General features: G+C 50.3%; 4 protein-coding genes across 7 annotated transcripts; 2 read left to right on the top strand and 2 right to left on the bottom strand.

The window, feature by feature from the left end:
* Positions 1 to 26085: 26085 nt before the first annotated feature.
* CNGB1 (cyclic nucleotide gated channel beta 1) lies at positions 26086 to 95459 on the bottom strand. The gene is made up of 33 exons (XM_027516437.1): positions 95401 to 95459; positions 92947 to 93104; positions 91827 to 91884; positions 91445 to 91517; positions 90528 to 90648; positions 90378 to 90423; positions 89930 to 89966; positions 88359 to 88434; positions 88075 to 88114; positions 87560 to 87719; positions 86490 to 86565; positions 85268 to 85304; positions 79277 to 79445; positions 78022 to 78372; positions 71400 to 71655; positions 70699 to 70735; positions 61808 to 61970; positions 58120 to 58227; positions 55880 to 56037; positions 54640 to 54795; positions 53104 to 53312; positions 52039 to 52089; positions 51695 to 51781; positions 51220 to 51284; positions 50268 to 50390; positions 44785 to 44926; positions 43841 to 44000; positions 41289 to 41386; positions 41111 to 41194; positions 38069 to 38187; positions 37359 to 37505; positions 30021 to 30237; positions 26086 to 27248 (listed from the first exon to the last, which is right to left on the bottom strand). Exons 2-33 carry the CDS (start codon positions 93094 to 93096, stop codon positions 26907 to 26909), a joined length of 4116 nt encoding a protein of 1371 aa, XP_027372238.1. The 5' UTR covers positions 93097 to 93104; positions 95401 to 95459; the 3' UTR covers positions 26086 to 26906.
* Positions 95460 to 101273: 5814 nt separating this feature from the next.
* On the top strand, positions 101274 to 112136 carry TEPP (testis, prostate and placenta expressed). Its single transcript, XM_027516436.1, has 8 exons — positions 101274 to 101380; positions 102126 to 102384; positions 105424 to 105485; positions 105708 to 105882; positions 106293 to 106354; positions 106577 to 106641; positions 106993 to 107025; positions 108292 to 112136. Exons 2-8 carry the CDS (start codon positions 102162 to 102164, stop codon positions 108320 to 108322), a joined length of 651 nt encoding a protein of 216 aa, XP_027372237.1. The 5' UTR covers positions 101274 to 101380; positions 102126 to 102161; the 3' UTR covers positions 108323 to 112136.
* Positions 112137 to 113705: 1569 nt separating this feature from the next.
* ZNF319 (zinc finger protein 319) lies at positions 113706 to 120020 on the bottom strand. 3 transcript variants are annotated; one of them, XM_027516434.1, is made up of 3 exons: positions 119723 to 120020; positions 115734 to 117701; positions 113706 to 115506 (listed from the first exon to the last, which is right to left on the bottom strand). In XM_027516434.1, the coding sequence occupies exons 2-3, from the start codon at positions 117471 to 117473 to the stop codon at positions 115492 to 115494; spliced, it is 1755 nt and encodes a 584-aa protein (XP_027372235.1). In that variant the 5' UTR covers positions 117474 to 117701; positions 119723 to 120020; the 3' UTR covers positions 113706 to 115491. The 3 variants fall into 3 exon arrangements, with proteins under 3 accessions (XP_027372235.1, XP_027372233.1, XP_027372234.1); XM_027516432.1 differs by having other exon boundaries at positions 113706 to 117701; XM_027516433.1 differs by lacking the exon at positions 119723 to 120020 and adding an exon at positions 118795 to 119698 and having other exon boundaries at positions 113706 to 117701.
* A 702-nt stretch (positions 120021 to 120722) lies between these two features.
* On the top strand, positions 120723 to 136069 carry USB1 (U6 snRNA biogenesis phosphodiesterase 1). 2 transcript variants are annotated; one of them, XM_027516430.1, is made up of 7 exons: positions 120723 to 120922; positions 122299 to 122465; positions 124472 to 124655; positions 130033 to 130086; positions 132477 to 132582; positions 133824 to 133907; positions 134964 to 136069. In XM_027516430.1, the coding sequence occupies exons 1-7, from the start codon at positions 120825 to 120827 to the stop codon at positions 135066 to 135068; spliced, it is 798 nt and encodes a 265-aa protein (XP_027372231.1). In that variant the 5' UTR covers positions 120723 to 120824; the 3' UTR covers positions 135069 to 136069. The 2 variants fall into 2 exon arrangements, with proteins under 2 accessions (XP_027372231.1, XP_027372232.1); XM_027516431.1 differs by lacking the exon at positions 134964 to 136069 and adding an exon at positions 134153 to 134957.
* The last annotated feature ends 4788 nt before the right edge of the window (positions 136070 to 140857 follow it).

Raw genomic sequence — 140857 nt, 5'->3', positions numbered from 1 at the left:
TTCACACCTCTGGGCCAGCACTGTTCAACACTTTCTAGACCTTGCTAGACATTGCATCCTCATCAGGAAGAGGATAACCAACAAAATTAAAGAGGGAAACGTAGAGCGTGTTAGAGAATGTTAGAGCTGTGGACAAAAAATAACAATGGGGCGGGAGGACATAGAGTGTGGTGACTGGCTGACTTCATTCCAGTCCTTTAAACAGAGGGTTGCCATTTTACGTAGGATGGTCAGGGAAATCTCACTGAAAGGGGAATATGAGACCGGAAGGAGGTGGGAGAGCCATCCGTACCACACCTGGGAGAAGAGTTACAACCCTTCAAGGGTTCCCTATTACACCAAAATAGAACCCCCGTCCCTTGGAAATTTATTTAGTTTTGGCTGTGCTGGATCTTTGTTGCTGTGCACAGACTTTCTCTAGTGGCAGACAGTGTGGTCTACTCTGTGCAGGCTTCGACTGCAGTGTTTCCTCTTGTAGAGCATGGGCTCAGTAGCTGTGGTGCACGGGCTTAGTTGCCCCATGGCATGTAGAATCCTCCCAGACCAGAGATCGAGCCTGTGTTCCCTGCATTGGCAGGCAGATTCTTTACCACTGGACCACAAAGGAAGTCCTGCCCTCTGTTCTTCAGCCACCACCTCTCGGGTCTGTCACCATGCCAGCCAGGTGCTGCCCTATTTCAGGGTCTTTCCTCTGGGTGCTCCCCTGTCTGGGACACCCCATCCACCACTCCACACATACTTCATGCCCCTTTCCCCTTCTCTCAAGACTGGTTTCTGTCCATCCTTAGGTCTTAAGGATGTCACTTCCTCCAAGAGGCCTTCTCTGACCACCCCCAGCCCCCCACCACTCACCCTCTCGCTATCTTTTATTGTCATCATGGTTCTTATCGATGTCTGAAATCATCTGGTTTCCTGTCTGCCTCCCCTACCAGGAATACCAGCTCCAAGACAGAGAATCCGGTCAGCCTGTTTACGGCCTGGAATGGGCCCTGGTACTGAGCAAACATTCAATACATATTTATCAAGTGAAGAAATCAATCAGTCAAGTGAAGCTAGATAATGAACTTGTAAATAATTAACGTGACTCAGGGCAGCAAATCGAGAATCACCCAAAACAAATCAACCCTCATCCCAGACTCCACCATTTTATCAGCAATAAGAACAAATAGCAATAGCAATAAACAATAAAACAGTTCAACAATAATTCAACAATTCCATCTCATAATTCAATTCCATAAGACAGGTCAACAATACTAAAAACGTGAACCTTTATTGAATTCCTTCACCTCTACCATTTTTTTTAATCCTCATGACAACCCAGTGAGAGATGGATAGCCCATTATTCCCACCTTAGTAAGTCCAAAAACTGAGGTCAGGGGATATTTTGTGACTTGTCCAAGGTCACTCAGCTAGTATGGGGCAGAATCAGCATCCTATCACCAGGTCACACAGTGGTACTCAACTTCCTCTAAGTATCACGAAGCATCTACTGTGTGCAAGGAATTGTGAGAATTTCAAAGGCTAATTATCTCACAGGCAAATTGAGATGTCTTAAATAAAAGAATTTTCAGCTAATTCTAAACCACTTGAAAGAGATCCAACTATACTATAGGGAGAATGTGAATACCACATATTGAGCATTTACTGCCCACAAGGCCCTGGGTGATGCCCTTTGCATGCATTACCTCATTACTATGTTTTATTACCCTACTTTACAGATGAGAAAACTGAAGCCAGAGTAATTAAGTGGCTTGCTCAAGGTCCCATGACCAGGAAATGTTGGAACTGGGTTACTGAACTCAGACAGGGAAAATCTAGTACTCTATGGGTTAGATCTGATCCATTACTAGAACTTCTGTGAATATAGAAGATACTAGAAAAGTCTAAATCTGGCACCATCAGACATGTTTGCAGGACTTGAAGGAAAACATTCATATATTCCATTTTCGGAGAAGGTTCTTTCCTTTATCTAAAAGCAATGTGAGCCCCTGGGCAAGGTCTGGTTCCTCAGCTCCTTACCTGTAAGCCATGGCCCACCACTGCCAGCATGCCTCCTAGGGAGGGGGCTTGGAGTTTGGCAAGAACAGCTCCTTTGGAAGTGCAGGGGCCAGACCAGTGGCACCCGTGACAGCCCAGGGCCTCCTTCTGGCCTGTGCTAGGGTCTTTCTTCCATCGCCCTCTCTGCAGGGCCCAGCTGTTGGAGACCAGTCTTAGTAGGGCTGGAACCATGAACATGATGGCCTGGTCCGGCTCACTCTGTCAGGCCGTGGAAGCAGAAGCTTCCAGACTGGAGAATGCAAGAGCCTGTGCCCTGGAATGTTCTGCCAGGCAGCGGCTTTGGTGGGGAACAAGGTACGTGTTCAGTCTTTAGCCAAGCAATTAAAAGGCTTTGAGAACAGGATCTTCAGCTTCCAGGGGGATGACCCAGGCTATAAGTAGAGGTCTTCAAATATCACCTGTTGAGTTTTCTACCCAGTGCCTCTCCTCTGTGGTCCATTCGGTCTTGAAAAGACTTAGAATTCTAGAGCAGGGGGAGCAAAAATAAAGTAAATTAGGCTCCCAACATTCCAGTGGGAACGCAGGATGTCCAGAACAGAACCTTAGTTTTCATCTTTTCAAAATCCTGCTTCATTCCCCAGTCTTCCCAGCCCAGCTAAGAACAATCACCTTCTTCCAGGGACCCAAGTGGAAACTGCAGGCGTCCTGGACTTTCATGCTCTTTCACACCCCATAGCCTCTCAGTTACAGCTCCGGGCAGTCCCACCTTTGAATATCATCCAGAACCTGACCGTTTCTCCCCACCTCTACTGCGCCCGCCATCTCTGTCTGAGCTCCTGCAAGGCTCTGATTGGTCTCCCAGCTCCAGCCCTTAACGTGTTATTGTCACTCCTCAACTCAACAGCAGAGCTACTGGCCATGTTAAAATTAAAGTCGAATCTCATCACCTCCTGCTCAGAGTCTTCAGTGGCTCTCATAACACTCCAAGGAAAAGCAAGACCTCTCTGCTCCAAGTCCTCACTACTCCCCAGTCCTCCTGAAATCCTGAAATCCAGTCCTCCTGAAATCCACCAGGCACCCCCAGGGCCTTTGCACAAGCCTGATGCATTTCCTCTGCCTGATACTCTTTCCCCATGGAAATTATCCACCTAGCTTCCTCCCTCCCTGCTTTCCCATCTTCTCAGATGTCTTCTCCTCAAGGAGGCTCACCCTGACCTTATTGGAGGTGCCAGCTTGTCCCTTGTCTTCCAGCTCTGCCCCCAGCTCTCCTGCTGTCCCTATGCACTCTGGTTTTCCTCTGTTCTTTCACAGCACTTAACGCTCCTGAACCACTAAATGATGCACTTCTGCGTTGGGCCTGTTGCTCATGATATGTTTTCCTCTGTGACAGGGGTCCCCAGCCTCTGGGATCTAATGCCTGATGACCTGAGGTGGAGCTGATATGATAATAATAGAAATAAAGGGCGCAATAAACATAATGCTCTTGAATCATCCTGAACCATTTCCCACCCCTGGTGTGTAGAAAAATTGTCTTCCACAAAACCAGTCCCTCGTGCCAAAAAGGTTGGGGACTGCTGCTCTGTGAAACAAAGTCCTACCAGGTGAAGCTCTTTCTCTGTTTTATTTGCTAGCATATCTTGGGCAGTTGGACTGAGCCTGGCATGTGGAAGGAGCTCAGTAAAGATTTGTGAAATGAAGGGGAGGCCCTACAAAGCACAGAATTCCCACCAAACAAAGATGAGAAAGAGAAGAGAGGAAATATTTTGGACTTTCCTGCCCCTTGGGGAGATGAGATAGAAGAGGAAATTGGGGCGGGGCCAGAAAGACCATGCAGGCACCTCCCATATCCACTCATAAACCTGTGCCCACCCCCACCCCAACAGAGAGGGCAGGCCCTTGACCGCTAAGGGCTGGGTAGGGGAAGACCTCCACCCACTGGGTCCTCAGCTGCTCTGAGAACACCATGACCCCGAAGTCAGGCAGGGAGAAGCAGGGAGCGCTGTAGGAAGCCTCTTTCTCTACCTGTGGCCTCCCAGCTGTCTCCAATCCGGTGGAGGACTCTTCGAGGCACTCAGCTTTCTAAGTAAAGATGTCGATTGCTGAAGAAAGTGAAGGGCTAAGAGTGATGTTAAGAGATGCAGCCTCTCTGCAGATACTGGCGTGCCGAGTCCTGCTGGGACACCCGCCTCCCAGGCCGAGAGAGGATGGCACTGCTCCCCCCACACAAGCACAAATTCAGTCCATCCTTGGCCCCGACTCTTTCACGAATCTGGTCACAGCCTGTCCTTCCTCTCTCTCTCCCTCTCCATCTGGGTGTTAACAAGAAAAGCAGATTAGAACTGTCACCTCCATGACCGATTCAGAGCTGCACCACCGGTCCGCATGTGTTCCATTCCAACAGGTCCAATTTCCTTCCTCAATCAAACACTCAGATATTGGGTTCTGAGAAACTTTCTACTTGTTTGGATTTTGTGAGCTTGACTATGACCTGGGGTCAGTAGCTCTTTTATGAACAAAGTATAGAAAAGGCCAATAAAAAGGAGTTTGGTTTCCTTTGTGACTGCAGATGGAGTCCGTGCATGTCCAGTACACACAGGGCTGCCCAATTTTTATTATAATCAGGGGAGGTGAGTCCTGTAAGCGGATTTGCAAATAGTGTGGGTGAAAAAGAGAAGATTCTTTTTCATCATCTTATTGTTTAAAAGTGCATACTTTCAGTAAGTCCCGAAGCTAGACGAGTCCTTTACAAAACAATTTTTAAATACTCTGAAAAACTATAATTGAGGCATCTTGGTTGTTAATTAAAAAATAAATCGGAAGCCAAAGTTTTACCGTCATTATTTTATATAGAATGTCCTGAAATAGCCATGTGTTTAAAGGCGTCTACTAAAGCTATAAGCTCATTTTATCCACATGGGTGTTCATGGGTTATTATGATGCCCTTGGGAAGTAAGAGGTGTCCTGGAGTGATTGTTATTTAGTCTTTGTTTTCTTTAGCATGAAGCTGAAGATGAACAGGCGTGATTTAACTGGGAAGGAGGACCACACAGAGAGCTGAAATTCAGGACCAGCGTTAAGATGCCTCACGAATCTCATTCAGTTCTACCGACCACTAAAGCGTCTCTAAACAGAAGCCCAGGGAATGACCACATAGTGTGTTTAACAAAGACATCATAGCTTAGGACTCTCTGCCTGTGATACACTCAGCCAGCCTTAAAGAAAAACTGCAGAGGTTTACATACTTTTTCAAAGTGTTTCTGTAAAGAAGAAAAACTCAAGAATTTAGATTCCCTGGAAGCAGTGACCTTAAACTTTGTTTTGTTTTCAACCTGGAAAATAATCACATAAAATTAAACTTCTCAAGAATGTTTCTATGATGATTTAATTTCAACTTTTTCTCCCTTCACTGAAGCACTAACTCTAGAATCTGAATAATATTCTCCCCTTAGATGTAATGATCAGTAACCCACTTTTTAAGGGCTTTTTATTAAGCAGACAAGGGCTTCCCTGGTGGCTCAGCAGTAAAGAATAATCTATCTGCAATGCAGGAGACTCAGGTTCGATCCCTGGGACGGGAAAATCTCCTGGAGAAGGAAATGTCAACTCACTCCAGTATTCTTGCCTGGAAAATCTCATGGACAGAGGAGGCTGGTGGGCTACAGTCCATGGGGTAGAGAATAGTAGGACATGACTTATGACTAAACACACACATAATAAGCGGACAATAATAGTATTGAGTGATCAGGTGGTACAAGGGATTAACAGAGAGGTTAGCAAGAAGCTTTAGAGGGTTATGTACCTGGAGCTCCATTATCAGAAATTGGGCTGCACTCTTGGAAGCAAAACCCGTTAGCCAATGAAGGCACTTAATCATAGCAGTTTCTGTAATGGGTGATCTTGGTAGAAAGGGTAAGTTGTAAATAAGCACATCAGATACCCAGTTTTCATGCATTAATTTATTCCCGAAAGACCAGTTTAACTGTGATGAATTACCTTGTAGATAATAACAATAGAACTTACACACACCAAATCAATTGAGATCAACCACTGTGTGTGTGTATCTGTGAAAGCATTTACTTTGCTGATCCTGAGAGAATTGTCTTAAAGCACCGACCCAGGAGACTGGAGGGCTGCAGTCTATGGGGTCACAATAGAGTCTGACACGACTTAGCAACTAAACATCAGCAGCTTAGTCAAGTGCTTATTTGAGGCACAGTGTAACTTCCCCAAGAATCTGAAAGTCAGTGTAGTCTTTTAAACCACAGTGCTAGCGTCCTGTTTTTTGGGAAGGGAAGGACATAAACCCACTGCTTCTAGAATAGATGTTGAATAGAGGTGCTTAGGATGAGTGCTTGATGTTCTTCACGGCATGATGCTAAGATTCAAAGGATTTCCAGTGATTCACTCGTGTTTGTAATGGGAAATTTTTGAAGGAGGAATCTTTATTCAGGGAGAGAGAAACTACTTTTCTTCTGCCTCTTAATAGTGGAAATCTCTGACTAACAAACACACTGAAAATCCCTGGACAAACCTGAGATCTATGACTCCTTAAAGAGTCTTAGCAACTACACTGTATTGCTTACTCTTAGCAACTGCGTGTTGGGCGTATAGCAGGAGACCTTCCATCTAGAAACTCCTGTACTTCAGGGGTGGAAACTTTCCTGTGTTATTTCTTTGCCATTTTCCTCCCCTCCATTTTTATTGGTTCTCCCTAGAATTCCTTTGGCTCCATTTTTTGTTTCTTAATTTCTGATTGGTTCTACCATTCTTTTTTATTTTTCATCTGTCTTTTTGCTCTAGCTCCTGAGAAATTTCCTCAACTTTATCTTCCAACTCACCTACTGATCCCAGCACACACATTATATTTTTAATTCCCCAGAGGTTTTTATTGTTTTTTTTGAATATTCATTTTTAAATAACATTTCAAGAGTGCATTTGCATCTCATCTCTCTGGGATTATTAATTATAGGATTTCTTTCCCTCTTTTCTGATGCCTGGACTGTCTTCTCTCTCCTGTCTCCTGTTTGTTTTATTGTGGTATCTACTTTTGAGTTAGACTTCCTGTGAGATTATCCTTGACTTTCTGTTTATATTTAAGGATAAAGCACTACAAAGTCCAGGAAACTGCTGTGTGGGAAGAGCTCGTGACTGGAGGACTTCCTGTAGAAGGATGAAGTGGGGAGGGGACCTTTCATTGGAAGGCATTCATTGTCAGTTTCATTAGGTCCTTTCTCTTGAGATGATTAATTTCCCTGGAAATGAATAATCCTGTCTCCTGCCTAGGTTGGATAATAGTGCCAATTTTCTGAGACCTAAGAGAGGAAGGAACGCCAGGCGCCTCATTGTTCAGACTCTCACTTGATCCCCAAACCCTCACCATCCCACCCCTCGGTGCTAGGTGATTCCAAGTCCAGATTCCTGGACATCTTTTAGCCTGCCGTTGTTTCCTTTTCTATTATCTTCATCCTCGTGGGGTTTTACTTTTAAAATCCTAGTACAGTCATTTCACTTGGGTTCAGGAAGGGATGAAAATAAATGCACACGCTCTCGCCTCCAGGCCTAACTAGAAGTCCTGCCCATTCATCTTTCACTTCAAGAGGTTTAATGCAAAGCACATTCACAGTCGGGTCAATAGTTGTTCTCTGAGCTCCAGTGAGCCCAACGGGGGGAGAATAAAGAAAACCATATGGTGCAAAGATTTCCACATTCCACTGAGGCGGTGGAACGTCACATCACAGGTGGCCAAAACTGTGGTCTGAGCAGCTGGCACTTCCCAGCGGACACGCATGACAATGTTCACAGCAGAGTGGAGGGCAGAGAGGTGCCCTGTGATCAAAAGAACCCTTTTCTACAGGTGAAATATTTTCAGGCTCAGGGAGTAGGAAGACTAGTCAGTAATGTGTTTAGATCATCAAAGAGTGAGGACAAGCTTCTGGGTACGATGCTGGCAGGGTGGGCCTCCTCAGGACAGCCCATGCCTGAGAGCTCCACTGTTCCTTCTGTGGTGGCTCCCTCCCACCCTTCAGCTCAAGCGCCCCCTTCTCAGAGAGGCCTCCCTTAACTGCTCTGTTTAAACTAAGTACGTATTCAGGCTTCCCTAGTGGTTCAGTGGTTAAGAATCCACCTGCCAATGCAGAGGACATGGGTTCGATCCTTGGTTGGGAAGACCCCTCTGCTGTGGAGCAAATAAGCCCAGAAGCCACAATTACTGAAGCCCGAGTGCCCTAGAGCCCTGCTCTGCAACAAGAGAAGCCACCGCAATGAGAAGCTGGAGCACCGCACGTAGAGAGTAGCCCCCTGTTCTCCACAACTAGAGAAAAGCCCACCTGTAGCCTTGAAGACCCAGAACAGCCAAAAATAAATAATAATAATAAATAAACTAAGTACGTATTCAGTGTACACATGAGTAATGGAGCGGAGCCCATAACCCAAGTTGCAGTTTCCTCCTTTGTAATGAGGAGGGTCAACACTCTCTGCAGACCTGCCCAGAGCCCCAGCACACGTGGACAGAGTGAGGCCTGGGGGTGAGAGGGGAGCCAAAGAGGAGAGCAGAGCAGGGGAAGATCCCGGAGGATTAGAGACAAAATATAAAAACACCTGCCACGGGGTAAGCCCTCAGTAAATGGGAGCTTTTACTGCCTCTTAAAGACAACCCCAGACTGGGAAACCTATGTAAACAAAACAAAGAAATGATCACGTGCTTCGGACTTTTAAAGGTTCCTCATTCTACCCAGGACTTGGCTCTCTACTCACAGCCCCCCTCCCCAGGCATATTTGAAATAGGATTCAGTTCACAGGACTTTTCAAATTTTGGACGCCAAGAGATCTTAATCGTAATAATAAACTCATGAGTGCTTGAATGGGACAAAAGGGAAATAGGGTGATTCTAGACTGGGAAATTCTTAAAAAGACAAAACCCTCCAGTGGCAAGGGGCAACTCAGGGCCTGCTCAGAGAAGCCCCTTCCCCCCGCCCCAAATTGTGCCAAGCCTACTACAAGGAAAGGCACAGCTCCCCAGCAAGCAGCCCGCTTAGGCTGCTCAGGAGAGAGAGATAATGCCCTCAGCCACCATCAGTGGTAGCAGCTGGAAGAAAAGTGCTGTGGTGAAAACAGAACTTGGACAAATAAAAGGGAAACATCAGAGGCATGACCCAGAAGAGGAGGAGCTTGGTGGTGGTGATGAGGCGAGGTCTGTTTCTTCCTAGTTCTAATTAGTTGGTGCGGAGGGAGGGGGATGGGGAGGTGTGTTCATAATCCCATTAAATCTGGTGGGGGAGGGGTTGCTCTACAGGAGGATTTTCTGTGTATCAACTTGGAACACCCTTGAATTACATTCTAAAAATAATTTCAGAAATGTTATCCAAGTAATATGTGTGGTTAATTAAAACAACTTCTTCAATGCTTTATAAATAGTTCAAGCACCAGAGTCATCACAACCCTCTAAGGATATCGACAACAGACCCGGTCTCTGTTTTTCAAAGAGAACACGGTGGTCAGTCCCACTCCTGACATCTCCCTCGCAGCCCCAAGCCGCCCCCACCCCGCACTCGCGTCTCTGGGACACCAGCCACCGGCCTTCCTTGCCTCGGGGCTTCTACGCAGCTGCCAGGGTGCTCTTTCTGGAAAGCACATTTGCCCACACCATTCTCTGAGCTCTCCTCCTTCCTGGGCCGTCCCACCAGATCGAGCAAATCCCTGAGCCCAGCACTTCAGATGAAACCTTCAGACACCGGTCCCCTCCTTCCAGGATTACCAGCTGGCCCCTCGCCCTGTGCCCTCTGGCATCAGCCACAGCAGCTGCTTCCAGCAGCCTCTCCTCCTCCACCCATGCTCTCCTCTCTCTGGAAGCCCTTCCTTCCATTTCTCAGCCTCCGTGACCCTATGTGTCCTCGGCCTCTAACACTATCTCACCGAAACCTTCCCTTTAAACTCCTCATGCAGCTGATGGTGAATTCCTCCAAGTGATCAGACTGTATTGTCATCACCGCTATTAATGTGACTTTTTTTTTTTTTCCATTTCTGTATTCCCTAGGAGAATGTGAATTTGTAAAATCTTTATCTGATTTGTTGGTTTTTAATTATTCCCAGTCCCAGGCTCTGTGCAAAGCAAAAAGTAAGCATTTGATACCTGTTTCTTGGATGAACAAATAAATGAATGAATGAATGGTACCTGATCAATGGTACCCTGCAGTTGCCAGAATGCTCCTTCTGGAAAGCAGATCTGATCATCACTCCCTGAGCTATATCCCTCCTCAGGTGATGAGGTTATAGAGGGAGCTAGTAATAAACAGGGGGAGAAGGCAATGGCACCCCACTCCAGTACTCTTGCCTGGAAAATCCCATGGACGGAGGAGCCTGGTAGGCTGCAGTCCATGAGGTCGCTAAGAGTAGGACACGACTGAGCGACTTCACTTTCACTTTTCATTTTCATGCATTGGAGAAGGAAATGGCAACCCACTCCATTGTCCTTGCCTGGAGAATTCCGGGGACGGGGGAGCCTGGTGGGCTGCCGTCTATGTGGTCGCACAGAGTCGGACACGACTGAAGCGACTTAGCAGCAGCAGCAGCAGTAATTAACAGGAGGAGCAGACAAGGGGGCAAGGGAGGAAGAGAGGAAGAGACAGGAGAAGAAATGGAGAGGGAGGGGAGGAGGAGGAGAATAGGAAGAAGTCTATGTGACTTTGACAAATTACTCATTTTCACTGAGTTTCGGTTTCCTCATTTGTATGATAAAACGGAAGTGCTGGCCAGATTACCTTTGAAGGGATCTTCCAGTTATCAAATTCCAGCCCTCTGGACTCCCAACTAGTCCTGAGTCCCTGGCGGCTATAACCCTGGTTTTAGCGCCATCTAGTGGTAAACAAAAGCAGCAGTGAGGAGAAAGGCAGAGGGGCTTGGTCATGTCCGACTCTTTGTGACGCCCCCGTCGACTGTAGCCCACCATGTTCCTTTTCCATGGAATTTTCCAGGCAAGAATACTGGAGTGGGTTGCCATTTCCTACTCCAGGACATCTTCTCTACCCAGGGCTTGAAGCCACAGCTTCTGCGGCTCCTGCATTGGCAGGTGGATTCTTTACCACAGAGCCACCTCAAACTTAATTATTTTATGAGGCAGCAAGAAATGAGATCAAGTGAAAGTCGCTCAGTCACGTCTGGCTCTTTGTGATCGCATGGACTACACAGTCCATGGAATCCTCCAGGCCAGAATACTGGAGTGGGTAGCCATCCCCTTCTCCAGAGGATCTTCCCAACCCAGGTGTGGAACCCAGGTCTCCCGCATTGCAGAAGGGTTCTTTACCAGCTGAACCACCAGGGAAGTTTAAGAATACTGGAGTGAGTAGCCTATCCCTTTGCCAGCGAATCTTCCCGACCCAGGAATCGAACTGGGGTTTCCTGCATTGCAGGCGGGTTCTTTACCAGCTGAGCTATCAGGGAAGGGTATTAACCAGGGAATTCCATTAACCTGGTAATGGAATAATTAATTAACCTCAGAAAATATATGAAGCAGCCAATTAGGAGGTCTGAAATGAAGACAGCAACAAAACAATTCCTGTGTACTCCTGTTTTCTTTTTTAAAATCAGTTTACTGCTTGCCATCCTGATTAAATCTTTACTTTGGGAGGAAACATACTTTGGAAGCACCTATGGTGTGGAACTCTAATACCTCAATTAACCACATGCTAAATATTTAATTTAAACTGTACTTGTTTCAAATTTATTTTTTTACCTTCACTGAAGTGTGATAAGAAATGTCAAAATCCAAATATTGCCAATTGACACTGTAGAAAATATTAGGGACAATTCTGAGTGAGGCAGCAGAATAGCAAACTCCAGGATCTAAATAATGCTCATGTGTAAGTTCCAATAAAATACACTGACCTAAAATTTTTATCAACCTGGTATTTGGTTTCTAAATTACTTTCTAGTTGCCACAAATAAGAATCAACCAACCAACTTGAACTAATACATAATTTTTTTTAATTGAGCATATATTGAAGAATGACACTGAATTTTTCTATAATCTATCCCCAGAGCTATGCTCCTGAAATGACTTTCTGGGCAAAGCAAACATTTAAAAGCGTAGGTATTTTATAGACTCTTAAGTACATCTTTGAGTGGGAAGGAGACAAATTGGTCCTACATTTAAACCATCTCTAAAAGGGAGATCCCACTGCAGTGTGTAATTAGCTTTGCGAGTAATACTAACCTATATCTGCAGAGCACATTACTTTATAAACCTGTTCCTATTCATCCTACCTTATTGTGGTCTGATAGAATCTTGCTAACTGTTGATGAATACAATACACATGCAGGAATTATTTTTGTGTAACCCCAGAAATGCATATAGTATGACACTGAAACTGAGCCATTGCACTGCACTGACTATATTTTCCAAACGAAAATTCAGGCTGCTTGGATTTGTTTTTAACTTTTTATTTTATATTGGAGTATAGCAGGTTAACAAAGCTGTGATAGATTCAGGTGGACCACAAAGGGACTCAGCCATACGTATACATGTATCCATTCTCCCCCAAACTCCCCTCCCATCCAGGCTGCTACATAACATTGAGCAGAGTTCTCTGTGCTGTACAAAGGCCACTTGAACTGACAAGAATGTATGTGCCCATGGAGATGGAGGTGAAACTGGAACTGCCAGTATGTATCACCTGCAGACTACTGCTTCCTTGAAAAATTTATAATCTAGAAGTGTTCGAAATGATAAAAGCTACAGAAGTAAAGTCGGGCAGTCTTTTTATGACTAGAATCAGAATCCAAGTCTCGGAGACAGCTTTGAAGAAAGGTATGACTCTGGGTATTATTAATAACAACATGAAAGAATGTAGTGAGTTATGGATGATGGACTTATGAGGCAGGTCTGTGCCTGACTTCTATATTTTATCTGCCATTACATATATGCCTTAACCTGTAAGCTTAAAGATGTACCTCGTTTATGCCTGACATAGTTACATAAAGGAGGATATGTTTTGTTTGGATAGGCTCAATTTATTTGACAAAGTCCAAGAGAGTTTCAAACATACAGAGTTAAAAAACAAACTTGCCAGAAACAAAATGCTAATAATGCTTAAATGCTTCCCTGGTGGTTCAGTGGTAAAGAATCCACCTGCCAATGCAGGAGATAGGGGGTGGAGGGTTCAATCCCTGGGTTGGGAAGATCCCCAGGAGAAGGAAATAACGACCCACTCCAGTATTCTTGCCTGGAGAAGCCCATGGACAGAGGAATCTGGCAGACTATAATCCATGGGGTCGCTAAGAGTTGAACTCAACTGAGCAACTGAGTGCACACACACACAATGCTTAAATAAGTAGCCAGAACACTTGGGGAGAAGGCCCGTTAGCCCAGTGAAAAGTCATCAGCTCCACAGTCAAAGCCAAACAAGGAAAACACCTGCGATTCATTTCATGGTGATTTAAAGCATATTAGGTGATTGCAAACAACTACCTTCCTGAATAGGGCTTCCCTGGTGACTCAGTTGGTGAAGAATCCGCCTGCAATACAGGAAACCTGGAGTCAATCCCTGGGTTGGGAAGATCCCCTGAAAGAGGGCATGGCTCCACTCCAGTAGCCTTGCCTGAAAAATCCCTATAGACAGAGAAGCCTGGCGGGCTACCGTCCATGGGGTCACAAAGAGTCGGACAGGACTGAATGACTAAACACACACACCCCTTCTGAACTGGCATCCATTGAAATGTAAATATTTCTCATTCTCCCCCCTCCCCATTATTTTCCATCCTGAAATTCCATTTGGAAATCGTATACCCATACATGTCACAGTCGTTGCCTCTTCTTCGTTGATAAGGATGCTCTGCTTAGAGGTTTTTATAAGTGTTATTTTTCCTGTAATGAATCCTCAGCAATTCAAGCCTGTCTTTTCAGCTTGCTGCATGTAAGTGTCCCTTGATTAATGGACCTGTCACCTCCACGAGCTGATATCCAACAACAAAGGCTCAGCTGAAAAACATCATTTCTTATCCTGGTTGCCCAAGCACTTCTGGTTTCCAAGCTTTGTGCATATAACATATGTCCCCAGTATTTCATTCTGGGTTCTGTTAATAATAAGGAAAGTTACGTTCACACAGATAATTGAATTGTTTAATTCAATAGAAATAATTTCTTTTCTTCAAATTATGTGCTTCATATGATGGAGGTTTATTTCCCCCTTTCTGTTTTTTCACTACCATCAACTGAACTGTGACGTAGCCATTTAAATCAATGTATAGGTCAATATAAACATTTTTTTTTTGCTTGATTCCCTCTGGAGGTAAAAACTTGCAAGAATAGAATTGTTTGAGGTGGGGGTGGAAAGTAAGTCTGTAAATAAAAATATTTTGCTTTAGTAACAAAGGCATCAGTTCAGTTTAGTCTCCCGGTCATGTCTGACTCTTTGCGATCCCATGAACTGCAACGCACCAGGCTTTCCTGTCCTTTGCCAACTCCTAGAGCTTGCTCAAACTCATGTCCATCAAGTTGGTAATGCCATCCAACCATCTCATCCTCGGTTGTCCCCTTCTCCTGCCTTCAATCTTTCCCAGCATCAGGGTCTTTTCCAAGGAGTCAATACTTCGCATCAGGTGGCCAAAGTATTGAAGCTTCAGCTTCAGCATCAGTCCTTCCAATGAATATTCAGGACTGATTTCCTTTACGATTGACTGGTTTGATCTCCTTGCTGTCCAAGGGACTCTCAAGAGTCTTCTCCAGCACCACAGTTTAAAAGCATCAGTTCTTCGGCGCTCAGCTTTCTTTATAGTCCAACTCTTGCATCGATACTGACCACTGGAAAAACCATAGCTTTGACTATTCAGACCTTTGTCTGTAAAGTAAAGCAAAGGCACAGACTCAGTTAAAAGTGAAGGCTGTATGCTTAGCCCATTTTGCTTGTGTTTTATGTTGTCAGATTCCATTTCAGTGGAAGAATCAGAACTCTCAGATTATAAACAAGCAGAATCATGGGCTACACCAAGCTTCTAGATAGACAACATCCTGAAAAATGACATAATTTGGGGGGTAGGATAGATACCAAGGGGATTACCAAGACAAGTGGCCCCAAAGTTATAAATCAATGGACTACCTCAAAAAATGTATTTCATGATGTGAATGAAAAAAAGAAAGGACAGAATGCCATGCTGAAGCTCACTGCAAGTAGGAAAATGAAAAACTTCTTTGAATGCCTGGGGGTGGAGGGAATATATATAAAATGCAGGCCTCAAAGAAAACAAGGACCGGAGTATAGGTCCATGCACATATCATTTCTGTAGCCATAAAATCCTAAAATGTTTTCTAATAATAAGAAAGGAGGACTTCCCTGGTGGTCTAGTGGTTAAGAATCTGCCTTGCAATGTAGGGGATGCAGGTTTGATCCCTGGTCAGGAAACTAAGATCCCACATGCCAAGGAGCAACTAAGCCCATGATCTACAACTAGAATCCTCCCATCTCAACAAAAGATCTGGCATGACGCAACAGATTCCTCCCGGGTGCTGCAACTGAGCCCCCGACACAGCCAAATTAATTAACTTTAAAAAAAGAAAAGAAAAGGGATGTAAACCTGGAGCGCAGATGGCTGGACACAACATCCAGGGGAAAGGAAGCAGAGGCTGGCATTCCCAGGGCTGGCAGGCACGCAAGGACAAGAAGGCTAAGATGAAGCAGCGACGCCCAGGAACGCACACACCACACCTAAGCAATACTAAGACCAAAGGCCAAACACCCAAGAAAGAACCAGTGGCAACGCAGGGGGCACAAGCGTTCGAATGGCACTGAGGTCAGCAGCTGTGTGCTAAGTATGAGTAATAAGACACTCAACTGATCACAGTATAAGAACGCCCATTGAAGATCCCGGAAATATGCAGCTTACTAACACATGGGATACAAAGAGAATTAAGGAAGGTTTCAGCCGAAACCGAAGTTTGGGATGAAACAAAACATGAAAGAAACACATGCATTTTCTATAGCTGACCACTTCCTTATTTTGTTCTCTTTTTCCAAAAGAGTAAATTGCCTCTTCTGTTTGATGCTCTTCAGTAGTAACAAGAAATCGCTGAGTAGAACAACTCCAAATCCCCAAGCAATACATAGCTTTGGGTGGTTTGTTAGTTGTGTCATTCAACATCATATCATTAGCTGACGAATTAAGAGAAATACCCTTTTTTTTTTCATATTGGCAATCTCATGCAGGTATTATTAGGGTTCTGCCATTAAACGTGTGTGTGGGGGGAGTTGCCCTTAGACTTCCTTCTAACCACGTGTGAGAAATGCTGATTCAACAAGCATTATTATTTGTTTCAGTTTCTTGTTTTCAGGGCTATTACTCATATCTGGAAGAACTACCCTAGACTGAAATGAATAATTCAAATCTGAATCATGCAAAGTTTCTAATCTCCTTTTTCAGTCTTCAAAAATTTCTTTTCCACAGTCATCATGTAGTGATCCAAAGGAGTAGCATTAAAAAGGATCTACCTACATCCTTAGCCCTATCCTTTTAAGTACATTTAGACTCTGATAGTGACTGTAGCCATGAAATTAAAAGACGTTTACTCCTTGGAAGGAAAGTTATGACCAACCTAGATAGCATGTTCAAAAGCAGAGACATTACTTTGCCAACAGAGGTCCGTCTAGTCAAGGCTATGGTTTTTCCTGTGGTCATGTATGGATGTGAGAGTTGGACTGTGAAGAAGACTGAGTGCTGAAGAATTGATGCTTTTTAGCTGTGGTGTTGGAGAAGACTCTTAAGAGTCCCTTGGACTGCAAGGAGATCCAACCAGTCCATTGTGAAGGAGATCAGCCCTGGGATTTCTTTGGAAGGAATGATGCTAAAGCTGAAACTCCAGTACTTTGGCCACCTCATTTGAAGAGTTGACTCATTGGAAAAGACTCTGATGCTGGGAGGGATTGGGGGCAAGAGGAGAAGAGGACAACAGAGGATGAGATGGCTGGATGGCATCACTGACTCAGTGGATGTGAGTCTGGGTGAACTCCAGGAGTTGGTGATGGACAGGGAAGCCTGGTGTGCTGCAATTCATGGGGTCGCAAAGAGTTGGACACAACTGAGGGACTGAACTGAACTGACTGAGACTCTGATAGAATACAAAGTATTACTTTTAGTACAAACTTTTGTGGCCCTTACTCCTTCCTGATGGCTTTCTATCCTGGTGAGTGCTATTTTGTTTTTGTTTTGTTTTCAAATTTGCCCAGTCATTTAACATAGTATTGAAATGTGGTGCTGGAGAAGACTCTTGAGAGCCCCTTGGACTGTAAGATCAAACCAGTCAATCCTAAAGGAAATCAGCCCTGAATATTCATTGGAAGGACTGATGCTGAAGCTGAAGCTCCAATACTTTCCCACATGATGCAAAGAGCCCACTCATTGGAGAAGACCCTGATGCTGGGCAAGACTGAAGGCAGAAGGAGAAGGGGGTGGCAGAGGATGAGATGGTTGGATGGCATCACTGACTCAATGGATATAATTCTGAGAAAATTCCAGGAGATGGTGAAGGACAGGGGAGCCTGGTGTGTTGCAAAGAATTAAACATGACTTAACACTGACAACAACAACATCCTCAGTCTATTTTAAGTAAATTTAGATTCTGATGGAGTGCCAAGTGTTACTTTTGGGTACAAACTTTTGTGGCTCTTACTCCTTCCTGGCAACTTTCTTTCCTAGTGGGTTGTTTCCTAGTTGTTTGTTTGTTTGTTTTACAGATTTGCTTCCAAATCATTTAATATAGTATCCTCCATGGAATTCAGGTCAGTTTGATTTTAAAACCTTTCACGTACTTTAGGCTGATAACATGGAAGCTTTCAGTACGATAGGAATTATTCATTTGGACTATCTGGGAACACTTCAAGTTCTTTTTTCCCCTTTATTAAAGGAGCAAAACACTTTGAGTTTCAGAAATCTGGAGGTGTGAAAGGTGGGGTTGACTACCCCACTCTACAGGCACGTTTTTATAGAGACTATGGGGGCTTCCCTGATGGCTCAGTGGTAAAGAACTTGCCTGCCACTGTAGGAGATATAAGAGATTCAGGTTCGATCTCTGGGTCAGGACGATCCCCTGGAGGAGGGCCTGGCAGCCCACTCCAGTATTCTTGCCTGGAGAATCTCACGGATAGAGGAGGCTGGCGGACTATAGTCCATGGGGTCACAAAGAGTCGGACACAAATGAAGTGACCTAGCACACACACACGCGCGTAGGGAAATAAAGCTACTCTGAATTTCTCAGGGCTCCAGGAAAAGCCCTGACTCCTGAGACTCTTCACATACCAGGATACTTAGATCTGTAGCCATTTGTCTAGTTAATTGCCCTCCTCTGAAAGGATGATCAAGTTCTTCTTATCTCAGGGAGAGGCCAAAGAGCTCCAGTTGGGCCCAGACACCAAAGTTAAGCCCCTAGGTGCCAGAAGACACCAGGGCCTTCTCCCCAGGTATTTACTTCAAAATGGAGAAGTTCCAGAACTTGGAGACTGTATTAGATGATAAAAGCAGACACTAAGGGCTGTCTAGCTCAAGAAAGACTTTTGGTATACAAAATGGTTGGAGTTAGGTTTCAAGCCCATCTAAGTTTTCCAAGGAGAGTTTCAAGGGAGGGGGATAATGACCTCCTTCCTTCTTCTTTTTTAAAGCACAGAAAAATGCCTTACCTGTGGCATGTCCCGCTACAAGTGTGGGACTGCTGATCCCTGGCCAGAGGGGAGGCCTGGAGTAAGTGGGAGCCATGTGCTTATTTTTGTTTGTTGTTGTTTTAGTCAGTAAGTCGTGTCCAACTTTTTCTGACCCCATGGACTGTAGCTCGCCAGGCTCCTCTGTATGGGATTTTCCAGGCAAGAATATAGGCGTGAGTTGCCATTTTCTTCTCCAAGGGATCTTCCTGACCCAGGGATTGAACCATCTTCTGCTTAGCAGGCAGATTCTTTACCACTGAGTTACCTATTTATGCATGCATGCTAAGTTGCTTCAGTCGTGTTCAACTCTGTGTGACCCTATGGACTGTAGCCTGCTAGGCTCTTCTGTCCATGGGATTCTCCAGGCAAGAATACTAGAGTGGGTTGCCATTTCCTCCTCCAGGGGATCTTCCCAACCTAGAGGTCGAAGCTGCATCTCTTTGTCTCCTGCAGGCGGATTCTTTACCACTGGTGCCATGTGGGAAGTTCCTAAACCAAAGATAAATGTATTCAAAATATGCAAGGTAGCTCTTGTCACTCGGGAAAAGCTGAAGACCAGGCCAGGGAGTAACAAGAACCTGAACAATCTTAAGTATCCATCAATGGATGAATGGATAAAAACTTGTGCTACATACAAATTGAGGTTTTGTGGTAAGTTTTCATCAAGCAAATCTATCAGCACCATTTTCCAGCTACATTTGCTCACTTCATGTCTCTGTTACATTCTGGTAATTCTTGCAATATTTCAAACTTTTATTGTTATATTTATTATGGTAATTTGTGATCAATGACCTTTGATAGTTTGTAATGGTTTTGACTTTTTAGCAATAAAGTATCTTTTAATTTAAAAAATCTTGTGACAAATATGATATGTATATTCCATATAATGATGTGGAATATTATTCAACCATAAAAAAACAAGGAAATCCGACCACAACATGGGTGGCCTCTGAAGGCATTATGTGAAATGAAATGTCAGACAGAGAAAGACAAATACTGTAAGATCTCACTTACACGTGAAATCTCAAAAAACAGATAAGAAAACAAACCTCTTGAAAGAAAATCAGACTTGTAGTTACCAGAGGCAGAATTGGGTGGGGAGGGGTGTGAAATTGGAGGTAAGTGGTTAAAAAAGTACAAACATCTAGGAAATGGCAACCCATTCCAGTGTTCTTGCCTGGAGAATCCCAGGGACGGGGGAGCCTGGTGGGCCGCCGTCTATGGGGTCACACAGAATTGGACACGACTGAAGTGATTTAGCATAGCATAGCATAGCATAGGGAGGTAATGTACAATGCAATGACTAGGACTAACACTACTGTATGATACATAGGAAAGTTAAGAGAGTAAATCCGAATTTCCTTTCCTCTTTTTTAAATTGTATCTATACGAGAAAATGCATGTTCAGTTCAGTTCAGTTCAGTTGCTCAGTCGTGTCCAACTCTGCAACCCCATGAATCGCAGCACGCCAGGCCCCCCTGTCCATCACCAACTCCCGGAGTCTACTCAAACTCATGTCCATCGAGTCGGTGATACCATCCAACCATCTCATCCTCTGTCATCTCCTTCTCCTCCTGCCTTCAATCTTTCCCAACATCAGGGTCTTTTCAAATGAGTCAGCTCTTTGCATCAGCTGCCCAAAGTTTTGGAGTTTCAGCTTCAACATCAGTCCCTCCAATGAACACCCAGGACTGATCTCCTTTAGATGGACTGGTTGGATCTCCTTCCAGTTCAAGGGACTCTCAAGAGTCTTCTCCAACACCACAGTTCAAAAGCATCAATTCTTCGGGGCTCAGCTTTCTTTACATTTCAACTTTCACATCCATACATGACTACTGGAAAAATCGTAGCCTTGACTAGACAGATCTTTGTTGACAAAGTAATGTCTCTGCTTTTTAATATGTTGTCTAGGTTGGTCAGAACTTTTCTTTCAAGGAGTAAGTGTCTTTTTATTTTATGGCTGCAAGTCACCATCTGCATGATTTTGGAGCCCCAAAAAATTAAGTCTGCCACTGTTTCTCCATCTATTTGCCATGAATTGATGGGACCGGATGCCACGATCTTTGTTTTCTGAATGTTGAGCTTTAAGCCAACTTTTTCACTCTCCTTTCACTTTCATCAAGAAGCTCTTTAGTTCTTCTTCACTATCTGCCATAAGGGTGTTGTGATCTGCATATCTGAGGTTGTTGATATTCTCCCAGCAATCTTGATTCCAGCTTGTGCTTCATCCAGCCCAGCATTTCTCATGATGTACAGAGAAGGGATGGCACCCCACTCCAGTACTCTTGCCTAGAAAATCCCATGGATGGAGGAGCCTGGTAGGCTGCAGTCCATGGGGTTGCGAAGAGTTGGACACAAATGAGTGACTTCACTTTCACTTTTCACTTTTCACTTTCCTGCATTGGAGAAGGAAATGGCAACCCACTCCAGTGTTCTTGCCTGGAGAATCCCAGGGATGGGAGAGCCTGGTGGGCTCCCGTCTATGGGGTCACACAGAGTTGGACATAATTGAAGCGACTTAGCAGCAGCAGCAGCAGCACTCTGCATATAAATTAAATAAGCAGGGTGACAATATACAGCCTTGATGTACTCGTTTTCCTATTTGGAACCAGTCTGTTGTTCCATGCCCAGTTCTGACTGTTGCTTCCTGACCTGCATACAGATTTCTCAAGAGGCAGGTCAGGTGGTCTGGTATTCCCATCTCTTTCAGAATATTCTGAACTGAACTGAACTGATCAGCATTGCAAGGAAGAAAGAGGGACCAAAGCACAGGGTGGGGTTCCTTTATTAGGGCGCCTGCCCATCATCCTTCCCTGTATATTCGTTGGTTAGGTTTGGCTCCAATGAGCACCTCCAGCTGCAGGGGAGGCTGAGAGAGTGAATGTCTGGCATAAAGTGTCTGAAGAGCAGTGATTGGCTTACACGGGGGGCTTCATCCCCTGAGGCTGGACATGTTGCTGCCCAAAACTAAATCAGGGTTCTGCTAGCAAGGAGGATGGGGCAATAGCCCTCAAGATTCAGATTCCTGGGTAAGAGTCAATGGGCCTAGCCTGGGTCATCCTGCTTGAGTCAGGAAACATGATTGAAAGGTAAGCTTTTGAAGGGGAAGCAGGAAGAAGAAGCAGGAAGCTGAGTACAGAAGAGACACAGCTCCATCTCCCTCCTCACAGGTCTTTTCAGATAGCAGGACAGCCTACATAAATTGTGGAGCCCAGTACAAATAAAAGTGTGAGCCCTCTTGTTTACAAATTATTAAGAATTTAAATATGCTGACAAGCACAGGTCCATGTGTGACTGCATGGGTCATGTGCCCATGAAGGGTGCCCAGAATGGAGTGACCATCCCAAGAGAATCAGCCTTGGTTGGGTCTGTTTTTGTATGAGATTGTATTAAAGACGTTCAGGGATGGCGGGGGAAGCTGTGGTTGACAATGTTATAATTCACATATATCCAGGCTGTTGTACAAACTATTAGTTAAAGAGCAAAGAAAGAGGTGATCACACCCCTTCTGCATGTGTAATAACCACAGGCAGTGGAAGAATTCAGACAATACAGAGTTCTGAGGGGGCTTCTGATCTATTCCAACTGTGGCTAGGCAAGGGGGGATGGCACATCGGCTTTATTTCTTGTGCCCATGCAGACTTGACCATGCCAGTTTATTATTTGATCGTCTCAGTGGCCCTGTGCAGCGCAATGTATTATCTCCATGAGGTCACCGGGGCTCACAGAGGTACACGGTCAAGCTGGGATTAGAAGCTAGGCAGTGTGAATCTAGAATTCATGTGTGTCAGCTCTCTGAAGTGTCAGCATTCAGTTCAGCTCAGTCGCTCAGTTGTGTCCGACTCTTTGCGACCCCATGAACCGCAGCACACCAGGCCTCCCTGTCCAACACCAACTCCCAGAGTCCACCCAAACCCATGTCCATTCAGTTGGTGATGCCATCCAACCATCTCATCCTCTGTCATTCCCTTCTCCTCCTGCCCCCAATCCCTCCCAGCATCAGGGTCTTTTCAAATGAGTCAGCTCTTCACATCAGCTGCCCAAAGTATTGGAGTTTCAGCTTCAACATCAGTCCCTCCAATGAACACCCAGGACTGATCTCCTTTAGGATGGACTGGTTGGCTCTCCTTGCAGTCCAAGGGACTCTCAAGAGTCTTCTCCAACACCACAGTTCAAAAGCCTCAATTCTTCTGTGCTCAGCTTTCTTTATAGTCCAACTCTCACATCCATACATGACTACTGGAAAAACCACAGCCTTGACTAGACGAACCTTTGTTAGCAAAGTAATGTCTCTGCTTTTTAATATGCTGTCTATGTTGGTCATAACTTTCCTTCCAAAAAGCAAGCCTCTTTCAATTTCATGGCTGCAATCACCATCTGCAGTGATTTTGGAGCCCAGAAAAATAAAGTCAGCCACTGTTTCCCCATATATTTGTCAGCATTAGAACACATCTAATGAGGTTGGAGAAATTGTAAGGAGTGGGCTGTGTAAGACTGGACATAAAAGGGCTGTTTTTGAGGGACTTCAACTACTAGGGGCAGTTTCATAAGGGATATCAGTCCAGCAACAGAAATACAGGATAGATTATAGCCCCAAGGATGTCCACAGGAGATCAACTAGGGAGACTGAGCTGGAAAATAAACTTCATTTTTCTCATAAAAGTGTCTGTCATACTTGGTCACTTTCTGAAACGAATCCACAAGCCAGGAACATTTGTCTAAATACTTTTAATTAAAATGCATTATAATAGGATAAAAGCCAGAGTGCAAACACAATATTCATGTTTACTAAGAAAATGAATGAAAATATTCCAGGGAGCCGAATACATTGGGATAATGAAACTGCAAACAGCTTATTGGTTTTCATCTTATTTAAAATATTTACATGGTTAAAAAAAAAAATTGATGTTCATTTTCTACCAAAATGCAGGAAATGTTGAAACATTTTAAATTAGTAAAGACAACACATATAAGTAAAAGTCCTGTTTCAGCTGCAGAATAACAGTATTCCTGATCTGTATCATCTATATCTTGGCAATCAGCCCATCTCATTCTATTTGGAGAATAAGGTCAGCCTCAAATTCAATTTATCTAATATCCAAAGTTGGTGAAAGTATCAAGTTTTATGAGATTTCTCAGTGAAATTAAGACACTGCTGATCTCATTTCAAAATCAATTTTCTTTCCAGGACAATTCTTGGAAACCTCAAAAATCTCTCGCTTTATATAATAAGCAGTATACACTCAAGGGTTGATATCTAAAAGAATAAGCACATTTATATAACAAAGACTCCTTAGTAAGTAGAAGATAACAGTGAAGGTGTCTTTGAAACTTTTTGCCATCTACTGAAAGGCAATAAGCTGATTGATATATCTGAAATACTTGGTAAAGATGGAAGTACTCTCTATGCTTGGGTCGTAGAACATATAGTTCAAATATGATAAAGAGGAATGGGGATGGTAAAGAAAAAAATTAGCCCAAGCCTCCAGACTTCTCCTATTTAAAAAGTATTTACCAGTGAAATGGTATCTGTACAGTATTTTTAACTGCAGCATTATTTTTAATAGCTTATGACTGGAAACAATGCAAATGGCCATCAATGGGAGAGAGGTGAAGTGTTACGGTGCATGTACGTGTTCTCTGCCTCTTCAGTCGAGTCCGACTCTTTGCAACCCCACGGATTGTAGCCCGCCAGGCTCTTCAGCCCATGGGATTCTCCAGGCAATCCCTGGAGGGCTGCCATGCCCTCCTCCAGGGGAACTTCCCAATCCAGGGATCAAACCTGCGTCTCTCCTGCATTTCAGGCGGATTCTTGACTGCTGAGTCACAGAGGAAGCCCCTAAGCGTTAGGGTACATCCATACAATGGGCTAGGTTGCAGTCCAGAAAAAATAAGCAAGCCCTTTATGTTCTGATAGGAAACAATCTCCAAAATAAATCAAGTGAAAAATAGCAGCAGCTCTAGTATGTTACCATTTGGAGGTGGGTAGGGAGGGAAGGCGGAGAAGGAAATGGCACCCCACTTCAGTACTCTTGCCTGGAAAATCCCATGGACAGAGGAGACTGGTAGGCTGCAGTCCACGGGGTCGCTAAGAGTCGGACACAACTGAGCGACTTCACTTTCACTTTTCACTTTCATGCATTGGAGAAGGAGATGGCAACCCACTCCAGTGTTCTTGCCTGGAGAATCCCAAGGACGAGCCTGGCGGGCTGCCTTCTATGGGGTCGCATAGAGTCGGACACGACTGAAGCAACTTAGCAGCAGCAGCAGAGAGGGAAGGAAGGAAATCAGAGTGAATTTACATATTTCCTCGTGCAAGCTTAAAAATATCTCTGAAAGAATAAACAAGAAACTGATAATCATGGTTGCTTCCAGGAAGGGGACCAAGGAGGTTGGGAATCTGGGGTGGGAGGGAGAATTTTTAATGACTATCCTTTGTACATATGTAAATATGTTATTGGCTTCCCAGGTGGCGCTAGTGGTAAAGAACCTGCCTGCCAATGCGGGAAACATAATGAGACAGGGGTTCGATCCCTGGGTTGGGAAAATCCCCTGGAGGAAGGCATGGCAATCCACTCCAGTATTCTTGCCTGGAGAATCCCATGAAAAGAGGAGCTTGGTGGGCTACAGTCCATAGGGTCACAGAGAGTTGGACACGACTGAAGTGACTTAGTAAATAGGTTATTACCTTTAAAAATAAATAGAAGTTTTTTGAAAGGTCAGTTAATAACACTGCTCATCGCTATATTCAATAGAAAGATTACTACGATCACATGATACGACAGGGACTAGGGGAATCTGTTTGTTACCCTGGGATTTAGCAATACTTAGGCCAGTCTGGGAATTCCCATATTGTTTACTCTTCACAGGGAAGTGAATGCTGTGCTTTCATTTGGATGGATTAAGAACACAACTTTGCCAGCCTTCAAAGGCCCCTTTCTGTAGTTCACCTGGTTTCTGTAATTTTATATGAAATGGGCAGGACCTTTTGGAATGCCAGGTCTTTTTATTCATTGTTGCTGATAGAAACAAATGGCCCAATCCTAGTTTTTGTTTTTAATCACCCACACCCCACAAAGAGCCATTTGGTATGCAAATATAATCCTCTCAATAAATATTCATTTGACTGAGTGACTCTTTTTCCTGTTTTCATTATAAAAGCAACATGACTTGTTCTGGAGAAAGCTCAGAAATTTCAGTGGTTGTTAGTCATGAGACCCCACCTTCTAGGCTTAGTGGAAATTGCTACCATTATCTCTTAGGGCTTCCCAGGTGGCGCTAGTGGTAAAGAACTTATGTGCCAATGCAGGAGACATAAGCGACTTGGGTTTGATCTCTGGGTTGGAAAGACGATCCCTGGGAGGAGGGCATGGTAACCCACTCCAGTATTCTTGCCTGGAGAATCCCACAGAGAAACCTGGCAGGCTATGGTCCATGGGGTCGAAAAGAGTTGGACACGACTGAAGTGACTTAGCACACATCATCATCTCTACAGCAAGGGTGTCAAAAACAAGTAATGAGTTAATCCCTGATGAAGAGGATTAGGTAACTGGCAGAGTGGATGCTCAGAAACGCTCACAACCTCTTGCCAGTAAACCATTTCCATTATATCTATTCTAAGGAAACAGCATCGCTGGGCACAATGGGATAATGTCTGCGGAAGTACTAACTGTCCTCTGGAGCACTTTGTTTCTAATGTGACTGCCCAGTAGAGAGACAGCACCAGACCACGGGTCTGATGCGTGTGCTATCTCCACGTCGTCGAAAGAACAGCATAGCTGTCTCCCACTTCTGCCAGAAATGTTTTCTCTTCTTGAAATGAGGGGAAGACAAATTCCTGAGGGGAAAATCCAAACTTTCAACAGCTCTTTGTTTCTCCAACAAGGCTTCCCATGTACTGAAGCCCTACAGAAAAGTATTTTGTTCTTAAATATAATTACAGGTGCAGAGGAGGCAGGGTTCTCTAGTGACGGTGGGAACTCACCCAGCACAGACACTATGAAGTTTGTTAATTTCAATACCAGCCCCGCGAGATGGAGAAACTGATGTCAGATCAGGACCACCGGCCGAGCACTTGAGGCCACTATCGCGGACCAGCGTCTTGGCCTTTGGGGAGCAGAGGGTGCGGGGTGCAGGGGGAAGGAGGGGGCGGGGGCTCGAGGTGGGGTGCCGGGTGGTGGGGAGCGGGCACCTGCGGGGGCTGGGGGAGCGGGTAGTGCACTAACTGCCGCCTTACTCCTCCTCTTTCTCCTTCCTCGCCTCCTCCCCTTCCTCCTTTTCCTCTGTCTCCTCCTCCTTTTTCTCCTTCTCCTCCTGCTTCTCAGGGACCTCCACCAACAGGATCTGTTCGCTGGGATCCGGGCCCAGGGTCACGTGGATCCGCACCGGGTGCTCTTCTGGCCGCGCCGCGGCCTCCTTGTCTCCCTCCGGCCTCTCCTGGGAGGCAGGTGGTGGAGAGCTTGGGGCCGGGGCCTCTGGGGCGGGGGCCTCTGGGGCCGGCGGCTCTGGAGCCGGAGGCTGTTCTGGGGCGGCCGATCCCTCCTCTCCCACGGCGGCGTCTTCCGAGCTCTTGGCCTGGAATCCAGAAAGAGTGACTAGTGAGGCAGAGGGGTCTTAGAGGGGTCTCGGACACTTTCCTCATCCTCGGACCCCTGAGAAGACCATGGCACTCCGCAGGTGAAATCTAACAGCTGTAATGTTGGACGGAGATGCATCAGGTATTTGGTAGAAACATATATCGTGGGGAAGTTTAAGGATTCAAAGTCTGGGCAGCGTTTGGTGAAGGTCTTTGGGATATTTTAGGTGTCTGGAGCCATAGGGCTGGAAGCTGGAGTGAGGATGCGGAATGAAGGGCAGAGCCCCGCACTGAACTGTTGAGGGAGGAGAGAGAGGCTGTGACCAGGAGGGACCACCACCAAGGCCTTTGCAAAGCTTAGACGGCCTGCCCTGCCCAGTTAGCCTGGATGTGTGTTCGCTGGTGTATGAGAAAAACTCTAAGCAAATAAGGTAAAGACTGAGAATTCCCTGGTGGTCCAGAAGTCAGGACTCTGCACTTCCCCTGCCAGGGCTGAGTTCAATTTCTGGTCAAGGAACTAAGATCCCACAAACCAGAGGGTGCAGTCAAAAAAAAAAAAAGAGAGAAAGAGAGAAAGAGAGATAAATAAATACAAGGTAAAGGCTGCTGAGAGCAGAAGCAGTTGTGATCTGCACATTTCTCGAACGGTCTCTAAGGTTGAGACCCCCAGGGAAGAATGGGCTGGGTACCACTGGCGTTAGGCTGAACTGAGCCCCTGTGTTTGTGGACTTGGTGGCTATCTCCAGTCTCCAGCCTGTGGGGTTCTAAGGGACCCAGGTTCCTATGGGTGTAATTAGGGAAGTGAGTGAAAATCCAAGCCTTTGTGGATACCACGGCCCCTCCTGCTGTCTGACCCCATCTTTGAGTGGGAAGAAGCTGGGGAGGGAACAGCCCCCAGAGGAGAAGGCCCGATGGTTCTTAGGGAGTTTCACATGAGAGCAGTCAGTGTGCTTATGGGGACTAGAGACCCCCTGAAGAGTACTCAAGTGAGAGGGTGCTGCAGGAAGGGAATTGGGTAAAGGTGAGGTTATCCAAGAAGCTCCTAGATACTAAGGCAGTTCTGGGACCTGCAGCTCCCTGTCTTGGTGTTTCTGCATCTTTTGATGTGCCTGTTTCACCTCACCATCCCCAAACTCTGACAACACACTTCCAGGGCAGGATGCCTAGTGGGGCCCCTTGTGAGATCCTGCTGTGAATGGAGCCAGAAGGATCATGGGAAGGTTGACCAAATGTTTCACCTTGTTTAACATGCTTTTATACAAGTATCCAAGGAAGTATCCTGCTCCATCTCTGCCACCCCGTGTGACAGCCAGGAGAAATCTGGGTCCCAGAATGTCCTGGAAGAGCTTCCCCAGGACACAGGGTGACAGAGCCAGGGTTTGGACCTGTGTCTTTAGGCTGCTGTTTTAGAGTTCCTTGCACTCCACCCTTTTGCCCTGGTTGTTCTAAAACTGTCTTTCATGAGCACACGCATGCAAATTTAATGCACATCTTCAAGCTGCCTGGGTGAAGAGCTAACACTTAGAAGCAACAAATTGCTAACCCGTTTCAGATAAAACCTTTCACTGTGCTGAGAACACTGTCGGAGCTCACGTTCACTCACTCCACACACGAGCCAGCACATAAGAGCCCAGCTTTAAAAACCAGCTTGGCCCTGCCCTTAACAGTTTGTGAGCCAGACAGTCATATCTCTTCTCAGTCTGGGGCCATTGGTGGATGTATCTGGAGAATGTCTTGGAACCCTGGGTGATTTGGGTGTCATTCCCTGACTCCTGCTGTCAAATGACCTCTGAACAGGTCTCCTGGACTCTGACACCAGCCTGGATTGAGACTGAGTTCACCAGGCTCCTTTGAATTCTGTCATGTAGACTGCCATCCGCCCCCGCATCCCCGTCACTGAGCTTCTGCCTAACCCCATCCCCCGCCCCTTTCCAGCAGCCTTCCTAAAGGACAGTTATGAACAACCATAATTAGTGCAATCATTCTAATTGGCATTCTTGGCATTAGTCACATAAAAAAGTCCCAGAACTAATTTAAAAATTCCCTTTAGACTTAGGGGGTGGGGACTGTTGGCACCATGCCTGTTTCAAATCTTTTAAATTGTCACAGACACAACATTAGATATGAGACCATCACTGTCTGGGGAGGGACATTCCCTGCCCACACCCACTGCTCCTACCTCTGCAGCAGCACCCGAACTTCCATCTGGGGGAACACTCCTCACCCCAACCCCTCCCCACTCTCAGTCCAGGGGTGGGCACATGAGCCGGTCCTCCCCAGAGAGCACCACATTGGTGCTCCACACATCAGGAATTGACATGATTCCACTCAATTCTGTCCAATGACTATGAACCCTGGGACTCCTTGTTGGGACTGCTGGGAAAGAGGTACTTTCTGTGGCAGCTGCTCAGCCAGGAGGATGTAACCTTAGGGGGTGTCATCTCAAGCCCCTGGGGCCCTGCCTGGGAATGGAGCCGCCCGCCAGGGAAGCAGAGGTGACAGAATGGCAGATCTCATCCTGTTGGCATCATTTGAACGTGTAGATCCAGGCTTGCCTGAACCTTTCAATGACCCGCTCCAGTAAACTCCCCGTTTTCTCAAGCTGATTCGAGCTTGCACTGTCAGTTGCCTTTCTGTCACTTGCAACCAAACGAATCCAGACGGATACAAAGAAGGAAAAATAGTCCTACAATGGAACGCCTGGGTCCTGAGGCCTTTTCCCTGGCACGTGGTTAAAATGGCCCAGGTGGCTGGGTCTCCAACTGCATTACCTGTTCCAGCAACTGCTGCTGTCTGGCGGCCGCCTCCAGCGCAGCCAGCTCCTTGAGTCGAGCCCTGAGGAGGGCAAGCCTGCCACCTCTGCCTCCCTTGGCACCCATCTTTCCTGCTGCGGCCAGGGCGGCATTGAAGAGCTTGGGGGTGCCTGCCCGCGGAGGGAGAATAAGCACGCTCTTCTCCTTGGGCTTGTTGTTATTTCTCAGCATTCGCCTGAAAGAAAGCAGCATCCGCTAACATCACCGGCAAGCTCTGGGAGAGAACGAAGCCTCACTCATTCGGACAGAGCCCTTTAGTTGAGTTGTGTGATGCAGGCTGGGTTGGCTGACAGTTTTGAAGTCCTTTTCTGAGCCCAGCGCAGTGATGCTTGGGACATCACATCTCACTGAACGATCAGAACAATCATAATGATGTGGGGTCTTACTGCCTGTACTTAATAGATGAGGCTCAGAGGGGTTGAGTGACTTTTCTGAGGGTACACAGGAAATGATGCAGGATACTTTAATATAAGGAATCGGAAATAGGATGCCCAGAGGAAGAAGAGCCCGAGCTTCTTGCTTCTCCTTTGGCTTTATTGTCATTTTACCATCATCAACACTGAGTGTCTATATGTGTCAGGCTGTGTGCTCAGACCTTAACAGGCAGGGATTCTCTGGTGATCCCTGTGATCCCCCTTCCTGGTGTTCACACCTCTGTGTGACCCCCTTCCTTTGAGTGTGGTGGGACATGTGACTTGGTTTCAACCAACGGAATACAACCAGATGTTTTTGTGAACATAGGTCAAATGTCGTTTTTGTGAACGTAGGTCACATCGGATTGTGGCCTCTGTCCTGCAAGAAGACTCTTCCCCTGCTGGCTTTGATGAAGTAAGCAGTCATGTTGGGAGAGGCCTAAACCTGAGGGCGGCCACTGGCCAATGACTCACTAGAAGCTGCCCCCAGTCCCACAGCCACGAGGAACGGAATTCAATCAACAACTGTGGGACCCTGGAAGAAGATTCTTCCCCAGTTGAGACTTGAGATAAGACCCAGCTCTGGCCCCCATCTTGATGACTGCCTTGTACTGGACGCACCTAAACTGTCCCCAGACTTCTGACCCCTAGAAACTCTGAGATAATCAATATGTGTGGTTTTAAGCCACTCCACTTGTGGTAACAATAGATAACTGACCCGCTCTCTGTTCTTTATCAGAATAATCCTCACACTAATCCTTGCAGGAAGGTCCTATTAGTCTCCCTCATTTCAAATGAAGATATGGAAGCCCAGAGAGAGTGAGTAATTTTCCCAAGGCCACACAGCTGGGAAGTAGCAGAGTTGGAACTCAAACCCATGCCTTTGACCCCAGTACCCCATGTCTTAATGATTACAAAGGAATATCACATTTATTATCTTCTTGGATGCTGACAATACTCCACAGGGTAGGTGTGAGTTTGGGGATCCCACAGAGGCCTTGCTTCTGGCTGTGCCTGCAGTGTGCTGGCCAGAGGGATTATTATACCTAAAAGAACTGGGGAAACTGAGGTTCAGTATGAAATGAGTGACATGCCCAAGGTTGCAAGAGGTGGCAGAGACAGAATTACAACCCAGATCTCAATGCAATATACCACTCTGCTTCTCTAAATAAGGAAAGAATGTTCCATCAAAGAGAGCTCTGGCCTTTTCTAAGGAATTGTTCATGCTGCTGATATGTGGTGAGTGGTTTGGCTCAAGAACAAATGAGTTTCGCCTGCAGTCCAGCGGGCCTAGGCGACTAATTGGCAAATTCATTCATCAGGGTTCCAGCAAAACTTGTTTGTTTAAAAATGAAGCCATTACTAGCTGCTTATCTAATCAGATGCAATGGATTTAAATAGTGCATATTGATATTAATTGCCCGAGACTTGCATTGTCTAGCTGGGGCTCCCCCGGGAGGCCGCAAACACAATAATCTTGAGGGGTCTCTTCCAGGCCTGGCACTGCCACCTGTGTTATCTGAGTCCATAATTCACAGCACGGCGGTCCGTGGGAAGGCTCAGCGTGGTACTCAAATGACATGGAGGCAGCAGCTACGGGACCTTTGCTGATTGCTAATGGCTGTCTCTGTTTTGAAACATTGAGCTAACTTCTGGGACGTTTCCAGATTAAGGAAATTTATCCTCATTTTCAGCTGACACGCGTTTTTCTATAATTACTGTATAATTCACCCCTGGAGACAGCAGCATGTGTGAGACCCTGTTGCCTCGTTTCTTGGAGTGGCCGAGTCAGAGAGGGGAGCATCTCACATCTTTGTGGCCTTGGGTCCCCCACCTGTAAAGTGGGCAGCTTGGACAGAATCCCACGCGGGGCTCTCACCAACTCAGACATCCCCAGGCCCTGTGGTTCTCAGCCCCATCTCTCCTTGGGTGGGCAGAGTTCATCTGTGACCCCCTGCCTCTCTCCTGAAGCTTGCCTGTCCAGAGAAGCAGCCTCTGAAGAGCCATGTCACTGCCCCCTCTGTGTGGCATGGCCCACCAGCCCCTCCTCCTTCCTCTGGTTGCCTCTGGCCAGCACACTGTAGGCACAGCCAGGAGCGAGGCCTCTGTGGGACCCCCAAACCCACACCTAAGCCTGGTGGAGGGATGGGATGGCAGCTCTAAGTATGGCTTTTCTGAGCCATGCTCCTCTTGCAGGGGGCAGGAAGGGAAGGGGAGGGGGAACCTGGTGCCCGTTATCAGACTTAAAGTCAGTTATTATCCGCGGTTAAGCCCTGTCAAGCGTCTGCAGACACAGAATTAGTGACTACTGAGCAATGGCTTTTGGGAAAATACAGGATTTGGTTACTGTGAGCCTCTCAACACAACATTTTCATTAACTGATCATTTTGTAACCTTGTCTTATGTGTGTGTGTGGTCTCTTTTAAAGACATCTTATTTAATATTGTTGATTCATTTACAACGAACGTGTGGCTCTGTGACTCAGGCCTGCACGTGGAAACATGAGGCCTCACTTCAGCACTACACCTGGGGCCATTTTAATAGTGAAATCACCAAAAAAATTCACAAAAATGTGAAAAATATGGTACGAAGTGGACCACAGAAAGACACTTGTTTACAATCTGAGCTGAAATAAGAAGGCAGAGTGTCGCCTTCTTCAATTTAGCTAGAAAGTGCACTTCAATGACTCAAATTTTTGCCACTGGGCACAGGTCTGCGAATAGGGCACACGTCCCTATAAGCCTTTGAGTATTGATTTGGGGGTTATGAATAAATTTTAGTGAGTAGGTGAATTGCACATACAGAATCCATGAATAATGAGGGTGGATTCTCCCTCAGGAGGGTAGGATGAAGCAGGCAGACTTGGCAAAATTTGAATATGCTACTTATATGTTAATTGACTTTATTTTTATTTCCTGTTTCTTTGGCGGAAGCTCAGGTAGACCAGCCATTGGAAGGGCCCGGTGGCTGCTCTGTGAGCAGCCAGGTAAAATGAGTTACGGGGCAGCTTCCTTCCCCAGGAGACCCCAGTGCCTTGTCTGTATTATGCTCTAAGGTTGACACTGCTTCCACTCATCTGGGAGCTGCCAAAGGCATTTCATTAAAAACTCAAGTCACAGCAAGTTATTCTGCAGTATAAAACCCTGCATAGCTCCCGTCTCCCCCAGAATAAAAACTAAAGCTATAGATGAGACTTCCCCTACAAGGTCCTACCCAATCTCACCCCTTCCACTCCTTCCACCCCATAACAACCTATGCTCATTTTGTTGCTGGCCTCTGTGTAACACCAAGTCTGTGCTTCCTCTGAACCTTCGCACATGCTGTTCCCTCCCCTTGGCATGCTTTTCCTTGTAGGCAGCTCACTCCTTCACTCTGGGCAGGTCTCCACCTAAGTCCCATGTCCTCAGAATGACTCTTCCTGACCAACTTATCTCACATAGCTCCCTCCATCACCTCTGTCTCCTCAGGTGGCTTTATATTTCCTTATGGCCTTTATCTCCAGGTGACATATCACATAGTCACTCATTTCTCCACTGTTGGTCTCCCCAGCTAGAACATAAGCTTTGTTTGGTCTCTGCTGTGTCCCCAGGGCCTCAACATATCAGCTCAACAAATTATTGTGCTGTATGAATGGATACTGGTGAGTTTTTCCCCTCTATCATGATCACTCTCAGTGTAGTTTATTCATGGTGACTGAAGTGGAAAATATGAATATATGATAAAAGCTATGGGAGGAAATACCAGATAGGTGGATTAAAAAGATATTATCCCATGGAAAATTATAGAGAAAATTCAACGGATAAAGAGGAACAATCATTATTATTAACATACGTTGAGCTCTCTTGTGTGCTGGGCCCCCTGCTGGAGGCATTCACGGACACTTTTTATTTAATTGGCTCCACAACAAAGTGATCACTCTCGTTTTCCAGTGGAGAAACTGAGACCAGAAGGGAAAGCACCTTTTCCGAGGTCACACAGCCAGTACTGCACACAGACAGCATTTGAATCCTACCACTCTCCCAAGTCTGCTTTCTACCACATCAAGCTGCATCCATTGCTCAATTTAAAACCTGATCTTCTGGGTTTGGAAGCAAAACAACTGCTTTTCTTGCCTATTCCAGGGGATTCCCTAGCAGTCCAGTGGTTAGGATTTCAGGCTTTCACTGCCGGGGGCAGGGTTCAGTCCCTGGCTGAGAAACTAAGATCCCACAAGTTGCACAGCACAGCCACAAAAAAACCTACCAATCCCCCAACAACACAAAATACACATGCATGAGTTTATTCATTGCAGTACTATCTATAATTGAAAACTATTGGAACTAGCCTACGTGCCCATTCATAGGAATGTTTTGCAGTTGTTAAAAGGAACGAGGACTGTCTGTAGACTCAGAGAATGTTTTCCGGGATTTATTGTCACATGAAAAAAGTCAAGCGAGGTGCAAAAGAGAATCTACAGTATGCTACCCTTTGTGTAAGACAGAAAGGAAAATAACAAAACGGTCATGAATCTTCCTATTTTTGCAAAGAGAAACACAGGAAGAAAAAAGCAGAAACTAATGAGATTAGGCTCCTATAGAGGGTGAGTGGCAACAAGTGGGGGTATTTGGGACTCTGAGTGTACTGTTTTGTAGACTTCTGCCATGTTAATGTTCTACATATTCCAAACACTTAAAATCAACCAAGATCAAAGTGGGGAAACACTAAAATGAAATGAAAAATGAAACATATGAACCTAGCTGTACCTCAAACGAACAGAACAATCACAGTAAAGGAAACAGAGAATCAATCCAAACAACTCTGAATACAACACGTATATCATAGGTACTCAGGCCAAAGAACTACTCTCTACTTAAGGCTTTCTTCTTTCCAATAGTGTGGGATAGGAATTCTGGTACTACATTATACTGTAGGACAGAACAAACATAAATGTAATGAGGATAAAGGGAGTCAAATTTCTCAGTGTTGACAAGGAAATTTACAAATCTGGAAAAGGAGATTAGAATGGACTCTGTGATACTGGATCGAAATTGTTAGATGGAAATAGAGATATAGATAGACACAGACAAAAAAAATGTTGATGTTTATGTATATGATGTACATATATGTATACATTTGCATTTATACACAAAAATATACATGTGGGTACCTTTTCCAGCTGTACATGTGGGCATATTTCCCAGCTCTATCCACTGTGAAGGCCTAGTAGCAACCCAGTAGCAATGAGTGAGTGAGTGAAAGTCACTCAGTCATGTCATACTCTTTGTGACCCCATGGACTATTCAGTCCATGGAATTCTCCAGGCCAGAATACTGGAGTGAGTAGCTGTTCCCTTCTCCAGGGGATCTTCCCAACCCAGGGATAGAACCCAGGTCTCCAGCATTGCAGGCAGATTCTTTACCATCTGAGCCACCAGGGAAGCCCAAGAATACTGAAGTGGGTAGTCTATCCCTTCTCCAGGGGATCTTCCCAACCCAGGAATTGAACCAGGGTCTCCTCCATTGCAGACAGACTCTTTACCAGCTGAGCTACCAGGGACTATTCAGACCTTAGTTTCTGAAAACCATTCCCCTCTAAAAGGAATCAAGCCTCCTTGGAGAAATGACCCTATCCAGGGACACAGCAGGGAAAGTATAAGATGAATCTAGGGCAACTTATTATGTCTGTAAGCAAAAAAGCGCTAAAATATAACAGGGCCGTAACAAAAGTTCACTATACCCAGCCTGAAGAGGTGGCCAGTGGCCAGTCTGGAACAGCTGGAGCATCAAAACCATGATTGTAACAGGATATTCATGGAATAAAGCAAATCTGTATCTTTATAAATAGATAAATAAATAAATGGGAAAGAAAAGAAAGTTCTTCCATATAGTAGGACACTAGTTAAATGCAGAAGGCAGGATGGAGATAGAAAATCACCATTTGCAACCATCATGGCAATCATTGCAAGGAACCTTCATTGGAGGCTGAAAGTAGTGAGTGAAAGCAAGGTGAGGAACAGGAAATCTAAATCTTCTTGACTTCTCACTCATTACTTACTAATTTCAAAGAGAAAAATAGTAACTTTAATGTGTGGAAAATTTAACCAGTGATCAGAGTAAAAATCATCTGTATAGTGAGAAAGCAGCGCCACGTGCCTCTCAATATGCTGTACTGAGAAGGACACAACATCACTTCTCAGTAATTTCCGCCTCAAACGCAGAGCCTGAAGATAATGATGAGAAAACATTAACATCACGTAAACTTAAATGGAGGGGACTTCCCTGGTGGCTCAGTGGTAAAGAGTCTGCCTGCCAATGCAGGGGATGTGGGTTCAATCCCTGGCCCACATGCTGTTAGCAACTAAGCCTGTGTGCCACAACTCCTGAGCCAGCACTCCAGCCCACGCTCTACAAGAGAAGCCACTGCCATGAGAAGCCTGAGCACTGCAAGTAGAGAGAAGCCCCCGCTGGCCACAACCAGAGGAAGCACGTGTGCAGCAGTGAAGACCCAGCACAGCCATAAATAAATAAATAAATCTTTTCCCAAAAAACTTAATGGAGGGGTATTCTGCAAAATAACTGGCCTGTCCTCTTCAGAGAAGTTAAGATCAATAAAGATCTTAAAGATCAATAAAGATCTGGGACTCTGGTCCCAGAGCAAAGGAGACTAACATGGCAATGTCGTGCAAAGGGGATCCAGGAATAGAAGAAAAGAAAAGCTATAAAAGACCCTCTTGGAACAATTAGGAAATTTAGATTATGGATTAAAGGTGAAATAACAGTATTGTTTCAATCTCCAATTTCCTAATTTTGAGAAAGATACTATGGTTATGTAAAAGAAAGTCTGAGTCCTTAAGAAAAGTGCATATTAAAGTCTACATGGATTTTAATTAAAAAAAAAAATGTACCTGGCCTTCTTGCGGAGCAACTTCTGAGACTCGGGATAATGCACCAGAATTTCATTCAGGTCCTTCTTATCCAGAATGAAGAGGTTGGTAAACCCATGGGCCACCACGTTAGCTGTGCGCCGGTTCCCGCCCCCTACAGCCAGCAAGCTGGGGCAGAGATGAGAGGGAGGTGAGGCCCTTCAAGGCTGTGGTTTTGATCACACCAGCATCTTCATTTTCACCCCTGCCTGGAGCACCATGATGGCCTCAGGTGGGTGAGAGCTGGGCCTGAGACAGGCTGGGACCTGGGGCCCTTTACTTCAGGGCTGCAATGCTTGCACCTGGACAAACGTCTCCTCCTTGATAGCCTAGCCACCCCTCTGGCCCAACCCCTGAACACACCCCTACCTTGAGCCCATATAAGTAACCAGCTCACCCCCCCACCCCACCTTAGGGAGCAAGTGAGCAAGGGAAACTTTTGCTTGTTCCTTCTCCCTCCTGTGCGGCTGGGGCCCCAGTAAAGCCTTGCCTGATTTCTTCTCTGGCCTCCCCAATTTCTACACCCTGGTCGGTATCAGGCCCACCTCTCTCACATGCCAGCAAGTGCCGGTGCTGCCTGCACCGTGGCTTCCTCAGACCCACCAAAGGGCCCTTGAGGACGTGGTCCCCCCGACTGGTCACACCCCCTTCCCCAGCCTTTGCCCAGGGCCCTCATCTCACCCCACTCTGACCTTATTTCTCCGAACACAGATCCAGCCTTCAGCGTCACCAGCACGGATTTCCCATCCGGGCCACCCAAGACCTGCACCTGCCCCGCCTGGATGATGTACATTTCCCGGCCTATCTCCCCCTGAAACAGAGAAGGGGCGGTCCCCCTGTCATCACCAAAGGCGACCACAGAAGCAGCAGGGCTGGGCCTGGACACTGGTGGCACAGCTCTGTGGACCAGCCCTTCAGCTGACTTGGCATGTGGTTCCCCTCGGGGGCCTCAGTCTCTCCATCTGTGGATTGGGCAGAGTGACCACCCCCACCCTGCCAGCCTGCCTAATTGGCAGGATTATGGTAGGGACTTAGTGGTATGACAGAAAGTGCTAGATAAGGAGGCCCAGGTGTAGGGGTATTTGACAGATTCCCAATTGTGCATACCATGGAGGGCCCCGAGGCACGGAAAAGCCCATACTGTTCACACAATCGGCTGATACCTGTGACTCCCCCACATCCTACCAGGTGCTTGGGAGGCATTTGCTAACCGACATGGGAATGATAGCATGAACGAGAATGGCCAGCATTTACCTATCTCTTTTCTGTGCCAGGTGCTGCTCCAAGTGCTTTGTGTGGCTGAGACCACTTAGTCCTCAACAGCCCTCGAGGTAGGAACTCTGCCCAAGGTCCCAAAGTTCAGCAAGGCAGAGCCGGGATTTGAACCCAGGCAGTCTGGTTCAGAGCTCATGGCTGTTACTTGTTGAACTGAGTGCCCCCACAAATTCATATGTCGCTGTCCTAGCACCCAGCTCCTCAGAATGTGGCCTTATTTGGAAAAAGGGTCATCAGAGGTGTAAAGAATTAAGTGAAGATGAGGTCGTGCTGGAGTTGGGGGAGCCCCTAACCCAATAGGACTGGTGTCCTCATAAAGGGGCCTTTGGGTACAAAGTCAGGCACACAGGGAAGGTGGTGTGAAGAGACACAGGGAGGAGACAGTCAGGAGATCCTTCGCTCACTGTTCTCAGAAGGCACCGACCCCACTGACACTTGGACCTTGGACTTCCGGCCTCCAGAACTGTGAGTCAATGTGTTTCTGTCGTGCAAGCCATTGTGTTTGTGGTACTTTGTTATGGCAGCCCTAGTAGACTGATACAATTTAGTCTTAGTCCCAAATTAAACCAAAGGAATGAATGAATGACTTGCTTCAGACTACAATCAGAAATAGCCAGTCTGCCAAGCACCTTCTAATCCCCATGCCCTCAGGGGCCATCACCCTGGCCAGCTACCTATTGGTCATACCTGGCGTGTTTAAGGAGAGACAGAGACCAAGGACAGGTAAGTGGCTTTTGCTTCCGATTCATTTGACAAATGTTTCTTGGGCATCTCACACATGCATGGCCTTCTTAACAAAAAAGAATAAAGTCTCCTTCCCCTGTTTCAGAGTCCAATTTGAAAAGGTGCTGAAATGTGAGGTGTCTAAAGCACTCACCCTCATCTCACTGAGCAGCCCCGGGGTGGCCCAGGGGGTGTGTCTCAGTGAGATTGTCACAGAACAAAACCTGTCAGCAGAGGGCGCCATTCACACATGTTCACCAAGTGTTCGGCTTCCTCTGCAAACTCCCCAACAATCTGATTCACTCTCATCCAAAGTCAAGTCTACATTACCCACGAGGATGCTAGCTACAGCAATGGCACCAACTCTGCCAGCCATGGTGCCAGACTCCATATGCTCATATATTTTAATTCTCACAACCACCCCATGAGGGAGATACTATTAATATCCATACTTTACCTATGAAAAGAGTCAGATTCAGAGAGGGCAAGCTGCTTCCCCAAGGCTGCACAGCTAGGAAGTGGCTCCAGTGTCAGACAAATCACTCTATTGCTCCCAAACCTCTCTTGGCCTCGAAGGCTGCAGCTTTGAATTCTCAGCCATTTACAGCATCCTTGTCCCTCTTCCTTCAGCTCTTTGCTTCCAACTGTATGCTGTTGTGCAGCATACACCTTGGAGTCAGGGCTTCTGGGGCTGGGAGTTCCTGAGTCTTACAGGGGGTTTTTGAGCAATATTTCCACCTCTGTACACACACTAAGCCTTATTAACAGATCTGAAAATCTGGTTCCTGCTCCCCTACCCTGACCACTCAGTCACCAAGTGACCTCAGTCTCACCTTAAATCCCAAAAAATGGAGCAGAAGGGGCCTTAGAGACTGTCTATCCCTGGGATTCAAATCCATATGTTCCCCAGGATCAGGTAGGTGATGTAAAGGAGAGAAGGGAGCCAGTAGGGCTGTCGGGAGTGGTGGGGCATGGGCATCTCTTCAGAGCCATTCCCTTCTCCACTCCAGAGGACTCTTGCTATTTGGGAAAGTGGGGCTCAGTGCTGGCCAATTCTGTTTTCAGCCAGGAATCTGGATTTTTATGTGAAACCTTCCTTTTTTTTTTTTGGCTGTACTGCACAGCTAACAGGATCCTAGTTCCCTAACCAAGGACTGAACCTGGGTCACAGCAGTGGAATTACCACATGCTAACCACTGGACCACCAGGGAATTCCTGAAACCTTCCCATTTTTTACAGGTTGGAGACTAATTCAAAACTTTATTTTTAGATTAAACCGGGTGTGTGGGGAGGAAACAATCCATGAGACATTGTGGGCTGGCTCCTTGGCAAGGACCATCAGTTTGCAACCTCTGACCTATCCCTCCCCTGTCCAGCCCCGTTTTCCTGACAGGAAGACCAAGACCCTGGAAGCAGTTCCATGTACACAGTCAAGACCCTGACCCTCTTTTGGCTCCTCACTTTCCTCTTCTGTAAAGTGGGGTTCCTCATCCTGGTCCCCGTGGTACCGTGAGTAAGGAGCCAGGCTGAGACGCATCTGAGCTTGTGCCCGGAGCTCCTCCTGCCAAGCAAGCCGGGAGCCCTGGGGTCAGCTTGCCACCCGCCTCTCCTCCCAGCAATTCCGCTCTGTCTGCATCTGCAAACCTCATCACCTTCCCAGGGGCCCCCTCCAGCCCAGCTCTGATGGGCAGGGGCTGTGAAACCCAGACTGCCTTGCCGCCGCCCTGGCCACTCACCTTCTTGCACACGTAATCATTGGGCAGGTAGACTACAGAGCGCAGCCTCTTCAGCATGTCAAAGATCATCTGCCGGTCACAGCCCTGGCCCCGAGAGGAGGGGAAGGAGCCATTTAGAGGAAGGCATGGGCTCGGGGCCTTCCAGAGTCCTGAGAGTGGGGCACTGGGCAGGCCATACCTGGAAGAGTGCCACTTTGCTGACGATGGAATAGTTCACGTCAATGGCGAGGTCCAGCCGCATCTTGTCCGGAAGCTGCACCATCAGCTCTGACTCATCTGCAAATGAGACCCTGCAAGGGTCAGAGGCACGGCCAGGCCCCTCCTTCACACACCCAGTGCCAAGCCCACGCTGCACTGGCTGGGCACCCGGTGTGCCATTCCTCTGCCACTCAGAATCACCCCTGATCGGGAGGGTATGCTCTCTGCCTCCAGGCCTTTGCCCGTGCCGTTCCCTCTGCTGGGAACAACCCCCTTTGCTTTCCTGGCTAATCCCTACTCATGCTTCAGAACCCAGCACTCATGTTACCTCCTCCAGGAAGCCTTCCCTTGACATCCTCCCACCCAGCTATTATGTTATCAGTCCCTGTCCCATAGCATGTATCACACCCTTTACTGCAGTTGCTTGCTGAGGATCTGTCTTCTCCACTTACATTATAAGAACGGCATTTGCAAGAACTAAAGTACCTGGAGGATGTACTATGTGCCAGGCACTGTTTTACAGAGTGCTTTACCAAGATGATTTCATTAACTTCTCCCAGCAGCCCAAGAGGTGCCCACTACTAAAACTCACCTCACAGACAAAGAAAGGACAGCTCAGGAGGGCAGTGACTTGCCCACAGCCACACAGCTTGGGGATGGAATCAGGGCCCCACTCAGGCCCGGTGACTTTAGAACCTATCCTGGGAGAGCACTACGTCTGTCCACCATGGCGTCCATGCTCACAGTGGAGAGCCTGGCAGAGTGAAGGTTGGTAACTGGAAACAGAGATGCACCCTGGGGCCCCAGTCCCATGCTCTGCCCACTGTACATTAGCTTAGGGCTCAAGTGCTGGGTCTGTGCAACCCTGGGCAGGTCAGAGCCCTCTCTGGTCCTTACCATGTGCCCCGTGAAAAGGGCCAATGATATTGAATTCACAGGCTGTCCCTGGGATGGAATGAGGCAGTGGAAGTGAACATGCCTTGGAAACTACTATGATTAAGTGCATTGTCCACAGACTTGCCAACAACCCCCACTCAGGAGACTGTGGGGCTCAAGTACGGCTTCTTTGAGACCAGACAGAACCCCATGGAGGTGAAGGGGGGCCCTTTCATTTTGCTGAGGGTCTTGGGGGACTCTAAGGCACTGTGCCAGTGGTCCACAAGCTTTTGAGAGCCTTCCCAAATGATGCCTAGGCTCTGAAAACAAAACTGTGTGCATGTGTGTACGTGTGCTCAGTTGTACCTGACTCTTTGTGACCCTGTGGACTGTAGCCCACCAGGATCCTCTGTCCATGGGATTTTACAGGCAAGAATACTGTAAATGTAAGTGGAAAGCATACAGACAGATGCTTTAATAGTAGGGCCACCTGGGAAGCACAAAAACAAAATTACTAACTCGGGTGGTGTTAGTGGTAAAGAAATTCCCCTGCCAATGCAGAAGACACAAAAGATGCAGGTTCAATCCCTGGGTCAAGAAGATCTCCTGGAGAAGGGCATGGCGACCCACTCCAGTATCCTTGCCTGGAGAATCCCACTGACAGAGGAGCCTGGTGGGCTGTAGTCCATAAGTTCACAAACAGTCCAACACAACTGAAGCAACTTAGCACAAAGATAAAAAGGAAACAGGGGGGGGAAGGGTCAATTAACATATAATTAGCATGTCAAATTTCCTTAAGGATTCCATTCAGAATCTGTAAGAACTTCACTACATTTGGAAACAATTTATGGGTAAGATTCTCCCACTTTGCAAGAATTACTGAGCATACCTCATCGCTGACAAGAAAGCTGAACCACAGTGAATGAACATGTGTTGTTTTAGCCAATTTCAGAAGCAAAGCATGACAAACAACTATAAAATTATTGTAATAAACTATAATGGAAAATGATCTGAAAAGAAATTTTTTTTAATTTATAAAATATATATTGTATGTATAGATGTATATGTATACATGCTTCTCTGATGTATACAGGCTTCTCTGATGGCTCAGTGGTAAAGAATCTGCCTGCAATGCAGGAGACCTGGGTTCGAACCCTGGGTCAGAAAGATGCCCTGTAGAAGGAAATGGTAACACACTCCAGTATTCTTGCCTGAAAAATCCCACGGATGGAGGAACCTGGCAGGCTACAGTCCATGGGGTCACAAAAGAGTCAGACCCGACTTAGCAACTTCTTGTATATGGAGAGCAAGAAAAGTGAGAGGGACAGAGACAGACTTCTTCCTTTCCTGGTTCCAACTGCACGTCCAACTTTGAATGGGCACCTCCCAAGGCCTCCCCAGGCATCTCTCACTTACATGTTGGGGCTGCAGCCCCGAGAGGCCCCCAAGCTCAGGGCCCCAAGGACAGAGGACAAGAGAGGCCCCCAAGCTCAGGGCCCCAAGGACAGAGGACAAGGGCGGGGCCCAGGAGGGGCGGGGCCCAGGAGGGGCGGGGCCCAGGAGGGGCGGGGCCCAGGAGGGGCGGGGCCCAGGAGGGGCGGGGCCCAGGAGGGGCGGGGCCCAGGAGGGGCGGGGCCCAGGAGGGGCGTGTCTTACCCAGCATGCCTTGGGAGTGCCAGGTGTATTCGTACCAGGTCTTGACCCGGTTCTGCACGGACCTGGGGATCTTGTAGAAGTTCATATACTTCACGGTGCTGTCCATGCAGCTGCGGTAGTAGGTCTGTCCCGCGGTGGCGGCCCCCACTACGTCTCTCATCTGGGGGCCAGGGGGGTGGTGGTCAGGGCGGCCACTGGGTCAGGGTGGGGCCGGGCTTCAGGGACATGGGTTGTGGGCACATTAATGTAACACAGGCGTCCAGGTGCACGCTTGCAGGGCTGTTAGGAGATCAGGAGAGAGGGGAAACCCATGTCCACACTTAAGAGGTTTCGCTGACCCAGGATGTTCTGCCTTCAGGGCAGACGTGGAGGAGCGAGGCTCCTGGCCCTTCAGGTGGGCTTAGGTCTCTGGGGCCACTCAAGAAGGGCTGGTCTTGCTGGGCTGGGCTGATTCTGGTGCCAATGTGACCCCTCAGAGGCTACTTTGGCCACCCGCACGAGGAAATGTGAGCCAGATGCGCTGGTCCTTGGGGCAGAGCCCCTCAAAGGCAACACTGAGCACCCCTGGTTTCACCTCATACACTGCTACAAGGTGAGCCTCACGCCAGGGCCCAGCACATTAGAATCCACCACGGGCTTCTCTCCAAGCGAACAGCCCAAATTCTCAGCCCCTGCAGAAAGCCACTGGCCCCAGCTCTCCAGATACCCCAGAGACTGACATTTCAAACGAGAAGAACCTTCAGTGAGGAAGCGGGACCTACGCCTCCATCACCACCCCTTCACCTCACAGGTCCCAGAGCTCCAGGCTCCTGACTCTCTGCCCAGTGCTCTTTCCTGGGCTTGGTCTGCAAGGAAGGGGCACAGATGGTGATGTTCCTGGCAGCGGCGGGAGGGAGAGGGGCCCTGCAGGCAGGTGGGTCGGGACAGACTAGTGGCCCAGCTACCTGTCCGATCATCACGGAGAAAGCGAAGACGCCCGTGAAATAGTTTAGACCCTGGAAGACAATTTCAAAGAGCGTCCTGGGGTCGGGCAGGCCGCCGATGGTGATGAGGGTCTTCACAGCCCAGTAGTAACAGCGAATGTAACTGGGGAGAGAAGAGGAAGGGGACCTCAGTCATCAAAACTCAGCCTGTGGATCCTAGGCAATCTGGCTTGAATATAAAGCTTTATAGCTCATGAGTGCAAAAAAAAAAAAAAAAAGGAAAAAAATCCTTCTCCCAACAGCAGCACCCTCTGCAGCGTACAGAGCATGTCTGCAGGTGCTGCGTGGTTTGGTCATGACTCTGCCCTGACGCTGTAGAGACATGCTGTCATCCCCATTTACAGATGTGGAAACTGAGGCTTCAGGAGATTGCTTGGAATACTTGGCAAGAGAATAAACCAGGGTTTTCCGGCTCCTGATGCCTGGGATCCTTCAGTTTCCCTCCGTATGTTTTCAATGTCCACAGTCTCTGCTTTGCTCTCCCATCATGAGGTTCAAGAACAAGCTTAAAACTGGAAAATATCTCGAGGGTCACCTTTTCTGACCCTCCCCTCTCCTGTCCACTAACCAGACAGTGAAACTGAGGGCCACAAAGGGAAAGGGAACACCCATGGTCACCAGCTGGCAAGTTCCAGGGCTGGGACTGGAAAACAGGTGTCACCTTCTCTCTAAGCTGTTACCCACCGTCAGTAACCCCTTGACACAGGCGCATGAGCCATCAGGAAGGGAGGTGGCCAATGGGGTCCTGCTGTGTGGTACAAGGCATAGGAAATGCCCAAGCTTGTGTAATCACACAAAGTAGCAAGAGTCCCTCCCTCACTATTTTGAGTTTTAAAGGTTTGCATGTTTATTAATAATTGTAAGTTAGCATTATTCCAACAGAGCAGCCTCACTGTTCTAATTCCTAGCCATTAAGTCCTACAAAAATAAACTTAAGCTTTTACAATAACTTAATCGATACAGAAGTAAAACCTTTATAGCTATTTAAACGGATTTAATTACCAAGGTGCTTATGTTCAGACCTTCAGACTGTGCCCTCCAAGGGGTCAGCAAGGTTGAGGTCAGCAGGGCCTAAACTCAGGGCATTCTCAGCAGGCTTTCCTGTACTTTCTGTCATCCTACCAGGGCACAGGAACTGCCCAGAGCCTGCCCTGTCCCCAGTGTCCTGATACATCCATGCTGCCAGGGTCCCTGCTTAGCCGGGAAATGGAGAACATCATCCAACTGGCCAATCATCTGGTCTGAGATTGATCCCAAACTGGTCCCCCCCTGGGCTCCACTCACCAGCTATTTATGCAGTATTGTGGTTAGATCATGGGCTCTGGCACAGACTGCCTGGGCTCAAACCCAGTCCTGACACTTTCTCGCTGCATAAGTAACCCATCTCGCCAAGCCCCAGGGTCCTTCTTCTGGAAGGGGCATGGCCATAGACCGTCCTTCACAGGGAGACCATGAGGATGATGTGAGGTGAAAAGAGCGCCTGGCCCATGGTGGGCCCTCAGGAAGTGTCAGCTACCAGCACCTTCACTGTCACTGGTTCCGGCAGTGGAGAACAATAGACTGGCCTGTGCCCTCAGGAAGTTCACTATCTAGGGGAGGCAGGCAAGTCAGTGTGCAATGAGTACTGGGGGAGGGGTGGAGAAGGGAGTTGGGTAGTGGGGGTCTTGGCCTCTGCAAGACCTAGGGCAGGGCTCTCCCTAGGCCTTCCAGGCCCTCATTACCACCTGGTCCAAGAAAATCTCAGACCCACGGGCCAGGCCTGCCCTGTCAATCCCCCATCATACCAGTTCTGGCCACCAGGGGGCATGCTAAGCAGCCTTTCAGTTCAATTCCCTTCTGTCGCTCAGTCGTGTTGGACTTTGCAACCCCATGGACTGCAGCACGCCAGGCTTCCCTGTCCATCACCAACTCTGGGAGCTTCCTCAAACTCATGTCCATTGAGTCAGTGATGCTATCCAACCATCTCATCCTCTGTCCTCCCCTTCTCCTGCCTTCAATCTTTCCCAGCATCAGGGTCTTTTCCAAGGAGTCTGTTCTTTGTATCAGGTGGCCCAAGTATTAGAGCTTCAGCTTCGGCATCAGTCCTTCCAATGAATATTCAGGACTGGTTTCCCTTAGGATGGACTGGTTTAATCTCCTTGCAGTCCAAGAGACTCTCAAGAGCCTTCTCTAACACCACAGTTCAAAAGCATCAATTCTTTGGTGCTCAGCTTTCTTTATAGTCCAACTCTCACATCCATACATGACTACTGGGAAATCCATAGTTTTGACTGGACAGAACTTTGTTGGCAAAGTAATGTCTCTGCTTTTTAATATGCTGTCTGGGTTGGTCATAGTTTTTCTTCCAAGGAGCAAGCGTCTTAATTTCATGGCTGTAGTCACCATCTGCAGTGATTTTGGAGCCCAAGAAAATAAAGTCTGTCACTATTTCCATTGTTTTCCCATCTATTTGCCATGAAGTGATGGGACCAGATGCCATGATCTTAGATTTTTGAATGTTGAGTTTTAAGCCAGCTTTTAAACTCTCCTCTTTCACTTTCATCAAGAGGCTCTTTAGTTCTTCTTTGCTTTCTGCCATAAGGGTGGTGTCATCTGTATATCTGAGTTTATTGATATTTCTCCTGGAAATCTTGATTCCAGCTTGTGCTTCATCCAGCCTGACATGTCACATGATGTACTCTGAATATAAGTTAAATAGGCAGGGTGACAATATACAGCCTTGACGTACTCCTTTCTCAATTTGGAACCAGTCTGTTGTTCCATGTCTGGTTCTAACTATTGCTTCTTGACCTGCATACAGGTGTCTCAGGAGGCATGTCAGGTGGTCTGGTAGTCCCATGTCTTGAAGAATTTTCCACCGTTTGTTGTGATCTACACAGTCAAAGGCTTTGGCGTAATCAATAAAGCAGAAGCTTTTCTGGAATTCTCTTGCCTTTTCTGTGATCTAACAGATGTTGGCAATTTGATCTCTGGTTCCTCTGCCTTTTCTAAATCCAGCTTGAACATCTGGAAGTGTATGGTTCACATACTGTTGAAGCCTGGCTTGGAGAATTTTGAGCATTACTTTGCTAGCATGTGAGATGAGTGCAACTGTGCAGTAGTTTGAACATTCTTTGGCCCTGCCCTTCTTTGAAATGAAAACTGACTTTTTCCAGTCCTGTGGCCACTGTTGAGTTTTCCAGATTTGCTGGCATATTGAGTGCAGCACTTTTGCAGCATCATCTTTTAGGATTTGAAATAGCTCAGCTGAAATTCCATCCCCTCCACTAGCTTTGTTTGTAGCGATGCTTCCTAAGGCCCATTTGACTTTGCATTCCAGGATGTCTGGCTCCAGGTGAGTGATCACACTATCATGGTTATGTGGGTCATGAAGATCTTTTTTGTATAGTTCTTCTGTGTATTCTTGCCACCTCTTCTTAATATCTTGTGCTTCTGTTAGGTCCATACCATTTCTGTCCTTTATTGTGTCCATCTTTGCATGAAATGTTCCCTTGGTATCTCTAATTTTCTTGAGCGTTAAGAAAATCAAGTCCCCTTTAGGGGGACTGAGTTGGGCACTGCCTGGGTGCCGGGTGCTGCTGGGCCACCAGCAGAATGAAGATGAGTGATCCATATAGCTCTGGCTTTCCCTGACTAGAAGCCCTTCCTGACTAGAGAAGCCAGCTACTGGCATGGATGGCACATCTTAGGGGTCTCTTGAATATTCCATGTGACTAGACCTGTGGAGACCTCTGCATACTGCCCCAGACCTGGCCAACGCAAAGCAGGATGAAGAAACCAAATATATAGGAGCTTAGGTCCTTAGGCCCCCCGGCCTATAGCAGGCATTCAAGAAATGCTCACTATTTTGAAAGTTATTATTATGAATGATATTGGATTTTTAGAGGAATTCTCCTTCACTAGTTGTGCTTTTGCATATCTTGGGTTTCACTGTAGGGTTTTATTTGGAAAAGGGTGATGCTGCCAGAAAGTGTGCCTCTCCACGGCACAGGGAAGCCCCAGAGGGCTAGCGCTGTCTTCCCCACTCTGCCTGCCATCCATGCAGGCCTGCCTGTGATGGGTGCCAGGCCCCGCCCTGGGAAATGGTTTCTTAGCCAGGTGGGATACGAACCCCTCTGAGAATTTGAGGACAGTTAGGAAGCTTCTCCTCAGAAGTCAGCATGCTCCCAAAATTCAGTTCCGATTTCAAGGGGGGTTTGTGACCCTAGGTTAGGTTCCTGGTGTGCTGGCTTCCCCTTAAGAGTGACCACAGCTAGGAAGTGGGGTCACTGACTCCTGTCCACGCATGGGCTGGATGTGTTACACACGTTAATTTATTTATTTCTCATGAGAAATCTGTGTGATCCCACCCCCATTTTATAGATGAGAAAACTGAGTCTCAGAAAGGGTAACGGCCTTACCCAAAGTCACAGAGCAAGATTTAATGAATAGCTTCTGTTCTTCCTTTTGCACAGAAGGCCTGTGAGTCCTCTCTCTGCCCCCTTGTGAGGGGATGAATGAATGAACGAGTGAGTGAGTGAATGAATGGTCTAGTCATGGTCTCTGGACCAGGGCTGTAGGTGGGTTCAGCTAAGGGGAACAGGAGCAGGGTCAGTGGTGGTGTCAGGGGGTTGGGCCCTGATCCCACCCCCGACACATAGCACCCCACAGCAGATGTCAGGTTCCCCCTCCTGCATGCTGGGCTGCCCTGGACCCTCAGACTCTCCCAGTGAGCTCCCCTCAGGCCACAGGCCCATCTCAGAAGGCGAAGGGTCACTGTGGCCAAGTACTGAGGCATTTGGCCCGAGAAGGAGACATTCTGGACCAACAGCCACTCTAAAGAAGCTACCTTGGGACCTCCCTGCTGGTCCAGTGGTCAAAAATCTGCCTGCCAATGCAGGGGACCCAGGTTTGATCCCTGAACCAGGAAAGTCCCACATGCTACAGAGTAACTAAGCCCGCATGCCTAGAGCCTGTGCTCTGAAACGAGAGAAGCCACCACAATGAGAGGCCTGCTCACTGCGACTAGAAAGTAGCCCCCGACTCACCGCAACCAGGGAAAGCCCATGTGCAGCAACGAAGACCCAGCACTACCAAAAGCAAATAAACAAACCTTAAAAAAAAAAAAAAAACCCACCTTGGATGCAAGTGACCAACCTGCTCTAGCTCAAGCTAGAAGCAAGTGTGAGGAGGAGGTCAAAGTGTTGACAAGCTGGATGGAGAGCATTTTGCATCACTTGTGGGCACAGCCCAGGGTGAGGCAGGGCCTGCCTGAGGGGACTCGCAGCCCCCTGGGCCTGAACTCTTCCTCTGCCTCTGTCACCACAGCTGACCAAGTGCCCACTGCGGCCTGGCACTGATTCCTTGGGAACGAGGCGACCCGGCAACATGGCGGCAGCGGGACTCCTCTCTAGGAGTCTTGGTGCTTTGAATTATTAAGACACAGGAGGAAGACTGCGGCTCACCTGTTTCCCACGCCATCATAAACCCAGTGAGTGGAGCCGAGGCCCTCATAGGCCGACGCCCAGTAATAGAGACATGAGTTCAGATGTAAGCTGTAGAGCAGGTAGGCTGTGGTCCTGATAACCCTGCAGAAGAAGGAAGGCACGAACGCAGCAGTCGAAAAGGTGGCGATGATATCTCAGCCCAGGGGTGGGGACTGCAGGGAACAAGCTAGTCCTCACCCTCCCCAGCACCCTCAGAGATCCCCGTATCGGAGCCGCAAGGCCCTGCCCAGCTGCCTGGTGCAACAGACACTTGGCCCATGGGAACCGGTGGCTATACTACAGGGCCTACTGGCTGCTCTGCTGAGACTTTGCTGGCTAGGAATCGTGATGCTCCAACAGAAAGTTGTCAAGACTGGGTCCCAGAATTGGCACAGAGCTACATGTGCAGACAATTCTGGGGAAGTGGAGAAGCTGAGGAGGGAATGCGTGGGGCGGGGGCGGGGGGCAAAGAAAGGACATAATGCAGAGAAGCGCTGCCCCTGAGAGATATCAAGAGGAGCCCTGTCCCCCAGCGTGGCCTGGCTTGTCCTGTATTCCAAGCCTGGGCATCTGCAAGATGGCCCACTGTGTCCCTACAGCCCACCACCCATGTTTGAGTGTTTGGGGGTCAGTTTCCTGAGCTGAAACCAAATCGAGGCCCAGCTCCCTGGATATGCAGGGGAGCCACACACGTCAGCCTGCATGTGCCCTCCTCACAATTGGGGGAAACGGGACATTCCTGGATCTTTAAAAAACAAACATCCCTTCAAAAAAGGATGAGGAAGAGGCCTGGCTTCCGGTGGGTGGTAGTGGCTAGGGGGCCTGGGAGCCAGGGGATGCTGAAAGGGGAAGGGATGGGGTAGAGAATGTCTTGCTCTGTTCTTGCTGCAAATATCCTGGGACATGTGTGTGCACGTGTCGGGGATCTCACCTGTAAACGTAGGCTTTGCTGAGGATGGATTCCAGGCGGTTGTTAAACTCAAAGAAGGCCATATACTGGGAGGAAGAGCAAGGCATCAGGGGTGGCCCACTGCCCTCCCCTCCCCACCCACTCCCCACAGCTTCCAGGACCGAGGGTTCTCTCTGCAGCCCCCCAGTGGGAGGGGGAGCCAGGATGGATCTGAACGTGTGGCTGGACTCCTATGTCACCCTAAGTTGTTGCTAGTACTAATAACCCTCACCTCATGGAATTGAGGAGGAAGCACTTGTAAAGCCTCCAGAGCAATATCTAACACACAGCACAGCTAAGAAGCACTAACAATCGTAAGGAATTTCCCATCATTCCTTGCAGCCACCCTTTCCTGATGCCTCACCAGTGCTGCTTAGACCAGGCATCAAGATGTTGGTGCCAGTACAGAGCACCAGAGGAGCTGGAGGCCTTGGATGGGGAAGTCCACTCGTCTTACCTTCAAACAGCGGGGCAAGCGCAGGAGGGGATTCACACCGAATTTCAAGTAGAGTAAGTCCAAGGGCAAGAGGCAGAGCATGTCCATCTGAAATGCCAGCAGGACACCACAGTGTATAAAACAGCGTGTAACTCCCAGGGTTGTGGGATGGGGTGAGTGGTGGGGTTCTCCACCTTCAATGGAGAGGCGAGGTCAGGATGCCCATGGAGGGGCTAAAACTACGGCAGCAGGTATCCTACCAACAAGCTCCAGCCTGTGCTGGTCCTGTGGGGGAAGCCACATCACACTGGCCTCAAAACACCCAGGCCCCCAGAGACACAGCCTCCTGAGACCCCGGCACACACCTTAAAGCGCTGAGATTTCACGTAATTGTTGCGCATCTCCTTTTTGTCCGTCTGGAATAAAATGGAATAATGACTGTGAAATGGCCTGAGAGCTTCCCCCTGACCCCATCAGAGCAGTGATGCAAATTCCCACCCAACCTCGACCTTCCTATCCAAGTAACAGCCCCATGGGTGCAGAGCCATTGAATGGACCAGCGAAGCCTGGTGAAAGCCTACAGATGGGGAGATCGAGCTCCCCAAGATGGAGTGGGGGTGTGTCATCCAAGGTCACTCAGCTTGATTCCAGCTTCTTATATGGAAAGCAGGGACGCTGACCTTACTCTCTCAGTACGTTAGCCTCACCTGGATCATTTGCAACCTTATTCACTGCTCTGATCAGACCAGGAAGGAGGTTGCCCAGGGAATTCTTCCTGTGAATTATTTTAGCAGCTCAACTTCAACTTTGCACACAGAGGAGACCCAGCTCCACCTGCATGGAATTTTGAAAAATGACCTACATAGGGAGATGGGGAGTTTGCCACATCCCAGTCAGGATTTTGGTTTCCTCCCCAGAAAGTGCACCAGAACATGGACTCCCCAACTGGTCTGAGGAGTGTGCTTTTTGCAGGAACCGCCCCCCGCCCCAACTCAGGAAATGTCGATTGTCAGCAGTTACCTGTGCTGAGCACTCTGCATACATCACCTCCATGGAGCCTCACAGCAATGGTAAGAGGTGAGAACAATTACTATCCCCATTTTAAAGATGAGAAAACTGAGGCTCTGAGAGGTGACACAGTTAGTTCTCATACAGCCAAGATTTGAACCAGGTCTGCCTACTCTAAAGACCATTCTCTGGACTACTTCTTCAACTCTATCAGGTGGTCCAGGGACCATTTTACCCACACATGAAGATGTGTGTAATTCGAATGTATCAAAGATGTGTAAAACAAACAACCATGCTGTTGAATAGGCACGAGTGGATGTCCTGAGATTTCCCTGTTCATTTAGCTTCTTGTCCATCCCAGCATCAGGGGCTCTGGCGGCAGGGTCTGCCCCCAGCCACCCCCTGACCCAGCTGTGACTCACAATGATGTCCCCGCCTCTGACAAACTGCAGGCGCATCTGGAACACAGTGATGTCCAGGAGGTAGATGAGGTCACACAGGTAATCCATCAGCAGCCAGAGGTGGATGTTGTCTGGCGTCTGATAGGGGAAGGCCCAGCGCACGGGAATCAGCCAGCAGTTCCAGTTCCAGGCCAGCACCACGAAGAACAGCCACAAGATGTACATCAGGTCTGCAGGGGTCGGGGAGGGAAGGTGCTAGAACCTCAGCCGGAGAAGGGCCCCTCATCTCGCTGTGTGATTGGGATGGGGCTTTCTTATTTCCACTTATCAATCTGACTTTCTTACCAGCTCTTAATGTGGCCCTTCTTGAGGGAAAGTCAAAGTGTTAATCATTCAGTCGTGTCCAACTCTTTACGACCCCGTGGACTACTGTAGGCTACCAGGCTCCTCTGTCCATGGGATTCTCCAGACAAGAATACTGGAGTAGGTTGCCATTCCCTTCTCCAGGGGACCTTCCCAAACCAGGGATCGAACCTGGGTCTCCTGCATTGCAGGCGGTTTCTTTACAGACTGAGCCACCAGGGAAGCCTGGTCGGGGGGAGCATAAAAAACAATCTTTGATATAAAAATAAATCACAGCTAGGCCCTAACAAACGGAATACTTTCAGTAGGGGATGTGAGGTCATTATCAGTTCATAGACAGCTAACAGAAAACACTTTTGATCCACTCTGGTTGAATTTTTGCCAAAAATGTATTTCCTGCTTTCCTAAATACACAATAGTGAACAATGCATAGAAGATGGACAGATGGATACATGGACAGGTGTATGGAAGGATGGATACTGTAGGTCACGTGGGCATTTTATTATTTATTTATTTACTTTTATTTTTCGGCCACATCCAGCAGTTTGTGGGATCTTAGTTCCCTGAACAGGGATTGAACTAGTGCCCCCTGCAGTGAATGTGCAGGCTCCTAACCATAGGACTGAAAGGGAATTCCCCCCAACCTGGGCATTTTAAAGGACCCGTGGACACCAGGGTTGGAGTCCTGCCCCTCAGTGACTTCTTGTATGACCCTGGGAAAGTCCCTCTCTGGTCCCTGCTCTGTCCTCCTCAGAGAAGTCACAGAAGTCAGATTTAAAAAAGAAAAGAAAAGGCAGGGAAACCCTTTGTAAAGTGCTGTGCACATATGAAGGTTTGTTATTCCTGAAGAATATAAAGTGAGCTAAAGGGCAAGTGAGAGGCACTTCACTTGAGATGTTGGAAGAATTTTTCCCCTCCTCTGCTCAGAGCAGCAGATCTGGGAAAGCAGCCAGTAAGGGCAAAGTAGAAAAAAGACTTGGCCAAGAGTCAGGAGTCCTGAGTCTGCCACTGACTAGTTGCGTCTTTAGGCCAGTTAACTCCTCTGTGCCTTAGTTTCCTTGCCTGTTAAGACGGGTGCCCTAGTCCTCCTTCCTAGTCCAGGGACTCCAGTTTGTTTGGGCCCCTCTCTGTCCCCGCCCCGCCCCGCCCCCTTCCATGACGTGTGGCCACGCCCACTGCCGTCCCAGGACTCACTGGTCAGCGGGTCGATGCTCTGGGGAAACTGGTACTTCTTCCAGGGGCGGCGTTTGAACTTGCAGCAGAGCATCTCACAGTAGTGTTCCTCTTCCACCTGCCCCGCTTCAGCTGGCTTCACTTCTGGGGCCGGCTCTGGGGCTTTTTTGGCTGGGGCTGTGGGATGACACTGGTGACCCTCTGACCTAGCCCCGGGGCTCAGGCTGAGGATGCAAAGACAAGGCACCCGACTGCAGATGCTGGAGCTGGAGCTGAGGGGACCCTGACAGCTCTCCACAACCAGCCACAAGCTCTGCGTGTTCTCCTGCAGCAAACCCCACATATCCTCTTAAATGGCAGCCTGAGCACCTGCTCTGAAACGCTTACCTACTACCAATAGGGGACCACTGCTCAGGAGCTGCCTAAAATGAGGTGTTTCTGGGAAAGTTGGGTGTTCAGTTGCATGTCTGCTTGTGTGTCAATGCTTGTTTGGACACCCTGGTTCTCTCTGGAGGTGGGGGGACATTGGTACCCAGAACTCCCACCCCCAGGAATCAGGAAAACATTGCCCTATGTTTTTCAGCACAGGAATCTTCGTCTCTAAAACAAGACACTGAATGGGATCACAGCCTCCCTCTGCATCTGTGGAGATGTTTGTTGGTGAACTAGAGATTGGCTCTCAAAGGTTCAATATGGCTATGTTTCTAGCTTTAGGATTATGAAGTCAGGCTCTGCTAGGTTCATTGTCGGTACTTTGAGTTCGAAGACACAAGCCTCCTTTGGAAAAACCTAGAAAACCTCCCTGGCAAGAGAGCGTGGTTCTTATTTCCTCCTGGTACTCTGAAAGAAGAAAACTTCCACATAAATATTGTAACCAAGGCCTTTGAAAACGAAGACTGTGTGGTTCCAGAGTGGGTTATGGATACCATCTGAGTGTTAGACCGTGACATACGCCCCAGGGTGGACCACCTACCTGCCTGCAAGCAGGAAAGGGGCAGAAGGTCAACCAGGGAACTTGCCCTCTGGGAGACAGAGCTAAGTACAACTGGATCATCAGCCAGAACTCTGACCTTCTTTCCACCCCTGGACACGTAGCTAAAACTGTATACAAAGGATCTCGAATTCCAGAGAGTGGAGATCTGCGCTTCTCTCAAGCACCCCCACCATTTTCTTGGGGTTACCCTCCCTATGAGTTGAAAGAGGGCTCCAGGGGCCCCACCACACCCTGGGTCCAGTGGACCATCACCAGCTCTGGACTCACAGGGCTTGGGGCTCTCCTCATCGGAGGTGACGTCAGGGTCGATGAGCTTCTCCTTTACCTTCTCCGTCCGCTCCTTGAAGAGCTTCACCAGCTCCTGGAGCCGGTCATTGATGATGGCACTGTTCTGGCTGGCTGTCGAGGTTGCACGGTCCTGGTCACTGTGGAAACAGCACCCAGAGCTGAGCGGACTGTGTGGGGAGGGACCCCTGCGCCCCCAGGCAAGGGCAGAATCTGTATCCCACCTGGCTGGAGGGGGTCAATCCTGCCCCAGTCTCCCTCTGGACATCAAAACATCAAACCCACCTTAATATCTCCTGGGAGGAAATTCAGCCTGGGAATTGCACCGGGATACCCAGCTTTTTAGGAAATGTACCATGCAGGCTCTGATTCAGATGGGCAATTCTGAAAAACTCTGGATTCCACTTGTAATTTAGGGGGCAACTCTTGGAACTCAGTTCAGGGCCGTTAGACTCAGTTTGGGGTTCACATGACATACAGGACTGATCAGAGAGGGGACAGCGGCTACTTTTTGAGGTTTAGGAAATAGCTGATTTTAAAAACAGTGCAGGAAATTCCCTGGCGGTCCTGAGGTTAGGACTCTGAGCTCTCATTGCCAAGGTCATGGGTTTGATCCCTGGTCAGGGAACTAAGATCCCACAAACCATGCAGCATGGGCAAAATAAATTAATTAATTAGTTTAATTCAATTAAAATTTTAAAAAACATTACAGATACATTACAAATCCTTTTAATTTATAGGAATTTAAAATGTATGAACTTGCATCAAGAGAGACAGACATAGACAGACAGAATGAATGAGAGTCTGCCTGACAGTCCCCTCAGCCTGGGTCCAGAGCTCTGGGTGAGTTGAGATGGGTGGCTGTGTGAATCAGCCTAGTTCCCTGTTCTTTGCTGAGTGGCCTGTGATCCTCTCTCTGAGCTGAGGATGATACTGGTGTTTACAGATCTATTGTTTTTTTCATACACTGAGGCACTGAAACTCAAGCCAGCTACTCTTCATGTGCTCAGCTGAGCTGGAGACAAGCAGTGTGGGGTCATAATGAGAGACGGTACCAGGAGTGGAGGAGACAGAAACTGCTCACCCACTTTGGGAAGCAGTCGCCACCCAGCCAGGGACCCTGTTGCCCACGTGTGGCCATGTCAGCTCTCTTCTGCGCACAAGCCTTGTGCAACTGCAGGCCTCCTTATGGAGAGCGGCCTGGCACTCTCCCTTTCCAGTCTGACCAGTGAGATCTTGAAAGCCGCAGAAAGATGGCAGAGCCACTGCTGGCTGGGTCCTTAAATGACTGCAGAGAGCAGAGTCTGCCACTGACCTGAAACACGCACCTGATGGCATGACTGACATGAGCCATCTTGTTCCTTATGCGCTGAAACACTGAGGTCTATTTGCTATAGCATCTTAACCTACTGAAGGAATACCTAGGGCTCCATGCTGACCACCTTAAGAGCTTTTCTCCCAAGGGAATTTTTATTATTCTACAGGATTTCTGCCTTATCTTCTGATATGAACCCTAACCCCGCCCTGATCCTATTGCATAAGATGAGACTCCCACTGTACACTAAAAACAATCACTGTATGATACGTGAGGTTTGGGGTTTTTTCCTGCTTCTCTGGCTTTTCTGAACTTTCCGCAATACTGCTAAGCATAAACTCCGTAAAATTACAGGCAGAAAAAAAAAAGACTGGAAGGAAAGGCCGTGGTTTCCTGAGGTCACTCCAGGAGTATGGCTGGGGAGGAGGTGAGACGCCCAGGCCAGAGCCCAGGGCTGGGGGATTCGTTATCACTAGCCTACGTAGACCCTTCAGGAAAACACTTCCCACTGGCCCAGCCCTTGAGACAGGCAGATATCAGAGACACAGGCCCTGATGCCCTCAGAGTGGCCTTTAAACTTTGTTCCATGGACCAGCTGCATTGGAATCACCTGAGGAGCTTATAAACACTTGGCTTCCCCAGGTCCACTCTCTGTGGCTCGGGACACAGGAGGCCCAGAGCCCCGGCCCATTCTGCAGACCAGATTTTGCACAACTGCTGGGCCAGCCAGAAGCAGCCAGGGCAGGGGACCCAGCCCTCCCTTACTGCTTGGAAACCACTGGCACAGTCTACCTTCAGGCAGAGTGTTCTAAAAACATCCATGCTCTCCCCAGCTCACCTCCCTTTGCTTGCCCATCCCCACCCAGACTTCTGACTCCATGAGACCCCAGAGGCGGCCCCCACTTACTCAGTGCCCTGTGGGCTGGTGGGGTCCGACCAGGCAACCACGGGGGATGCAGCCGGTGACAGCATCTTGAGCTCTTCAGCCTCATCATCTTGGGAAGGCAGCCTCTTCCTGCAAGAACACAGACATGGAAAGGGACTTCAGGGAGGCAGGAGCCACAAGCGGGGAGCCAACTTGGGGCCCTGCAGATCACCCAGAGCAAATCCTGGGTGGGAGGTGGGGGCAGAGGATGGTGCTGCCCGAGGGTCCTCGCTTGCCTGCAGGGAAACAAAAAGGGAGAAGAGGGGACACAGCTGGCCTCTGGACCTTAGTCTCTGCATTCATTCAGCGGCCTCACGTAAAAGTAACAGCACTGACTCAGCATCAGGCAAACCCAAGTTTGCTCCCCAGCCCTGCTTCTTCCCAACGTGTGACCTTGGCAAGTTAACTTAAACTCTCTGAGCTGCCTCAGCTTTCCCCTCTGTAAAATGGGACTGTGTATGCTGTGCTTAGTTGCTCAGTCATGTCCGCCTCTTTGTGACCCCATGGACTACTGTAGCCCGCCAGGCACCTCTGTCCACGGGGATTCTCCAGCAAGAATATGAAAGTGGGTTGCCATGCCCTCCTCCAGGGGATCTTCCCGACCCAGGGATCAAACCCAGGTCTCCCTCATTGCAGATGTATTCTTTACCAGCTGAGCTACCAGGGAAGCCCAAAATGGGACTAAATCTAACCAGCTCAATGAGGTGCTTATCACTCAGTCAGGTCTCATTTTAAACATCCTTCTCCCCCCACCTCCCAGTCTGGCGGCACAGAGCTCCCCAGCCCACCCCCACCTCTTTCTCCACCACACCACCCTTCCAATAAGGTGTGGGGGCTCCCATTCCATCCTGTTAACTCTCCTAGAAGCTCAGATTCCCTCCCTTAACAGATGTGCCCCTGATTGGAAAAACTGACACCCACAGGCCATGGAGTCTGGTCTCCTACACGTGGTGTGACCTGGGACAAGCCCCATCCCATCCTGAAGCTCCCTATTCCCTATCTGAAGGATGAAGACTAAACTATCCTGCGTCCCCACCATTCAGTCCAAGTCCACCAGTGTTGATTTTGGAACCACTGATGTCTTGGCTGATGGTGTCTAGATCTGAACACATGTGGTACTTCTACCATCCCCCACCACCGTGACTCAGGATTCCACCATTAGGGCTTCTAGAGGGATACAGTCAGAGGGATGTGCAGCATTTGCTTTATTCCAGAAGCTCTGGAACGACCCTACTATCTTCTGTCAACTCAACTAAAATGGCAAGACTCATGGGTTCGCCTCTTTTACACACTAATTAAAAGGAGGCCTGCAGGGCACTTCCCTGGTGGTCCAGTGGCTAAAACTCTGCACTCCCAATGCAGGGGACCGGGCTTGACCCCTGGTCAGGGCGCTACATCCCACATGCCACAACTAAGACCTGGCATAGTCCAATAGCCATCAGGGAAAAGACCCTGATGCTGGGAAAGATTGAAGGTGGGAGGAAAAGGGGACAACAGCAGATGAGATGGTTGGATGGCATCACTGACTCAATGGACATGAGGTTGAGCAAGCTCCGGGAGTTGGTGATGGACAGGGAAGCCTGGCCTGCTGCAGTCCATGGGGCTGCAAAGAGTTGGACACGACTGAGCAACTGAACTGACTGGTAGCCAAATAAATATATAAATACTGAAAAAAAGGATGCCTGCACACAAGAATACTGGGGCAGAAATCTCACAACTAGGACTTAAACTCAGCCCTCCTGCCCTCATCCCAGTGCCTTCCGAGGATCTGGAGAGAGTCCAGAAAGTGGAAGTAAGTCAGAAGCTCTGTTCCCCCAGCACTGCCCAGTGCTTGGCCCTGTGCTAAGCACTTCACTTACAGGAGTTTGTTGAATTTTCACATGCCTAAGGTACAGGGAATGTTTCATCCCCATCTTATCATGGAGAGATGAAGGCCTAGGAAGATCAAATGACTTGCTTTAAGCCTCACATCTGGTAAGTGGTGACCTGGGATTCACTCCAAACCACAGCTCTGTGCTGTGAGAAGGGCCTTGCCCACATGCCCCCCTCTACCCCTCTGTTTGGGTGGCTTCTCTGCTCCCATCAATTGCCCTGTGTTCATTCCATCCCTGACCACAGACAGCCCCACTGGTCTCTCATGTCAGGCATCAGAATTCCTTCTTGGGGGCAAGCTCAGGCTGAGGCTTCTCCAGTTTCTCACAGTCATGTTCTGCTTAGCAACTCCCTGGAGGAGTCTTGTGTGATTACTTGTTCACTATCTCCGTCGCACTAGAATATCAGCTCTATTAGGACAGGCTTTTCCCTGATGTGTCTACAGCACCTAGAGCAGAGGCTGGCACATAAAGATGTTCAAAAAATGTTTGCAAATGAATGATAACCAGAGGAGCCTCACAGACCTAGCTCATAAGCAAAAGGTAGGAGCTTGGATTCTAGCCGCATGTGACCCTAGTCCCCTCATCGCTGCTCCCCGGTATCCATCTTTAATCCAACCTGTACAGTTTCTCCACCCTAATAAAGGGAATAGAGGGAGGTAGACCAGATGTCCACAGTCATGGTAGTGCCTTGTCTTCTGCTATCTGTACTCTGTATATGATTCAATGAATTAGCCATAAGGACTGATGTGTCTGTGAGCTGTGTTCTGAGGCCAGGTGAGATTATGCCTCTCTTCTCCACATTAAAATCTGGGAACCTCTGTTGACGACATCCAGCCATTTCTATCCCAGCAGGCGCCTGACTTCAGCTGAGAAATTACTCAAGAGCTAATGGATGAGAGCAAGAATTAATCAAGAAAAAAGAACCATCTCTCAATCCAGCCAGCAAAGGGAAGGCACTGGTGGCTCTTCTTTAATAACCACTTTAATAACCACTCTTCTTTAATAACCACTCACAAAGCACAGTACTGCACCTCACAGCCTGCCTATAGCTCTATACAGGAACGCTCTCAGCTACCTGGCTCAGGTTGTCCAAAACCACCTCTAACCATGCAGCAACTAACTTATCTCAAGAAGCACAAGTGTGTGCAACCCTGAGCAGGAATTTCACTTTCGAGAAAGGAGCCCAAGGACGAAGGCAGAGGACCAAAGAGATATCCATAGCACCTTTGTGTTCAGTATTTAACAGGCAAGGACTGTTACGTCTGTTCTGACACGTGGAGCTGGAAGATGTCAACACAGCATCATAGCGACAGTCTAGCAGTATGGAAAGGGGCTCAATAAATACGATGTGGTCTCAGATGAGATGTGATCCAATCCTACCTTCAATTAAAACCACTCAGAAGCCTGGGCCCACAAATAAGGTATGGAAGAGAGGGCAGAAAAATAAAACCACAACCTAACCTAGCGTGGTGGGATGAGGGATGGTTATTGTATCTAGAGTTCTTTGGTATTCCCATTGTAATTGTTAACAATAATTCCCTGTCACATCTATTACCCCCTTCAAACCATACACTCAAGGGTATTCTGGACAGGGCTTCCTCAGAGATCTCTTTCTGGAGCCTGAAACCAGGAATTAGGAGACCTGGAAAGAGGTGGGCCATGGTCCCAATGCTGACGGCACCTCACTGAGTGACCTTGGGCCAGTTTCTTCCCCTCTCTGGCCCCAGTGTCCTCTTCTACCAAATGCACAGCTGGCACAGTGCTACGAAACACCCAAGAGAAGCATAGACGGTGACCTGAGGCTCCCTGTGGCTGATCCTGGGACCGCAAGGGTGTCGGATTTGGCAGGAGACAGGGGCAGCTGCACGGGAGAGGGTGGGTTCTCCTCCGCGATGAGGGGGCGACTGTCAGCATCAGCATCTTCCACCTGCACTTCGGGGTGCTCTTCTGTGGCAGGTACTGGGGAGGGGAAGGAGGACACAGCGTCAGAGAGGAGCCAGGTCCCCGGAGCCTTGCTGTGTTCTACGGGGAAGCCAGAGTGTGTGTGTCTGGAGGGGCCCGTGGCAGCCTTGCCTCCACACAGGGCCCACAGGAGAGCTCCATGCAGGGGGCACAACGATGCGGTGTCCAGGGCCCTCTGAGGGCCATGCCCCTGGCGGCCATTGACCCAGGAGCCACGGGAGCAGCCGTGACGTCACAGGAGCTCCCGGACACAGCCTGGAGCCCAGCCTGGTTTCCCTGGGCCTAGAGAAGCAGCAAGGCCCTGGGGTGGGGGTTGGGGTGGCAGCGCTGAGAAAGGGCTTGGGGAGCCTGCCTGGGGGGTGCTGAGTCCTAGAGTCTGGCCTGGTGCAGTCTGGCTCAGCTGCTTCCTCTCCCAGGGCCTCAGTTTCCCCATCCCAAGGTAGGAATGATGAGGCTTTCCCAGGCCCGTGGGGGCAGCAGACATGGGGGTACAAGACCTCTTTTTTTTAATTTTTTATTAAAGCATAGTTGATTTACAATGTTGTGCCAATCTCTGCTGTACACCAAAGTGACTCAGTTATACACATATATTCTTTCTTTTCACATTCTTTTCCATTATGGTTTATCACAGGATGTTGAATCTAGTTCCCTGTGCTATACTGCAGGACCTTCTTGTTTATCCACCCTATATATAATATTTTATATCCAATCCCGCACTGCCAGTCCTTCCCTCCCCTATCTCCCTCCCCAGTGGCAGCCAGAAATCTGTGTCTCTTTCTGTTTTGAGACAGGTTCATTTGCACCATCTTTTAGATTCCACATATACTGACTGCATATGATATTTGTCTTTCTCTTTCTGACTTACTTCATTTAGTATGATAATCTCTAATTGCATCCATGCTGCTGCAAATGGCATGATTTCATTCTTTTTGTGGCTGAGTAGTATTCCGTTTATACATGTACCACATCTTTATTCGTTCGTCTGTCAATGGGCATTTAGTTGTTTTCATGTTTTGACTATTGTAAACAGTGCTGCCATGAACATAGGGGTGATGTATCTTCTGAATTATAGCTTTGTCCAGGTATATGACCAGGAGTGGGATTTCTGGATCATCTGGTAATTCAATTTTTAGTTTTCTGAGGAACCTCCACACTGTTCTCCTCAGTGGCTGTACCAACTTACATTCCTACCAGCGGTGTAGGAGGGTTCCCTTTTCTCCATACCCTCTCCAACATTTGTTATTTGTAGACTTTTTCACGATGGTCATTCTGATCAATGTGAGGTGGTACCTTCTAGTTTGGATTTGCATTTCTCTAATAATCAATGCTGTTAGCATCTTTTCATGTGCTTACTGGTCATCTGTACATCTTCTTTGAAGAAATGCCTATTAAAGTCTTTTGCCCATTTTTCAATGGAGCTGTTCTGGTGGTGGTGGTGGTAGGAACTGTTTGTATATTTTGGAGACTAAGCCCTTGTCCATCAACCCATTTGCAAATATTTTCTCCCATTCCATAGGCTGTCTTTTCTTTCTTTCTCCCTTTTTCATGATTTCCTCTGCTGTGCAAAAACTTGTAAAAGTTTGATTAGGTCCCATTTATTTATTTTTGTTTTTTATTTCTATTGCCTTGGGAGACTGAACTAAGAAAGCATTGGTACGATTTATGTCAGAGAATGTTTTGCCTATGCTCTCTTCTAGGAGTTTTACATGTCATGTCTTAGGTTTAAGTCTTCAAGCCATTTTATTTTTGTATATGGTGTGAGGGTATGTTCGAACTTCACTTATTTACATGCAGGTAACTTTCCCAGCACCACTTGCTAAAGAGACTGTCTTTTACCCATTTTATATTCTTGCCTCCTTTGTTGGAGATTAATTGGTCATAGGTGTATGGGTTTATTTCTAGGCTCTATTTTCACTGTTCCATAGACCTGCATGTCCATTTTTATACCCTTACAACCCTGTTTTGATTTTACTATAGCTTTGTAGTATTATCTGAAGTCTGGGAGAGTTATGCCTCTTGCTCCATGGCCCCCATCCCTAGGCCGCCTCACAGGATTGCTTTGGCAATTCTGGGTCTTTAATAGTCCTTATAAAATTTTTTTGATTCCTTGTTCTAGTTCTGTGAAAAATGTCTTGGGTATTTTGATAGGTATCATACTAAATTTGCACATTGCTTTGGATAAAATTGCCATTTTAACAATATTAATCCTTGCAATCCTCTTGGAAGGGAATGGGATATCTTTCCATTTCTTTGAATCCTCTTTAATTTGCTTTACTGATATTTTACAGTTTTCAGCATATTAGTCTTTCACCTCTTTGGTCAGGTTTATTCCTAGGTGTTTTGTGTTTTTTTAAATTTATTTTTGGTTGCACTGGGCCTTCGTTGCTGGGTGCAGGATTTTCTCCAGCTGTGGCAAGCAGGAGCTACTCTCTAGTTGCAGTGTGTGGGCTTCTCATTGCAGTAGCTTCTCTTGTTTTAGAGCGTGGGCTTCAGGAGTTGCAACATGCAGGCTCGGTAGTGGCAGTGCACAGGCTTAGTTGCTCCAAGGCATGTAGAATCCTCCCAAACCAGGGATCAAACCCACGTCCCCTACTTTGGCAGGCAGATTCTTAACCACTTTACCACTGGGTAAGTCCTTTTTTTTTTTTTTTTTTTTTTTTGGTGCTATTTTTAAAGGGTTTCTTTTTTTTACATTCCTTTTCTGATGTTTCATTGTTATTATAAAGTGTTGCAACTCATTTTTTAATATTAATCTTGAATCCCGCTACTTCGCTAAATTCATTTATTAGCAATGGCACCCCACTCCAGTACTCTTGTCTGGAAAATCCCATGGACGGAGGAGCCTGGTAGGCTGCAGTCCATGGGGTCGCTAAGAGTCAGACACGACTGAGCGACTTCCCTTTCACCTTTCACTTTCATGCATTGGAGAAGGAAATGGCAACCCACTCCAGTGTTCTTGCCTGGAGAATCCCAGGGACGGGGGAGCCTGGTGGGCTGCCGTCTATGGGGCCGAGCAGAGTTGGACACGACTGAAGCGACGTAGCAGCAGCAGCAGCAGTGTTTGCGTGGAGCCTTTAGGGTTTCCTACGTATAGTATCATGTCATCTGCATGTAGTGACAATTTTACCTCTTCAGGGCCTCACACTCTTGAAGGGCCTCGAATGGAGACATTTGGAAGCTTCCTACAATCAAGGGTGGCAGACTGTTTTTGTAATGCCTGTTACCCCTGTGACCTTTGGTACTTTCTTATTTTTGCATCTGCCAAGAGCCCCCAGAAATAATCCCCTCAGCTCCTCTCCTGACTTCTGAGAGGCCTTGCATCCTGAGAATCAGATCCTCCCTGGGGAGACTGGGTGTGTCCCTGTTTTGGGCTTCATTACCCTCCCCCGGGACTGTGGGGACAGGTGTGCCCCTAGGCAGAGCTCAGAGGATGCTGAGGGGCTGGAAGGGTGCCCCCACTCCCCACTACACCTGGGCCAAGCCACGCAGTAGTAGCCAGGTGCAGGTCTGGGTACCAGCAAGGCAGGTGCACACCCCCAAATGTGGAGGGGTGCATTTTGAAACATTTGGATATGTGAGCTGTTTTTAATGGCCACATGGGAAAAGCCAGCACATTATGAAAGTTGGTGGAGGGAACATAAGCAGACCTCAAGATTCTGGGGCATTTGTTGTACTAACCCTAAGCCCTCAGGAAAAGAGGATGAGCAGGACTTTTGCTAGACTCAACAGAGGTGCCCCAGGTTGTGCAAAGCAGGAGAGAGCCATGGGGTGGCAGGGACCTCCCCCTGCCTCCCACAGACCTCGGGAGAGGGGAGCTGGAGGTGGGCTGGGGGCATGGAGGCAGCCAGGACTAAGGCAGCTTCTCAGAAATGCTCAGGGCCCCGGGTGCTTCCAGAATGGCCCCCTGGCAGCAAAAAAACACGTGGCCTCAGCGTCCATGAGGCTGTCCCAGGGAGCCTGGGAGGGACCACGTGGTCCCCTCACCCCCTACCTCACCCTGCATAAGACCCTACAAACTCAGTCTCTCTCAAAGGTAGGGGGACCTCCTAAACCCAATGTTTCATTTCCTGCCAGTTTGACAGAGTAGGAACTCAAAACAGAAATCATATTTGTTTATATTATACTGATTTATAGAATAAGAATCTGTGACTAAGAACACAAAGAATAATATTGTATGCTTAAATTGGTTTAGAGAATAATAATATTTACTGTTAAGCACTTCCTATGTGCCTACTAGGCATTTGTTTCACTAAACTCTAAGTGCTTTATTTATATGTATATATAAACCCTTTCGTCATTCCCAGCCATTCTATGAGGTCATTGTTATCATTGTCCCCATTTTGTGGAGAAGGAAATGAAGCACAGAGAGGTTAAGAAACCCACAGCAGAGCCCAGATTTGGACCCAGGCATCCTGGCTCCAAAGCTAAAATTCTCAGCCCATCCTGAGGTTGGTGACCAGCCTACATACAGACTTCTGTGCCACGCAGAGCCACTGAAATGGAAATAATCTTGTCACTGCATGCTGTCATTGCCTCGGCCATACCATCTAAAATCATCGTGTGTCAATCACAGTTGGTTCAGACCGCCGTCCCAATGTGTCACTGAGACTGTTTCTCAAAGCGTGGGGCTCCCAGGGACCAGAGAAGGCACGCGATGATTTTAGATGGCACAGCCAAGACAAAGGATGACACAGAATGAGACCACTCCCCCCTTTCCCGTTCTCTCTGGATCCAGCCTGGGCAGAGAGGAAACCTCAGGTTAGTGCTGCTATGGCCTCAACGCCTCCCAGACATGTCCTAGTTCCCTTCCGCAGACTCAGCTATGAGCCTTCAGCAGGCCCCCACCTCACCAGAAATTACCAACACGACCTAGTTCCCCACGTCTTTGTGGTTATTTCTATTTATGCCCTTCTATTTATGGCAGGCCAGGCTGGTTTTCCATTTGAATTATAATGTAAAGCTTCCTATTTAAATACACTGAATTGAATGAAAAAGTGAGTAAGCAAATAAGTGCAGAGTTGGTGCATGGTTGCATGCATGCGTGCTAAGTCACTTCAGTCATGTCCGACTTTTTGTGATCCTATAAGCTGTAGCCCTCCAGGCTCCTCTGTCCATGGGATTCTCCAGGCAAGAATACTGGAGTGGGTTGCCACGCTCTCTTCCGGCAGAGTTGATACAGAATATACAAAAATCAAGAAGTGATGCAAGGGTGGAGGACATGCGGGACCCTTTGGAGTGAGATTTAGGGCTGGCCTGGAAGACTGAGCTTGGCGTGTCATCCCCAGTAGCTCATGTGGAGAACGTCACCGGTCATGACGTCTATCCAGGAGCTCTGAGAGACAGCCCTGAGCCACCCCGAGCCACCGCCACCCCCAACCCCAGGTGTTACGCTGTCCCTGCTAACCGAACAAGCCCTGGGGTCACTTGGCCAGGCGGGCTGATCTTACTCCACCTCACCCCAACTCTGCCCACCTCAAGACAGGAGGAGGGGAGAATAAGAGTGGATCTCTTCTCATGAAATGTTCAGCTTGACCTGCCTATGGATATCACAGACAACTTTGCCCAGGGTCATCCAGAAACAAACAGATGAATCAAAGGCAAAATGGGCAGGTCTGGTTTGAGTCAAGGCAGACTCAAAGTGACAGGGATTTGCCGCGAGGCACCAGTATGTCCCCCAGCTCTTTGTCAGCAGGCAGCAAATAGCAGGAGCCCGAAGGCCACTATGGGGACCCTGTCACAATTAAATGGGTCCAGACAGGCTCTCTCTCTGCACTGGCCCCTAAGGACACCTCTCCTCTGGGTCTGCCTGTCAACACCTGGGGGCCTCTCCTTTCCTGAAAGGGAATTTGCTGGGCAGACAGCCACAGTCCTCAGAAAGTCCAGCTCCCAGCAAACTCTCAAGGTCAGTAGATTCTGTCTGCAATGGACCTTCACCTCATCTCCTGGTCCATTTCCCTCTGATTATTCTTCCCCCTGACCCAGCTCCTTGATCCAAGCCTCTTCATTGGCCTGGAGATCTGAATGACTTCTTTAAACTAGGGTATGAGTGACTAACCCATATAAAAACTGATGATCTGCAAAATGCCACGTTTAACCCCCAAAAATGAATAGCTAATTGTGGAATTTTAGGCACAGAGAGAAGGGGACTATTATGCCTTAAATCACCACAAAGCAAGGCGAAGACACTGGTCAGCAGAGGAAAAAGGGGTGGTTTTCCAGGAGCCCAAATAGCAGTCCCACACCAAGACCACAGCACCCATGCAGAAAACAGCCCAAGCCATGCAGAAACACACAACACAGACACCAGCATGCTGGGTGGGCAGTTTCACGCTACCTAGACGACGGACTGAGCTCCTGGTCTCCTTGACGAAGCTGGAGTTGGATAAGTTTGTCCTCCGGGAGATGAGGACAGGGATGCGGGTGATGGGGGGGCGGTAGCTGGGCACATTGGGGAGGTGCTCCACCAGGTTGCGGGAGGCAAGCCTGGGGGTCACTTGGCCAGGCGACTGGTCCTGGACTAGGTGATTCAGCTCCATGTCCCGGCCTGGTTTAGCCATAATGCTGAGGCCAGGGGGTCTTAGGCAGAGGCAGGACCCTGGGGACTGCAATGAGGAGCAAAGAGTTGGGAGAGGCAGAGAAAGTGGGGCTCTTCCCCACCGGTGTCAACACAGACCAGCCCAGTGCCCACGTGCATTCGCAGGAGTGCACTCAGAGTCTGAAGCACCACTCTTGTCCCTCGAGGGCAACACCAGTCGTGTGGCTGGTCCACCCACAGCTCTGAGAGACAGCTCTGAGCACCACCCAGTTCTGGCACTTTCTCTCCTTAACCAACCATCATAGCATTTCCTACTTTACAACCAAAGAACCTAGAACTCCTCAGGCTCTTAGGCTAACACTCAAACATTCTTAATCCGGTAGGATTTTCCATCCTAAAGAAACCCTGGAGCTCAATTAATTTCACTTCCAACCAGACACAATAACTTTTCCTAGGTTCCTGGTTCCCCAAATAGGCTGCATATTGGAATTGCCTAGGGAGGCCTGGAAATGCCTGATGCCCAGGCCCACCCCCAGAGATTCTGATTTAATGGTCTGAGGTGAGGACTGGCACCAGGATTTTTTAAAATCTCCCCCAAATGATTGCAATCGCAGTCATGAGAACCACGACTTAAGGCCACTGCCTCTCAAACACAAATGTGCAGAGAAACCTCCAGGGATCTTGTCACAGAGCAGTTTCTGCTTCAGCTGGGTGGTGTGGAGCCTGGATTCTGCATTCTGAAGCAGCTCCCAGGTGACACCAAAGCTGCTGGTTTGACAGCCACACTTTCAAGTGGTGGCAGACAGAGGGCCATGCCTCAGTGTTTCTCAAAGTGTGATTCTCAGGCCACCTGCTTCCAAATGACCTGGGGAAGGGCGTGGAACCAGCCCCATGGAACCCTAGTTTGCACCCCCTGATCCTGGTCTTGCTCATCTTTGTGGGGTGCAGACTTAGTAGGTTTCCAGTAGATTTGGGTTAAAGTTAACAGAGGATGTTTTTCAAAGACCAGGTGGGAAGCAGACTCAGGACACCTGGGTTAAGACAGCTGGGTCCATCCCATCTCCAACACTGGTTGCCTAGCAAACAGGCTCACGACCCCAGTTATGGTCTCTTCCTTCAGGGCCAGGGATGCCTGGTCACCCTACTCTGCCCAACAACCCAGTGGGGTAGGTACTGTTACTGCCCCCTCTTCTTGACTTGGAAGCCACAGTTAAGAGAGGTCACAGACTGGCTCCAGGTCACACAGAAAGGAAGGGGGGGAGCCAGGAGTGACACGAAGGTCTGTGTCCTTGCTGCCCACACAGAGCCTCAATTTTCTCATCTATAAAATGGTCTGTGTGCCTCCCAGGGTGTCTGGAGCACTACTAGTGCCTTGAGGATTGTGGAGGTTTGCAAGGCCTGGGTTCAGTGTCCAGCTGGCCTCACTCCCCTAGACTCTGGCCTGTCGTCCCTAAAGTTCTCAGGATTAGGAGTCGGAGTGACAAATGACCAAACTTGTACCAAAGATCTCAGCAGTAAGGAAAAACTCAAAAGACACAGGGTCTAGGACATGCTTTTAGCAAGCTCTGGTCCCAATCTTCATTCAGGTATGATACATTTGAGCCAAATTCTCACTAGTCTGTAGCCTAGAGAGTTGTGGACCCAATGAAGAGGTTGGCAGGAGGGATTAGCTAGGAGTAGGGTTTCCCTAGGCCTCCTGGGGTCCTGGGGTTTCCCAGGTGGTGTAGTGGAAAGGAACCCGCCTGTCAATGCAGGAGATGCAAGAAATGTGGGTTCGATCCCTGGGTCGGGAAGATTCCCCAGTAGGAAATGGCAACCTGCTCCAGTATTCTTGGCTGGAGAATCCCATGGACAGAAGAGCCTGGTGAGCTACAGTCCATGGGATTGCAGAGTCACACAGGACTGAGTGAGTGAGCATACACACACCTGGAGTCCTGGTGGGGTAGGGATCGGGGGAAGGTGGGGGACAGGGTCTAAGGCAATTCCCTTGGGGCCCTTGAAATACATCATCAGACTCTGGTTATGTGGTCCTAAGATGCAGAAAATGGGTTTTGCCTGAGGATGGGATGAGTTGGGGAGGGGAAGGAATTGAGAGGCAGAGGGGGAGGGCTTGCCCCTGTGCCCCGGCTGCCCCCAGCCTCAAAGAAGCCTGGACATTCTTATGCAACCCCACCCCCACTGCACACCTACCTCCTGAGCTGTCGGCCAAGGCCTCTTCTTGCAGCTCCTGTGAAAGATAAAGCAGAAACCCAAGTGGTAACCATCCAACCATACCTGCCCTGGTCCAGCCCAGCCAGTGTCGGGGGATCTGCCCTCAGGCATCTTCATGGGCCCAAGTCTACTCCTTACCCTGCCCACTGGTCACACCTTCAGCCCACCTTCTGGAGCATCCAGTGCACACAGGAGCCCCAGGCCCCAACACCTGGGCCCGTCACATACCATGAGGGGAAATTCTCTGGCAACTCTCTGTGTGTGGAGACAAAGCAACTAAAGCAGCCCCCATGGCACTCTCCGCCTGGCACCACATTTCACAGCCTACAGCCATGTACAAAACTCTGGAGAGAGGTTTTTAGCCCCATTTTACAGAGGTGACCACTGAGGCCCAAGGTAAGGTCTTACCTAGGGTCACATAGCCATATGAGGACTGGAGTCTAGGACCGCTGCTGCCCACTCATGGCCATGTCGCCAAGGCCCTTCTTGATGCCATCTGATCCCTGACACAAGCAGGGCCTTACAGCAACTACCATCCCACTCTTCTCTATTCAGTGGGCATCTCATCAGCTGAACCCTCACCCTCCGTAAACAAAGTGAACAAGGCCCCAGCCCCTTCCACTGACTTAGGCCCAGGAATCCAAGGTAGCCGGGGCACGAGGCCTGGCGCTGCTCCATACCTGGTGTGAGATGCTCTGGTCCTGGGCTCCGCCTACTCCGTCCTGCTCCTGGGCTCCACCCACTTCGCCCTGGGCCTGGGCTCCGCCCACTTCACTCTGGTCCTGGGTTTCACTTTCTTCACTCAGGGCCTGGGCTCCGCCCACTTCGCCCTGGGCCTGGGCTCCGCCCACTTCACTCTGGTCCTGGGTTTCACTTTCTTCACTCTGGTCCTCCTCGCTCTGTGGCACCAGATAACTATCCAGCAGGACACTGTGACTGCGAGGGGGCAGGAGGCAAGGTCTGGGGTTAGGGATATTAAATGTTTTCCCAGCTGTGCTGAGTGCCAGGCTCTGTGAGGAGCTGGGGCACAAAGATGCCTAAGGATCGGTCCTCGGCCTTCTGAAGCTCCCGGCACCGGGCAGGCGGCAGATACCACGTCCTATTAACAATCTCACAGTCTGCGTCATGTGCTGGAGCAAGCAGCTGTGAAGGACAAAGCCACAATTCTGCTAGGAAGGAGGGCTTCCCAGAGGAGATTGGGTTGGAAACAGGTGGGGAATGGTGTCCAGGAAACAAGAACAGCATGTGCGAAGAAAATTCTGGAGCACGGTGTTGAGGAAACATCCTCTCCAGCAGGGAAGACTAATGGGCACTGTATGGTGTTCAAAACCTATGCCCAGCATTTCCCCTCTTGGAGTCTCCAAACAACCTTAAAGATGGAGGCAGAGAAGGAGGTATGAGAAAAGTGAGGCCCAGAGAGGTCAATTGGCCTGACCAAAACCACACAGCATATTGTCCCACATCACACAAGACAGACACACACCCTGATTTCTTTGCATGCCATGAGATCAGAGCCACACTGCAACTGCTGAAGGTTTCAGGGGCCCCTGGCCCAGGCAAAGGCATACATGAGTGACAGGGGCCAGGGTTAGACTATAGGGAGCAGAGGAGAATATGGCAAATCAGAGAACCCCTGCCCATCTGAATCAGCAACCCCATTCTGCCTGGAATGGGTGCCCCGCGGCCAGATCTGCTGATTTTCAAGAAAAGACTGAACTACATACACATTTGAATGTGGAATCTCCCCATCTTTAGAGGCTGATAATTAATCCAAACTAATATCTATATTAAAATCTGTATGATCTATATTGACATCTATATTAATATGTCAATATCTCAAAGAGCCTGTCTCCAGGCTAAATTGGGCCCTGAGATGCCTGTGTGCAATCTCTGGATTAAAATGATGGCTTGGGACCAAGGGCTAATGTGATTTTTGTGGTTAGAATTAGATCCGGCCTCCTAGCAGCCTCAACCCACACCATGGACCATTGTCACCGAGGGGCTCACGGAGGACGCTCTTTAGCGTCTGCTGCCCAGAAAACCTGGATCCCCCATCCTCTACCCAAAGGGGCAAGTCTCAGCCTCTGAGGTGGGTGAGGAGATGGGGCCCAGTTGATTTGGAGACAGCAGCCTGGGAGAAGGAATCAGCCAGCAATCATATTATCACAGCAGTTCCCAAGGGCTGAGTGCCAGGCACAGGGCCAAGCACTTGTCCCACCAAATCCTCACCCAAATGACCCTAAGAGCCCAGCTGCGATTGATCCCATTTGAGCTTAGTAATTGGAGGCTCAGAGAGGTCAGATGGCCTGGCCAAGGTCACATACCCTGTACCAGGTGAACCTGGATAAAAGATGGGTATATCTGACCCCAGTGCCAAGTCCTTAATACTCCACTGCCAGCCTCTGAGTGTCTGCACAGCCCCAGGTGATGTGGATGAGTGACGTGAGTGTCTGGAGGATTCAAGCACCCAACACATTTTCTTTCTCTTCATTGTATACATATTTCCATTGTGAGGGGCCTTGAGTTGTCAGATTCTATCCTGCCCAGGAAGAAACAGATTTTCTTAAAGAAAAAGGCATATTATGACTTTCACAGGGCTTGGCACTTCAGCCTACATGGGCCCCTTCCTCCATAAATATATTTTTAAAATTCTATTTTGTGACTGCATTTATATGAAGATTAACATGTTAATATTATATTTAAAATATTCTCTTCCATCTTAAAATTCATTTGTTGGGTCTGCTTTTCAATGGCACCCCACTCTCACTTTTCACTTTCATGCATTGGAGAGGGAAATGGCAACTCACTCCAGTGTTCTTGCCTGGAGAATCCCAGGGACGGGGGAGCCTGGTGGGCTGCCGTCTATGGGGTCGCACAGAGTCGGACACGACTGAAGTGACTTAGCAGTTGCATGCTAAGTCGCTTCAGTTGTGTCTGCGCTTTCTGACCCTATGGACTGTAGCCCGCCAGGCTCCCCTGTCCTTGGGATTCTCCAGGCAAGAATATTGGAGTGGGTTGGTATGCCTTCCTCCAGGGGATCTTCCCACCTCAAGGATCAAAGCTGTATCTCTTATATCTCCTACACTGGCAGGCGGGTTCTTTACCACTAGCACCACTTGGGAAGCCCATGTTCTTGGAGGGCTTCTAAAAGTATTACAGAAACCATGCCCCCAAGCCTAACAGAGAAGAAGGCCCTGCCTGGAAGGGGTGGATGGGCTGGTGCTGCAAGAAGCTGACTTGACTCTCCTTCCCTGAAACAGATGCAGTGGCCTCCTCGGTTCTCAGAGCACGAAGGCCCAGGAAATGAACTTCCCACAGTCCCAGTCAGAGACTTGCTGGGGTCTTGCTCATTATAGAATCAGGCCTGGAAAGCAAGTCCCTGGGAAGCCTCCATTTGCTTATCAGTCAAATGGGTAGGTGGAGAAGGCAATGGCAACCCACTCCAGTACTCTTGCCTGGAAAATCCCATGGATGGAGGAGCCTGGTAGGCTGCAGTCCATGGGGTCGCTAAGAGTCGGACACAACTGAGCGACTTCTTTCACTTTTCACTTTCATGCATTGGAGAAGGAAATGGCAACCCACTCCAGTGTTCTTGCCTGGAGAATCCCAGGGATGGGGGAGCCTGGTGGGCTGCCATCTATGGGGTCACACAGAGTCGAACATGACTGAAGCGACAGCAGCAGCAGCAGCAGCAGCAAATGGGTAGGACTTGTGCAGCTTCTACCATACAGCCTGGCCTTTTTTTTTGTTTTTTGGCCACACTGCATGGCATGTGGGATCTTAGTTCCCTGACCAGGGATCAGAGCCATAACCCTGCATTGGAAGCACAGAGTCCTAACCACTGGATTGCCAGGGAAGTCCCAGCCTGGCTTATTTGAGTGAGGTCAGAAGTGCCAGTAAGAAGCTAAGAGAAAAGTCAAAAAATCTCCCCCTGTCCAGAGTCATCTGGATTCTCCATCTCTAAACACAGGTAAGTTGAACCATTCCTTGTCTGCAGTACCAGATGTCTGCTTAAGACCCCAGCCTGACCTGGGACACAATCCCAGCTCTGCGCTTGCTGCCAGGGCACCCTGGATGTGTGGGCTGCTGTCTCTGGGCCTCAGTTCTCTCATCTGTGAAATGGGATTGGCAGTAGGAGCCCTGGCACAGCATGTGGCAGGGAACACAAGTGTTCATCAAATATTTGACAGCTGTTATTAAGACTGTTCCTGTCATAGTTATTATTAATCCCAGAGGAGGAGGCGATCTATGAATCACCCACGGAGATGGAAGAACATTTTACACAAACAACTCTAGCTCTTGATACACCATAACAGGCCCTACGGTGCCCCTATCAGCCTCACCAGGGGCTGTTTGGGGACCCATGTACACAAAAATCTTATTGCCCCTGGTTGGGAGTGTTCCCACTGCCTGCCAAGGCCCCCTCCTGACCTGCCCAGAAGCAGCAGGCCATGAGCTTCTGGAAAGCTCCCAAATTCCTGGAATTTGCAAGCAGGGGCTCAGACAGACCGGCTGAGGCGAGGAACACAGAGATCCTGGCTCTCTGAGTTAAAGATGTGGGAAGCAGCAGCTATAGCCTCTGGCAAGAGTTTACCAGCCCATTGCTCCTCCCTCAAGTCACAAAGCAGGCCGTGTCCCCAGCTCAAGGACCTCACTGTAGACTCTTCGCCCAGCATCCCTCAACCCCGAAAGAACGGAGGGGAGCCCTTAGGGAGAATCAGGCACCTACTTGGGTCTTGCTGTCTTTGCCAACAGGGACGCCCATGATGCAGGAGCTCAGCGGGGGGCAATGACATTCATCCCAAGCCCCAGGTCGGTGCGTGCCAGTGGAGAAATGGGGAGCCCTGGCCCAGCCCCGAGTCTGCAAGGCGAACTCCAGAGCTAGTGTGACTTGAGTGGTGGATGAGCCTCCAATCCTTCCTGCTTCTAATCAGATTGAGGGGATGTGCGGGGAACTCTGCAGAAACGCCCCCAGGGAGACCAGGTGGGGACCAAAAGGCTGTGGTTGCTAGGAAAAGCCGAGCTGTTGCCAGCAGAGATCAGGTCGCTAGGCGACCATCTGCCCGTTACCAGGGCCTGCGCGTCATCAGTAACCCCTGTGTCTCCACAGAGCTGGCAAGAGCATCCTTCCCCAGGCAGCAACAGCCCAGCCGCCTGTCCCACGCCTGACAGCCTCTGGCATTGTGCCTGGGATCAGCCACTCTGTCATCACAAGACCCTTGTCCTTACTTGGGGCCCTAGGTCCCAAAGTTCCCTGAGTTTGAAGTTCTGGGCAAATATTTGTGTGATCAGGTACGTGCCTGGCAGTGTTTGTAGGTAACTGTATGCATGTGCTTGTGTATAGTGTGGATACATGCAGGTGAATGCACCTGTGCCTGTCTGCAGGCTGTGTGTGGGTATAAGTGCCCTGACAACACGTAAGTGTGCACATAACCCAGCACATCTGTGTCTGTGTGCAGGTGTGTATGCACAGTGCAGATATGTGTGGAGTGCCCGTGTGTATTAGGCAGAGAACATATGTGTAGTTAGTATGTGTGCCTGGGTGCATTGGCTCCCTGGCCTTCCAGTGGTGTTTAGTTCAAGAGCCATGGCATATAAAGGGATTTGTAGGCCTGAGTGTTGGGCATGTGTGTGTTCTGGCAGAACAGCTCAGGGCTCTGCACTATACCCAGAGGCAAGAGGAAAGGAGAGAGCAGATAGGGCTGTACTAATGAAAACCCAGGCAGCACCTAAGGTCTTCACCTAAGGGAGTGAGAGCATCCTGGCTCTGGAGGGGCCTAGAGGGCAGAATTAGGACCAGGTTACAGAAGCCAAAAGGAAGCACTCTTAGTTTTGGCAGTAGACATAATTTTCTAAGTCAGAGGTATGTGTGGATGGAATCAATAGCCTTTAGAGGTTGTGAGCACCCCATTATTGGAGGCAAGCAAGTAGTTATGTGGCCTCCTGCTAAGGATGGAAAGATTATATGTGAACTGGGCAAGCGTGGACTCAAAGCAGATGAGACTAAGCAGGCTTCTAGCTCCCAAATCCTGTGTGGTCTCATGATTTAACTGTTTCCTGACTGAGACTAAAAACGACCCTTAGTAGAGATGAGAAGGTTGGTAGTTTTTGATGGACCGCATACTCCACACCAGGTCCTACTGCATCTGTTCCCAGCCGGCCCTCTGGCCACTCAGCAGGGGCTATTATCCCCACTGCCAGACCTCCCATTTTACAGATACAGAGGCAGAAGTTCTATGCCCACCTGCTGCTCACCCGGGTCACTCTGCTGAGAGAAGCAAAGCTTGGGCTCCTAACACTCGCGGTGCTATCTTGCCTTAGGCCATAGCCAAAGGGACAGGGAGGCAGGGTGTGGGCCAAGGGGTACCACAGAGGGCAGAACGACAGGGACAGGGAACAATGCCAGGGGGGTGAATCAAGGGGAAAGACTAAATCACCCGGTCTGATCAGGGGAGAGATTAAATCACCCAGCCACCTCGATGCTCCTCCTGCTTCAATCTCTGCACAGTGCAGCTGCCAGCCTGCGTCACTCCCCTGCTCACAAACCTTCCGTGGCTCCCTATTGCTCCCAGGAAGTCAAGTTCAAGGCCTTCACAATCCGGCTCCTCTGAAGGATCATCTCCCCCACTTCAAGTTACACTGTCACTCTTCCTGGGCCACGCAGGCTGCTCGTGAGGCTGCAGTTCACTTCCACCTCCTTGAAACACTTTCCAACTGGCCTCCAGGTCCCACACTCTTCTCATCTCCCTCTCCTCCTCCTTGGTCCTTTCTGGTTCCTCCTGAACTCTGATCTGGCCTTTGGGTCTCTCCTTCATCCATACTCACTCCCTGGGCACCTCCTCTAGCCCCACTTTCAATTCCGTCTACCAGACTAGACACCTGCCTTTACATCTCTGGTCCAGCCTCTTACCCACTAACCCCACTCAGGCACCCAGCAGTCTGTGCGTCACCTCCACATGCATCCATCTCACCATCTGCCCTTCTGTCCAGCTCTCACGGTTCAGGATTCTCTCCCCAAAACCCCCTTCTTGTGGAAGTGCATTCTACATTTGTTTGCCCGTATAGGGGTGGATGGGGTGGGGGTGGTTGTTGAGTGTTGGGTATTGTGAATCCCAAGGTCATTATGAGCCCAGTGGAGGTCTCCCAGCAGCCCCCTAGCCTCTCTGATCAGTGCTCAGTGGTTCAGCACACAGCACAGAACAAAGGGAGGAGCTCCTGTGAGCAGCAGAAAGCATTCCCACCCCAAAAGCCATGGCAGCCCCTCCCTGGGTCATCCCTAAGCCAGGCGCACAAGTGTCTTACTCCTGCTCCTCCTCTTCGTCTTCCTCCTCCTCTCTGCCTTCCACCTCCTCTTTCCCTCTGCCTTCTTCTTCCTCTTTCTCTCCACCTTCTTCTTCCTCTTTCCCTCTGCCTTCTTCCTCCTCTTTCTCTCTGCCTTCTTCATCTTCTTTCTCTCCACCTTCTTCCTCCTCTTTCTCTCTGCCTTCTTCCTCTTTTTTTTCGCCTTCTTCCTCCTCTTTCTCTCTGCCTTCCTCCTCCTCTTTTTCTTCACCTTCTTCCTCCTCTTTCTCTCTGCCTTCCTCTTCTTCCTCCTCTCCGTCTTCCTTCTCCTCCTCCTCATCTTCTTTCTCCTCTTGAATCCGAGGCAGCTCCCTGAGTTGAGGTCAGAGGCAAGAGGCGAGGTCATTTTTAGCTGCACCCCAAGTCCCCTTCCTGCCCCAGTTCTCAGTAGGATGTCCTATAACCACAAGACTGCACGTGGGGAGCCCTGGCCTCTCTCTAGCAATGAAGGCTCCCTCCCTGCATCAGGGGCCTGTCTTGGCCCCCAACCACCCTGGTGCCAACCCTAGGTCACCCCTCACTCTCCCTGGTCCTCAGTTTCCCCATCTTTGCAATGTAGGTCATGGACCTATGGACCTATGGACCTGAGGCCTCCTGACTTGAGCGGCTAAGACTCCACAGGGACTGAACTGAGAAGCTCCTGTCCTTGCGGAGGGTGGCCTGGCCATCACTACCATGGTTACACACTCCTTTCCTTGATGACCCTGCAATTCCCTTCTGGAAATGTACCCTGCAGATATCCATATATGCACATTCAGGGACATGTAACAAGAGTGCTTGTGGCAGAATTATTTAAAATAATAAAAACGGCCATCAATAGTGGACAAGTTAAGTACATTCTGGCATATCCATACAATGAAATTCTATGCAGTTGTTGAAAAAAATGAGTATGATCTCCATGTTATCAATGCGGAAAGATCTCAAGGTATATTGTTGAATAAATGTAGTAAGATCGATGGATGTGATATGCTATCTTTTGTGCAAAAAATGAAGGGAATCCATGATCACATATGCTCAGATAGGCCCTGGAAAGTTACAGAAGAACCTTGGCAGCTGTCGTGCCCATGGGGAGAAAGATGTGTATCTGGTGGGAGGGAGAGGGAGGAGAAGGTAGGCTTGGTCCCAGCTCTCTGCCCTTTTGCATATGGGGATTCTGTACCATATGCCTGTTATCTTCCCAGACAATCTTTTTTTCAGGGCCTTCTCTGGCTCCCACCTGGGCGTCTGCTCCACCACCTCGCCCTTCTCTTCATCAGCTGGAGCTGCCTCTGAGGTCCGCGGGTTGGTGCTGGTGCTGCCCTCCTGGTGTTCATCCTCCTCCCAGTGAGGGTCAACCTCTTCTAGGATGAGATGCGACTCCTCTTGCTCTCCAGGGAGGATGCTGACTACAGGGGACACAGGATATGGGAGAGAGTGGGCCTGGGCCTCTGAGTCCCAGGGACCACACAGGGAGCCTTGGTCATCACCAGCCACGCGCCAGTTCTCAGCCAAGCAGCGGAAACAGCAGTCATCACTGGGACCACTGACGACCAGGCCAGTGCTAAAGTGATGGGCTGAAGCCCACAATAATTCACCCTGTCTCCTTCCATTAGTTCCCCCTCTCTTTTTCCTTTTGAGACAAGGCTTCTCTGGTGGCTCAGATGGTAAAGAATCTGCCTGCAATGCAGGAGACCCAGGTTCGATCCTTGGGTCAGGAAGATCTCACCTGGAGAAGGGAAGGGCAACCCACTCCAGTATTCTTGTCTGGAGAATCCTATGGAATGAGGAGCCTGGCGGGCTATAGTCCATGGGGTCATAAAGAGTCGGACACAACTGAGCAACTGACACTGTCACTTTTCAATTATAGTTAGTCTTTGTTTCTCAGCAGGGCCTCCTTCCTGGAGGTCTGTACAGAAACGATGCTTCCAAACACAGAATTGTAGGTGACACCATGAGGTGACACTATGCTCAAAGTCCACCCTGCCATATCAAGGTGCAATGGCCTGGAATGTCCCGAGGGCTACAGAGAGAGCTTGTTCACTGCCTGTTCTCCAGATGCCACCCCTGCCGACAGCACCCTTCATGCCCATAATCTCAGAACCTGCCTCTGGAAGTCTAGAAAGATTTTCTCTTGAACTGGAGGCTCCAGCTCCAAGGGAACTTGACTTTCTCATGGACGTGATCTCACTTTCAACATTACTCTGTGGACTCTGGTCCCTGGCAGAGAAAGTGGGGCTGTGAGCGTGGCAGAAGTGGGTGCAGGGGAAGTTCATCAGGAGCTTGAGCCCACCCCCAGACAGGAAAAATGGGAGAAAGCTGAAGATTACCTGGGAGCAGGTGGTCCCCAAAAGCTCCAGGGCTCTTGGTGGGCCTGAAGCCAGGTGTGAATTACTAATGGTGACTTTCAGTGGAAGCTGGCCTCAAGTCTTCTCCTCTGACTCTGGGAGTTTTGTTCATAATGCAGGATAATAACAACAATAGCACCAGCTACACTTATTGAGCATTTACTATGTGCCAGGCCCGGTACTAAGTGACCTACATGGATTAACTCAATTAGTCCTCACGTCAACCTTTTGAAGTGGGAATAACTATTATCCCTATTTTATTTTCCCTCTTTTATGATTTATTTCCCATTTTACAGATGAGCAAACTGAGATGCAGATTAAGGCTTTCTTTTATAGGGTGTTTCCCTCACGCCAGGCTCAGGGGCAGTCTGCCTTCCAAGAGTTCTCACTCCCCACTCCTGCCTCCTGTCTTCCAGGTACAGATGTTATCCTGCCTCACAGAGGAGGTGCCCACCACATCCTGGACTACAGTCCTATCTCCCCTATCCCTCTAAGCACCCTGGATTCTGACCAGGGAAGACCCTCCCACTGTGGCCCTGAACCCAGTGGTGGGACATACAGGTCATAGGTGCTGGCTGTTCTATGTCGTCACCCAGCCTTGGTGTGGGGTCTTCATGCGGACCACGCCTTGAGGGTGCAAGTTCCTGCTTGACACCCAGGGGTCACCCATAGGACAGAATATCCCCTGACCCATGAGCTCATGAGCTTTTGCAGCAACCCTGCAGGGTAAGAACAGTCCTCTCCCCATTTTATAGACCAGAGACCTTAGACCTGTGTCTAAGGCCACACAGGATGCCAGAGGCAGGGCCAGGTCCCCTGACTCACTTCCCAGGTGCTATCCTAGGTGACAAGCATGCCCCAGAAGCACCTGCCCGGCACTGGCAGCCACCCCATGACAGGTGTTGGATGCCATCCTTGCTCAGTAGGCATTTTACAAGCATTTTCTCCTTTCATCTCCGTGCCAGGCCTGTTCCCATTTTATAGCCAAAGAAGAGGATGGTGCCTGAGATTACCAGTCAGAAAGGCAGGCAGGGGGTACCGATCCTGGGGCAGGGCCCTCCTGTCCCTGTAGCTGTAAGGTGGGACCCTCTCCGCAGGCATCTGATTCTCAGCTCTTTCGGCTTTTCCAGGGTCCGTCCAGGCACCCAGGTCACAGATGGAGCCACGAAGCGCTATGGATGCTCAAACTCACATGGAAACTGCTGCTCCATCCAGGGCTTAAACTTCACCCTGGAGTGCCTCAGGGCACACCCCTTCCTGTGCAGTATCCTCCCAGCCTAGGGTGGTCTTCAGGGCAGCCAAATGGGGTCCTGACTCCAGCAGCGCAGGTCGATAGCTCTATACAGGGAGGGAGCTATTGCTTCTAAGACCACCTGACAGGGAGCCCAGGGGCATGGATTCTAGGCCAAGCCGCCCACCCGGTCCCTGGGTTGCTGGCAAAGCCCTGGCCTGGACTTAAAACCCCCATCCTCCCTGGCACGACTGGGTCATGACACCCGTTCTCTCTGTCTCTCGCTAGCCCAGACCCGCATCTTATGGCCCCTGAAGCACTAACTCCTCACTAACTGGGTATTTCTCAAAGTGTGGTCCTCTTCACTACACCACCGTCAGAGTCATCTGAGCAAGTGGGTGCTTCTTGAAAGTGCAGATTATCAGGCTCCCACTCTTTAAATTGGAAGGTCTGGGTGTGTGACATTCTTCATAGCCACCCCCAGATGTCACCTGAAGTTCAAGAACCCCTGTTTCAGTGGCCTTCTCTGCCTCCGATGCTTGCTTGGCCTCAGAGTAATCTCTGTGAAGTCACTGCCCTGCTCGACCACCTCCAACAGCTCCCCGTCACCTACAGCCTAGTCCCCTGACATCAGGCCCCGACTTTTCTAGTTTTCTGCATCAAGGACTCTGGGCTCCAGATTAGCTGAAGTGCCCAGCCCTCTCCCTGTACACTCTCACCGCCAGGCATATGTTCACCCTGTTCCCTCTACCAGCTTGCCCTCCCCTCGTTGCCAGTCTGAGACCTCGGGGGTCTCAAAACTCAAAGGCCTATGTAGCTGGGGAGATGAGAGTGGAGGGTGCCACCTGCTCTCAGGTGGCAGCTGCCACTCAGACTGTCCCCAACGCACAGTGTGGGACCATGACAGCCCGATATTCCCAGTTGTCAAGAGAAGCCAGGTTTTTCTGTGCCAAGCCACCTGATTTTTCAATGTTGACAACTAATGCCAATGTTTAAAATCCTCCTTGCCCGAAACAAAGACATCTTATGGGTCAGCTGGGACCCAGGGCAACTGGCTCAGGACCCCTGGCTGACTCCTTCCAACAACCCCAATATGCGGGCCATATTAATTCACCCACGTCTCAAGCCTAAGTACTCCCTTTAGCCTTACCCGGAGCAGTAACATCATGCAATCACAAGTTTGATGTACTACTATATGCTTTTAATGTCAGTTAAAGCATGTGATGTCATCCACTAGTGGCCTCCAAATTTTGGAGGGGGAGAACACGGCCAAGCCTAAGGAGATCCTCTTTCAGGAAAAACTGTCCCGTGGGGGCGCTGAGTGCGTCAGGCACCATCCTGAGAACTGTGTGGGTGTCCTTTGAAAGCCATGCCCGTGGGCGTCCTTGCAGCCTTCTGGTGGGAGGTCTTCCCGCTGTCCAGCCTAAACCCTACAGGCTGCCGGGCTGGCCTTCCCCTTGCTCAGGTGGAAAAGGGCAGCCTTAGTCTCTGAGAGGCAGTTCTGGGACTGGCTCCCCATCACCCTGCCTGGGATTGGTGGCGGGGGTGGGCAGCAGGGGGTTCAAGGAGGGTAGGGAGTTCAATGGCCACCTCATTCCCCTCCCCAGCAGGTCTTCTCTTCAGGGCACCCTTCTTTCCTTCCATCCATCTGTCCATGTGTCCATCTGCGCTCTCCCAGGCTCCCTTCCCTTTTGTTTCAGAGGCTTCCAGCTGCCACCACCCCTGAAACAAAGGAGAAGACAGAGGAGTGGGTGGCGGGGTGGACAGACAGAGGGAGTGAATGAGTGAAAGGATGGGGGGATCTGGGAGACCGGGCAGGGGAGGGGTCACCCTTATCTGAACAGTGTTCACCCCAAGAAACTATATCCCAGTCCTAACCCCTGTTACCTGTGAGTGGGACCTTATTGGGAAATGAGTTTTTGCAGGTATCACTAGTTAAAGATCTCAGGGTGAAGTGATGCTGGATTTAGAATGGGAGGGACCTAAACCCAATGACACCTCCTTATAGAAGACATGAGAGGGAGGTTTGGCAGACACAGAAAAGGCAGAGCTTGGAGGGCAGCTAGACACCAAGGGGCATCAAGGATAGCCAGCAGCCACTGGAGCCAGGAGAGAGGTACGGCATGGTGCCCACCTCAGAGCCCCAGAGCCAACCCTACCAACACTTCAGTTTTAGACTTCCAGCTTCCTGAACTTAGAGAGAATACATTTCTGCCGTTTGAGGGTATCCATTTCTGGTCTTTGTTATGGCAGCCCTAGGAAACTGACACACCCCTAGTTTCATTCATGACCCACATGCTCCAGGCACACAGCTAGGTCCTGCCTGCAGCTGGCTTTCAGAGGATCAGGGAGCGGGTTCAGAGGGTGGGTGGGGGGTGAGGGTCCATCCTCAGATCTCTCACTGGCCCCTGGGGGTGGAGGGGATGGGTCTCTGTTCCAGGGAAGGGCTTCCGGTCCTCTAACCTTGGCCTGGCTAAGCAGCTGCTGCTGGGCCCAAGGGACTCTAGTCACTGCCCCATGACAACTGCTCTGTGACCTTGGGCACATTTCTGCCCTTCTGCCCACCCCAATAGCCGTGGGCAGCCCTGCTCTGCACCCTTTAGCGTGGCCGTGAGCTCGAGACTGAGTGAACTCTGCTCTGAGCCTTCCCTTCACGACACTACCATGATTATACAAACCCCATCGCCTCCCATGCCTGAGCTCCACAATCAGCCAGTCTGCGCGTGCCGCCCTGTGTCGGAGTGACCACGTGCGCTAAGTCGCTTCAGTCATGTCCAACTCTGACCCCATAGACTGCAGCCCACCAGCTCCTCTGTCCATGAGATTCTCCAGGCAAGAATACTGGAGTGGGTCATAAAGGCCACCATAGTGGGGCTGGGGCAGGCAGCTCTGGGACACCCAGGGCCCACATTCTGAGGGCCTGTGTCCAGGGTGAAAGAGGGCCACTGCCCTTGACCTGAACTCTGCTCCGCTCACCTCCATCTCTCATCACAGGCCTGGCACAGAGCAGCCCTCCATGAGCATTTATGAACACATGAATGGATGTGTGGGTGCCCCATATCCCACATGCCTTTCCAGAGGCTATGACATGAAGGAAGAGCAGATTTTGGATCTCAGCCCTCCCCTCCAGGCCCCAGTCCTCCTGCAGGGCTGAGATAAAAAGCAATACATACCCCCCACAGGCAAGGGGATGCCCTCCCAGCTCAAGGCGTCCAGTACCCCCATAGAAAGCCCATCTCTCTCCTTTCACCCCATAACCAGGGACTCTGCTGAGCCAAACCCACTAGCCCAGGGGACCATGGGACACTCTCTCCAGGGCTTCCTCGCAGGAAGGGAGGCTCATCTGACTTGATCTCAGAATTATTTTTTCTGGATAGAAGCTGGAAGGCAGGCCAAGTTCCTGAATATGTGCCCATCCCCTCGGCTCCCCGGTCCCCAGGAGGGGGTCTCCAACCACCATCTGATTCTGGGCCAGGCTCTGGCTACCTGGCCAGGCTGACCTGAAGTGTGGCCTGCAGAGCGTGGGCTCTCCCAGCTCCAGGTCTGGAGACTGGCTACCCCAGCCATCCCCATGTCCTTGCCTGGCCCATACGTACTCAGACCAAACAACCCCACAGAGACGCACACAAGGACCCACTAAGGTGTCACTTACTGGTCTGCACGTCACATGTCACTGGGGCATCAGACTCCTGTATGGGGGGAGAAATGGGGAAACAGTTTCTGTGGGCTCCTTACCGGCCTTCCTGCTTCAGTCAGCACTCCTGGCACGCCAGGAGTAAGAGGGTATCCTCACAGCACCCGAGACACTCCCTTCCCCTTAGAGTGGCCCGCTGCACTCGTCATTCCCCTATCAGGCTCACCGCTTGCCTGGTCCCACCTCAGCTCCTTTGCCCAGGTGGGCACCTGCCTTGGTTGCCCTCTCTCTGGTTCTCTATGCATGAAAACCCTCTCCCATCCTCCCCTGAGGGTTCTCTCAAAGCTCCATCTGCACGCAGGCCTCTCCCCACCAGCCCATCCTCAGAGACCCCCACTCAGTCAGTGCATCTTCACCCACTAATCATTCCTGCTGCTGGACACCCCCCTTCCCTCCTCTTGGGGAGCTCCAAAGCTGTTCCTTCCTCTGCCGCCCACAGAGGGTGTGTAAACATGGAGCCTGAGGGGTCAGCCGGCAGGGAAGCAGTCCTGGAGCTTCCTGTCCACCTTCCACTACAGGGGGACTACCACCCAGGCCTCCCATTCCAGATGCTTCTATGAAAATGTTCAATTGTGTCCAAAGGAGAAAGGCCAGGCGGCGGGTTCTTGGAGAGGGCAAGGTAGGGTGCCCTGCTCCCCTCTCCAACCCATGTGGGAGCTCTAGATCGTCAGAAATGCACACAGGGCCTGGTGGCTTCCCACGAGCCCCACTTCTTCCTAGAAGATTCCGGGCCTTGCTTGTCTCTGGGCCTTTGCGCATACTGACCTCCTGCCTAAAGGACCCTTCCTACACCAGCCCCTTCATTTTCACCCACCCTCTTCTTACTCCTCCTTCAGGTCTCAGCTTGCAGGCCACCTCTACTAGGAAGTCCTCCTTGATGCTCCTGGGAGGCTCCTCCTCTGCATCCCACATCCTCCCTGCTCCCCCCATGGAAGCACCTCCCCAGTGACTGTGACCAGCGGGCAGGCAGTCACTGTGGTTACAGTGACCAGAGAGTGTGTGTATGTGGAATGGACATGAGCCATGCAGACAGGCAGGCTAGGGGGGCTGAGTTCTTGTTGCAGGCTCCCATCTTCCGTCTGTGCCCTCCCCGACCAGGGACAATCTCACCCTTGTCTGAGCTCCCAGGACCCTCCCACCACCACGACCCAGGACCCCTACTCCCCCAGACAGCACCCACCTGCTCCCCACCCTTCCCACGGATCACTGGCTGTGGCAGGGCCATCTCCAGCCTGTGCAGGATCCATGCCATCAACCTGCAAGTGGGAGAGAGAGAAGGGGCCATGTCCAGGCAGGAGAACTCATAGGAAGACTGAGGCTAGAGTCAAACCCCTCCCCAAGGCAGGTAGCAACCCGCCAGAAGATGAACCAGAGCCCAAGTGCCGAGGCCTGAACACCGCTGCCCCATCCCTGGCCTCCCCAGGTGAGCCTCTGGTGACTGTTCAGACCCCAGCAAGTAACTCAGTCCCCCGCTACCCTCCACCCCACCTCTAAGATTCATTTCCAGCCCCTCACTCACTGCCAGGGTGGGAGCACTTAGCAGTACCTATCTTGATTTTATTTTTTTGGCCACATGGCATGAGGGATCTTAATTTCCCAACCAGAGATCGAACCCGTGTCCCCTGCACTGGAAGAGTGGAGTCCTAACTACTGGACCACCAGGGAAGTAGCCATCCTGATTTTAATTGCGTGTATCCTTTGAGCCAACAACTCCATTTCCTCTGATTCTCTTGCACATGAACGCAATGATGCCTGTACAAGTATATTATCTGTTCCAAGAGTGGAAACCCACCTAAATGTCCACCAAATGGTTAAATAAAAGCTGGTACATGGGTATAATGAAGTAGTATGCAGCTGCCGAAAGAGTGGAACTGAGCTTTATGTGTAAAAACCACCTCTAAGATATATTTTTAGGTTAAAAAAAAGTGAGATGAACTGGAATCTACTACTAGAGTCTAGCGTATCTAGAGTTTGCTGCTGCCGGGTATGTACGTTTGCAGGAGAAATGTTCTCCGAACTCGTCTGCATCTTGGAATTGTGCAGAAGCAGGAGAAGCTGCAGATGTGATGGCCCAGGGAGGGGGCGCTGCAAACCCGCTGGAATTTTCTCCCAGCTGCATGTATTACTTTTCTAATTTAAAAGACTTGTTTTGGGGGGGCAGGGGGGTGGTGGGTGGGTGGGTGCGGTACTGGGCTGGGGCCAGGCACTGAGCCTGCTGCCTGTGGGAGGAGAGGTGTTTGAGGGGCTCACCTGGTAGAGTCCTGCGGGGATGGCAGGGAGGAGGCTTGAATAGTGGGCTGGGGCTCTGGGATCGGTTCCTCCTCAGGCTCCGGGGGGCCAGGAGCTGGCAGGGAGGGGCTCTCCTGGGCCTGCGGCATGGGCTTGATCTCCAAGGCGGGTCCTGGGGGCTCTAAGTAACAGAGAGGAAGGGAATAAGGATGACATGGCGGGGCTCCATGCAACCCCTAAGGGCATGGGATCCAGATTCGAGGTGCCAATGTGACTGAGTGGGGAACCCTTCGGGACCATGTTAACTCTCCCCATCCTCAGACAGACATGGAGCTGAGGTGCAGGGCCTTGTCCAGGCCTTGACGAGGCTGTCCCCGGCTTCCCAGCCTGGACTAGGGAAGGGGTTTCAGAGTTCCCACAACAGCCAGTTCCCTGCAAGCTGAACCACTCTCCGAGCAGCCTTGGAGCCCCATTTGTACCCCCAGCCCAGTCTGTGACTATCCCAGGCAGCCCCTCCCCAGGTCCCTTCCCTGTACCTGGACCCAAGGCAGCATCTGTAGGCTCATCGCTCCAGCCCTGGGTCAAAACAGGAAATGACATGACGGAGGAAGAGGTCAGGTGCGCTCAGGCCCTGGCCAGCCCCGCCCACTCTTCCCCTCCACCCGTATCCCCTCTTGCAGCCACTCCTCCCCACTAAGGACCCTGCAGGGAGGAGAGCACCCGTCCCCCACCAAGGGTCCCAGGGGTGAGGAGCACTTGCTGGAGTAGGTGGGCCCTTCCTGGGTAGTCAGCTGCCTGCTCTCCCTTTTCTTCAACTCACCTCAGAGATTTTCGGGGGCTGAGGCAGCATTTTCTCCAGATTCTGTTCGAACCACCGGAGGAGCCAGGGCCCAGGCCTGCAGAGGGGCCAGGGGTCAGCTGAGCAAACTCAAGTGATCAGCCCTTCCCCAGCTCCTGTTCTGCACAGTGGGGACCTGGGACTGCATACTCTTAAAGGGCTTCCAGTGGTAGGGGACTTCCGCCAAACTGAAATTCTGACCCAAGGCTGGACAAGGCTCTGGAACCACAGGCCCAGCCTTGGCCTCCTGGGCAGCAGATGAGAGTTGGGGCTGCTTGCGGACATGAATGCAGCATGGGGGTGAGGGGTGCTCCCTGTGACTGGCACAGAGAAGTCTGGCTTCATGGGTATGTGAACAGTGTGGTCACACAGGGCCCCATACTTAGAAAGGCTCATGTTTGGTTTAATGCTCTATTGTCACCATCTTAATCCTGTATTTTCATTTTGCAGTGGGCCCCACTAATTACATAGCTGGCTCTGGGATAAACACTGGGTCCCCAGATCCATCTATTCCAGGCAGCCCCACTGTCTTCAGGGAAGCTCCATGCTCCCAGGGGAACCCATCTCCCAGGTGTGGCCCAAAAGAAAGCTGACAAGTCCTCTGGATGCCTTCATCCTTAATGGCTTTACTGGTCTCACTAGTCTCCAGAGTAACCCTGGGGATCCATGACCTAGGCAGCCTCCAGGGGACAAAAGAAATAGAAAGCAAGCGGGAGCAATGAATCAATGTATGAATGGTATGTGTGACTGTATATTCATTCATTCATCTCTCCTGTGCTCAGTCGGCTTTGTACAGCAGGCACTGTGCTGGTCACTAGGGGTTTGGCAGTGACCTAGACAAACACACCTGAGTTCAAGGACCCGATAGTCTAACAAGGCACAGGCAGGTGGAGCTCAGTGAGGCCCCTCCCAGGAGTAGGACATGGGCTCCCCCATTTGCCACAGTCACCACCCAGCCTGCCACCCTCTCAGTCAGTTCTGAGAAGTCAGAGCAACTGGAGCAAGAGTGTCAGTCGCTCAGTCGTGTCCAACTCTTGGTGACCTCATGGACTGTAGCCCACCAGGCTTGTCTCCAGGCAAGAATACCGGAGTGGGTTAGCTTTCCCGTCTCCAGGGGATCTTCCCAACCAAGGAATAGAACTCAGGTCTGCATTGCAGGCAGATTCTTTACTGTCTGAGCCACCAGGGAAGCACCCTGAGAAGTCAGAAGCTGTGGCCAGCTGTGAGGCCAACTGGGCACCCTACTGTCCCCCATGGTGGCCCAGACCCTGCCTCTGGGCACCCACCTCCATGTGGCACCCACCTACACAAGGCCCACCTCTAAGCAGCTCACCCCTGCCTTGGCCCCTATCCGAGGATCTCCCAGTAATGAACACAAAAATCTATGAGCAGCACAGGGCCCATCATCCCCATACTGTGGATGACAAAAGTGAGGTCCAGAAAAGACGAGAGGCTTGTCCAAGGTCATACATAGAGGTAGGGGTGGACCCTGGGCTCTGGGCATGCTGAGCCCACCACACACACTACAATGGCGCTCGGGGACAGGGACGCACCCGGGGTCTTCGGCCCTGGAGGGTTCACTGTGTTCATCTGCAAAAGAAAAGAAGCCTGTTAGCAGCAAGAGGCCTGCCCAGAGCCCCCGGTCAACCCAACTCAAACCCAGGTTTGAACCAGGCCTGAGACAGATGAGCTCTGGCCCCATGGACTCTTTCCCCAGAGCTGGGCCCAACCCAGCAGCCCCTCAGTGCTCAGTTGCTCAGTCATGTCTGAATCTTTGTGACCCCATGGACTGTAGCCCTCCAGGCTCCTCTGTCCATGGGATTGTCCAGGCAAGAATACTGGAGTGGGTTACCATTTCCTTCTTCAGGGGATCTTCCCAACCCAGGGATTGAACCTGCATTTCCTGCATTGGCAGGCGGACTCCTTACCACTGAGCCACTAGCGAAGTCCTAGCAGCCTCTAAAGCCACCACTATAATGCCATCCAGCCTCCTGTCCTTACCTGAGCCCCCAGTGCCGCACTGCCCAAGGATCTGTGCTCCTGCCTGCTGAGAAAGACAGACAGACAGACGTGGGCAAAGGATACAGGTGCGCTGACCTCCGTCCCGCCCCTTACCCCCTGACCCACCGCAGCTCCCAACCCCAGCAGTACCTGATCTGGACTCTCCAGGCCTGCAGCAATGTTCTGGGAGGGCCTGCTGCTGTGGGCGGGCTGCGGGACAACCTTCTCCACACCCTTCCTGAGCCAGGTCAGCACCCAGCCTCTGGGACTGCTGAGGGACAGAGAGACTGGCCTGCCCTCAACGCCCCCAACCCCTCCTTGGTCAGCATGGCAGTCCACAGCATCCTAAAGAACTTGGTTTGAACCCCAAGCCTCTATCTCCCACTGTGATTCTTCAGACACATCAACTCCCTTCAAGAGCCTCGTGTTCATCTCTGGAAAATGGGGGACACCAATGCTTGGCGAGGCCAGGCCTGCCCCATGCCATTTGAAGCCCACCCTGCTGAGATACTCAGTAAAACATCAGCCAATTATCCTTGTGCCCAGTTAGCCTGGCTCCAGGGGGCCCCTCCTGCACTTGGCTCGTGTCTTGTGTTCTGGAAGGGTTGAGGGTTTCCTGTGGGGTGTTGTGACAGAAGCTTGTGAGCCCAGACAGAATCACAGACTCACCATCTGAAGCCAACCACCCACCCCCCACCACACACATGCTCACTGGGGCAACCACCCAGGGTCTAAAATGTGACCTTTTTGGGAGATTTCGTGGGAAAGTCTGGATTTCTGTCTTCATGGGGAAAATCAGAAGCTCTGGCCACACCAAATCTGCATTTCACCTGAGCACTGAGAAATCTCTGGTCCCCAGCCTCCATTTCTCTTGTTCATATGGTCGATTTGGCCCAGGAGAACCCCCTCCTCTGCCCGAGGCTCCCCTCAGCCAATTCCTAAGGTCACCTGGGCCTTTGCTTGTGAATGACTGCAGACCAGAGAGCAGTGGCCATCCCCGCCCCCTCAGTGGCTCCCTAGCTTGGGTGGGGGGCTGGCCCTGAGGAGAGGGGAGGGTGCTGTAGTACCTGTGAGCTTCGGGAGCCACAGAGACCTGAGCCTGGAGGGATGTGGGCGGAGTGAGAGCAGTCTCCTGGGTTCCTGGAAAGAGTCCCTCTGACTTTAGGACTAGACCCTCTCAGAGGCCAGTTTCTACCTGCTGGGGAGGTCAAGTCAGAGGCAGAGGAGAGGGGAGGGGAGAACCCTGAGGGAGTTGGAAGCCTGCAGTCCTACCTCAGCTCAGCTAGAAAGTCCCCAGGACTCTGCCCTTAGCTTCCTGAGCCTCAGTTTCTTCATCTGTGAAATGGGTCTGCCAGCCTCATGGGCTGCTGCAGGGCTCTAAGCGGAGGATACAGCCCTTCTCCCTCCCCTCCCTCCCCCCACCCACCGGCCAGGGCTTCCAGCACTCACCCTGAGGACCCAGAGTAACCGCAGCCACTTCCTTCCCCACGCAGGGCTCCTCTGGTGGCTGGAGGGGTCAAACAGGGCCATGTGAGCCCCCAGTGATGCCAGCCCTGGTACAGGCGGAGCAGCCCTTGACCCACCCATGACCGAGCCCCAACAGGAACAAACAGCTCTATTCTCACAATGGTCTCTGAAATCCTAGGGCCTCACCTCCCACCTGGGACAAAGTGTCTCCCAGGTCTACCACCTGGCCCAGAAAGCTGCCCCACTCAAGTGTGCAAACACTTACATTTGCATATAGACACAGACACAGATATTTGTTTGTACACATGTACATGTATATGCCAGTCACATAAACATACACACACACATATATAGGCGTATACAAATATACTTGTGGTTTTGCACTGACACACAAATATGTACTCATAAACACATTATTTCAGGTCTATTAACACACAAATACACACAGAGATGTGCATACATGCACAAGTGCACAAAATATGTACATAAATCTAGAGCTGTCCCAGATGTGGACCAGGAACCAGTGGCAGTCTGCAAACTGTTACTGGTCCACAATGTTTAAGAGGTTTGCAGCAGTGTGTATATCAACACACTGCTTCCTTTAAGGAGAAAGTCATACTGCAAAACAATACCAGCTGAACTAAGCAGTGTGCTTAATATATAGTAGGTTTATCTCTGGCAAGCTCCTGGTCTCCTCCTGGACTAGCAACAAATGGTTCAGGGCCTGGCTACTTTGATTAGGTCTGTTTTAGACTCTAGAGGTTAGAAAACAATGGCCAGTGGGCCAAATCCAGCCTAGTGATTGTTTTTGCAAATAAAGTTTTATTGGAACACAGCCACCATGTTCATTCATTTATATATTGTCCATGGCTGTTCTCACACTACAGTGGCAGAATTGAGTAATTAACAGAGATAGCGTGACCTACAAAGCATAAAATGTTTACTATCTGGCTGATTACAGAACCAGGATACCCCCACCCCCCACGTTTCACTTTGGCCCCAACTTTCTCTGTTCTGGAAGCTGGGTGGGGGCAACTGATCCAAGCTGGGGATTCTCTGAGCAGCGAGGCCAGCGTGACCTTCCTGGCCCTTCAGTTCTTACCAGGGACACTTCCTCTAGCTCAGTCTCCTCGGGAGCTGTTTCAGGCTTCGGCTCCAACTCTGGCTCTGGTTCTGTCCCCTCCTCCTCTTGCTTGGTCTTCTGAGGGGTCCCTGGGGGCTGAGGCAGCACCCTCTGGACCCAGCCCAGCATCCTGACACCTGCAGGGGACAAAAAGTCCTTCAGTATCCCCTGAGAGCTCGCGGTTGCTCCCACCTTTCATGGGCTGCTTTTGTGAGTCACATGTTTCCCTTTTCACTCACCATCTTTAAAGTACATTTTTGCAGTTATACTTCCAGGTATTTTCCTTATAGAAGCATTCAAGCCCACACATATATGTGTAAAGAGGTGGGTCATGATTGTGTTAGAGAAAAAGATGAAAAATATCCACATATCCATCCGTGTGTTGTGTAGTCACTTAAGTCGTGTCTGACTCTTTTGTGAGCCCATGAACTGTAACCACCAGGCTCCTCTGTCCACAGGATTTCCCAGGAAAGAATACTGGAGTGGGTAGCCATTTCCTTCTCCAGGGCATCTTCCCAACCCAGGGATTGAACCCGTGTCTCCTGCACTGCAGGCAGATTCTTTACTGCTGAGCCACCAGGGAAGCCTGTAGGAGGCTGGTTATTGGGAAGTACCTAATTGTTCATCTGTAAGCAGAGCACAGACTAAATAAATATCCAATAATGGAATATTATGGAGCCATTGATTTTAAATAGATCTATTTGAACTATGGAAAGACCTACATGCTCCGGACTCCAGTCATGAGCAAATCGAGTAAATGCTCTATGCCTCAGTTTGCTTGTCTATAAAATGGGGACGTGAATAGTAGCTATCTTGTGGAGATAATCGTGAGGATAAAACAAACTGATGAGAGTGACTGGCACATGATGAGAGCTTAATAAATGTTGGCTGTGACTATTATTGGATGTCAAGCAAAAATGCTAATTTTAGATTATCATGTTCAGCAGAACCCCATTATAAATTTTTTAAAATACATGATGAGCAGCATGTGAATGGAAAATAACTTTTTTGTTTAATATATTATAAAAATTAATATATTTTCATGATTTAGAAAATTTTAAGATAAAATAACAGGCACCCTTTTTCGTGGTTTACTGCGATAGCTACCTTACATGGGTTCTGATTCTGGCTTTATACATCTTTAGGGAATGGGCAGCCCTGACCTTATGATTACACCCCCACAGGATGGCCCAGCCCAGCGAGTATCACACAGATCAATATATGCAAACTCCCAGCCCTTATAGGACCTTTTTGAGGCTGTGCTGGCATGGTGTGGCCTCCTTCCCCTGGCCATGGGCAGCCAAGGTATTAGAGTGCTTCTCTGTCCCTCCATTGCCAAGGACCCTGGTCCAGGGCTGCAAAGGGCAATCACAGGCCCAGGATCCCTGCCCCAGGGCCCAGCTCCACACTGCCTGCCCTTCTGCTCACAGCCCCGACTTCTGTCTCCACTCTGGCATCAGCAGCCCAACTCCTCCTAAGTGAAGCTATGGTTTGGGGACACCGCTCTTAGTGAGGGGGTCAGATCCCTGGCTCAGCTGCCAACAATGTGAACCTGGGCCAGACACGACATCTCTGGTCTTCCCTTTCCTTGTTGGGTGTGGGGGTGTCGACACTGATTTCCAAGGTTGGCAGAACCCCACATGGCATGTTTAGGATGGCAGATTTCACCACCCCAGCCAGGCACAGGCAGCTCCATAAGCCACGATCATTCATCCTTGTTCTCACCTCCGCCTCCTCCTCAGCCTCAGGAAAATAAGCATTTTTTCATCACCGCTTTATAGCTAAGGAAATGGAGGCACAGAGAGATCAGGAGACCTGCCCAAGGTAACAAAGCCAGTAAGTGACCCAGCTGCGCTTATGCTCAGTCTGGCCTGATTCCAAGTGTCCTACGTCTACCTGGAGGTGCTGACATTTGCCCAGGATTGGCTGCTTCTGCACCCCAGTGCTACGAGCCATTTCCCAGCAGGCAGCAATTCTGGCTTGTGTTTCTGAACCTTTTGGAAATGACTAGGGGAGCCTTCCCCACTCCAATTTTCCTTCTTTCCCCAGCCATTTCCTCCTGGATAGAAACACGTGCAGGTCCCTCCCGTCTTTTTGCCCTGTTGCTGCTGATTTCACATTGATGAGGGAGGCATAGGCAGGAAGGGGGCCTGGGAGTGATACTCAGAGCAACAATGGTACCTGGACCACCAGCCTTTCACAATCTTCCAGGGAAGCTGGGGGGATACAGATTCCTAGGCCCCTGTAAACACTCTGCAGGACCTGGAATCCATATTTCACAAGCTGCCTTGGAGATTCACTAAGGTTTGAGCCTCACAGGGAAAAATAGAAGCCTCAGGTTTCTAGCCTTGCCAGATTCTCCATGTCTAAATGTCTTGCTGGGAGAAGAGCATGGAAGGGGTCCCACAGAGCTGCCACCTCACCCTGAGTTACCTGCTCGGATGCCGTCCACCAGCCAGGACTTGCCTTCTTCCTGCTTCTCTCGGATGGCCTCTCAGACACAGCGGGGATTAATTGGCAGCAGCAGGGCCGTGTGCAAAGGATTAGGAGACTCTAGAGAGGGTGGGGAGGTGGTGGTGGAAGAGAGGCGATCGATGCCAAGGGAGCTGTCAGCAACCCCCCAGGGGCCAGCAGGGATCTGGGCCTCAGGGAAGGAGCTCTACGCGACCCTGGTTGGGGCATCATGATTCCCCATAGACCTTGGCCAACCCACCTAGTGATGGTAGGAGAATAACTGCTTACAGCCCCCAGGGGACCCTGGGAGACTCCTCAAGGTGACAGGGGCTCATCAATCTCAGTCAGCAGTGGCAGCAGGCACATCCCAGCTCTCCAGCCCTAATGGAGGGACTCAAGCAGGGTCTTTCTGTCCCAGAATCTTCTGTAGCTTGGGCAGGGTCTCAGCACCCCTGCCTTGGGATCCATCAGAATGGCTGTAGTCCCAGGGCTGGGCCTTTAGGGAGGATCAAAGGACTGACTGCATTCAAGCCAGCCTCCTGAACTGAAGTCATACCCTAGAGGGGAGATGGTGATCTCAGGGGAGAAGGGGAGAGGAACAGAGACCCAGTGCAAAGGGGTTCAGTGAGGTGACAGGACCTGGGTGGGGGGCAGGGCGGTGGGCTGTTTAGCAAAAGGCAGGGGACTTAAAAAGCAGAGATATCACTTTGCCAACAATTTGTAGAGTCGAAGCTATGGTTTTTCCTGTAGTCATATACGGATGTGAGAGTTGGATCATAAAGAAGGCTGAGCACTGAAAAACTGATGCTTTCAAATTTTGCTGGAGAAGACTCTTGAGAGGCCCTTGGACTGCAAGAAGGTCAAACCAGTCAATCCTAAAGAAATCAACCCTGAATATTCATTGGAAGGAATGATGCTGAAGCTGAAGCTCCAATACTTTGGCCACCTGATGGGAAAAGCCCACTCATTGGAAAAGACCCTGATGCTGGGAAAGATTGAAGGCAAGAGGAGAAGAGGGCAAAAGATGAGTCCACTGACTCAATGGACATGAGTTTGAGCAAGCTCCAGGAGATAATGGAGGACAGAGGAGCCTGGTGTACTGCAGTGCACAGACTCACAGAGAATCAGACATGACTTAGCGACTGAACAACAGGGGACTTGACTTGATTATCTACATTTCTCAACTTTGCCTGTGTGCCAGGCAGTGTGCCAGCCCCTTTACACTGAGAAAGATAGAAATCGGACCTGCCCTCACAGAGCTTCTGTTCCAACGGAAGATTCAGAAATAAAAAAATTAACGATGAATTTAAAAATATTGCAGATATGCTGAGTGCCATGAAAGAAACACACAGAAAAGAGACGTGTATGAGGTGGGGGTGGGCATAGGTGCCTCTACGCAGAGGCAAATATTTGAGCTGAGACGTAAGATTTAAGTGAAAGGTGTTTCAGATAGAGGACACTGGAAGGGTGAATAGAGGTCCTGAGGCTGAAATAAGCTTGGATGCCCCTGAGGGACAAAGTGGGACCAGGGGCTTAGTGGGGGCAGGGGAGAGTGGTAGGAGATGAGGTCCAGCACAAATCACGTAGGGCCTGTAAGCCACAGTCAGAAGCTTGGGTTTTAGCTGATGGCCCATGGAAGCCCACGATGGTTCAGTTTAGAACAGGGGCCGGACACAATCTGTGAAGTTGCTCTCTGGTGGGCAGGTGTGGAAGCAAGAAACTAGTCAGGAGGTAGTGGAGGAGCAAGCCACTTTGTGACTGGATGACCCATGGGCTCTCCTTCTTATGCTAAAACTCAGATATGCAACTCACCCGCAAGGCAACTGGTATCAGAGGATGCTCTTTCTGTCAGCAAGGTTGGACACCAATGGCAGAGCTCAAGGTGGCCCCGGCCGTGCTTTGTCAATACCTGGCTGCTGGGGATCAGCGCTCCTCCCCCAGGCATCTCCAGCCAGACCCCTTCTAGGAAGAGCCAGCTCTCCTACTCTTTCTGGGTGCCCAAGTGATGGCCTATATCATCGGTGACACCTCCTCAACAGAGGCCAGGGCAGAGATGATGAGGCTTGGACTAGGGTGGCAGGAGAGAGAAAAGGGGAGAGGAGGGAAGAGGGTGGTATTGAGGGTGTTCAGCTTGGGAAGAGTTTTGGGGGAAAGTCATGAGCTCCACTTGGTTACAATGTCTGAGAGACATCCGAGTGGAAGTGTGCAGTGGGTAGCAAGAGGTGTGTGAGTGTTGCGGTGGTGGCAGGGGTGGGGAGGGGGGTGGGGTTGGAGTTTAGGAGAGCCTGGAGATAGAAATTTTGGAGGCATCAGCTCAGCTTGTAAATGACAGTTAAAGTTGCAGGACTGATTGAATCCAGTGTAAAGAAGAGAAGGACCAAAGATGATGCCTGGAGCACACTGGCTTGGTGTGATTTGGGGAAAAGGAAGAGGGGCTGGGAAAGGAAACTGAAGGAGCCGCTGGGGAGGGAGTGGGAGGACCAAGAAGTGGAGTGTGCTGCAGTCAAGACAGGTGAGGGTATTGGGAAGAGGAGTGGTCTCCTGGGACCACCAGGTGAGCAGAGGCTGAGCTGTGCCCCCAGGCTGGGCAACCTGGAGCATGAAGCGTGGGCAGTGGGCAGAGTCAGGTGGGCCTGGCTGAAGAGTAATGGGCTCTAGGGTGAGGAAAGTGAATGGGGCTCAGCCACACCCCCATTGGATGACTCTCCTAAAAATATACACAGATAGTAAAAAGCCAGACTCAAAAGATCCCAATGGTTTGTGCATACAAAGCTCAGAAAGAGCATTATCAGCCTGTCTTGTCTATATGGCTGCAAACGTAGATAGTGAAACTACAAAGAGAAGCAGAGGGGGTCTTCCCTGGTAGTCCAGTGGTTAAGACTTCACCTTCCAATGCAGGGGGTGTGGGTTTGATCCCTGGTAGGGGAACTAAGATCTGCATGCCTCAGGGCCAAAAAACATAAGACAGAAGCAACATTGTAACAAATGCAATAAAGACTTTAAAAATGGTCCACATTGAAAAAAATCTTAGGAATGAAAAAAAGAAAAGCAGTGGTTATACTACTCAGCCACCAGACTGGTTACTTCTTTCAGGAGGTGGGATTGGAAAAGGGGCTGTGGAAGCTCCTAGGGATTGGCAGGGCTCTAACATGTTTTCTTTAGCTGACCTCAATTTTTTAAAACATTATCGTAGTATAACTTGTATGCCATAAAATTCACCCATTTTAAGTGTACAGCTCAATGATTTTTAGTAAATTGACTGGACAATGCCACATCTACTTTCAAAAAATAAACTACTTCAGAGCATTTCCATCACCCCCAATAAGATCCTTCATGCTCATCGCTACTGATGCTGCTAAGTCGATTCAGTCATGTCCGACGACCCCATAGACAGCAGCCCACTAGGCTCCCCCATCCCTGGGGTTCTCCAGGCAAGAACACTGGAGTGGGTTGCCATTTCCTTCACACGAAATGGCACGAAAGTGAAAAGGGAAAGTGAAGTCGCTCAGTCATGTCCGACTCTTAGCGACCCCATGGACTGCAGCCTACCAGGCTCCTCTGTCCATGGGATTTTCCAGGCAAGAGTACTGGAGTGGGGTGCCATTGCCTCCGTCATGCTCATTAGTCACTCCCCATTCCCACCCCCAGGCCCAGGCAACCACTAAAGTGTTTTCTGTCTCTAAAGATGTGCCTTTTCTAGACATCACACACAGATGGACTGTATAATGTGTAGAGTGTTTTTGTATTTGGTTTCTCTCATTTAATATAATGTTCTGATGGTCGTTCACAGTGTGGCATGTTTTCATAATTCTTACCTTTTTCATTCCCAAGAGTATTCCATGGTATAGATATATCACAGTCTGTTTATCTATTCATTAGTCAACTTAAATTGTTTCCATATTTTGGCTATTATAATGAATGCTTCTATGAACATCTGCATGCAAGTCTTTGTGTGGACATATATTTCTCCTGGGAAGATTCTTAGGGGTAGAATTTCAGGGTCATATGGTAAATTTAAGGCTTCCCGGGCGGTGCTAATGGTAAAGAACCCACCTGCCAATGCAGGAGATGCAAGAGATGAAAGGTTCGATCCCTGGGTCGGGAAGACCCCCTGGAGAAGGAAATGGTAACCCACTCCAGTATTCTTGCCGGGAGAATCCCATGGGTGGAGGAAACTGGAGGGCTACAGTCCATGGTGTCACAAAGAGTCAGACATGACTAAAGCGAGTTAGCACACACACACACACTCATGGTAAATCTATGTTTCATGTTTCAAGAGACTGCTACACTGTTTTGCCAAGTAGTACCCCTCAACTGGTGGTTACAAGTCTCACTTTTTCAGTCATGTCCGACTCTTTGCAACCCGGTGGACTGTAGCCCACCAGGCTCCTCATTCCATGGGATTTCCCAGGCAAGAATACTGGAGTGGGTTGCCATTTCCTTCTCCAGGGGATCTTCCCGACCCAGGGATCAAAGCTGGGTCTCCCGCATTTCAGGCAGATGCTTTACACTCTGAGCCACCAGGGAAGTCCAGTAATTATGAGTTATATTACATATTTAAGCACTTTTTAGATTTTGTTATTTTTTAAGATTTTTTTAACGTGGACCATTTTTAAAGTCTTTATTGAATTTGTTACAGTATTGTTTCTTCTTTTTTTGTGTGTGTTTTGTTTTTTGGCTGGGAGGCATGCGGGATCTTAGCTCCCCAACCAGGGACTGAACCCACACCCCTTGCATTGGAAGTGCAGAGTCTTAATGACTGGACCGTCAAGGAACCCCTGGATTTTGTTAAATTTTTAACTTTAAAAGAGTGAAAAATTTTCAGTGAGGTGGTGAATGAAGTCAACTCTAGGAAATTTTTCTCTAAGGGGTGGAACTTGGAGATGCTGCTCTGGGGGCTGGATGGAACACTACACTTGAGGAGGAGCAGCTAGGGAGCCAAATCCTACAGGAATCTCACAGCAGGGGTCCCACAGCCCATTAGGCTCAGCAAGTGGACAGGTGTATGCAAAGCACATGCCAAGATATGCAAATAAGTTAGTGTCTCCACAGGGTTCCCTCATGGGGCTGGAAGGATTTCCCACTTTCTGTAATTCTTTTTTTTTTTTGGCTGCACTATGTAATCTGCAAAGATCTTAATCCCCCGAACAGAGACTGAACCCAGGTCCACAGCAGTGAAAGCGCTGAGTCGTAACCACTGGGCTGCCCAGGGATCTCCCGCAGTGGTTCTGACCACTTCAGGGTGCTTGGCTTAGGCCCTCATGACCTCGCTTGGGGAAGGTGGGAGGGAAGCTGCAGGCCTACAGGGGGCTGGCCGTGGAGTATCACCTGCTAATCCCTGTCGTGCTGAGGCCACCAATCTCACTGATCCCCTTATGCTGACCCTGGATCCTGGCAGCCACTAATCTCCACCTCTGGAGCCTCAAGGACTGGCAGGCAGGGCAGTGCCCTCTTCTCTGAGGTTTGCAAGGAGAGAAACACCCTGCCAGTTCAGATACCCCTCCTGACAGGGCCCAGGACCCTTGCTTAACACAGATGGGAACGTTGAGGCCCAGAGAGAGACAGTGACTAGTCTAAGGTCACACAGCCTGCCCTGGCCAGCCCTACCATGGTTACCCCCAGGAAGCCCCAGCTCCTTGTCTGATTTTCTCAACATGCCCATCCTGTGTGAGCCCCAGAGACAAGCAACCTTCAGGCAGGCTGAACAAGGGGGCCAGTGTAAGGACCCAAGAGGGCAGCAGGCTCTTCTCCTCGGAGCCTGTGGTTGCCACGGTTGCCAAGGAGCTGGTGCCCTCACAATGAGCCTACAATGGGCATTGTCTCTGCAGAATGTCCCTTGATTCTCCTGTCTCATAAGGCACTTGGGCCTGGCCCATCTCTCTACCTCTCTTCCCCACTGAGCAGGCAAGGGAGGAGAAATTCTCTATAAGCTTGTGCACCTGTGGCTGGTGGCCTGCAGGTGAGGTACTGTAAAGGTGGATGGGGGGCAAGGGGTCGCCCTCCCCCTCCTCTCACTGCTCCTGTTCCCTGTCCCTCCCTTCGAAGGCCCAGCCCCTGGAGCAGCTTCCCCATCCCGTCGTCATGCCCTCTCCCCACTAAAGGTCCTCTCTCCTCCTATCCACCTCCCTGTTGCCCTCCTCCATCTCTCACCTCCCACTAGGGTCAGAAAGGAAGCAACCGGACTCAACAAATTCTGACTGAAGTTTAAATGACGCAAAGGCTCTGGGAATATCTGCTTTTTAAAAGGGAGCGCTGGAGAACCAGCCATATTTTTTCTACTTCATATCCATTATGTTTCTCCCCTTATTTAAAACTTCCCCATGTCTCCCTGTAGAATGTTGAGTAAATGCCAGGTACCTGAGCTAATGCCAGAAATCCATAATTAATTACCCAGAGGCAGGCTGAGCTCACTTCTGAACCCACTTGCTGCTGTTGCTTCCTGCTCATTATTGCAGAATAGACACAAATAGCATCTCTTTTAGACAATTCCCTGAAAGCCCCAGCCCCAGCCTCCCTCCACACACCCCCTCCTGTACGGACCTCTGCCAGAGCCCTTAGCACATGCTCTGTGAGTGTGTGTGTATCTGTGTGTGTCTGTGTGTTTCTGAGTGTCCCTGACCCCACCACAGCTCCTGGCTCACAGTAGGTGCTCAATACCTGTTGGATGACAAGTCAGCACTGGCCAAGTTTGTGTTCCCACACAGAAGGGTGTCTGCTTCAGGTGTCTCCACCACCCAGCCATGGCCCGCATCATCGACCTGGTGCCCTGGGAGGATGGCTCCACCCACATGTATGCATCCCCAGCCATCCTACTCCCCATGCCCCGGCGGCGCAACCAGCTGGCCGGCGTGAAACAGCAGCTCTACCACCCGGCCCTGCCCAGCCTGCGCCGCATGGACATGGACTCTGTCAAGGCCTGCCTTTCCGACGAGCACTGCCAGTCCACCACCTACTGCCGCAAAGGTTGGGCCACCTGGCCGCTGTGGTGGCCCCTCGGGGCCTTAGGGGAAGGTGTGGATGGTTTGGAGGAGAAAGATCTCAGAGGGAGAAGCCAGGAGTGGCAGATGAAAGGCTTAGAGGGACTAGTCCCAGCTCTGCTCCTCCTTGCCTGAGAATCCTCCGGGTCTGAGCCTCTGTTTCCCTATCAGTAAAATGGGAACTCTAACAGGGTGGCCTCTCAGGGCTATTGGGAGATTGTTGTTGTTCAGTCGATAAGTCAGGAATGACTTTTTACAACCCTGTGGGGGTCCTCCACTACCTCCTGGAGTTTGTTCAAATTCTTGTTCATTGAGTCGATGATGCTATCTAACCATCTCATCATCGGCTGCTCCCTTCTCCTATGCCTTCAGTCTTTCCCAGCATCAGGATCTTTTCCAATGAGTGATGTCTTCGTATCTGGTGGCCAAAGTATTGGAGCTTTAACTTCAGCATCAGTCCTTCCAATGAATATTCAGGACTGGTTTCCTTTAGGATCAACTGGTTTGAAATTAACTTTGTGAGATTAAATTGTGAGATTAAAGTGAGATAAGGCATGAGAAGTCCTTAGAGTAGTGCCTGGCACATACTATGTGTTCAACAATAATGTTGTTATTCATGGAGAGAGAACAGCAGAGGTCAGCAGTGCAGGAAGAGGAAGAATAATAACAGCAGTAATAATTTCTGCCCAGTTATCTCTCCCTTTGAAAAAGGAAGAGAAAGATACCTGTCATGAAAGAGAGGGGAACATGGAAGCCTCTGGGGTTAAGGACTACACGGGGCTAAGGAAGAACTCTTCACTGGCTGAGAAGCTTGGGCACTGAGATAGGGGTGTCACACAGATGCCCACATGCATGCATTTCAGCACATTTATTCGTTGCCCTCTTTGTACTTGAGTCTGTACTTGAGTTTGTACTTTGTACAAAGGCCTTCTAGCTAGAGGGAGCAGCAGATACCGAGGCCTGGAGGGGAAAAGCTGCTCAAGGTGAACTTGAGGGATTTGTTTGGGCCCAAGGACAAAGTACATGGGGGCAGCAGGAGCTGTGGCTGGTGGTGTGGGGAACACAGCTCAGGGAGGGCCCTGTCATTGAGCTCAGCAATCTGGACTTTCTTGGGAGGTAGATAAGAACCCCTGAAGACTTTAAATAGGAAAGAGGTCTGAGCATTGGGGTGTCAGGGAGGGGGTGACCGAGAGGGACTAGAAGTGGATAATAGGGAGGGGTTAGTGGTTAGGACACTGGGAGGGACCACAGCCTTCAGGAGGTAGTGACTATGTCTTGGACATGGGGGAGAGATTTGGAAGGTATTTAGGAGATAAAGGAATAGGACTTGGTACCAGTGTAAGTAGAGGGGTAAGAGTGGGGAGTCCAGGGTGACACCCAGGTTCAGGCTTGGGTGACAGATGGAGTGAGCCTGTCAGAGAGGATAGGGGGCTCTCCAGAGGTCCCACAGAGACCCCTGCAGGGCCAAGAGGGAAAACACAAATAGGGGAAGTGGGTAGGGAAGCAGTGGGGGGTGGGGTGAAAGTGAGGTGGGGCCCCCTCACCCGCCCCTCTATAAAGGGGAGCAGCTATAGGGTCCCCCCTGACTGCTGTGTGGGAAGGGTCAGCACAGGTCTACCAATTTCCCAGTTCCCAGGAGAAGCCAGGAATCTAGATTGATAGGGAGAGCTCTTGATTTAGATATGCATTTTATTGCAAGTAAGTTTTAATCAAAGCAATGGAGCCACAGGTTCAAAATGTTATAACAATGCACTTTTTAAAAATTCTTGCTCCTCCTCATTCCCCTCATTCTCACCTACAGGTAACCACTCTGAGTTCCTGGTGTATCTTTTCATTCTTTACTATGGCAAATACAAATCTGTTCTTTTCCTCTCCAACTTTTTTTTATTACGAACATATTCAAACATAGAGGAAAGTTGAAAGACTAATATTTTGAACATTTATTACCTTCTACCTGCTTCAATTAATGTTTTGCCATATTTATTTTCTCTCTCTCTCTCATACACACACACACACACACACACACACACACACTCACACACACTTTAGCAATCAGTTTCCAGTGATAAAAACAACTTCCTACATGACTCCCTACTATTATCACATTTAGGAAAGTTAAAGATAATTCCCTAACATCCAATATTCAGTCCATATTAAAATGTCCCCAATTATCCCCAAAGATGTCTTTTACAACTGTTAAAACATTTTTGGAACCAGGATTTGATCTAGGATTGTGCCTTGCAATTGCTTGTCATGTCTCTTGGGCCTTAGTCTAGAACCAATCTAACCACTTTCCATTTTTCCCTCATAATATCGACTTTTTAAGAAATCCAAAACAGTTGTGTTGTAGACAAGTCTTACATAGTGAATTTGAGTAGTTCTTTCCTTACAGTGTTGTTTACCTTGATAGTCTAGTTTCTGTAAACCAGGAATTAGGTGTAGAGGCTTGACTGTAAAAGCTTTCTCAAGTTTTGAATGCCATATTTGCCATGATGGCTCGGCAGGGGGCGCTTAACATCAAACAGACTATTAGTGGTGCTGTTTGATGACGTGGTTAGGTGATGACCTAAATGTATATTCTTGTTTGCCTCCAGTCGTCTCAATTTTAGTCTTTAAAGACAAAGGTAGCACATGGCATATACTCTTCTGTACCTTGGAAGTTCTTGAATCAAGAACTTTATTTGTAATCAAGGCATAGTGAGGATGCATCATGGTTTATTTAACCAGTCGTTTAATGACAGACACTTGGGTTTTTTCCAGTCATTTTCTATTATAATACAAACAACGCTGAAATGAGTAAACTTTATACCCACATCATTTCCCAGTTGTGCAAAATATAAAATAGAATAAATTCCCAGAAGTAGGAGTATAGGGTCAAAATATATGTGTATTTATAGTTCTGATAGATAATGCCAATTTCTTTCCATAGGCTCAAATTAATTTATTATCCCCTCTGGCAATGTATGGCAATGACCCTGTTTCTGATAACTGCACTAACTCCTCTCCCTTTCTCTCTCTCCTTCAGATGACTTTGATAATGCCTACTTCACACTTCTCGGTGTCCCCAACAAACCCCTGCAGTGCTTGGTGAGCGTCCTTTTTCCCTGGTTTGCCCTGGAGAGAGGACCAGAAGGTCCTCTGTGCACCCAGCACCAAGCACCTCCGGTCCCAATCTCCATTCCGCTCACTTTCTCAGCTACCTCTCTGGGACCCTACCCTGCCCTTCCCATCTCTTTGAGGGGCTTCGGGAGCCCCCTGGGTCAGATGGTTCGAGTGCGCCCGGCTCCCTGACTTCCTTCCTCCTGGCAGGACATCACGGAGACCGGCCAGAGGCTCCGAAACAGGTACCACGAGGGAAAGCTGGCTCCCATCGCACCGGGCATCAACAGGGTCGACTGGCCCTGCTTCACGCGCGCCATCGAGGACTGGTCCCGATTCGTGTCCTCCGCGGGAGAGTTTAAGCTGCCCTGCGCGAGCAAGAAGGGTCAGTCTAACCGCGCGGAGGATGCCCTAGGGCGGGAGAGACAACTGAGCCGCTGGGTCCATAGAGCTGGGACCCCGAGCGCTGACCAAAGAAGAGCAGGGGGCTTCCTGGGTGAAATCTGAAAAAGACAGGGGACTAGCAGCAGCCGCGGCACTCAGAGGGTGCTGCACGCGGACCGGTTGAGGTTTACAGAGGCGGGGCTTATATTGGGGAGGGGGCGGTGCCAGGTCCGAGCAGTGGGAGCCAGTGGGGCGGAGGTGGAGGGCAGGCGGAACAAAGTCCGGAGGTGGGACTGGTTCCTCGAGCGGGCGTGAGGCGTGTCTTGACCTAGGGGCGGGGATCAGGTAAGAGCCGGGGCGCCGGCTTGCTCAAGGCGGGTGTGGGGCCGGAGACCAGCGGTCTTTTCGCAGTCGAGAGCTTCAGCGGCTATGCGGTGCGGTACTTGAAGCCGGAGGTGACCCAGAGCTGGCGGGTAGGAAGGGCTGCTCGCCGACCGGTCCCTGAGGACGCCGGGGTGGAGGAGGAGCTGCTAACACGGGGGTCGGGGAGGGGGAGAAGAGACCCGGACTAAGGTCTCCGACAGCCCAGAAGGCCAAGATCTCCGGCAGTCAGCAATGTTTGGGGCGTCGGAGAGGGGCGATGTCCGTGTCCCCCCCTCCTCAGTAGACACCCCCATCCCTCTGGCCCGCCCCAGTTCTGTCTTAACCAGAATCCCAGTCTGGACCGCTATGGACAGAAGCCCCTGCCTTTCGACTCCCTGTAAGTGACCCCGCACAGACCCCGGGGGACCCCATACCTGGGAAGGAGGCTGGGGTCTTGGCAGCTTTCACCAGCACATACCAAGTGGCCCTTGAAAATGTGAGACCTCGAAAGCATCGATTGGCTCCAAAATACCACAAGAAAATTGCAATTTCAAAATGAGTAAATGTTTAATTCCTACCAAACGGAGCATCTTGTCATCCAGTCCCTAGCAACTCCACCCTTTCAGAGTGGAGGCGTTTGGGTGGGGCGAAGGTGCAGTGTAATTCTGGTGGGATGGCACCTCCCGACGTGGCGGTTCCCAAAGAGGATCACTGTTCTCCGCCTCGGCCTCACCCTCCTCTATTTCAGGAATGCTTTCCGACGTTTCGGCTCCAACTACAGGTAAGGCCCCAACTGCAGGAGGCGGGGAATGACCCCGTCCCGCCCAGCCCCATCTGGCCACGCCTCCGGTGGGACGGCGCTTGGCGTCCACAGTCCTCAGGCCATGCTCAGATCCCTCTCCACTCGCAGAGCCTCTTGTGGGAGTTCCCGGGGTATTTGTACCCTCCTGGGTGATGTCAAGAGGATTCGAAGGGCTTCCCCCTAGAGAGATCCTCTCCAGGCAAAAGTGCAGCCTATTGGGAGGTGGAGGGAGCAGTTATCAGCCCCTCAGTCGTGTCCGACTCTTTGCGACGACCCCGTAGACTGCAGCACGCCTGGTTTCCCTGTCCTTCACCATCTCCCGGAGTTTGCTCAAACTCGTGTCCACTCGATTTGGCCCAGTCAGGACAAAAGACAAAGATGGGGAGTAGCGGGGTGGGGGTTTACCTGGACAAAGAGCAGGGGCGGAAAGAGTAAAGAGATGTATAAGGAATATGTTGGAAAAAGCCAAGAATTTGCCTTCCAGGAGGCAGGTAAGGTGGTAGGGACTGGGACTAGTGTTCCCAATAGGAGAATTCGAGATACTCAAGCACCTTCATAACTTGGCTCCCACCTCTCCAGTCCCATTCCCTACACTTCAGCGGTACCAGACTCCTGGGGGCAACCCAAACCACCCACACAATGGAGCACTCCACATCTTTGCTTGTGCTGTTTCAGCGCCTAGATGATCCTTCCATCTCTACCTGGAAAACTCCTCCTTACTCTTTAAAGCCCAACCCAGATGTCCCATCCTTCTTGAAGTCTTCTCTGACCTTCTGCCCCTCCCCTCCAACTCAAACCACCCCCCTCCAGAGGGTCACCTCATGTGCATCCCTCTCTATTTTGGAGCACACAGACTATTGCATTATAATGCCACATTGATGAAAGTTTCTCTTCTCTCACCTACCCTTGCACATAGAAGGGAATGCTATCTATTTTTATACTAGTATATAATGCCTCCCAGAGTAGGTTCACTAAATGATTGAAAAATGAGTCCGATTCACAGGAGATAAGAATGAGGCAAATTGGAAATGGGGCTTTAAAATCAAAGGGATGAGCCAAAAATATATGAAAGGAAATAGGGAGCCAGTGAAGGCTCTTGAGCCGTAAGAGACAGGATGGAAGCTGTTTTCAGAGCCTTGAAGGCAGGTAGATAGGTTTTGTGAGGAATACCTAGAGAAAGACAAACTGATTTTTTTCCCCAGGACACCCTGGAGGCCCCCATCTCACCCATGTTTCTTTTCACAGTCGTGTCAACTATCTGACCCCCTGGCATTAATCTGTGAAAAGGAGGCTGACACCCGGGCTGCCTAACTGTGCCACTCGCGTTCCCCAGCAGGACAAGGGTATATGGTGGCCATACCCATTTCCCTAAGTAGAAATAAACCTTACACTCCACAGGGAGGCACCCAACCCCTGTGTGTGTGTGTGTGTGTGTGTGTGTGTGTGTGTGTGTGTTGCAAAGGCTGGGGGAGGATCAGGACCTCAGGATGATGATATTTACCCTAACCTGCCTCCTGCCAGCTCCTCGAGGACTGATGGGGTCTAGGAAAGATGTATCTGGTGACCCCAGGCAGAGAGTCAGGGTCTAAGCCCCAAGCCCCAGCTGGGGATGAGGTGCAAACTCAGGCCAGGAATTAGGTTCTCTCTGTGCCCCTGTCCACTGCTTATAGGCCTGCAGGCAAGCCCCTTCCGCCTCAGACTCTGAACTTGAGTCAAAAAGAGAAAAGAGAGGGCACAAAAGGGATTTAAGACCCCTCTCTCAGATGCCCTTGCCATACCAATATATGCTGGGGGGCTTCCCTGGGCCTGGGTCCCCTTGAAGAAGTGGAGTCAGGCCCTGGAGGTTTGGCCTAGGGCCTCGATTCATGGTGAAGCAACACAGTGTAACCCTCCTCATCACCTGCAGTGTAGAAGTAAGGCGAGGTGCCTGAGGCCACTCAGAGAAGGTTTCCTCTGCCCAGAGCATTGCCAATGAATATACCATAGAAACAAAAGTTATTTGCTCTGTCCACAAAGCTTCAGGACTAGTTCTGATTGCCTACCAACCTACAGAAAGGAGGTCTGATGCCCTGCAGACAGCCATGGGTGTTCCTGGGCCAAGTCCAAAATAACCCTGCTCAAAGGGGGAAAGAAGAACGTCTCGGCGTGGCTGGGGTTAGAGCAGCCATCCTCGGCACTTAGCTCCAGGATCTTCCAAAGACCATCCCACCTGTGGCCAGTCTGCAAGGACAGACCCAAGTCAGGGTCAGTAGCCACGAGGCTCACGAGGTATTTGAACAGGACTTCTGACACTATTATGATCTGGGACTTCGGGGATCCACAAATCTCCCGAAATCACGTGCAAAGCCATGGGTCCACTCACATGTGCATTTTCCATGGAAAATCTCCTTGTTTTCACTTGATTCTCAGGAGAGTCAGTGCCCGCAAAGGTTAGGAAACCCTGACTTACATCCTCCTCATCACCTGCAGGTTGAAAAATCCCAAGAGACGGAGAGAGGCCACTGAGCCTGAGCCATTGCCTCTATCTCTGCCTTTAAGTCCCCTCAGTCCCAGGGGGCTCTTTGCTCCTCATAGAGAGATTACTTTAGAAATCCTCCCTGTGGCCATTGACTTGGGGACAGCCCAGCTTCCATGGTCTCACCTCTAGGCCTTTCTGGCCTGACCCCAAGCCACAACCCAGGCCCTGGGCCTCAATGCACTACCCAGCCCAAACCCCATCACCAGTCTCCTTGCTGTTCCAAACACTCAGACTCTTGCCTGCCTCCTAACCCTTGGTCAAAGCCTTCCTTCCACGTGAAATGCTTTCGCCATCTCTTCCTACCCAAATCTCATCCTTTCTTCCAGGCAGGCCTCTCCCCAGTCTTCCCTTCTGCCCAGTTCTTCCCCAAGATTATGAGGACAGGAATCGTAGCCTCTGGCCCACAGTAGGCTCTTGGGAAATACTGTATTTGCTGGCCGCCTCTCATCTATCCAGTAGGATCCAGGACTCAGGAAGGGGGCCTGGGGCCTCCCAGAACCAACACAAGACCTGGATGAAATGAAACAACTCCTACAAAGTAATAGTTGTGTTTATTACAGAGTAACACACAGACACATCCTCTCACCCTGGGCCTGGCAATGGGGAGGATCGGGGATGGAAGAAGGGTCCTGGTTGAGGGAGGGTGGTGGGAGGGTCAAGGAGGACTCTTGCAGGCAGTATTTTGTACTGTATTCCAGCAGCTTTGATATTTTTGACCCTATCTTTTGATATACATGAAAACCTCAAAACTCTCTCATCCTAAGTCCTACCTTCGTGCCCAGTTGCACCAGCTCAGGGCCTGGCAAACAGCAGGTGTTCAGTGATGCTTACAGACGAACAAAGGCAGGAACGCAGACCCAGAATGGGGATGGACACGCACGCAGAGTGAAGAGGGAGATCCCACAAGACCTGGCCCACCCCCACCCCTCCCCTCGACCTCCTTTTCAAGGCCCTGTGAGGAGGACTGGACATTCCTGCCAGAATCTTTGTAGATCTACGAAAATCAATAGCGGCCAAGGCTTTTCCTAGAGGCATGACCTTCAAGGAACAAAGAAAGCACCGGCTTGAGGATGGGATGTGGAGCTTATCACAGGCGAGTCTGGGCCAGGCAATTAGGCCCCAGGCAACTCTCCAAGGTTTGAGCAGTTTGTGGTCCTCGGCTAGGGCCTGCTCTGGAGAAGGGATGAAGTTGGGGGCTGGGAGGTCAGGCAAAGGCTCTCTATGGAGCTGTCTCTGCACAGATGGGAAGATGCAGAACGGTGGCTCCAATCCCTCAAGGAGTTGAGAGCAGGCCAGAGGGCTGGCGACACCACGCTCCCCACCTCCACTGCTGGTTGAAGAGCTCTCCTGCTCCCCTGGCCAGCCCGGGTGCCAGCACCAGTCCCGGCCATTGTTCCCAGCTTCCTGGCCAGCAAAGAGTAGGTTGGAACCAGAGCCCCGAGCTCCAGTGGCTGGAGGTGGAGACCTGTGAGGTTCAGAGCCTAGGACGGTCCTGCCCAACTGCCTATCCCCTGCCTGGCCCACCTGGCCCGCCCCCACAATTCCAGGCGTCTCTCATCACAAACTATCTGACTTTGGGAAGCCTCTGGACTTCTCAAGGGTCAACACAAAGCAGATCCTCAGGTCTGCCCGGCCCGTCTCATGGAGATGATATGAGGCTCCAACCAACTGGTAGATAGGAAAGTGACGGTGGGTTGGGGGGGTGGCGGGGAAAGGTAAAGAGAACCCTGACACTCGGATGGGAGAGCGAGGCTGGCTCCCTTCTGCCTCAGACCTCCCAGTCCTCTGCTTTCCTGAGTGACTGCTACATGTCCAATACTCCACATGGGTCATTTCATGGGACCCTCATCCTAAGCCCAGAAGAGAGTGTTACTGGCTCCATTTCACAGATGAGGAATAAGGCCCATAAAGATTCAAAGACCTTCCCAAACCTTTGGTGCTTATGAGTGGCAGAGGCAGGACTCCAGTCGGGCTTGACTGTGGTGCTCTTAACCACAAGAGCACAGCAGGGCCACAACGGTTCACGGGCACAGGCTCCACTCCTGGACAGCAGGGTCCCCTCCCACTGCCCCGCTGAGGGGCTGAGCACAGAGCCGGCCACACAAAGTCAGCAAGATGGTGGGCTCCCTGGGAAAGTTGTCTCTGATGATCCAGCCTGCCCTGGCAATGACTTTGAGGACCCAAGAGAATGTACACCCACCCAAGCCATGCAGGGGGAATTATTAACTCCAAAGTGTGAAATTTATGTTAGTGTTTCTTTTTGGCTGAGCCTCGAAGCAAGCAGGATCCTCGACCAGGGATCAAACCCACGACCCCTGCTGCCAGTGTAAGTGCAACAAACTACTGGACTACCAGGGAAGTCCCTATGTTAGCCTCTCCCTCTCAGTCCTCTGGCTCTCATCCAGATGTCACCCCTCACCCCAAGGGACCACCCTGTCCCTATGCTGTCAGTGGTTGAGGCAGAGAGAATGATAAGCCTCTGACTTTGGGAAGACTAGAGAAGATAGTGTCTGGGACTTCCCTGGTGGTCCGGTGGCTAAGACTCTGCACTCCCAGTGCAGGGGGTCCAGGGTTCAATCCCTGGCTGGGGAACTACATGCCACATGCCACGACTAAGATCCAGCAAAGTCAAATAAAACAAATAAATGTATTTTTTAAGAAAGAAGAAGACAGTGCTAGTTTGTACCCCTAGCCATAATGTTGGACATTCGCCCATGAAAATTCCATGCTCTAAGGATGGAGTTATGGAGCACAGGAAACCGGGGTTCCTGGTAGGTAGGTGGGAGTGGTTATCTGTGCGTGGTCAGGTACAGTGAAAGGCCGCTGCTTAAGCCAGTTTATGCTGTTTCTGACACAAACCAAGAGACCAGAATGAGGCAGGTGGAGACCAGACTGGAGGTCCGGAGAGGCAGGGAGGGGAAAGGGGGCCACAGGTCGATCCTATCACCTTCCCAGATTCAGGTCTCTTAGGAGCCTCAGAGATCGGAGTCAACACCTCCACTTCAGATGGAACTGAGGTCCTGAGAGGAGCAGAGCCTGCCTGGGACCACCTGCAATCAGAGCTCTAAGACCTGAACCCCCAGGCCAGGGCTCCATTTACTGCCCTGGTTTTGGCCCAAGTTGGAGCCCAGAGGCTGAGGGCCAGGTGGGAGCCCCACTGCTTTGTGAGAGATGGAGTGGGAAAAGAAGAAAGAAAAAGTCATTGCAGTCTATGTTAGATCTGCCAGGGCTCCTCCTGCCCCTGGCACACACAGACCATCGTCTGTCCAGGAAGGGCGACCTGAAGCTATAAAGCACCAAACACATGCCAGTGCTTTCTAGGAGTTTCTGCAAGGTGGGTGGGCTTTGCCTAAGGTCATTCAGCTAGAAAGGAAGCCAGAATTCGAGCCTAGCAGACACACAAGGGACCCTGGGCATCATTGCTGAGAGGCAGATGCCTGCAGGAAGGAACCACCCAACTTCTCAAGGGCAGGTCCCCCATGGCCACACATGGAGAGAAGCATGGTGTCCTGGTCACATCTGGGGTCCTCCAGCCTCTCCACTAAGCCTTCTGCAGCATTTTGAGTCCCCTGCAGCGGGGGCAGCTTCTGGTCCTCTTTCTACCCTCATCTCCATCCCACCTTCAGGGCAGGGATCCCTGCTGACCACACTCCACTAGCTCTCAGACCCCAGGCAGAGGTAGTTGCTTCTCCCCACCTCCACCCTTGCCTGTGAGAAGCAGAAGGAGCCCAAGTTGCAGTTGGCTCCCTGGGGGACACAGGGATGGGGGCAGAAGAGGGGTTCAGATAGGCTGAGATGGAAGTGGCTGGGTTGGACATGCGAAAGGATCACCCTGTGACATGGTGAGTGGAAATGAAGCCAGAACAGGCCATCCTTGGGGGTGGGGCCCACAGGCTGCTCCAGGAAGGCCCTGGTTTTCCACTGGAGCCAAGCAAGCTCTCCTGCTTACCAGGCTCAGGCCCCAGCTTCTGACCATCTATGAGCTGCTGGTCCCTCAGTCCAGCTCCCTCTACAGTGGCTGCAGCAAAACCCCATAGAGGTCAAGAGGTTGCAGCCTGAGGGTTCCAGCATCGTCACAACATCCCCCCTGGGGAAGCTCCATATGCAACTCCACTTAACTCTCACAAGAACCAAACAAGGCAAGTGTTAATCTCCGTATTTTATAGACGAGGCAACTGAGGGCTTGACCGAAGTCACATGACCAGAGTGTTCCAGACTCAGGATTGGAACCCAGCTTTAGATCCCAGTCCCCAGCCTGGCCCCCCTAGCCTGCACACCACCCCCTCTCCACGGCTCAACATCCGTCTGTGGAAGAATGACCAGAAGAAGCTGTGCTTTGGTCTGTGAAGGTCAATGTCTTTACTTCTAAAGCATACATTGGACTCACTATATATTAACATCAAAAAGGGCTATCTAAAATGGAGTCTTTCTTTTTAAAAACTCAAATCCTCACATTTTTAGATAAGATCCAAAATGACATGAAATTAAACTATACAATGTTATGAACAGTATAACAACTGCTTTTAGAAAGCAAAATGAAAGGAAAAAAAAAGAAAATGAGCACTTGGGACTGTTGTCAGCCTGGGTTCCATGTCTTTTGAGGCATTGTGACTAAAGCCAGCACCGAGGGGAAGGACTGCCCCTCTCTGCAGGCACAGGAAGGGAATCCAGTCAGAGGAGGTGGATGTGGGCTTTTCAGACTTCGGAAGGTGACAGTGGGACAAGGCGGGTCTCCCTGCTCCTCTGGGATTTGGGGGTGGGCACTGATTAAAGTCTCCTTTTACCACAAGCTTGGAGGTGGGTAGGGAGAGGGCGGGGGCAGAGCTGGGTTCAGAAGAATCATTTTGACAGTCAACGTCTTCTGGCCTTCTTGAGAAGAGCCCCAGCCATCAAGTGGTAACAGCTGACTCCATCTACCTGCTGGTTTCCTTAACAACACTCTTCCCCTGCCCACTCCCTATCCAGGACACCCAAGGCTCCATGAGCCCTGTGGGTAGCCGGAGACCTAGGGGTACCCTAAAAGGACCCGAGGGAGAACACTCTGGTCTTGGAAATAGCTGGATGTTGTCCAGAGCATCTTGGCAGCACAAGACCCCTGGAGTACAGGCCAGCAGCCAGACTGATGGGGGAGGGGGCCCAGGGGCTGGGAGGGCACTGTGGGGTCAGAGGCATTCCCACCCTCTTTTTACCTCTTCTGCTCCGGGCACCCAGGCATGGTCTTGGCCCTGAGGCAGGGCTGGGGTGAGCTGATTAGGGCCACACCCTTGAGGCTTTGGTTCACACGATTTGATTTGAGTGAGGGAGTGACACTTGTTCCCATCCACTAGGAAGATGAAGGGCTTGGCCCTTCCTCCTCCTGGGCACCAGGGGGTCTAACAGTCCCCTTCTTTCACATCAGCAGTTCTGTCTGGCTGAGGGCACGTTCCCCACCTGCGCTTGGAACTCTGTGGCAAAGGTGGGAGGGGCGCTTCCAAAACGCTGGGATGAGCCCTCCGTGCAAAGGCTGCCTTTCCTCCTTTCCCTGGGGACAGCACTGTTTCTGACTGAGCCTGTTGTGGAAGAACTTCCCTGCCTCCTCCCTTCTGGCTGGGCCAATTGCTCTCCAAGAGACCCGGCCCACAGGTGTGCAGCACTCCTGTGTGTCTCGCCTGTCAGAACCCTGGGGGGCGGGTTGCCCCTGGCTGAAGTTGCTTCCTGGCCCCAGGATTCCCTCCTGGAGTTAGCCCTCCCCCTCAAACAGCAACCTGAAGGGGGCCACCCTGCACCCAGGCCCTCCCGTGACCCTTCTCTTTCCTAACCTATCTGTTTTCTCTAGTGAGGCTGAAACGTTTGGGAAGGTTGGGCTAGCACCACCCCCTCCTTGGGGTGGAGAGAGGCCAGTTCGACTTCCAGCCTGGTTCCATTGAGAAAAGGGAGGCTGAGGTCTCTCAAGAGAGCGAATCCTGTAAGGGGAAAGAGGTTTGCAGGATCAAGACCAGCCACAGCCATCTGCCCCCCCCAACCCCACCTCCTCCAGGCCGGTACCAGGGGTGCCTGGCACCTACACCCTCCACCTGCCCGGGTGCCCTTTCATCCTCACACCCAGGGCCAGGTCCGGGGATGGGCGCAAGGAGGCCGGGCCGGGCCGTGCCGGGGCCGCAGCGGGGACTCAGGGCAGGCAGGCAGCTACCTGGTAGGCGCCCTCGGCCGCAGCGGCTGCGGCGCTGTGCTGCGCGCTGTGCTCCTGCAGCAGGGCCACGTCCAGGAAACGCTCACCGCACCACACACACTTGAACTGCTGCTCACGGGCGTGCACGCCCTGGTGCTTGTTGAGGTGCTCGCGCTGCTTGAAGGCCTTGTCGCAGTTGGGGCACTTGTAGGGCTTCTCGCCCGTGTGCACCCTCCGGTGCCGCTGCAGGTCGGAGGCGTACTTGAAGCGCTTGTCGCAGTCCGGGCACTTGAGCGGCTTCTCGCGGGCCGGGTCGCAGCGATGCTGCACGAACTCGGAGGACGAGAAGAAGCGGCGCTCACACAGGGTGCAGCGCAGGGGCTTCTCGGCCGCCGAGCAGTGGGCCAGCTGGTGCTTCTGCAGGGCCGAGGCCCGCTTGTAGGCCTTGTGGCACACTGGGCACTTGAAAGGCCGCTCGGCCGCACCCGGCAGGCACTTATGCCGCAGCAGCTCGGCCGACTGGTCGAAGCCCTTCTGGCACACGGGGCACTTGAAGAGGGTCTCGAGGGTGTGCACATGCTGGTGGTAGAGCAGGTGGCTGGGCTGCCCGAAGCCCTTCTCACACAGGCCGCACTTGAAGGGCTCCTCGGCCTTGTGCGTGCGCCGATGCCGCATGAGCGCGTACTGCTGCTTGAAGCCCATCGGGCACAGGTCGCACTTGAAGGGCCGCTCGGCGCTGTGCGTGCGCTCGTGCTGCCGCAGGTCCGACGGCCGCTTGAAGGCCTTCTGGCACTCACCGCAGCGGAAGGGCCGCTCCCCGCTCGGCGTGCATGGGTGCTGCAGCAGCTCCGACGACTCCTTGAAGTGCAGCTCACACACGTTGCAGCGGAACAGGTGGTGCTCGCCTGAATGCGCGTACATGTGGCGCACCAGGTGCGAGCGGTGCTTGAAGGTCTTCTCACACACCGCGCACTTGTACGGCCGCTCCGAGCTGTGCGTGCGCTTGTGATGCACCAGGTGCGACGACTGGCTGAAGCTCTTGTCGCACAGCGTGCACTTGTAGGGCTTCTCGCCCGTGTGGATGCGCTCGTGCCGCGAGAGCTCCGACAGGTGCTTGAAGGGCTTCTGGCAGATGGGGCAGCTGTAGGGCTTGTCGGCCGATTCCGCCGGGGCTACGGCAGGCGGAGGCGGGGGTGCCGGGGGCAGGGAGGGGGCGGCGGTGGCCTCGGGCTCGGCCGCCTCGGCGGGCTTGTAGGTCTTCTCGCAGATGGAACATTTCACAAGGCCGCCGGTGCCGCTGTGGGCGCTGTGGTGCTGCGCCAGCGACGTGAGCAGTGAGAAGCCCATCTTGCAGACGCCGCAGACGAAAGGTTTCTGCTCGGCCTGCACGCACTGGTGCTCCAGCAGGTCGGTAGCCTGGTGGAAGATTTTAAGACACTGCGTGCACTGGAATGAGCGATCATGGCCCGCCAGGCACTGGTGCTCATGTGGGCTGGACAGGTGCGCCAGGTCATGACCACACACGCCACACTTGGGGCCCGGCTCCCCCGCGGCCTGCAGGGGCACGTGCTGCGGGGGCTGCAGGCCGGGCTCAGGCTGCAGGAGGATGCCATAGACCGCGCAGCCCAGGGGGTTCTCAGCCGTGCCTGGGGGCAGCGTGTGCTCCGCCAGGGCCGGCGGGGGTTCAGCATGGTGCTGCGGCTGTGGGGGCTGAGGCTGCTGCGGCTGCGTCTGCGGCGGCTGCTGCCAGCTCTCCGACATGCTTGGGAAGATGAAACAGGGTTTGGAGAGTAATGGCTTCAGTTTCCCTGCTTAAGGTGACCCACACCAAAGAGAGAAGCTGCCCAGGATCAGGGATGGACGAGGACCTCGGACAAGGCACGGAGCGGGACTGGTCAGGCGGTCCAAGTCATTCACCAAGACAGACTACAAGGCTGTGCCTACAGGACTGGGGTCTTCGGGCAGGGTGCCAGGAGTGGCAGGGAGGCTCTGCAGAGAAGAAAGAAATTGTGAGCTTGAGGCAGGGACACACAGCTGTTCCCGGGGCCTCTCCCTGATCTGCCTGCACTCGCCACATTGACATTAAACACATCAGGGAAGTGAAGGGGGCTCTGGGCTGGGAGATCTTCACTTTCTGGCAGCGCAACTCCTTCAGTAAAGGGGATGGTGGCTGTCTCCAGGCCCACCCATCCTCAGTTCCCCATCCCTTGGCCAGGCATCCCAGTCTCCCAGCTTACTGCCAACCCATTTCCATTAGCTGTCTCACAAGTGACAGTCTGGGGTGATCTGCCCACAATACAAAGAAGTCACAAGTTCTGTTCATGCTCCCAGGAAAGAAGGAGGGAAAGACTGACCGGTGAGGGCCTTGGTGCACAAAACAAGAATTTTAAAAACATAACCTTTTTTTGTGTGTGTGCAAAACACTTCTTATTTGGAAGCCTAATACAGAAGACAGATAAAAGCATAGAGGCTCCGGTTGAGGCCTCCCTGTAGACCTGCCAGCTCCTCTCCTGTCGCTGCCCTGAATTTCGACCCAGGACACAACTGCTCATAAGAACAGACTGTAGAGCTAAAGGGCCAGACCTCCCAGATCTGAAGGCCCCTCAGTCAACCGATATTTAAAACACCTGCATGGAATGGAGGCCCATCTCAGAAAACTTCTCCTGTGAGGGGCTGGCCCATACCTCTCTCAATTGTCCCCAGGTCCTCCCCCTTGACTGTGTGCCTATTCTCTCTTCATTCAATAAGGGGGATGGTTTTGCAGGGACCTGAGCCAATGCCCGATAAGGATGAGATCCACAGACCCACACAGCCTTGATGGCTACTCCGCAGAAGTTCCCCAGGCTAGTCATCTCCCAGAGCACCAAAAAAAAAAAAAGCCTTAAATCCTCTTAATATGATAGTGTCAAGGCCTGCAGGAAATGTAAGCAATTTTGAGTTTGCCTCTGCAATGTGGGATGTAGCATGCTAACCATCCCTGTCACCTTTCCGGAGACAACCCTGTTTCCTTGCTCCAAGTCTGTAACACTGGATAATCCATGGAAGGTAAAGACCACCCAGCCCAGGCAAATCTCTAACTCACCACTTTGTGGCAGCATAAGGTAATGACAGCGAGAGGGAGGAACTTTTAGAATCAGATGCAACCCGCTTTCAGGTTCCCAGCTCCTCCGCTTCTAACATTGAAAAGTTTCTAAGTTTTCTCCCGATGAAAAGAGAAGGAAGGGGATGCCTTCACAAGCCAGCCGGGCTTCTAACTGTTCTGCTAAAGAAACGTAAGAGTCAGGCTAAAAACTGTCAGCCTCAGCATCTTTCCGGGAAGGGAAGAAGTGAAGAAGCCGCTGCTCCGAGTGGAGGCAGCAGGTTGCATGAGCCAGCAGGTACCGAAGCCTCCCCAGGAAAGAGGGAAGCAGGACTACTCTGAGCCAGGTCTAGGTCAGACTGCGCCAACCCAACTGTTTTTTGTTTTTGTTTTTTTTTCTCCTGGCATGAATGGCTGCCAGACCCAGGGTCCCCAGCCCCGGGCCCCCAGGTCCGCTGACCATTCCGGCCCCCCCTCCAGGAAGGTGCGGTCAGGAGGCCTCTGATCACCCAGCAAAGAGGATGAGAGACTAGGGTTAGGGAGGCAAGGGGAGGCCCCCACCTGCGCCCCACCCCAGCCCTTCCTCTTCCTTGGGAAACCAACCGAATGAAAGCCGATCACCTCCCCGCCGGCACTGCCCGCCGGCCCAGCTGGGCTGCCTCCTGTCAGCCCTCGCCGGGAAATGGCCAGGACGCTGCGGCCCCGGCGCCGGACCTGCGGGCGAGTGGGCCCGAGAAAGGGCCCAGGGCTGCAGGCCGGGCCCGGGAGGTAGCTGCGTGTCGAGGTCGGCCTGGGCCGCCCAAGAGCTCAGGAGGCCGCCGGGTCGGGCCGGAGGTGGGGTTGGGGCGGGTACTGCCGGACCAGCTGGGGAAGGGGTGCGGCGGGCGCGGGAGTGGCCCCCAGACGCGGCCCCGGGCGCCCCGCCGCTCACCTGCTCCGGGCCGCCCGCGGGGTCAGGCGCGGGGCGAGTGGCGACTGGCTGCTCTCTCAGCCGCCCCTTTATTCCGACTCCATCCGCGGCAGCGCGGCCTACGCGCGCTGCCAATCCCCGGCCTCGCGTAGCGGCGGCTGCCGGCCCGGGGGCGGGGAACGGGCTAGCGGCGGCCGGAATCGAGGAAGCGACGTGCGCGGCCGGGATAGCGGGGCCGGGGCGGAGGAGCGCTGGGAGGGCGGGCGGACGGAACGATGGCCTTGCAGAGACCGGCGGACAGGCGGGCGGCGCGGGGGCCAGGGAGGCGGGGCCGGGGGAGGAGCGGCAGCCCGGGCGGCGGCGGCTGCGGGAGGAGCGGGCGGCACGGAGCGAGGCCGCCCCCTGCCGGGGACCCCGCGGCCGGGCCGGGTCGGACAGCCCGACGCGCTGGGTGGCTCTCCGGTCGCTCGGCCGGCACGTCTCAGCTGACCCAGGAAGGGCGCTCTGCTTCCGACCACCCCACTCGGCCTTAGGGGAGCGAGTTCCCAGGGCCCGGCCCTCGGCCCGACCCCTGAGCCTGAGAGGAGAGCCCTCCTAGACCCTCTGATCTTCTGAAACGGACCCGCCTCTGATTCTTCAGCTCGCTCTTAGGGAAGGGGGCCCCCCGGAGCTCGGACTTTGGGCGGGGCTTGGGGAAGGGGCCCCGGGACCTCTGACCCCAGTCCGGACGGCTAGGGCAAGGATCTCCGCTGGGTCTAGTGCTCTGACCTCTGACCCAGAGACCATCGGCTGCCGGGAGGTCCCGAGTTGCTGCAGACTGAGCAGCGGACAGAGAGAGAGGTCAGGACCCAGAGCGATCTCTGAAATGGGCACACGGAGGATGGCCGTGCCAGGAGGCTCCAAGGGAGCGGTCAAAGCGAGGCGAGCGGGCACGCAGCGTGGTCTGGGTGGGTACAATCTTTGCTCCTGTCCTGCCGGGCCCCGCCCCCGCACCCCGCCCCGAGGCGGTGCTAATTTGTGCCCCGCCCCCGGGAGAGCACTTCCGGCACAGAGGAATTCCGGGTGGGGTGAGATTGCCTGCCGGCTGTCTGTGCGGTCTTGAAGGTGGGTGCGGGGGTGCCTCATGAGTGCGGCGCCCCTCGTGGGCTACAGCAGCAGCGGCTCCGAAGATGAGGCCGAGGCCGGGGCCCGGGTTCGGCCGGGGGCTGAAGGCCGCAGTCGGTGAGGAGCGAGGAAGTCTTTCTGGGGAAGGGTGATTGGAGAGGGTCCGGGGCTGCTCGCGAGGGAAAGAAAAGGGGCACGGGGTGGGGGGAAGGAGGACCAGACAGAGCCTCGGTGTGCCCCCACCTGGCTGGGTCAAGGTTAGGAGGCAGGAAACGGGGTGGGTTTGGGTCCAGCCTCGGGCGCCGGCCCACTCTGTCTCCTGGTACGCACCACTGTACCACCATAGGTCTGTTTCCTCATTTGGAAAGTGTTTCTTTAATCTAATAAATATTCATGAAGTACTCGCTCTGCGCCAGGCTGGGAACTGGGGACTCAGCAGTGAGCAAAGTAGGAAGTCTCCTACTTTGTGGAGGAGCTTCGGTTGTTAATTGCCAGGCCTGGTACCTGCTGAGTGCTTTTCAAGCAGCACTTTCGTTCATCCCACTTTATGGATGAGGAAACGGGAGGTCCACAGAGAGCATATTACTTGCCTAAGACCACAGAGCTAGGAAGCGTCACTCTGGCTCAGGCCTGTCCAGTTCAGTTCAGTTTACTTGCTCAGTCGTGTCCGACTCTTTGCAACCCCATGAATCTCAGCACGCCAGGCCTCCCTATCCATCACCAACTCTCAGGATTTACCCAAACTCATATCTGTTGAGTCGGTGATGCCATCCAGCCATCTCATCCTCTGTCGTCCCCTTCTCCTCCTGCCCCCCTCCTGCCTCCACATATCGCCACCTGCTCTTTTGTTTCCGATGGGGACCAGGTTCCTAGAAAGTCTGCTTCCAGGAGTTGTTCACTGAGTCGTGTCCCATGCTTTACAATCCCATGGACTGCAGCACCCCAGGCTTCCCTGTCCTTCACTATCTCCCCAAGCTCGCTCAAACTCATGTCCATTGAGTCGGTGATGCCATCCAACCAACTCATCCTCTGTCATCCCCTTCTCCTCCCACCCTCAATCTTTCCCAGCATCAGGGTCTTTTTCAATGAATCAGCTCTTCACATCAGGTGGCCATAGTATTGGAACTTTAGCTTCAGCATTAGTCCTTCCAATGAATATTCAGGGTTGATTTCCTTTAGGATTGGCTGGTTTTATGTCCTTGCAGTCCAGGAGACTTTCAGGAGTCTTCTCCAGCACCACAGTTTGAAAGCATCAATTCTTCGGCACTCAGCCTTCTTTAACGTCCAACTCTCACATCTGTACATGACTACTGGAAAAATCTGGGAGACACCAATGAAAGAGTGTTGGGGAAAGAGCTTTGTGGTTATCTAATGGCACTTGGTGAGAAAAATCATGCAGAGTCACCCTGTACAAGGGGTTACAACTTTCCTCATGTGTACAGACAGAGAAAGTAGGAAGCTAACTGGGCTTATTTTCTTCTTTCCTCTTGCAGGGGCCAGAGCCCCCTTCCCGGCCAGAGGTTGCCAGTACCCGACAGTGTGCTGCACATGTTCCCCAGCACTGAGGAGGGGCCTGTGGATGATAGTGCAAAACACGGGGGCCGGGTGCGCACCTTTCCCCATGAGCGTGGCAACTGGGCCACCCATGTCTACATACCTTGTAAGTAATGCCTGAGAGACATGTGGCTGACACTGACAAGGTGCCTCTTATGGGAGGAAGCTGGCCCCAACCAGGAGGAAGCCAGAAACCTCAAGTTCTGACACTGGTAGTGAGAAAGAGATCAACTCAGCAGAGAGAGGGCAAGCTCTGGCTTCAAGTCCCACCCCACCCTAACCCTGATGAGTGAGTGGTAGGCAGAAAAAGCCCAGGCTTCAGAATCTGACCTCACTCCACTACCCATTACTCTGGGTGCCCTTAGTTAAGTTGCTAGACTTCTCAGATGCTTATTTCCCCAGCTTTTTTCAGTGTTGTGCCAATATATATATTTTATTTGTTAGAAAAGATGAGGGCATGCAGTTCTTCCTGAGCTTTCTCCATATGACACTACATGTTGGACAGCCTTCCTCTCATTACAGAAGGCAAGCTCATGATTATGGCTCCACAGTAACCCATCCTTGTGGAGAAGGCAATGGCACCCCACTCCAGTACTCTTGCCTGGCAAATCCCATGGACGGAGGAGCCTGGTAGGCTGCAGTCCACGGGGTTGCTAAGAGTCGGACAGGCCTGAGCGACTTCACTTTCACTTTTCACTTTCATGCATTGGAAAGGGAAATGGCAACCCACTCCAGTGTTCTTGCCTGGAGAGTCCCAGGGACAGGGGAGCCTGGTGGGCTGACGTCTATGGGGTCGTACAGAGTCGGACACGACTGAAGTGACTTAGCAGGTAGCAGTGGTCTTGAAAGTGGGGTATGTGCCCTGAGGGAGAGATCAAGGTGACCTCTTAGAAAGAAAAGCATTAAGACTTTTTAATGTATTTCTCTTTATCTCATCTTTTTAAGTTTCTACTCTTCAGAGTGTACATTTTATAACATAATTTTGCAGTGGAGCGCATGTTTGTAATTTATTAATAAATGTACATTGACTGTAGGTATGTGTGCAAGCTCGTTTGACTAATGGCACATGTGATCACAGTAGTTTGGATATCCCTGCTTTAGATGTGGACTTTGAGGACCCCTGCTTTCTCTGTCACATATTTCTCTTTTTACTCGAATTCTTTTCAAAAAGCATATGTATATATATGTATCAGTTCAGTTGCTCAGTCATGTCCACCACTTTGCATCCCCATGGACTGCAGCACACCAGGCCTCCCTGTCCATCGCCAGCTCCTAGAGCTTACTCCATTGAGTCAATGATGCCATCCAACCATCTCATCTTCTTTTGTCCCTTTCTCCTCCTGCCTTCAATCTCTGCCAGCATCAGGGTCTTTTCAAATGAGTCAGTTCTTTGCAACAGGTAGCCAAAGTATTGGAGTTTCAGCTTCCGCATCAGTCCTTCCAATGAATATTCAGGGTTGATTTCCTTTAGGGTGAACTGGTTGGATGTCCTTGGAGTCCAGGAGACTCTCAAGAGTCTTCTCCAGCACCACAGTTCAAAAGCATCAGTTCTTCGGCACTCAGCTTTCTTTATAGTCCAAGTCTCACATCCATACATGACTACTGGAAAAACCATAGCTTTGACTAGACGGACCTTTGTTGGCAAAGTAATGTTCCTGCTTTTTAATATGCTGTCTAGGTGGTCGTAACTTTTCTTCCAAGGAACAAGCTATATGTGTATTCTATAACCATAAACACATATTAAAATATGATTAGAATACATAGACATTGGCTGAGCTTCCCAGGTGGCTCAGTGGTAAAGAATCCACCTGCCAGTGCATGAGACGCAGGTTGGATCCCTGGGTCGGGAAGATCCCCTGGAGAAGGAAATGGCAACCTGCTCCAGTAGTCTTGCCTGGAAAATTCCACAGACAGAGGAGCCTGGCAGGCTACAGTCCATGGAGTTGAAAAGAGTCGGATGCGACTTAGCGACTAAACAACAACAAGATGCTGGCTGCTCTCAGAGTAACTTTCTCCTAAAACCTAGAGTAACAAAAGCCTTTCTCTGCTCCTGGCCATCATGTGGCCATCCTGCTAAGAGAATGGCCCACCCACTCCACTCTTCCCCTCCAGACGAAGCCCGGGAGGAGTTCCTGGACCTGCTTGACGCACTGCTGTGCCACGCGCAGACATACGTCCCCCGGCTGGTGAGGATGGAAGCCTTCCACCTCAGCCTGTCCCAGAGCGTGGTTCTGCGCCACCACTGGATCCTCCCCTTCGTGCAGGCTCTGAAAGACCGAGTGGCCTCCTTCCACAGGTGAGTGTCCCATGCTTCTGTCTGCCTCTCCTCTCCTTCCCCTCCAAGTTCCCATGGGGATGGACCTGTGGGATGGTGTTACCCCAGCAAGCAGGCCAGACCTAAAGGCTAGCACACTGAGTATCTCCTAGCGCTGTGCCCTGTACATGTCATCCTGTGTGACTTTGATGTATGAAACAGAACCCGTAAGATGTATATAGATAAGAAGAGATTTATTACAGGTGTTGGCTTATGCAGTTATGGAGGCCAAGAAGCCCACTATCTGCCATCTACAAGGAGAGAACCAGAAGAGCTGGTTGTGTAATTCAGTTTGATTTCAAAGTCCTAAAATAACAGGGGACTGGTGATGTAAGTCCTGATATGAGCCTGAAAGCCTGAAAACCAGGAGTGCTGATGTCAGAGGGTAGGAGAAAATGGATGTCTCAACTCATGCAGGGAAGGGGAGTTTGTCCTTCCTCGGCCTTTCTGTTCCGTTCAGGCCCTCAGCACCTTGGATAACACCCACCCGTTGAGGAAGGCCGTTTGCTTTACCCAGTTCATCAGTTCAAATGTTAGTCTTTCCAGAAACACCCTCACAGACAAACCTCAAGATAATGGCTTACCAGCTCTCTGGGCATCCCTTAGATCAGTCAGGTTAACACATAAAATTAACCATCACCAGTCTATCCCTTCTTGACTTGACACTTACATGCATCTTCTTAAACCACACTTAATCTCTAAATTAACACTACAACAAGGCCATAACTCTGCCTAACATAATACAACGTCCATTGTGCTCCTGAAAATGCACTAATCCCTTTCCCAGAAGCGGGGGTAAGGTTCTTGAGCAATGTTTTTGCTCTTCTAATCACCCCTAACTTGAATGCGTGCATGCGTGCTCAGTCATGTCCAACTCTTTGTAACCCTGTGGACTATAGCCTGCCAGGCTCCTCTCTACATGGCATTTCCCGGGCAAGAATACTGGAATGGGTTGCCATTTCCTCCTCCAGGGGATCTTCCCAACCCAGGGATCAAACCCATGTCTCCTGCATTGGCAGGTGGATTATTTTACCCCTGAGCCACCTAGGAAGCCCATAACTTGAATACCAATTAGCAACACTTAAATGCTAAAATAAAGTCATTCCATCTTATGTGATAAGGGAGTAAGAGAAGAAAACAAAGATATTTGCTTAATATATGTACAGGCAAATTTTGTTTTTTATGTTTCACCGATACAGCATTTTTTAATAAACTGAAGGTTTGTGGCAACCCTGCATTGAGCAAGTCTGTCAGCATCATGTTCCAGCATTTGCTCTTGTGTTTGTCATATTTTGGTAATTCTTGCAATATTTCAAACTTTCTCATTATCCTTATATTTGTCATAGTGATATTTGACATTATTATTGTAATTGTTTTGGGGTGCCAGGAGCCACACCCATATAAGAGGGCAGACAATTGATAAATGTGAATGTTCTGACCGCTCCACCGACCAGCCATTCCTCCGCATCTCTCTCCCTCCCCTTAGGCCTCCCTATTCCCTGAGATACAACAGTATTGAAATTAATAACCCTACACTAGCCTCTTAAGTGTTCAAGTGAAAGGAAGGGTCACACGTCTCTCACTTCAAATCAAAAGCCAAAAATGATTAAGTGAGGAAGGCATGTCAAAAGTGGAAGGAAACTGGAAGCTAGGCCTCTTGTCCCTGTTAGCCAAGTTGTGACTGAAAAGGGAAAGTTCTTGAAGGAAATCAGAAGTACTCCTCCAGCGAATGCAGGAATGGTAAAGCAAAAGAGCCTGGAGAAAGTTTTAGTGGTCTGGACAGATGATGAAACCAGTCACAGCATTCCCTTCAGCCAAAGCCTGATTCAGAGCAAGGCCCTAACTCTTCAATTCTGTGAAGGCTGAGAGGGGAGGAATCTGCAGAAAAGTCTGAAGCTGGCAGAGGTCGGTTCATGAAGTTTAATGTAAGAAGCCGCCTCCATAACATGGAAGTGTGAGATGAAGCTGCAAGTGCTGATGTAGATGCTGCCGCAAATTACCCAGAAGATCTAGCTAAGATCATTAATGAAGGTGGCCACACCAAGCAACAGATTTTTCAGTGTAGCTGAAACAGCCTTCTATTGGAAGAAGATGCCAGCTAGGATTTTCATAGCCTGAAAGGGGGTGTCAGGGCTTAGCTTCACAGCTTCATAGAACAGGCTAATTCTCTCGTTAGGGGCTAATACAGCTGTTGATTTTAAGTTTAACCCAATGCTCATTTGCTATTTCAAAAATCCTAGGGCCCTTAAGAATTATGCTAAATCTACTCTGCTGATGCTCTATTAATGTAACAACAAAGCCTGGATGACAGCACATCTGTTGACAGCTTGGTTTACTGAATATTTCAAGCCCATTGTTGAGACAGCCAGCTCAGAAGAAAGATTCCTATCAAAATATTACTGCTCAGTAACAATGCACCAGGAGACCCAAGAGCTCTGATGGAGATGGACAGATGAGGTCAGTGTCGTTTCTCTGTTGCTAACACAACATACATTCTGCAGTCCATGGATCAAGGGCTAAATTTCAACCCTCAAGTCTTATTTAAGAAATATGTTTCATTTAGGTTATAGCTGCCAAAGGTAATAATTCCACTGATGGATCTGGGCAAAGTCAATTGAAAACCTCTGGAAAGGATTCACCATTCTAGATGCCATTAAGAACATTTGTGATTCATAGGAAAAGGTCAAAATACCAACATACACGGGAGTGTGGAAGAAGTTGATTCCAGTCCTCATGGGTGACTTTGAAGAGGGCAAGACTTCAGTGGAGGAAGTAACTGCAGATGTGATGGAAGAAGCAAGACAGCTAGAATTAGAAGTGGAGCCTCACGATGGGAGTGAGTTGCTGCCATCTCATGATAAAACTTTAATGGCTGAGGAGCTTCTTACGGCTGAGCAGAGAACGTGGCTTCTTGAGACGGAATCTACTCCTGGTGAAGATGCTATGAAGATGGTTGAAATGACGACCAAGGATTTAGAATATTACATAAACTTAGTTGATAAAGCAGTGGCAGGGTTTGAGAGGATTGATTCCAATTTTGAAAGAAGCTCTCCTGTGGATAAAGTGCCACTAAACAGCATTGCAATGCATGCTACAGAATAATTGTTCATGGAAGGAAAAGAAGGTTGATGGCGCAAACTTCGTTTGCCTTATTGTCTTATTCTAAGAAATTGCCTTCACCACCCCAGTCTTCAGCAACTACCACCTTGACCAGTCAGCAGCCATGTACACTGAGCCAGGACCCTCCACTAGCAAAGAGATTATGACTCACTGAATGCGCAAATGATGGTTAGCAGGTTTTAGTAATAAAGTATTTAAAAAATAAAGTATGTAGATTGTTTCTTTAGACATAATGCCTTTGCATGCTTAGTTGACTGCAGTGTAGTATAGACATAACTCTTATATGCACTGAAAAGCCAAAAAATTGTGACTCACTTTATTGCTGCTACTGCTAAGTTGCTTCAGTCGTGACCGACTCTGTGCGACCCCATAGACAGCAGCCCACTAGGCTCCTCTGTCCCTGGGATTCTCCAGGCAAGAGTACTGGAGTGGGTTGCCATTTCCTTCTCCAATGTGTGAAAGTGAAGTTGCTAAGTCGTGCCAGGCTCTTAACGACCCCATGGACTGCAGCCTACCAGGCTCCTCCCTCCATGGGATTTTCCAGGCAAGAGTACTGGAGTGGGTGCCATCGCCTTCTCCATACTTTATTGCAGTATTCACTTTATTGCCGTGTTCTAGATCCAAACTCACAGTGTCCCCGAGGTGTCCGGTATTTATACTCACAGATGTATTCATAAAATAAGGAAATTCTCATGATAATTACAGTCCTCATTTCTGTAACTGGTCACGTGGTCACAGCTGATATTTACAGCTACCTTCCACTTCCTAGCTCTCTATTCCCTTTGCCTTTGGCAAGCACCTCAGGTGGTTATGGTTCTTTACCTGGGGTGGTGACCCAAACCTTTATTCCTGAAGGATCAGGGCCATTACTAGTCCTGCCTGGGTTGGTTGGTGTACTTTTCCGCTGGCCTGAGTCAGTGGGCATGGTTAATACTAAAAGATCTAACAGCAGGTCTTCTGTATCCCAGGCACCCTCTGCCTTATCTCCATCATGGAGTTCTAGTCCAGTTTCCCCTTGGTAGTCAGGATCAAGGACCCCAGCCAACACTGGAACTCTTTGTTGATTCAAAGGTACAGGAGCCCAAAGTGGCAAGTCTTTTTTTTTTTTTTAATATTATTTATTTGGCTGTACTGTGTCTTAGTTGCAGCATGTAGGATTAGTTCCCCAACCAGGGATCAAACCCTGGCTCCCTGCATTGGGAGTGTGAAGTCTTAGCCACTGGACCACCAAGGTGGCAAGTCTCAACTTCCAGTTCAATGAAAGCACTATGTCTCCTATGGGAAGTATTCCTCCCTCTGGAACTGAGACCTCTGGGCTACCAGAGCATGAAGTTGTGGGAACAGAAAGTAAACATTTTGCTAATAGATCACTCATATTAGCGGTTCCACTCCCATTTCCACCCCTTGATTCCTGGCCCTGTGAATCCTGGCTACGGGAGAATCAGCACCATATATGTCTGTTGATTCAGAGCAGATACAGATAGCGTGGGTTCTGTTATAGAATAAAGTACATGAAAAGTGTTAATCACTCAGTTGTGGTCGACTCTTTTCAACCCCATGGACTGTAGCCTGCTAGGCTCCTCTGTCCATGGAATTTTCCAGCAAGAATATCAGAGTGGGTTACCATTCCTTTCTCCAGGGGATCTTCCCAACCCAGGAGTCAAAGCTGGGTCTCCCGAGTTGCAGGTGGATTCTTTACCATCTAAGCAACCAGGGAAGCCCAAGAATACTGGAGTGGGTAGCCTATCTCTTCTCCAGGGGATCGTCCCAACCCAGGAATCTAACCCAGGTTTCCCGCATTACAGGCAGCTTCTTTACCATCTGAGCTATGTGGGAAGCCCCCTGTTGTTGCTTAGCCGGGGTCAGAATTGTCTTTTTTTTTAACCTACAAGGAAAAAATTGGCCCTTAAGTCATCTATTAACACCAACCTGATGATGTCTTTCTCAGTTCCCATCAGTAAAGCTGAAATAGTCTCAAATTGCTTATCAAAATCAACTGTTCTTAATAAAGTAAAATTTTTACTAGCATCTGAATGAAGCTCTGGGTTACCTGGACTCAGCGATTATTTAAGCTCTTGTATTCTAGGATTGAGTTTACCACCTGTATAACAGGGCAACAATACTACACGTGAAATGAGTTAACTATAGTTTCAAAGTGATGTTTCTTTAATATAAACTGTTTTCTCTAAAAATATTTTCCTTATCATTTTTCCTGAAATGTGGTTCTTCTGAATTTCAGATTCTGCTTTACCACCGACCAGGTAAAGATTTACACCAATCAAGAGAAAACCAGGTGGGTCTCCCTGCTCTGCCCCCAGTTGTTCCCAGAAGAGGATTCTTTGCAGTAAAGACTTGAGGAGGCCTTGTCTGTCTCATTTTTTGGTTTGTTTGTGTTTTAACCAGCTCTATGACTACCAAGGCAGTTGTCCCCAAATCTGAACCTTTCATTAAGAAAAATAACTCCAGGAGCATAAGAGGAGGAGCAGAGGTAGAGAATAACATCTTGGTTTAGTGGGGAAAGCCTGAGACAAAAAAACCCTGGGTGCCTGCCCAGCTGTCTCCAATTTAACGTTGAGCTCATACCTTCAACCTCTGTGACCTGCCATTTCCAAGCTGTCACAGGCATGCCCTGACACATCTATCAGTGGGCAGTTGTGAGGCTCAAATGAACTGAACGAGTTTTATAAAAGCATTCAAGGATGAGATGAACAAAAGAAATTGTTATTAACAAGGCTTCAAAGCAAACGTCCTTGTCAGATCCACTCACTGAGTTGCCTTCTGCTCTCAGCACCTCTGAGAGGACAGCTCATTCCTTCATTCTGCAAAATTGGTTCAGCACGTCCTGGTGCCAGAGACTTGCTGTACACTGCAGGTCAGCAATGAAAACGTCAGCACAGTCCTTGCTCTTTGGGGTCTCACGTTCTGCAGGGGGAGATAAACAAGGAAATGAGACTCTTAGAAACTACTGTGATATGAGTCTGGATCATGCAGCCAAGGACGCCCCTAGGGAGCTGGCATTTGCCAGTGACCTAAGGATGAAAAGTAATGAGCCTTGGGAAACGATACTGAGAGAGCCTCCAAGCAGAGGACACAGCCGAGGAGGTGGTCTAAGGAGGAAGGAGCCTGGCTTGTTTGAGGAGGCCAATGAAGCGGAACCCAGGGAGCAAGTGGGAGAGTGGGAGGAGATGAGTCAGTCTGGGTTAGCTCCTACCGGGCCTTCAAGGTCAGGGTCAGGAGTTTTCAGGGTCACGGAAGCCACTGGAGGGATCTGCACAGAGACGTAATCCAACTTACGTTTGTAACTGCCGGTCTGGCCCAATCGTGTCTGTGGCTCCCACATGGAGACAAGATGTAAAGGAGGTTGGATGCAGGGAGAGAGAGAGGAGACAGGTGTCACCATCCAGGTGAGGCGCCGAGGGTGTCCTGACTCAGGATGATGGCAGTGCAAGGGCCAAGAAGCAGACGTATTCCTGATACGCTGCAGAGAGAATCAACCAGAATCATCAGTGAGTCGGATCTATGCACAGTAAGGGGAAGAACCAAAGTAGATGCCTGGACTTGGGGTTTGAACAGCTGGGTAAATAAATGGTCCCACTTCCCGAGTTTGGAAACACCTGTGGGAGGAAAATCGGTTTTGCTTTGTTCCCAGTAAACGTTGCCACTGATGATATCCCCGGGTACCCATGGGTGGAAGAGGTACATACACAGTCAAGCAGACAGGAGAGGTGCCAGCCAGAGATGGAAATGTGGGAGCCATCGGGCTGTGTGATACTGAAACCAGGGCTGGGGTGGGGGCCAGGGCACACAGAGCACATCAAAGGCCTGAGGGCTGGGCTCTGCAACCCTTGACCATTTAGAGGCTGGAAAGAACAGAGGGCAGCAGAGGAGACTGAACCGGAGGCCAGAGGCAGGGTCACACCAGGACTGTGTAGTGGGTGGTCTCTTGGAGCCAAGAGGAAAAAAATGGGTTTCAGGGAGAGAGGAACCAGCTGTGTCAGACCCTGCTGAGAGGCCAAGGTGAGGCCGGAGAAGTGTCCATCAAGTGCAGTAACCCGGAGGTGGGCGGCAGCTTTGATGCGAGCTGGCTGAAGATGGCGGGGCGGGAGAGACAGCAGAGGGAGACAGAGCATCTGAACATCAAGTCTAACTGAGGATGGAATGAAGACTGGCTGAGAACTCGGGTTCAAAGGAGGGGTTTTAAGGATGAGAGAGTCCAGTGGCTAAGACACTGAAGTTCCACTGCAGGAGGCACGGGTTTGATCTCCAGTGGGGGGAACTAAGATCCCACATGCTGTGCTGCGGGGCCAAAAATAAATAAGAGAATAAAGATGAGAGTGTGCTACTGGGAGGGAGTCAGTGCCAGAGAGGGAAGCCCTGGAGAAGGACCCACCTGGGAGCGATGATGGTGAGCCTGGCTACAGAAGCATTGGGTCCGTAGACTTGGCAGCGGCAGATGATGATGGTCCTTCAGGGGATCTTAGACCCTAGGGAAAGAGGGGAGGTGTGTGGTTAGAGCTAGGGGAGGATGGGAGAGCCAGCTGGGAGAGCAGGGTAGTGAACTGAGTTCATGACCCAGACCTCCCGGCTTCCTTCTGTCGCATCCTCTGCCCTCCTCACGGCTGGTTTACATTCTCAGCGGCCGTGTCTCACACCGGTGTTGTCTCCACTGCTGTCTCCCCCCAGGACCTTTGTTGGGCTCGAGGTCACCTCAGGGCACGCCCACTTCCTGGACCTGGTTGCAGAGGTAGACAGGGTCATGGAGGAGTTTGACCTCAGCACTTTCTACCAGGTAATCAACGGGCGTCATTTTTCCTCTCCACCAACCCATCTCTAATGGCAATAAATCCAGCTTAAAGAAACCCTTGCAGAGCCCTCCAGAACTTTCCCAGGGGAAGCGTCCATTCGCCTGGCCCTCAGATGACCCACACCCCTGGGGAGTTGAGGGTCTGATGTTGGGTCAGATATTGCCCTGCCAAAGTCCAGCATTTCTTACAAATCTTCTGTTATCTCTTCAGTATGCTCGACGAGATCTGTGCCTTTGATTCTGATGTATCCATGCTTATCTTTATATTTTTTAAGAAGTAGCTTTCCCTAGTATTTTTTAGTCACATCGACACTCCAGATAGAGTCAAAGCTTCACATCCCTTCCTGTGCCTTACCCCGTGCCCTCCAAGGGAACTTGAACCTACCCAAGTTGAATGTTATGGGTTTAAAGGGCCGGTGGTTTTGCTTGATATATTCTTTTAAAGTCATGCTGTGATATAGAAGTATGAATTTGAATGGAGATAATTTACAGTTTAATCATAATTTTAGATATTTCAGGTTTTGTTCACCTTAAAAAGTATGTCATCTATTGAAATGTTTCACATCAGAAAACATTAAATCTGGGACATGGGTTCTCTTCCATGTCCCAGATGTAAGGACTCAATGTTATGACATGTAAAGGAGAGCCTCTGAGAACAGGACTGTCTTAGCTCAGGCTGCCATAGCCAGATACCAGAGACTGGATGACTTAAACAATAGAACTTTATTTTCTCGCAATTCTGGAGCCTAGAAGCCTGAAACCAAGGTGCCATCATGGTCAGTTTCTGGTGAGGCCTCTTTTCTTGGCTTATCGATGGCCATCTTCCCATCATGTCCTCATTCGATGGAAAGAGAGAGGGAGGAGCCATCTGCCGCCTCTTATGTGGGCACTAACCCCCTCACGAGGGCTCCACCTTCATGACCTCAGCTAAACCCAGTTATCTCCCAAGGGCCCCTTCTCCAAATACCATCACCTTGGGGATTAAGACTTTAATATATGAATTGGGATGGGGGGGAGGGGAACACACAATTCAGTCCATAGCAAGGACTAGCCCAGGGCTATTGTATCTATCCGTGGAGGCACCTGGGATCAACACCAAGGATCTAGTCTCCGTGGATCAGGTCAGGGATCCAGTAGGGATACTGGGACAACTCTCGTCGCGGAGCTCTTGTGACATCTGCCACGGCATCCAGGTGACCACCTGCCTCCCTGCTGTTCCTCTGCAGGACCCCTCCTTCCACATCAGCCTGGCCTGGTGTGTGGGTGACGCGCGTCTCCAGATGGAAGGGCCGTGCCTGCAGGAACTACAGGTGAATTCCTGGCACGAGAGCCGGGCAGGTGCTGAACTCCGGAAGTAAAGCTGTGGAAGGTGGGGGATGGGAAGGGGGCTGACAAACCCTGAGGATTAGGCCCACAAACTGGAATCCCTGGGAGATAACTGGCCTGGCCAGAGAGACCCACACCTCCTGCTGCTCCTCTCAGCGCAGTCTCAGACCAGCGGCAGGGCACCACCTGGGAGCTTATTAGCGACACCCACTCTCTCGCCCCAACCCAGACCTAAGGAGTCAGAAGTTAACAAGATGTCTGGGGATTTGTGTGCACGTTAAAACTGGAGACGCCCTGCCGGAGAACACTGATCTCAGAGGACGCTGCCAACTTCCCTTCAAGTCCACAGCCCCTCACCCAGAGGTCAAAGGCTCGGGTGCTCACAGGGGCCCGGCAGGGGCTGGAAATGAGTGAAATGTGCCAGGTGTCCAGAACGTCCATCCTCACAGCCTTTCTCATCTTGTGATAAGTAGGGGGTAACTTTCACTTTCCCGTCAGTGCCCTCAGAGGAGCTGATACCTCTCGGAAAGGAGACGGTGGGGAGTTGCTGTGTAGGAATGTGGACCTTGTGTTACAAGCACTTGTTTTTCAAGAAAAGCCAGAAACCTAGATTTTTTTTTTTTTTTATGTGTAATCACCCTATTTTCAAATGTTGGCCACCAGTATGTATTTTTTAAGAAAATATTGTTTGAGCCAAAGGAAACACATGCAGGCAGGAGACAGCCCCTGGACCATTATCAGGTAGCCACGTCTGTTCTTGGCCTGATCACGCTGGAGGCGGCAAGGAGCTCTGGGCTCCGGCTCCAGCAGACCCAGGTCCCAAGCCTGGTTTTATTGGATTCTATGATCCAGGACTCTGAGCATCCATTTCCTCGTCTGCCAAGGTGGGATGATAGTACTGACCTCACAGAATAGCAGAGCTGATTAGACAAGGTAGCCTAACCTGTGAAGGATTTCGGTAGGCTGGCTTTGTTCGCAGTGCCGTCTGGGTCCCTGATTCCTCTTAACGCAACTGTCCTCTCCTGGCTCCTGCTTTTAAGGGAATCGTGGATGAGTTTGAAGACTCCGAGATGCTGCTGCGTGCATACGCTGAGCAGATTCGCTGCAAGTCTGGGAACAAATTCTTCTCGATGCCTTTGAAGTGAGCACCAGAGGCCCTCATTGTCTTGGGCCCCTCTGCAGCCAGACAGAGATGGAAGAACCCACTCAGATCGCTGGGGATGCTGCCAGCCCTCCACTGGGGGGCCTGGCCGGAGGAGGCACAGCTGCTCTGGGTGCTCTCCGGGACCTGGTTCTCTTGGCCCCTTTGAGTTGCAGGTCAGGTACCACTGCATTGTAGTCTTTCCCAGAAATCACCAGTAGAGGGCAGCCTGGGCTTCCTAGTTCTAGGTCTGTGGTGGTTATGCAAAAAAACAAAACAAAAAACGGGGGTCACCTGGTGAGCCCACCCGTACTCAGCCAGTACCCCCATGGTAGTCCCGCCAACAAATGGCCCCTCCCCCACACCCCCTTGGGCTGTCTGCATTTGGATGCCATTGGCCCCCAGACAAGGGCTTTTTGAAGCCATCATGCCCTGTCTCATCTCTGCTCAGGCCTGACAAAGGGTGCTTCCACGGGCCTGTCATGCTCCCTCCTTGAAGCGGTGTCGCTTTTATTTATTTATTTTTAGTCTCACCCCCTCCTATGCCAGTGGAGGCCATCTCAGGGCCAAGGCCCAGGGTGCTAATTTGCGGTTTCGCATCAGTTTTCTCCATTCCTTCCTCCCACTCACCCCCAGCCAGGTGCCTGGGAGACTTGAGCAGATGTTTCATCTTGGCCTGACTGGTGGCTTTAAGCCAGGCCTCCAACGCTCTGACCTCTGGCTTCCCATCAGCTTCCCAAAGAAACCAAGAGGCGCCTTCCTGAGGCAGAGCTCTCTTTCTGCCGCCTCCGGCTGCCTGCTGCGGCCTGCGGGCGTTCCGGGGGCACTCAGAGGAAGGGCCAGGGCTTGCACAGGGGTTTTTGTTTTCCTTGAGCCCTCAGCAGAGCCAAGGGCCAGTCCTCTCTCCAGCGGCCACCTGGATTTCTAGTGATGGTGGAAGAGACACTTTTATGTTTTAGTTTTAAATTATGTTCAGCAAATAAAACTTAGGATTTTTATTTTGGACTCTGTTTTGGACTGCTTCTGTTCAACCAGGTGCAAAGATGACTTTCCTCTGCCCCCATCTTCTCTAGCCTGCTTCATGGTGGGAATGCACTCTTGGGAGTCTCCCTTATGACCTCTTAAGGTGGCCATGAGAAGCCTTGACGATGCATCAGTACAGGGTGCGGGCACCTGGCCTGCCAGGACTGCTCGCCAGAGCGGGGTACCTGGACCAAGATATAAGCACAGACATCTAGACACGAACCTGCTGTGACACTTCCGGAGTCCTTTCTAGAACCCTCTCATCTCTTCCTCCCAGGAACCCCCTGGAGAGTAAACCAGGTAGGAGTGATTATTCTGCTTTTCCAGAAAAGCAGGTTCCATGAATTGTCACATGAGAAGTCAGACAAGGCCCTAACCTTAGTGCTGTCCTTTGCAGCCTGCCAGGCCTGCTCTCCCTGCTCCAGCCCAGACCACCCCCTCTCCCCTGGGAAGGATGTGGGGAGAAGGGGGCCTGTGGCTCTGGTTCCCACTCTCCTTCCTACACCTCTGAACCTCCCTCCTGGCCTCTTCGTGAGGCCAGCTCCCAATCACCACCCTGGAGAGACCCAGGAAATCACATTCTGTGCCTTCTTCCCCAAGCCCTCTGCATGGAGCTGCTGATTCAACCAGGATTGGCCAGTCAGGTCTGCTGGCTTTTGAGGTCACACGGGCTGGAGAGGGAGATGCAGGCCAGCCTTCCTGGCAATTCTGCTGTGCAGCCAGCGCTTACTGACACCTGCTCTGTGCCAGCCCCTGACCTGGGCAGCTAAATGAATCAGCCTCCTCCAACCCACTGGATGCTAATGAGGGGGTGGGGCTGACACGGTGCAGAGAATACCCATTCCCATCTGGGAGATGCAAGCAAAACCACCCAATTTCCTGCAGGTTCCAATTTCAGGATAGTGACCAGCATCTCACAAGGCAGGTATTGAGGGCGTGGACCACCTGATCCTCATCAGGGCCCTGGAGCCTCCATCTCAGGCACTCCTTCTGCCTGGGAGGGCCCCCCTCAGCCCCCACCCCCACCCCCCATGTCATGTAGCATCACCATTAACAAACCCAGGGGGACTGATTGACCGACCGGCCCCCTGGGGGAGGATGTGGTGCAAGGATGGAATTAGAGTGCGGCATCTTTGAGAGATGGGCCAAGATCAATAACCGGCTCTTCCAGGGAGAATGGAGGTGGTGATGGAGGAAGCAGGAGATTCACCGAGGGGGGAGGGGTGGCGGGCGGCAGGGCTTGGCGGGCTCCCAGACGCTGAGCGCGCCGCTGGAGAGGCTGCGATCGGGCGCCGCGCTGACAGTGCAGAAGCAGCTGGGGCTCTTCCATAAGAGGAGATGTGTTCAGGAGACAGGAGGCGAGACCAGAGCCAGCTGGGGTCCACCCCTCAGCAGGCCAGCTCGGAATAAAGACACGCTCTCGAGGGGGGGTTTATCACACCAGGGAGGGTGCAAAATCAACACATCTGTCCTTAGATGTTCCCCACAGGGCAGGGAAATCATCATCTCCCGGCCTGTTTGGCCCCCTTCCACCTGGCACTCTCCGGTCTCTCCACACGCCTCTCCAGACCACCCCAGCTTTGTTTCCAAGGAAGAGGGAAATTACCCCAGCTTGTTTGTTTATTCCCAGTCTCGGTACCAGGAGCCCCAAGGGGCCTGCAGCAGGGCGGCCTTGGGTTGGGGGTGGGGGGCTCCGGGCCTGCCTCCAACCCACCCTGCCTTTCCTTTACTGAAGGAGGGGTCTTGGCCTCTACCTGAGCCAGAACCTGCCTTTTACAAATAAGGAGGTTGACCCCAAAAGGGGAGATCACCTGCTCAAGATGGCCCAGTAAATAAATAAAAAGTTTTAAGAAGGTTACCCAGTAAGTAAATTTGTGCTGGGCCGGAACCCCTGGCCTGGCTTTGGATCCAGAGCTATTTGTATAACCTCTCACACTCCAGCAGGGTCTCAGAATGAAACTGTGCTGTGAAATGAGGTGTCTGGGATTTAATTAAAAAAGACTCCGGGACAAAAATGAGGGGAGGGTTAGGGGCTAGATGAGAAGATTGAGGCAAGATATGGGTGGTGTTTCAAAGCTGGGTGACTGAGAATAGATAGATGTATATATATAACTGAGTCACTTTGCTGTGCACCTGAAATTAACATGACACTGTTAATCAACTATACTCCAATTAAAAAAAAAAAAACTGGGTGACTGAAAGGTTGGAGTTCACAGGGCTCAGTCCCACTGGTCCCCTCAGGCCTCGGGGTCTGGCCAGAGCCACAGAACTGCAGACCCCTGTGATGGGTGCAGGTACAAACCCACCTTGGAGCCCTGAGGTACCTGTAGGGGCCAAAACCAGTCACTAGAGAGAAAACAGCAACCAGCCCTGTCTGACTGTGGGTAAGCAGACAGCACTGCTTACGGTTCCTGGGCTCCCATCCTTACTAGGTACCCCTAAAAGCAAGCCTTTTTTTTTTTATTTTGCCAATTGTGAATAAATATTATGAAAGATTGCAGTGCAATCAGTTAAATGGAGACAACCCTGTTGTCCATTTCTGATGACTACACTACATTTCCCAGAAGGAAATTTCAAAGTGAAAACTTTAGAAATCCATTTCCCAAATGAGGGGCCCCACACAAAAGGTCGTGGAAATGGATGAAATTGTCCCCTTTGTCCAAACCTCGACTTCTTTTCCCTCAGGATGCTCTGTTCAACACCAGGTAATGTCCACCGTCGGTGCTGACCAAGATTCGGTGCTTGACCAAACTTCAGTCACGTTCTCCTGAACCCTCTCCCTAACAAGGAACAGAGACTGAGTTAGAACCCCAGGTTTCTCTGTTTGTAAATGGAAAGGCACCATGTTCGAGAACATAGGGGCTTCTTGGGACTTCCCTGGGGATCCGGTGGCTGAGACTCCGCGTTCCCAACGCTGGGGTCCTGGGTTCCATCCCTGATCAGGAAACTAGATCCCACATGCCACATCTAAGAATGAAGATGGATGATCTCAACCGCCACAACTAAGACCCGGTGCAGCCAAATTAATTAATTTTTTTTAAAAAAAAGCATTAGTTAAAAAAAAATAAACATGGGGGCTTGTTGATTGACTGAAACTGTCTTCATATTTCTGTGGACCACACACTTCTATGGCCCTAGTACTGTCTGTTTTCACTGATAATACCTTACCCGAAACTCTAGAGCTAACACAGCCCCTCTTGGGGTTCCTGGAATCTGTTCAAATTAGTCTACCTAAGGGGAAGCCCTAGGGCAAAACAGAACTCAAATTTCTGATGCACGATGGTCCACTTTTTTCACTTGCTATGAAGAAGCCAAAAAGCAGCTAACTGATTCAAACTATTGAAGTTCTTCAACAATGTCTTCGGAAAATATTTTCTGACCCAGTAAACCCCATAGACCCCTTTACAGTGCTCGAGTCCCCCCTTCCAGCTATGACATCTGTCCTTCTCCCCAAAATGTCCTTCACCAGCAGCGGACATGGGTTTGATCCCTGGTCCAGGAAGATTCCACATGCGATGGGGCAAATAAGCCCATGCGCCACAACTACCAAAGCCTGTGTGCCAAGAGCCCACATCCCACAATAAGAGAAGCCACGGCAATGAGAAGCCTGTGTGCCAAGAGCCCACACCCCACAATAAGAGAAGCCATGGCAGTGAGAAGCCTGTGTGCCAAGAGCCCACACCCCACAATAAGAGAAGCCACGGCAGTGAGAAGCCTGTGCACCAGGAGTAGAGAGTAGCCACCGCTTGCCACAACTAGACAAAGTCTATGCATAGCAAGGAATACCCAGTGCAGCCAAAAATAAATAGTGTTGTTTTTTGTTTTTTAACTTTCCTGATCTGCCGAATGAAAAGGGAAAAATTTATTGAAGAACTGAAGACTGTCCTGGGAGCATACTCTCCGGATTCCCCAACTGATGTCAACTTATCCCCCTACCAGTTGACCCTAGGGATGCTGCCCTTTGGTTTGGAAGGCCAAAGGGAACCCCATTTCTGAAGACCCTCAAGAGTCTCAGATGACCCTGATTCCCACAGGAGAATGAGGGAAGTAAGAGAAAAGTCACCAGGAGCCATTCCACCAAAACGGAGGGGTCCTGTATTCAAAATTGTAAACAGCAAAGAGATGAGCTGTGGCTGCCCATCTAATTGATGGCCATCTCCATCAATTAGAAACAACGCAGTCAGGGCTGGACCTGACCTCCCTAACAGCCTCTGCTCTGACCACAAGCTTTGTAAATGGCCTCAGGCCAGAGCTCCATGACACATTACAGAGAAATAGTATTAATGGGCAAAATGCAAACTTGTCTAACTCTAGGCATTAGCCCAGCATTATGAAGATGGTATTTCCAGAAAATTGCAAGCTTAAGGGACTGCAGTTAAAACAGCTAGAAGGACCTGAAAATTTTAATCTATGGCAAGCTCCAAAATCATGGTCCCCTCCTTCTGAAATTGTAAGAAAGAAGGACTTGAGTCTAGGAGTGGCCAGACCTCGAGAAGAGGGGAAAGCTACCCCTTAAGATAGAAATGGATCTTTCCATGCCCCTGCCTAGGATTCCCGAATAGCACTGAAAGCCAGAAGGTATTGAGGGGCCCTGACTGATAATCCAAGGTATATTAGAAAGGAAATGCTCAGCCCCTACTTCTAATCCATGCATGACTCCCATTTGGGCCATCAAAACCCACAATGGGCAAAGAGGTTAGTTAGTCCAGATCTGAGATTTATTAAAATCATCAAACTCAGATTTGCCCTGCTGCCCAATCCTAGCACTAT

Source organism: Bos indicus x Bos taurus, chromosome 18, assembly GCF_003369695.1.
Source record: "Bos indicus x Bos taurus breed Angus x Brahman F1 hybrid chromosome 18, Bos_hybrid_MaternalHap_v2.0, whole genome shotgun sequence".
Classification (NCBI taxonomy): Eukaryota; Metazoa; Chordata; class Mammalia; order Artiodactyla; family Bovidae; genus Bos; species Bos indicus x Bos taurus.
Note: the sequence above shows the minus strand (reverse complement) of the source record. Positions and strands in the feature narration are given on the sequence as shown.

Excerpts from the sequence above, each read along its gene's own strand:
- CNGB1 (XM_027516437.1), bottom strand. The coding sequence starts at position 93,096 with ATGCTGGGCTGGGTCCAGAGGGTGCTGCCTCAGCCCCCAGGGACCCCT. Across the intron at positions 91,885-92,946 it reads AGCTAGAGGAAGTGTCCCTG|CCACCAGAGGAGCCCTGCGT; the intron begins GTAAGAACTGAA and ends TGACCCCTCCAG. Across the intron at positions 85,305-86,489 it reads GTGGGAAGGGTGGGGAGCAG|GAGTCTGATGCCCCAGTGAC; the intron begins GTGGGTGCTGTC and ends CCCCCCATACAG.
- TEPP (XM_027516436.1), top strand. The coding sequence starts at position 102,162 with ATGGCCCGCATCATCGACCTGGTGCCCTGGGAGGATGGCTCCACCCAC. Across the intron at positions 106,355-106,576 it reads AGGTGACCCAGAGCTGGCGG|TTCTGTCTTAACCAGAATCC; the intron begins GTAGGAAGGGCT and ends GGCCCGCCCCAG. Across the intron at positions 106,642-106,992 it reads CCCCTGCCTTTCGACTCCCT|GAATGCTTTCCGACGTTTCG; the intron begins GTAAGTGACCCC and ends CCTCTATTTCAG.
- ZNF319 (XM_027516432.1), bottom strand. The coding sequence starts at position 117,473 with ATGTCGGAGAGCTGGCAGCAGCCGCCGCAGACGCAGCCGCAGCAGCCT.
- USB1 (XM_027516430.1), top strand. The coding sequence starts at position 120,825 with ATGAGTGCGGCGCCCCTCGTGGGCTACAGCAGCAGCGGCTCCGAAGAT. Across the intron at positions 122,466-124,471 it reads CACCCATGTCTACATACCTT|ACGAAGCCCGGGAGGAGTTC; the intron begins GTAAGTAATGCC and ends CTTCCCCTCCAG. Across the intron at positions 132,583-133,823 it reads ACCTCAGCACTTTCTACCAG|GACCCCTCCTTCCACATCAG; the intron begins GTAATCAACGGG and ends GTTCCTCTGCAG.